The following is a 144179-nucleotide window of genomic DNA, read 5'->3' as shown; positions in this document are numbered from 1 at the left end:
AATGAGTTAGGTTTTGGGCGGGTGGGGCACACGACTCAGGCGTGGCAGGCCCTTTTGCTCTCAGGCATCTCCATGAAATCAGACAAGGTGCCTACTCATTTATTCTAGCCCTCCTCTTACCGTCCTGCTATTCTGGTACCATAAGTACATCTATTCCCCCACATGTATAGGCCTATTATTGTTTACTCTCTCCCTGTCCTGTCAGTGACTGGGTACATGCTTGCCACAGGTTAGAATAAACACGTGTACTTGGTGTCTACCCTTCAAGTTCAACTGTCCTCATAGCCAGAACCCGAGACTTAGGGGGAAGAAAATCCCATTAGTCTAAACTACATGACTACCACAGTTTACAGAAGCCTAGGGGTGAACAGTAATTAATGAAGCAGACACCGTGTGAGCCTATTCTCTATTTGATTGGAAGAGGGGTGTTTCTTCCTGGTCCCACTAGATCCCTAACCTCTAGCAATATCTTTAACAAGGGATTTACACTATCCCCAAATATTTATCACTTTTATTCTTTTTGCCGATGCTAACTCTTCAAAAAGGAAGAGTTAATTTGGAAATATGAGTTCAGAATAATTTTCCCTTTGAGAATAGAATGAAAGAAAAAAAATCTGTTTAGAGGGCTAGATATAAAAACTTTTCACAAGAAACAGACCTTACCTGCATTGAACTATATTTAGATGGAAAGCCAGCTGGCCACTGTCCAATTGTGTCTCCATGTTCTGCTCAGAACTTAGCCTACTCTGTCAGCTCAACAAAATATACCATGAGCAGTAAACATTGCTTATTTCATATGGGTTTTGACTGTTAGCAACAACAGTTCTAAAAATAATCACTCAGTATACTTCACAGAATATCTGTAGGATGGGAAAAGTGTTTAAAACACTTATGACAAAAGATTGAAACCAGCACACCACGGCTATCTCAAACTAATCAGAAAGGCTGCTGTCTCATTAGTGGGACTAGTTTTAGTTCACAATGTTAGGTATAAAAGTTACATATTCTAAGAGATTTGTATTATTCCGACTGAGCTAAGGTGAAACTGTATTTTCCAGAATGCCCTTCTCTGAATAGTCCCATGTTCCATGGACCACAAAAGATGGTTTGCATGACATCTGGTAGCAGAAATGAGGCAGCCGCCATATTCTCTTACATTCGGTGATACAGCGAACCAAACTCCCTCATATTATCACTTACCTGCTGGCTCTGCTTGTGGGTGTGGCACAGGTGGCATTGGCCATGTAGCCCCTCCAGGTCCTGCCAGATCCTCCTTCAACTTCCCTGACTTCTGGGCCAGGTGCATGTTTAGCTCCTCTAGAACACTCAGCAAAGTCAGAAGCTTAGAGCCAGTGAGAGATCAACAGTTTCTAGTCCATATTATGGGGTCCAGGATTTCTTCCTACTTCTTGTCTTCACATTCATTTTCCTTTCCCAGTGGTCTCAAACTCTAGCACCAGTTGTAAAGACAACAACCTTACCTACCTAGACTGTTTAACAATTTCCCACAAATACGTAAGGTCAAAATTTTTAAATAAATCCTAACGGTGCTGCTTCTCTGACAGAAACTTAACTAATACACATTTTGGTACTGGAAGGGTTTCCCCAGAACAGAACCTTAAGGGTAGGTTCTCTGAGTTGGCTGTACATTATCTGGAATTGATTCACCTATATGATTAGATTTGGAGTCATTAATTACCATGTTCCCAGTGATAACAGCTAATGAAGCACAGCAATGAGCTTAGGCTCATGGAATTTGCTGGTCTGATAACATTCCTTATCACCCTGAAGTAGCTGGCCTGAAAGAATGATGGAATGGCTTGTTGAAGACTCAGTTATGGATGGCAATGCCAAGGCTGGGGCAATATCCTCATTTTTTTCTATAGCCATTTCCCTCATAGCTAGGATCCACAGGTCTAGGAATCAAAGGGCCAGAAGTGGGATAGCTCCTCTCACTAGAGATAAACTAGTGGAAGTTTTGCTTCCTGTACTCCTGTCTTAGGACTTTGGTCATCTTAGACATTCTGGTTTCCAAGTAAGGATGCTTCCCTCAGAAGACTCAGCGGTGGTTCCACAAAACTGAAAGTCGAGATTGCTATCTACCTCTTGATGTAACTTGTGTCAGAAAATCACCAGGCAAAGAATGGGGTTAGAGTATTGGCTGGGATACTTGATCCTAACGAATAAGGGGAAATTAGGCTGTTTCTTCACCATGGGAGAAGGGAGGAGTATGTCTGGGATGGAAGAGATCCCACAAGGCACCTCTTAGTATTCCTATCTGTGACTAGTTCAGTGGAAAACTATATCAACTCAATCCTGCAAGGACTGCTAAAGACTAGACTATTCAGGAATGGCTTGGTTATCCCACTAGGCAAGGAACCATAGCTATCTGAAGTGCTTTCTGAGGCAAAAGGAATTGTGGAGAGGTAAATGGTAGTTCTAGTCATCAACTATGACTACATGACTGGTTATAGAAACAAAGCATGTAATAGTTTAAACATTTCATTTTGATATAAATATATAATATTTATTATTCCCTGTCCCATGTTTCTAGTATACAACATAAGATAGTTAGTAGGAGCTAACTTTATATGTCAATATTTAAGTTACAGGATATCCAGGGGAGAGTGTGACTCACCTAGAACAGGAATGAACATCACTTAAAGATGGGTAAATAGATTCAATTTCTTTGCAGAGGAAGGTTATCATGTTTTCAGTTATATGAGGGGACTGTTGCATTTTGCTGAAGAGAAGCTTGGTCTTGTCTGTATTTGTACATTAAGTATGGTTACAGGACGTAGTTATAGATGGCAAATTGACAATGGGTAGAATGTAGATTTATGTTGTGCCGACTTAGCTAAATTGAGACTATACCTTCTAGAATTCCTTTCCTTGCATGAGTCCCAAAATCAATTTTGTGCAAGATTAGAAGGCAGAAGAGGCCACCATATTCCTTCAATTCTCAGAAAGTAGGTGCAGAGGCACCAGGAGCAATTGTATATTATACACATTGGTGCTTATCTGCTGGTTCACCTGGTTAGCATGAGGCGACAATGGTCATGTACCTGTTCCAGCTTCTGCTCTATTCTTGTTTACCTTCTCTGACTCCTAAGCCAGGTGTGTATTTGTGTCATAAAAGAACACTTTCTCATTAATTTGGAGGCTTGAGGGTGGTGAGCAAGAAATACAGTTTCCAGTTTATCATGAATTTCAGTTTGTGCTTCTGGGTCCCATTTTGCCTTCTCTCTACCCCTCGCTTTATATTCTTTCCCCTTCCCAACTATCTGCTCTACTGGACTTCAGATTTTAGCACAGATCCAAGAAAAGCAGTTTTACTTTGACTGTTTAGTCAGTTCTCATAATTGTGCAAAGTCAAATATATCTATATAATCACCAGATGTATATGTGTGTGTGCATATATATATATATATATGCAGAGATACATAAATAAACACAAACATAGCATACACACATAAATAAAACCATCAGCATCTAGCATAACACTTGGTAATAGACACTCAAAACACGTATGTTGAACTCAAACAGCAAATTGAATAGAATTGAAAAGATGGTATGAACATACATAACATTTTAAACAATACAAGTTTGGGGGCACCTGGGTGGCTCAGTCAGTTGAGCCTCTGACTTCGGCTGAGGTCATGATCTCATGGTTCATGAGTTCGAGTCCTGTGTTGGGCTCTGTGCTGACAGCTCAGAGCCTGGAGCCTGCTTCAGATGCTGTGTCTCCCTCTCTCTCTCTCCTCCCCCATTTGCACTCTGTCTCTCTCTCTCTCTAAAATAAATAAACATTTAAAAAATACAAGTTTACTATCTCACAGTTCTGTAGGTCAGAAGTCTGGTGGGCTTGGCTGATTTTTTATAAGGCTGAAACCAAGGTATAGCCAGCCTGAGATGTTATCTGGAGGCTATGGAAGAAAACTTGCTTCCAGGCTCATTCAGGTTGTTGGCAGAATTCAGTTCTGTCTAAGGTCCCTGTTTCTTTGTTGGCTATAGACTGGGGATTGTTGTCAGCCTATGTTCATTGCCTTTGCATCTTCAAAGCCAGCAACCTTATGTTGACTCCTTCTCATGCTTCCAGTCTTCTGCTTCATCTTCCCTGCCTCCAACTGGAGAAAGTTTTGTGCTTAACAGGGCCCATGTGATTATACTGGGCTCACCTGGATAATCCAGGACCCTCTTTTTATCTTAAGGTCAGCTGATTAGGAACCTTAATTATATGTACAGAACCCCTTCATAGTAGTATGTAGAATAGTGTATGATTGAATAACTAAGTAATGGGAATCTTGGGGGGATATATTTGTAATTCACCCACCATAATGTGCAGTCATATTTGATCATAATCTTTGAGCTTAAAGAACAAAACAAAGACTAAGGAAGAAGACCAAGACGAGTCATAGGCAGACTCACATGCTCCGCTGCAGCATAGAGCCCTTAATCTGCAAATAATTGAATGGATTTTAGTAGGGAGTTCAGGGTTTTGTTTTAGTTGAATTTCAGGTTGCAAAAGAGAAGGCTGGAGATAGTTGTTAAAGGTCAAGAGTAAAGATGGGCCAGAACTATGAGGGTGATAATGGAAATTAACAAAGAGTAATGCATTCCAGAAGTATCTAGAAAGTAAAATTGCTAGGAATTTGGATGCTGAGGGTAAGGATTAAGGATAGGGAGTGCTCTCAGATAATTTCTAAGCTTCTGTGTGGAAGAGGCATAGTGGTGGTACTGAGACATGAAATACAAGGAAGCAAACAGGTCTTAGAGGGTATGGGAAGGGAATGAGAGCTTCCATTTGGGATCTACTGTACTTGAGATTTATGAGAGAAATACAAATCTGTGCATGTGTGCATGTGGAGATTTTGTTTTTTGGTTTTGTTGTTGTTGTTGTTGTTGTTGTTTTTTACATGGCTATAGGGTAACAGCAAAGAACAAGGGAGCAGATTCATTGTAGCACTCAAAACTATAGTCACTTGGAAATAACCAGACCAAAAAAAAAAAAAAAAAAAAAAAAAAGACAATCCCTCCTAAAATTAGCTTGTACAATCCCTCCTAAAATTAGCTTGTACAAATCTCATACAGATTATTGACTGACCCTTTGTGACTGTCAATGCTCGATCAATTAGTGGGTTTCAGAGATTTGGTGATGCAAATTTCATCCGACTACAATATCAAACTGTGTTCAGGTCTGTTCTGCTTTCTGACATTCTTGGAGAATGAGTAGCTGCTCACAACTTAAATATACAGGCAATGGAAGTTAAAGGAGAGAAGAAGAGTTACTCAGTAGCTAAAGAAATGGGCCGTTCCTCTCAATTTGCCACATCCACCCCAGCTTCAGGACGCACATGTTTTTGTTTTCTGGCTTCAAGGGTGTTACATGTAAAGAAACACAGAAACTTGGCAAGGAAATTTAGACACAAGCTACACAGCTTGAGTCCCTGGTAGGAGAACTAGAAAATTAAAAAGTGGCTGTAAAACCTTGCTGCCATTACCCATGAGAGATTTTGCTGAAGCAAAAAGTTAATGGCAGTGGTCAAACTCAACCTTCTCCAAACCAGCGGTTACCCATGTTGATAAAACTGAGTCTATAAAGCATGACGTGTTTAATATATTTTTAGGAATTATAATAGAAAGTAAAAGTAATTTCATTAAAAATATAATTGTAATATGAATTAATCGTGTTGCAGGTCCTGGACTTTCCTGCATGGAAAGTTACAGGCATGGTCAGAAACTTCAATTTTCCTGCATGTGCATCCTAAAAAATGCAATTTTGTGCATTTTGATAACTCAGAATCAATTGGGCCATTTTGACAAAGGACTAATCTTGTAAGGACTGTCTCGTCTTAAGTATATATTTTTCAGAAAGTTAAATATAGCAAAACTCTCAGTTATATATGGCACACACCATCACCCACATGAACCGTATCAAAGGCCTTTGTGTCCACAGTCTCCAGTTAACCTCAAACTTCACACGTGGCTCATTCTCTTCATCCTCGGAGAGGTAAACTCAACACTTCTTTGTACTTTTTCTCATCTGTATTCTTTTTTTTGAATGACTCTTGGAAAAATTTCATTTCCATTACAAGTAACCAACAAGGAAGAGCTTTGCCCTGGACCAAAAGTGGGGAGTGATCTGCTGAATTAAACATAAAATCATGAAGTGTTTTCACAGCTTGTGAGGACAGTTTGTGTCGTTTGCCCGGTAATTGTAGGGCTGATGACGTGCAGAGATGAGGGTCCTCAGCCATGTGTGGGCTCATTCTTTACCAGCTCCTCATTAGCACTGCCACCACCCTGGCTTCAGCTCTCATTAGCTCTCACCTGGGCTGTCTAATAGCCTTCTACTGGTTTCCTCCAAATCAGTCCCCTCCTGAACCTCTGCTTTCGAAATATCCTTGCGAGATTCGTTGTCTTTAAGCACTGTGCTGATTATGTCACAGCTCTGCTCAGAAGCTTTAATGTCCCCCCCTTCCCCCCACCACCGCCTCGGTGCGGATCAGGCTAAACCCAAGCTCCTCTGTGGCTATTGAAAGGCCCTTTAGAGCACTTTCCCCCTTCTCCTTCCGGCCTTCTCATTTCTCCTCCTTCACCTTTCCTGCAACTGTCAACTAGACTCTATCTTCTTCCTCTTCGTTGAACCCCCGCTCCTTTATTGCTTCCTTAACTGTGCTATTTCTTCCACAACAATTGACATATGAACATGTTTATGCCGTTTAAAAAAATTTTTTTTTAATATTTATTTATTTTTGAGAGAGAGAGAGAGAGAGACCGAGCGCTAGCGGGGGAGGGGCAGAGAGAGAAGGAGACACAATTAGAAGCAGGCTCCAGGCTCTGAGCTGTCAGCACGGTGCCCAATGTGGGGCTTGAACCCACAAACTGTGAGATCATGACCTGAGCTGAAGTCAGATGCTTAACCTACTGAGCTACCCAGGTGCCCCATATGCCATTTTTTGTCAAAAAAAAAAAAAAAAAAAAAGTGCCAGTCATGCAAAGCCTCTCTCAATTCTGTCCTTTTTCATTAAGATTTTTTTCTAACCATTTGCTTCCCCTTCTTGAGCTAGAGAACTATTCATGCATCTTTCATGGCATTTATCTTCTTCTGCTTTATATTATAGCTATTTTTTTCTTCCAAAACAATCTGTCTCAATTTCTTTCATCTGTGTTCCCTTTGGGGGGAAAAAACCCCAATACCTCATTTTAGTATTTTTGGGATTTCAAAAGAAATGAATTATCATGACCAATAAAGAAATCAAAATATTATAGTATTATACTATAGTTATAGTATTGACTATGCTATTTAAAACTGTAATGGCCCCTTGGGGCGCCTGGGTGGCGCAGTCGGTTAAGCGTCCGACTTCAGCCAGGTCAGGATCTCGCGGTCCGGGAGTTTGAGCCCCGCGTCGGGCTCTGGGCTGATGGCTCGGAGCCTGGAGCCTGTTTCCGATTCTGTGTCTCCTCTCTCTCTGCCCCTCCCCCGTTCATGCTCTGTCTCTCTCTGTCCCAGAAATAAATAAACGTTGAAAAAAAAAAATTAAAAAAAATAAAAAATAAAAAATAAAACTGTAATGGCCCCAACAGAATGTATTCATCAGTTGATAATTGCAAGTCCATTGATTATACTGGAAATGTAAATAAAAACTAAGTACAGTATGTATATCCTGATAAGCGCACAATAGTAAGACAGTGCATAAAATAGCTATTTTTATGATTGTAATGAGCTCCTTGAGAACAGGATTGTCAACTGTCAGTTGCAATATTCACAACTGGCTGGTCCATTAAATGGTATGATTTTTACTTCATGGCACATTTAAGATCATGAGTTCTCAACAAGGACAATCAGTAGTAACAATCTTCTCCACATTTTTTATGGCACGGCTAATGGGCTTAAAGAATAAATGGAACAGTGGCCAAAGGGAGACAATGTATGTTAAGACACTGTGGGTGGCAAAGTACTGAGAAGTTGACTCTGGGCATTTCTAGACATCACTGTGTGTAAAGAATCAGATTGTTTTCACACTGAAAGAAAGATACAAGATACTCTGATTGATAGTTCAGCAAATCAGACAAATACCTATTTCAGAACTTTAAGTTGTTCTACCATAATTGCCAATGTGTCATCTCAGAGCTTGGATAGGACATATGTCACATGATTCAAGTAACTTCTTGAACCTACACAAGAGAAAACATTTCAATGTTTCTGATTCAGTGATCTTAAATGGGGGTTGTATAACAAAAGCACAAATTAATAATGTCAAACATCCATTTCAACTTAGTAAAAAATCATGTATGGTTAAATATTTATGAGCTTAGAATCACCCAAACAGGACTCTTCTAAAGTTTTCAGTTATAATTATTAGAAAAGAAGGCTTAGAAATTGAGCCAACATCAAAAGATAAAGTTGAAAATTGAACTCAATCACCTCTGTTAAGAAAAACAAAAAAAGCTACAAGCCTTTTCTTGTCAGATGACTTAGAAGGATATAATCCAGAAAAGCATGGTCACACCCCAGTATGTCATTAAATGCTGATGAAAACACCACAAACATTCCAGGAAACATTTCATTGTCCCTTAACATTAATTTTATTATTTGTTACTAAAAACACAAACTACATTCTATAACAAATGAGGCAAACCATCTAAGCATACCCTTTATATCACTGCAGACACTGGCATGATTGGGGAGCTGGATAAAGAACTAGGAGTTCAGGGGTGCCTGGGTGGCTCAGTCCGTTAAACATCTGACTCTTAGTTTTGGCTCAGGTCATGATCTCACAGTTTGTGGGATCAAGCCCCACGTAGGGCTCTGCACTGACAGTATGGAGCCTGCTTGGGATTCTTTCCCTCCTTCTCTCTGTTCCCCTCCCCCACGGTCATTCACACATGATCTCTCTCACATGCACAAAATAGATAAACTTAAAAGAACTAGGAGTTCAAAGCAACACATATACTTGGTTTTGAGTCTTTAAAAAAAAAAAAACCAAAAAACTGAGTCCTCTACATCATTTGTTACTCCCTTATCTTTAAACTACAAAATAGGGGCACCTGGGTGGCTCAGTCAGTTAAGCATCCAACTTCCGCTCAGGTCATGATCTCGCGGTCCGTGAGTTCGAGCCCCACGTCGGGCTCTGTGCTGACAGATCAGAGCCTGGAGCCTGTTTCAGATTCTGTGTCTCCCTCTCTCTGACCCTCCCCAGTTCATGCTCTGTCTCTCTCTGTCTCAAAAATAAATAAACGTTAAAAAAAAAAAAATGTTAAAAATAAATAAATAAATAAATAAACTACAAAATAGTACAACAAATAATTTTCATTTACTTAATGGAGGCTTTTAAGCAAATATCTAAGTAAGCGCCCAGGAACGTTGCAATGTATTGCCTGTATTCATGCTCTGTTGGCACAGCCTCCAGCAGTGGCTGATGCCTTTGTGACAACAGGCTGAGTTCATAACAAGAGCCTTCCTCCTATGCTCTGCTGATAGACCATCACAAGGTCTCTGGGTGAACTTCAAGTAGGGAAACCTAGTCTGGAGCGCAAAATCAAGGAAGGCTTCCAAAGGGAGGAGACCTGTGAGCTGAGAGCTCAGTAATGAATAGGGCTGGGGGAGGGGAGGCAGTGAAGAATGTTCCCACTGAGGAGCAAGAGCAAGGAGCAGAAGAGCCTGAAAGGAACCTGGTTGGGAGGCCGGGAGTGACAAAGACTCTCCTTGACCAAACTTTGGTCAGGCTCCTCTGAGCCCTCTTCTTGACCTTGCCCCCTGCCCTCTATCCCCATCATTGGCCTGCCTAGCCCGGTTTTAACAAAAATTCTGCTAAGTCAGCTGAGAAAGAATCTCTCACTTTTGATATCTGATCACCCTGGTCTACCTTCAGCAAGAATCCTGTGAAATCAGTTTAGCAGAACCACCCCGCCTTGATGTCTCCTCTTAGAAATTTTCCATCACTGACCTCTTCATGCTGCTCACTGCCTATAAACTCCCACTGTCCTTGTTGTATTGGGAGTGGGGCCAGCTCTTTCTCTCCTATTGCAATAGTCCTGAACAACGCCTTCCTTACCATTTTAACAAGTCTCAGATCACTGTTTTCTTTAACAGGAGTAGAGAGCAAGGTGTCGGGGGAGATGAGAATGAGGGCGTGATGAAATAAATTTCTAGGCCCCAGATGGAACTGTTCCTGCCGAGGGTGCCACGTCAGCAAGCTGAAACTTAGATAACTCTTGTGTCCCTGCTTGTCCTTTTGCATCTATCTGCTTGATGAGAAATGCAGTGTATCTGGTCAGCCGATGCCCAAATGCCAAGCCAACTCTGGGCTCTATACTTATTTCCTGGTTTCTTATTCATTTTCTATTTTTTCTATCCCTTGTTCCTTACTCTTTATCCTATAACAACTTCCTGCCTTCCACCCCATTTTGCAGTTCTCTGGACCATTGGGAACAGAGACCACCCATTAATATGAAGTGTTAACACCACCCAAATTGCCTTCTTTAATCATTCCCAGCAGGGGGAAGAAGCAGAGGGTAAGGGAGTTGGGAGAGGCAGACAGGACAGATCAGGCAGGGACCCCCAGGCCACATTAAAGATTTTGGTTTCTGTTAAAAGAGCGCATAAAGGTATTGAAAAGTTTAAAGATACACAGAGACGTGAGCAGATTTGCATTTTTGAAAGATCATTTTGGCCTTTTACAAAGAGCACCAATACCAGTTTAAAAATTCTTTCCAATATGTAAAGGGACACGAAAGAAAAATGAACTCATTTGTACATATACAACATGGCACCACCAGAGGCCACGTCTCCGCAGGGATTTGAAATCTCCAGTCAGGCCACAGCTTAGTGCGCCTCAAGTCCACCTGCAGCTAAAAGACGTTAGCTGTGATTGGCATGACCAATTTGCTCAGGATACGTCGTGTGGGGGTATTTGTAGTGACGCCAGCACCCCATCTGAGATTGCTGCGGGGCTCTGAGGAAAAGGCTTACTGGTAGCACAATCTATACCCCCGTTTCATTAAGATATGATGAAACTAAGATGTTATTTTGAGAAAGCTCCTAACTAACTGCAAGTTGAGTATCCGGTGTTGCAGAGGTTGGAAGGCGAAGTATAACAACCCAGTGAAACCATTGCAGGCCATTAACACTTCAGGCAAAATTGATTCACTGAGGTTAGCAGAATAAGAGGAGGGGCTGAAAAAAATAGAAGGGGTAAGTCTCAGGTGAAGAAACGTCTAAGGCGTTCCACATTGTGAAACCATGTACAGGTAGGAGAGGGGACAAGAGTGTGCAGGTATCCAGAGTAAGAGCCGGATAGCCTTGACAATGCACCCTAGAGAGGAAAGGAAACCAGAGTCCCTAAGAACAAGGTAAAAAGTGTGATGTGCAATCTGTCAGCTGTACAGGATGGCATGGCTCCATGTGACTGATTCATCAGGGACTGTGAATGTCTTAGAGAAACTGAATTATCTCACTCCATTCTAGAATGTTACCTCATCTTTTGTTTGTTGGGACAAATAAACTCAGTGGGAAGCATGCTTCCCTTCTGCTTTTCAGAACAGCACTCTCAAGTACATTGTCTTGATGTTTGGAAATGGCTTCAAAAACACAAGTATGCCCCCTTATTACAAATTAGACTCACTAACAACTTTGTTTTCCTCTGATTAAAAAAAAGGTAGCTCCTTACATTTTGCTCTAGATTTGCCCATCCTCTGCTGAATTGTGGGATGTTGCTCTTCCATTCACGGTCAGTTCATTCGCTAGAATTTTCCAGCGTGAAGATTAAGCAAGCATCTGGAGGGGAGCATTTTGCTTCACAATGGGGCTGCCAGCTCTTTTAAGATCAGATCTTTTTAGGGTTTGGTTATGGTATGTTATCTTGCTCCATAAATGTTTGAAAATAGGATTGCAATTTGACAGGTGGGAACATGATTCGTGTCTGACAATGCTTTTCAAATAAGCAATGGAGGCATTTTAAGAAACCGAGCTGGATGCACTTACGTACTCTCCTCTGTATGACTAACTGTGATAACGACAATAAACAAAAGAACTTGCGGTCCTGTAGGTACAAGCCAATATTCTATTATAACAGCTAGAAAGCACAGTCGCTTCTAACCTGTTATATAAAAATGGGCTGCAATCAAGGCCCTCCTGGTGTAGTCATCACACAGACACAGGTATTTTTAAAAGGTGGGGAAGTAGGCAAGAGGAACAACGTCCCATGAATTTTTTTCCCTCCCACCACTTTTTCTGTGGGTGGCAATCAGCGGTGGATATTATGTGGCAATTGACCTTTATATAAATGAATGAGCATTAGTCTGGAGCATCGATTGGTAAGAATTCTGCTTTCATTAAGCAGTAAGACTTGTGGCTTGCTATTTGGGTCAGAAAAGGTTGACGCAATTAGAGTTTTAATTAGAAACATGCTAGCCTTAATGACCTGTTTGTCACTTTTGTTTGATGTTGGTGGAAATGGTCTTACTTTTGATTCACAGTCCCTCTTTCCACCTCCAATCTACCCCCTATGGCCAATTAAATTGCTTGAACTAAAACTTAGAACATTTAGTATTGGAAAATCACCTTAATAGTGGAAAGAAAGAGATTGTCACAGGCTAAGAACATAAGTAATTATGCTATGGACTTCAGAAAACCATCTCTTTTTCTAGGAAGTGTCTACTCAGGAGCATCTGAGGTGTCCTTTTATGGCCCCCAGCAGATAGATGATGCCGTTGACTTGCACAAAATGAAGCCAGTTCCATTCCCGTCCCCTAATCTCCAAATGCAGCAGTTTACTTCTCCAACAGCCTCTCTGCAGCCCAAGCTACCGATATACCCCATGCCCACCACCCTGGCATGGGCTCAATCCCACCCGGTGCATCAGGTGATCTGTGCAGGTAGTAGGATGCCCAGGACAGCGAAGCCCAGACAGCCTGTGACATAGCAAACTCCCAGGGGAAAGAAACTGTCCTTTTCATCTGTGTGCCCTCAACACACACACACACACACACACACACACACACACACACACATCCTGCCCTAGGGTTTACCACATCACCAAGCACATTGAAATGCCTAACGAATGGTTATAGATTGACTGACTGGTATGATGGACCAGGGAAGGTCTTCGTATTCCCCAGTACCACACAAAATAATCTGTCATTTGAGGGACATTCTGTAATAAGAGATGAAATGACTTGTGTTCAGGTGGTATTTTGAAAAAGTTCTCTAAACTCCAAATGACTTGAATAAAATAATGTCAAGTCATCAGCATTCATTATTAAAGTTTGTCATTGTTACTGTGTGTCCATGCTAACCACTCCACAAATATTTAGATCCCGACCCTGTCCCAAGGGGACATTTGCTCTTACTCCTATTCTGTAAATGCAGATAGTTATTACTCTGCCCAGCTGAGTTTGTATAAGACCACATGAACAGTAAGTAGCCAAATCCTACAGCCCTACTCCAAGGCCGGGCCTCCTAAACCTTACTTTATATTCACAAGTTCATTTATGAACTAAGGTGCACGAGAAGCAGCCCATGTTCCTGAGGAAATAGGACAGAGAACATGTGTCAAGAGCGGAGCAGGAGAGGCCCAGGACAAGGAGAGTGAGAGAGACAGGGCAGGGTGGCCTGGGGCATCTGTGGAAGAGAGTCGGGTACAGGGACAAGAAGTCCTCCGAAACAAACCTGCCTGGGTCTTACTTGAAACCTCCAAAGTGTCCATTGATGGATGAATGGATAAAGAAAAGGTGGTGTGTACATATACAATGGAGTATTATTCAGCCATAAAAAAGAAGGAAATCCTGCCTTTGGCAACAACAAGGATGGACAATGAGGGTGTTATGCTAAGTGAAATAAGTCAGACAGAAAAAGATAAATACTGTATGTTCTCACTTATATGTTGAATCTAAAAAAAGCTGAACTCCTAGAAATAGATGATAGAATTGTGGAGGCTGGGGGTTGGGGGTGGGGGTGGGGAAATGTGCAGATGTTGGTCAACAGGTGCAAACTCCCAGCTATAAGATAAATAAAATCTGGGTGTCTAATGCACAGCGTGGTAATTACCATCAATGCGGCATTCTATACTTGAAGGTTAAGAGAGTAGATCATAAATGTTATCACCACACGCACACACACACACACACACACACACACACCACAAATTGTAATTATGTGAGGGGATAGAGGTATTAACTAACTTTATTGTGGTAATCATATTGCAGTGTATACTTGTATTTATTCATCACAATGTATGCCCTAAACTTACTTATGTTATATGTGAATAATGTCTCAGTAAAGCTAGAAAACAAAATTCCAAAAAGCTTTACATTAAATATTTCCTAATCTAAAAAATAAAAAAATAAAGCTCTCTAAGGTCAACCCCGGACATTGCTTGGAATTGCTAGCTTTCAGATCTGCATCATTCAGATTAAGTTTTCAGAAGGGAAAAAGTTTTGTGTATTTGTTTTCTACTGTTACTGTAAGAAATTCCCACAAACTCAGTGTCTTCAAACAACACAAATTTACCATCTTATAGTTCTGAAGGTAAGAGGTCTTAAAATCAAGGTGCTGTCATATTTCTATTTCTTCTGGGGGCTCCAGGGGACAGAATACATTTGCATGCCTTTTCTAGCTTCTTGAGGACGTCTGTACTCCTTGGCTCATGACCCCATTCTTCCTCTTTAAAGCCAGAAGCATAGGCATCTTCCAATCTCTTTCCTTACCTCTATTGTCATGTGGCTTTTTTTCTGAATTTGACCCTCTTGTCTCTTTATTATAAAGACCCTTATTACATTGGGCTCATGCAGATAACCTACCTAGGAAGTAATCCATCCCAAGACCCTTCATCTAAGATATTTAATCACATCTGCAAAGTTTCCTTTACCAAGTAAGGTAACATGTTCATAGGTTCTGAGAATTAGGGTGTAGACATCTTTGGGGTGCCATTATTCAGCATACTGTAGTCAGTAAAAATCCAAAGTGCTATAAATCCAATCTCCTGTCTGACTGGCAAAAGTCACAAAGACTGGAAGTCATGTGTGCTGTTGAGCATGTGCAGAGTTAAGAATTGTCCCACACACTAACAAGAAGTGATGAATAGAGGGGAGCAATTATTATCAAACATTTCAAAACTTGTACTTGCTTTTAACCAAAAATTTTATTTTATTTTTTATTATTTCTTTTAACGTTTATTTTGACAGAGAGAGAGAGAGAGAGAGAGAGAGAGAGAGAGAGAGAAAGTGAGCAGGAGAGGGGCAGAGAGAGAGGGAGACACAGAATCTGAAGAAGGCTCCAGGCTCTGAGCTGTCAGCACAGAGCCTGATGCAGGGCTCGAACTCACAAACTGTGAGATCATGACCTGAGCTGAAGTCAGACACTTAATCAGTTGAGCCACCCAGAAGCCCTTTAACCAACAACTTTAAAAACACATGTTCCTCCAATTGTTCTGCTGTTTTTCCCTGCTGTGTGCAAGGAAGGGAAGGAAGAGGAGGGAAGGACGTGCCCACCACTCCCAGGAGGAGCCATGTCCTTGTTTTGCCCCACCACCCGCCATGGCTTTGTGGCTTTACCTTGCTTTTGCTACAAAGCAGCCGCATTCACTCTGCAGTTCTGTTTGTGACTGTTCTTGCTCTCACTCTAGGTATATAAAATCTGCTGCTTGAATAATGGCGCTGAGGCATCGTGATCTAAACTTACTTGTCCCCTTTTCCACTTTAAGCCGTGCAAGTAAGAGCCCTGTTTTAACACTGTTCACAGACTTCATGTGTATGAGTTAGACTATTTGGCTACAAGCAATAGGACACCCAAAGCTTAAACCAATCAGGAATCTGTCCTACCCAATGAGGAGTCTGGTGCTTGTTAAGCTGGCCAATAGCTCAGAGAGATGCCATTGAGGCCCAGATTCCTACTCGCTACTTCCCCTTCCTTAGCAGGTGGCCTTGGCCTCATGGTGGCAAGAGGGCCACTGCACCTCTCAGTGTTGAGTCCATGTTGCAAGGGGAAGGAAGTGAGCCAAAGGACAGACGAGGTTCCTTTTTCTATAATGTGCCTTTTCTATAATGTGTTCCCAGTGCTCTTCTCAGGGACTCCTGCCTCAATATCACTGGCCAGACTGGGTCATGTTGTCAGCCCAGATACCAAAAAGCCTGGGGGTGCAGGGGGCTCCTGGGGGGCTCAGTCGATTAAGCAACCGACTTCAGCTCAGGTCATGATCTCACAGTTAGTGAGTTCAAGCCACGTGACAGGCTATGCGTTGACAGCTCAGAGCCTGGAGCCTGCTTCAGGTTTTGTGTCTCTCCCTCTCTCTGCCCCCTCCCCCCAAAGAGATAAATAGTAAACATTAAAAAAAAAAAAAGCCTGGGAAGGTGAGTGTGGTAGCTTTCTGGATTCTCCTAGTGGAGGAAAAGAAGGAAGGCAGGGGTTGTGAACAGATGTGGGGATAACCCACAGCATCTGCACCAGCATGCTCCAGAAGTGCCTTAGAGGGAACTCTGGGTTCTTGAACCGAAAGAAATCTTTATTATCTGAGACGGAGCTAAGTTTGTCTCATGCCGAAGGCTACTCTGCCTGCATCGTGGATGCCTCCCAAAAGTTAATTTTTTATAAAGATTGCCACAGTATCTCGAAATCTGTCAGAATTACAATTCTGTGATTTAAGAAAAAGTAGAGTCTATCTATACCAGTGCACTATCCCTAATTAAATTGTATTTATACCATTATTATATATCTTGCACTATAAAAAATGTGATTTACCAAGTGCTTCAGTTGGTTACTAAAAACGCTTCAGATTTTATCCAGATTTACTCTCTTTTTTCGCAGGTGGGGTAGTGGCGACGTGATGTTCTCAGGGTTACCCAGTCAGCCATTGTCGCAGAGGCGCTGGTGTCCAGAGCACCTTCTCCTACCCCGAGCTGCTGGATGGTCAGCCCCACGAGACAGCAGGTGGGAAGCGTAGAGAGCTGCGCCCTTCCCCAGGGGCCCTGCCCAGGGAGCTGCACAATCTCAGGCTTTCCTTTCATCCCCAGAAAATAATTCTATGCCGCCACTGCTGTTTCGATCAACACACATTCTATTTATACTTTTTATAAATGCAAATTTGATTTTAAGGGGGAACATTTCTAATCTGGAAGTGAGGAAATTCCAGAGTCTGTGTGTCTGTCTTAATGATGGCTAGAATATACTCCATGGACCACTTGTTAAACATATAAATAGGAACATCTTGAGATGAATGTTTATTTTTCAATGCCAAAGATGCTAATGTCTGCAGTGAACCACAAAATTAATACACATGATTTTGCTAAGTAACGTTGCCATAGTAACTTTAGATTCCGGATCAACTTTGAGGTTGTCATACACTCATAAATTTTTTATCCTAAAACACTTTTCTATTGATTTTTTTTAAGGAAAGTGAAATTCAGTACCTATGTGATATGCCATCTAGCTTTCTGTGGGATATTAAACTAAATAATCATAATTGTTCTCTATTTTATTAAAATAATGCTCCAAGTAGTGTCAAAGTACTAATCACTGCTTTGACACATCCTTTTTTAAAAAAGTTTATTTGAGAAACAGAGAGAGAGCGAGAGAGTGAGCGGGGGAGGGGCAGAGAGAGAGAGGGAGAGAGAGAATCCAAGCAGGCTCTGTGGTGTCAGTGTAGAGCCCCACACAGGGCCCGATCTCACAAACTGCATGATCATGACATGAGCCGAAATCAAGATCTGGATGCCTAACCTACTGAGCCACCCAGGTGCCCCCATCCTTCCTTCCTTTTTTTTTTTTTTTCCTAAAGTAAACTGATTTAAAGTCAATAATTTAAAATACGGCTCTAGTCATTGTTAAATAAAAATTCGACCAAGTAAATAAGCTGGGACCTATTCCCATGTCTGCCAATGCAGCTGTGTGGCTTCGATGGTGATCTTGACTTAATGTCTCTGGGCTTTAGTTTCCACATCTGTAAATGAGGTTGATGGACTAGATTACCTTGGTGATACTCACAGTACCAAAGAGAAATACCAAAGAGAACGTCTGATTTGCATACTTTGGTTTTGAACACTGTTCTCACTGTATCAGTTCAGGAGCCTCCAAGAATTATGTGCCAATAGCTTTACTACAGGAATTAGACCCTTCACAGTTTGGGGTGGGTGGGGGAATGCCCTGAGGAACTGATGGCCTCACAGGGGAGGTGGAAGATCCATGGGGTGCCTGACCAGGCCCTTTGAGAAGGAAAACTCATGCAGGCACAGAAGGGGTCACCAAGAGGGAGCTGGTGGAGAAGCCTACCGGAGAAGTGTATGGGTCCATAGCTCTGTGTCTGGGTTTACGGCTTGGGGCTACAGGGTCAGCAGGGTGAGAAGTCGGGAGGAATGGCTGAAAACTGGCCCCTGCTGGCACATCTGGCCCCACGATCTGTGGAGAGGGAGTTGCTGCCTCATTCTGCCTTCCAGATCTTGCCCAAGGTTCTCTTCCAGCCAATTCCAACCAGGAACCGCTCAAGGATGGGATTGTAGGAAGCATAGCTGCAGCGTAAGTCAGTTGGTAGTAGAACAATTTAATACAAACACAGCCCAACAAAGGGGTGGGATGTTTGTTCTGATTCTCTTGCCCTATTTATTCAATTTTTCTATATTCTGTGCATCTTTGGAAATAGTCTCAGAACCTTGGTGCAGAAAATTAGGGAAGGAACACTTTGAAAGAAGTATGACCATGAAAACACTGAGGATTTAGGGACCACGTGGACAATCTTAAAGCCAAGCTTTGGTCTAGAATTAACCTGACTGCCTGCTCACACCAGCACCCCACCCTCCTCACAGATGCCCGGGCTGTGGGAGGGAAGAGTGGGAGGTTCTGCAGAAATGGGACACAGAGCCAGAAGGGAAGGGGAGGCCGTGGGAGGAAGTAGCAGGTGGAGATACGGGATCGAGAAAGTGGGAGAGAGGAGTTCGGGAAAAGGGGAATAGGAGGTAATAGGAAGGACAGGAGTTTGGAGGAAGCACAAAGAACAATGAAAGCCTGGGAAACAAAACTAAATGCACGTGTGGTTGATCATAAGAATTACTTTGGGAACTTTTGTTTTTCGTTATACTGAAATATTTTAGATATCCCAAGGAATGCAAATAACATTTCTTTAAAAGTTGATCATGATAATGTATCATATACCCACACCCAGCTTAAGAAAAAGAATATTGCCCACTGTTTAAGCTTCCTGGGTGCCAGTTCCAGACCACCTGTCTTGCCCTGGGAAGGGAACTTCTTTTTTTCCTTTATTCTTATCTCTTTTTATTTTATTTTTTTACTGTTAGAATCTGCATTTTAAAAAATTTATATTCATGTTAGTTAACAAACAGTGTAGTCTTGGCTTCAGAGTAGAACCCAGTAATTCATCTCTTGCATATGACACAAGGTGCTCATCCCAAAAAGTGCCCTCCTTGATACCCATCACCCATTTAACCCACCCCCCACCCACCTCCCCTCCAGCAACCCTCAGTTTGTTCTCTGTATTTAAGAGTCTCTTATGGTTTGCTTCCTTCTCTGTTTTTATCTTATTTTTCCTTCCCTTCCCCTATGTTTATCTGTTGAGTTTCTCAAAGTCTACATATGATATCTGTTTTTCTGTGACTGATTCATTTCGCTCAGCATAATACCCTCCAATTCCATCCACTGTGTTGGCAAATGGCAAGATTTCATTCTTTTTCATTACCGAGTAGTATTCCATGGTGTGTGTGTGTGTGTGTGTGTGTGTGTGTGTATACACCACATCTTAATCCATTCATCAGTTGATGGAAGTTTCGGCTCTTCTGGAAAGATAACTTCCATCCTGTACTTAGAGTACAGAAACATGAAGTTGCTTTTAAGTTTGCAAAGGAGATTAACTGATAGGAGTAAAAGGAGAGTGGATGGGGTTCATTGAGTAATTTTTGTTTCTTGGGTGAACACCCCACTGAGTTTCTGTGTATTCTGACCATGACCTGGCTTCATGGCTCTTCAGAGGCCACCTGGCTACTCTGACTCCAGTATGTTACTCCAATGTCTTTTGCATTTTTTCTCTAGGCAAACTCCAGTCCTATGGTTATTACATCTGAACGAGCAGAGTAACCTCATCTGTGGAGAGATGCTTTCTACAAATTATAGGCATAAACTGACACCGTTCTTGTATACAGAAATGCAGTACCTAATAGCCCCGTTGAAGGCTGTTACCTTGTAAGTGATAAATTAACAGAATCTTCCTATACAGAGGGATATTGTTCTGTTGCCTCTTCTGGGACTTCTAGATTGGTCTCTTTGGGGCCTTTTAGCTTTGCAGGTCCTAAGCAGCCAATAAATAGAAGTGGCTCATAAGGAAGGGCTTGTAGGCGGGCGAGGAGGAAGTACGTACACAGCAGAGAGAAGGAAGGTGGAGACAGCTGAGGCTGTGGCTCCTTGAGGAAGAGAATGTTTCATCCAATTTTGACTCCTTCCCTGTGTCTTACACTTTGCCTGGCACAGAACCATTTGTTGAATTGTTGAGTTGGAATGAGACATACATAATTGGTCAGCAGAGCCTCCACAGCTTTCTAGTTTAACCGTGCTTTTCTATCATCTACTTTGATTCCAACTCCACTGTTTCTGAACTGCAAGTGGAATTGAAATCCACAGAGAAATCTCTCCAGCACCAGTGCGTCTGCCAAATGCAGTGGTGACTCAGGAGTGGCCACGTGGCAGCCAGTCGGCCTTCAAGCCTGTGAACAAATTGCCTCCAAAGGGTCAGTTGTGAGCCAGCATTTTCCATCCTGCATCTTTGTACCCAGGTTGTCAAAATGCTCCATAGTAAACTCTTGAGACAGAGTGGCTGCGGGTTGGGGTGAGTGGCGAGCAGGGGCCATGCACAGGCTTGACTGCAATCTAAAGGCAGAAGGGCACCTGGACGGTTCAGTCTGTTGAGTGTCCGACTTTGGCTCAGGTCACCATCTCACAGTTCGTGGTTTTGAGCCCCACATGGGCCTCTGCACTGACAGTGTGGAGCCTGCTTGGGATCCTCTGTCCCCCTCCATCTCATCCTTCCCCCGCCTGTCTCTCAAAAATAAACCTAAAGGCAGAATGTTCTCAGTTTTGGACCCATATCTGAAGAGGTCAGTTATGACTATAGGGAAGGTTTTGTCAACCTTAACACCATTGTCATTTGGAATCAGGAGATTCTCTCTCATTGGGGCGGGGGGGTGGGGGGGAGTCCTGTGCATTGTAGCACATCCAGTGGCATCTTTGACCTCTGCCCATTGGGAGCACCACCCCCCCCCCCCCCCGCCGCGACCACCACCAAATTGTGACAATTAAAAACACCTTCAGGCATTGTCTCTGGGGGGCAAATTCACCTCCAATAGAGAATGTGTCTGCCACAGTTTCTCTCAAAATATTATTCTAACCCTGTAGCAGAAACACCTAGTATGTTCATTAAACTACACGGTCCTAGAGGCCATTACATATTTACTGGGATGATAACATCTGAGTGTTTGATGAATGTCCTGAGAAATTCTTTTTTTTTTATTTAAAAAAATTTTTTTTAATGTTTTATTTATTTTTGAGAAGGAGAGAGACAGAGCATGAATGGGGGAGGGTCAGAGAGAGAGGGAGACACAGAATCTGAAGCAGGCTCCAGGCTCTGAGCTGTCAGCACAGAGCCTGATGCAGGGCTCAAACTCACGGACCGTGAGATCATGACCTGAGCCAAAGTCGGACGCTTAACCGACTGAGCCACCCAGGCGCCCCTGTCCTGAGAAATTCTTATATACATGAAGCTTGCAGTCATGGTCTTCACTAATACTTGAAGTAAGGATCTTTACAAATAATCCAATAATGTGTGGCCTGTAAGTAAAACTATTTTAATGAATTTCCTTCAAATGCAAGATTTTGTTTGAGAAAGCATTTCCATGTTCTGAAGGATAGGACCTGTTGCTATCATAACCAACTCTTGCATAGTTCATTAACATCAATTTTCCCAAATAAAGTATAGCCATCTACCTGGCATTGACATTCCTTACTGCACTAATCGATGTCCCTTCTGCTCTACTTGGTCCAATGGCCTGTGAGCCCCACCAGTGGATGTCCATGTGGGCTGGGGCAGAGAAAGTTCCTGTTATTATGCAAACATATTACTTGGTAGAGGAAACTCTTTAAAACTTGGAACCACTCAGGGCACCTGGGTGGCTCAGTTGGTTAAGCGTCCGACTTCAACTCAGGTCATGATCTTGGTTTGTGAGTTCAAGCCCCACACTGGGATCTCTGCTGTCACTGCAGGGCCCACTTTGGAAACTCTGTCCCATTCCCTTTTTGCCCCTCCCCGTTTGTGCTCTCTCCCTTGGTCTCTCTCAAAAATAAATAAAAACATTAAAAAAATAAAAATAATTTAAAAAAACCCCACTTGGTACCACTTAGTTTTAAGGTTAGTCCCAGCATGCTGCATGGAGGAATGGGAAACAGACATTTCCATTTACATGAGGGAGAAGATGTTGTCTGAGTTTTGAATATAAAGTAAATTTTGTTTTGTTTTTGTTTGAACTGGACAATTGCTTAAGATGCTGCTTGTGGAAGCAGCTTCAGTCTCAACATTCTTGGATTTGGGGGCGGGGGGGCTGGATGCTATATGCCTGGTTAATTTGGAAGAGAGGCTTAGTCACCAGAGTCCTGGGTGTGGTAGTTACAGGGAATGTGATCCCTTTGGGACGTTCCTCTGGACACCAGAAGGTTAAAGTTGCCCAATAAGATGTGGAAGAACTGAAAGAACTGGAAGACTAAAAATTAACAGAGGCTGCTTTACAATTTTTCTTAAGGCCGACTGCCAGTAACAACAGCTAACATGTGCGATGCACTCCCTGCACGTCTAATGGTCATTATCTCGTTTAATCTTCTCAACAGCCCTAGGAGGAAGGTACTCCTCCTACCCTTTATTGCAGATGAGAAAACTGAAGTTTAGAGGCAGACCCATGCCAGAACACAGATGTCTCTTTAACCCATGCTCCTACCTCCACATGATGGGCTGAGTAGGTTCCTGACAATTTGACTTGGAAAACACCCTCTAGGGACGAAGGTTCACAGTCTTCTGTGATCTGGCAGTGAATCTACGCTATGAACATGGCTTTGAGTTCCACGATGTGGGCTTCTGTTATATCAGCGTCCTATCTGCAGAGCTGTCCCAAGGGTGAAGGAAGATCTGGGAGGAATGCAATGTAGTCAGCTGGGCTGCCTCTTCACCACCCCCCACCCCCCAGTGGTAGGTTGGGAGGGCCCGGCATCCGAGAGACTGTGGGCAAGCAGGCAGTTCTCCCAGCTGGTGCAGATGTGAACTGGAGCCCTTTAAACAAGCCAGAGTCCTTCAATTTCTTTTCCTGCACTCTGCCCTTCTGCTGCATACTCTTCCTAAGACCTTCTCTTCCATCTGACTTAATTCACCTAAGAACGTAAGGGAGACAGGGCGCCTGGGTGCCTCAGTCAGTTGATTAAGCATCTGACTTCGGGTCAGGTCATGATCTCGCAGTTCTTGAGTTCGAGCCCCACGTTGGACTCTGTGCTGACAGCTCAGAGCCTGGAGCCTGCTTCGGATTCTGTGTCTCCCTCTCTCTCTGTTCCATCCCTGCTCACACTCAGTCTCTCTCTCTCTCTCTCTCTCTCTTAAAAATAAATAATTAAAAAAAATAAAGAATAAAAGGGTGGCAAGGAGGATGATTCCAAAAGATGTTTCCCATCTCTGCAGCCCCAAGGGAAGACGAGGCTCTAGAAATCTGCAGAGCCTCTAGAGGAGGCTGTTGGATGCTGTGGGGGACAGAGAATTTCAGGGTCGAAAGGAAGGTAGCTGTCAGAGCCGAATGTGCTAAGAGAAGCAGCAGCAAGCTTGCTTTATTCAAAGCAGGAAACAAAGAGAAAACACATGGTATTCTGTTCCAACCATAGAATTTTAATGTCCAGTCAAGGATATTCAGATTAGAGTTTACTTGTATTGGTCTACTCTGTGTTTCCATGATGCCGTCCTCTTTGATGCCTTTTTTTTTTTTTTAACGTTTATTTACTTTTGAGACAGAGAGAGACAGAGCATGAATGGGGGGAGGGTCAGAGAGAGAGAGAGACACAGAATCGGAAGCAGGCTCCAGGCTCTGAGCCGTCAGCACAGAGCCCGATGCGGGGCTCGAACTCGTGAACCACAAGATCATGACCTGAGCCGAAGTCAGACACCAAACTGACTGAGCCACCCAGGCGCCCCATGATGCCTTTTAACGACTTTGTTTTTGCTCTCCCTTCTCATTTGGTCTCAAAAACATGATGCCTCTGGAGGCAGGACCTCAGGCAATGACAATGTGACCTTTACAGTTACCAGGACACTGTATTACCCGGTATCCTATTTGCGCCCCTCCCTCCCAAATTCAAGTTCCTGAAGTCACGCAGAAAATGTCCTTCAGAATGTAAAATTGAGCTATCTTTGTTCTCAAAGCATATCATGCCCCCACAGTAGGACATGCCCTCAAGAGAGCCGGCACTTGGCCTGAGGGCTGGCCACAGACAGAGCTACTGGAGAACAGTGCCACCTTTTCTTTCTTTCTGCTCAAGGTCATCCTGTAAGCCACCTGCAAACCTAAGATGCTGTGATCGAGAGCTTTTCTTGCACTTACTTCAGGGCCTCGCTGCTTCAGGCTGGTGCACTTATATTCATTCCGGGGGAGAACCTGGCTCCAACTGGGTCACTTAACACCTCTTTTTCCTGTGCAGGGGGCAAGTCAGTGGAGAGGGTGAGGCTTTCATTCCAAGACTGTTGCATCCTGTACCTTGTAAGCGCTCCACACCAACAACCAAGAAGTGTCTTCGTGCCCCTGTTGTGGGGACAGAGAACTAAATAGCTGTTACACAATGAGAAAAATGCTTGAAGGGGGATAAAGGAAATGGAACTTGGAAATAAAGGAACCGCAGGAAATGACTCGCTCTCCACCAAGAAAGAGAGAAAGAGAGAGGGCTGTCAGGAAACCCGGATTTCCATTCACTCAGTGGAGAGCAGTCATCATCAGGAACCCAGACTCCATAGCTTGCTTTCAGAAAATAATTTGGTCTTAAAGAATCACATCAATTTATTATAAAGAACAAGTTTAAATAAATTTTATTTTAAATAAAATACACTATTATAAATAAATTTATTATAAATTATGAATAATTTAGACATTATTTATTTTAATGTCTTCCCCTGGGGGAGTGTCCACTCTCTGAATAGCCACCTCAAAGATAAAGTGCTCCCCTTAAGAGAACTGAGCTAATTACACTGATGTCTAGTTGAAATGATTCCTTTTATCATGATGACAGTGGACTTTGAAATCAGTCTGAGATTCAATGGGGATTTTCCTCATTACGAGCACAAAAATGACAGAGAAGCATACCTAATTACTGTGTCCCAATGCTGGTAGTGTTTTTATGTCCTTGCCCCTCAACCACTTTATATTGGAAGAATTGAAAGAAATACATAGAAGACTTAATTGCTGACTTTCAAATTTTGGAGGAAGAGTCAGGATGGGGATTCAGTCTGGGTAATTAGTTATTGTCACATCTGGAGATACTCACTGTCTCTGAATTAAGGAATAAAGTAGAAAAGGTTCAAAAGTTTGGATAGGTGCATCCTGAGATTGTTCTTTGTTTAAACCGGCCCTTTGACTAGAAATAAGGTTTCTCCTTCCCTCCTCTTGCAGTGTATCCTGAGCATACGGAGGGTGAGGTTCCCCTCCTGGGTGCCCGGCTTCCCTAAAGTTTGTCTCTGCAACCAGCAGGCATCAGATGTCAACACTTGCAAACTTTGTGGGGCAGCTGTCATCAGAGAACAGGGTAGGAGTCCCCAGTGCCCACAGCTGTGTGGCCCTTCTAAATGGCCAAGCTGCAAATGGTGACTTCGCTCTCTGTCCTCACACTTTCTCGGCTCTATCCCTGCTCTCGGCTTTCCCTGCTCCTGTCCCAGGGATGCTAAAAGCGGGTTTTTAAGAGGACAATGTTGTATTCTGTGGTACCATTCTAACCCTTGGCAATGGAAAAAGATGCGGCCAATTTTGTGCATCGTGGTGATGGAAGATGCCTACATGGCATTTTTTTTTTTTAAGTCTAAGAGAGCTAGCATAAATTTATTAACCTAATAGGTCAGCTGGATATTTTAGAAGACATTCAGGATGGAAAGAACTTGAAGAAACGTGACAGGGATACAAACACTATTAATCCAAAGGGCGGAGAACCTGTAGTTTTGCCTCAGGCCATATTTCAGAAAAGGCTTTCTTCCACATTTAAATCTACTAAGGTGTAAGACAGCCTGCTCATTTTTATCGTTCAGGAGACTTTGTAGGAAAATCTTATACCTGGTACAATACTTATTACTTCTGATGAGGACAGGAAAGGTTGGAGACTTCTCATTTACAATCCACCCTTGAATATTGTTAATTTTGGAGAAATTCGGAAAGTTTAATTCATTGTCACTTGGTCTTGAGTGATATCTCTGGTTTGGATAATACATAAAGTCATATTTAATATTTATTTTCTTTTTCCTTGGAGGAATTATAGCTAGACCGCCTCAGTCTATTTCCACATAAATATGGTAGTAATACATTAGATATGTTTAAAATTATTATGAAAATTTGGATGCAAATACCAGGAGCTCCTTTAGTCAGCAAAAGCCATTTGGACCTTAAAGCCTGGTAACCTGGAACCAAAGGACAGGATTGGCTCCGAACACCTTTCTAATTCAACTGTGTGAATACGGATTCATATTAACGCCTGGAAGTAGGGAACCAGTTTCCTAACATCAGCAATGAGAAATTTATGACTGAAACTTAACATTTCAGGATTATTCAGCCCTCCCAACCATTAGAGACCAGCCAGGGCTGTGGCGTAAAAATAAATATTATAGTTGCCATAGAAACTGAATCACCTTGGAGATGATTAATACCAGCAGAGCTAACAGCAGAGGTTGCCATCACACCATTTCTGGCCAAATTAATCATGAAACCAAAGAGCAGCAAACACTTTTATAAAGGCACATGAGCCCAAATCCTCTTTTCTAGACCATTTAAGAACTATTATCCAGTTTTGTTCTCTGTGCAGAAGGAAGTCTCCTAGTAAATAGTTACATTTTCATTTACTGAGCGACTTTTTACTAGCTCAGCTGTAGGGTTGTTGAATGACTTTTCGATGGTGCAGGAATGAAGGTTTAACGAGGAAGGTCCACCTTGTAAAGGAACGCTCTTCAGCAATTTTTTTTTTCCATTTTTTTCCTTTTGCTGTGAATCTTCCTCTTTTGAGAATCTGGGGACTCTAGATGATCATAATCTTTGAGGTTTTGATTGTGGCTTTTACAAAGTTTGCTTTGGTTAAGAGAGCTTTGTCAAACCATCAATACCTGATGATGTTATCAAGATAGTCTATTATTGAACAGGGAGTAATTGTTATTGTTTAAACAAAAGAGTTCTTAATGGAATGTAGAGACAAGAAACAAATTTTTGTTACCTCGCATGGTTGGTTGGTGATCCGGCTGTTCAACAGAGCCTGTTCCAGTCACATAGTTCTCTCAGAAATTTTAGTATCAGAGAAAAAAATAATAGTAGAAGTAATTGTGGGTTTTTTTTTTCAGGTAAAGGGGTTACATTATAAAAATATTGAAAATTGATCATGTCAAAAATGATTGTCTTCATGCCTGTAACTAATTTATAATATTTCCTCCTGGACAAAGTGGTTTTATTATAGATGTATTAATAATGATGAGTAACATGACTTCTGTAGCAGAAAATTCCAGCAATCTCAGAGGTTTAATTCAATAAGTATTATTTCTCAATGCAAACTTGACAGCCCGCTTATCACAAAAAAGGGCTACAGAGCTCATGTGCCTCCTAAAAGGATCCAATGAGAAGTACACAATACCATCTATCAAATGTTCTTGCCAAAAAACCTCACTAATCAAATGATCCATACACAGGACATATGAAGCAGAAAACCTTGTCAAATAACACCAGAGGGATGCAATCTGCTAAATCCAGAATATGGAGAATAATAGAGACAAACGGTCCGGTTTTTTTCAATAAAGAAATCACAAGGATCGGGGGGCAGGGAGGGAGAGGAATTTAAAGATTAAAAGTGACTTAAGAAATATTAATCAATTGTAATGTGTGGACCTTAGTTGGATCCTAATATGAAAAAAATGAAATGACTAGGAAAGTTTTAACACCAACTGAGTATTTGATAACGTTAAGAAATTAATGTTAGCGGTGCCTGGGTCCAACTTCGGCTCAGGTCATGATCTCACGGTTCGTGGGTTCGATTCCCATGCTAGGCTCTGTGCTGTCAGTGTGGAACCTGCTTCCAATACTCTGTCTCCCTGTCTCTCTGCCCCCTTCCTGCTCATGTGCACATTCTCTCTCTCTCAAAAATAAATAAACATTTAAAAAAAAAAGAGAAATTCATGTTAATTTTTTTTTTTTTTTGCTGTGATGATGGCATTGAAATTAAATTAAGATTAAAAAAGACTCTTTTAGGGGTAAGTGCTGAAACATTTACAGATGAAATGGTATGTCTGGGATCTGCTCCAAAATAATTCAGTGGGAAGTGATAGGCAGTAGAAGTGCAACCTTCACCTTTTTGCTTTTTTAAACTCTCAGCAACAACAGAGATTTTGCTAATTAGTATAATGATATTAGAAAGGATCTTCCATTGTTTGTTTACTTATTTCTTTAAAAAATTAAAAAAAATTTTTTAATTTATTGTTAACGGGGGGAGAGAGAGAGAGAGAGACAGAGCATGGGCGGGGGAGGGGCAGAGAGAGAGGGAGACAGAACCAGAAGCAGGCTCCAGGCTCTGAGCCATCAGCACAGAGTCTGATGCAGGGCTCGAACCCACAAACCGCCAGATCAAGACCTAAGCTGAAGTCAGCTGCTTAACTGACTGAGCCACCCAGGACCCTTTATTGTTAATATCAGTGGCTTTCTAAAAGCAAAATGGGTGAGAGATGGGCTGTCACTTGTGACATCCATAGTGTTTAAGACAAGAGGATTGGGTTCAGTGGTTTGGAGTTATCTCTACACGAGTATGAACAGATTTAATTTAAAAGTGCTGGGATCCCTTTTATTTCCTTATTCATCTTTCACCCTCAAAGATGGGGCCTGAGATTTTATTCCCAAATTGTTCTACATCCAGACGTTGGTTCAGAGGGTTCTAGATGTAACCTTTTATCATAACTGAATCCTGACTCCAGATCAGTGATTCTGAAAGTATGTTGTCAGGACCTCCAGGAGCCCCCAAGACCTGAAACAGGTTTCAAGCTCAAATTTTTTTTTTTTCTAACCTTTATTTATTTTTCAGAGAGAGACAGAGTGCGAGTAGGGGAGGAGCAGAGAGAGAGGGAGACACAGAATCCAAAGCAGGCTCCAGGCCCTGAGCTGTCAGCACAGAGCCCGGCGCAGGGCTTGAACTCACAAACCGTGAGATCATGACCTGAGCTGAAGTCAGACACTCAACCGACTGAGCAACCCAGGCGCCCCTCTCAAATCATTTTTCTAAGAATAAGGTTAGAAAGGTGGCTTTTCTCACTCTGGTTCCCTTAAATGTGTACAGTGGAGTTTTCCAGAACCGCATGATATGTGAAAATATCATTGCTCTGAAAGCTAATGGAATGTGTTTTAATTTTTTAAAGTTCTCAGTTTTATTTTCCAATACAATAAATACCTATAGATAGAAAATACAAAAACAAAATCTCTTTGGAGTCTTCAATAAATTTTAAGAGTGTGAAGAGTTCCTGAGCCCCCAAAAGTTTGAGAACCCCTACTTTAGATTGTTATCATGTGTGTTCTGAGTAAAACTGTCATGCAGGGTGTTGATGGGGTTCAGGACATATTACTCCAAAATATGGCACCTTGGCATATTGAATATTTTAGGCTGAACGAGTCTGAGAAAACAGCAGAAGCAGGAAAGCCACGATGATCTCCCCTCCACATTTGCTTTTCTTTCCTGAAAGCAGGAGATAAATCTCCCTGTATCAGGAGGAAGACATTCTTATCACCAGAGAAGGGGATTTAGGGCCAGAAAAGCTATATAAACAAATCTTGTTACTTCTCCATTTACTACCTGTAGCCCAAAACCCCTTGTCTTGTCAATTCTTCACAAATTTATTGTTTCTTCGGCTAAAAGGTATAAAATTTCCTGCTTTGCTCACTTCTTCAGCCCTTCTCTTGTGAAGGCTCCCATGTACATGGAAGATTTTAATAAACTTTGTATTCTTTCTCCTGTCACTCTTTCTTTGTCAGTTTCGTTTTTAGACCCCACCAGAAACTCGAAGAAGGTCAAGGAAAAATTTTTTTTCTTCCTCTTCAGTGTAATAGAAGCACATACATTTTTGGAGAATTAGGACTTTATCCAGCTTGCAGAACAAAACTATTTTACTCCCACTTGCTAATAAAAGTCTCTATTGTTACGAGACTCGCCTTCATTACAGCCTAGCAGCAAGAGACTAGCTGCACCGATCTGTAACTATTGGTGAGTATTATAATCCATCAAAAGAACTTAATGGTTATTTGTGCCCCCATTGACTTAGTCGATTTGTACCAGTAATGAAAACCATAAAGCATGTGCTCGGGAGACTTGGGAAGTTGGAGGAAGGGGCCGGTATAGAGGGAATGTAGAGGTTTTAGGTGTAGAGGTTCTAGCACGTGATATGGGTCTTAGGCTCTTCCATTCCCAGCAGTTCCTGTAATATCTCTCTGGCAGCCAAGCCAGCTCTGGTTTTCTCTTCTGGAGAAAGGAGTTTCCAGACGCAGACTAGAGCCTGAGAGGTATACTTTCTCCCTGCCCCACCTACTTGCAAAGACTGGGATGATTGACTGGGGAACAAAGATACTCACTCCACAGTTAGAGATAAAAGGCAAAAATCAAAGTGTAATCAATTACTTGATTAACAAGCATGAATGAGCATTTGAGATCTTTCTTGTTGGGAGCTCAGGGGAGGGAGGAAGTTGCTCCCAAAAAGCCATGTGTAGAGATAGGAAGAGGACAGTATGAAGGCTGAATTGCTAATAGGTGTATATTAAAAATGTCCTAGGGTCAGGGGCGCCTGGGTGGCGCAGTTGGTTAAGCGTCCGACTTCAGCCAGGTCACGATCTCGCGGTCCGGGAGTTCGAGCCCCGCGTCAGGCTCTGGGCTGATGGCTCAGAGCCTGGAGCCTGTTTCCGATTCTGTGTCTCCCTCTCTCTCTGCCCCTCCCCCATTCATGCTCTGTCTCTCTCTGTTCCAAAAAAAATAAAATAAATGTTGAAAAAAAAAATTTAAAACAAACAAAAAAAAAATGTCCTAGGGTCTCCTGTGGGCTGGGTCCAGTACACCTCCTGCCTGGGTGCTTTTTTAAGTGTAGCTGCCAATCTGTTTCTCAAGGTTTGAGAAGACTTCATTTTAGCCTAGGGGACTTTCTTCTTCTTTTTTTAATGATAAAAAAAAGTTTTAGTTCTTGGAAGATCTGTCACTGAGAAAGCAAGAAGCTTAGAATATATGCAAATCCATTCAATGATAGGTGAAATGGGGGAGCCTGGGTGGCTCAGTCAGTTGAGCATCTGACTATTGATTTCAGCTTGAGTCATGATCCCAGAGTTGTGGGGTCCAGCCACATGCTGGGCTTTACGCTGGGCATGGAGTCTGCTTGAGATTCTCTCTTTCTCTCTCTCTCTCTTCCCCTCCCTCCCTCTGCACTTCTCCCCTGCTCATGCAGGGAGAGAAGTGCACTCTCTCTAATAAAAAAAAAAAAAAATGATAGGTGAAATGACTTAATAATTTTTGAGTTTCTGTATCATCTGAGAAACTGTCTTTTAAAAATGTTTGCTTTACTCTTCCTGGCCTCATTCAACCTCTTCATTCTTAGTGCAAGCATTCTCCTTCCTCATCCCTTCCCTCATACTGTCAACAAGGATGCGCAGGGCTAGGGCAGTCCAGGGAGGCAGGTAGGTGACTGGCCAGAGTAGATGGTTAGTGCCCAGAACAAGGTGCAAGCTAACAGTGATGGCACAGTGGCTATGCCCACATTGTGAAGGGGGATTTAACTGTTTGAACTTTACCAACTCCTCAAAGGACAAACAATGTCTTATTGGGTTTTGTTTTCATGGCACTTAGACAATGCCGGGTACACAATGATCTTTCGAAAAGTGAGTGTTACATTGGCCATCTATGGGTGGGATCATGGGGGACCTTTCGTTTTCTAAATTATGCAGTTCCATTTTGTTGACATGTGTTTGGTTTTTAAATAGTGACCACACATTATTTCCACTACCACTAATAATCATGAAATAATATCACTGAAGAAAGTCCTGAAAGCAAAGTGAAGCAACAGCTTGGGGTGTCAAATCAAAAGGAAAAACCGAGACAGGGTTGAGAGGTTAAATAGACAGGGGACAGTTAATGGCAGGGAGAGCAAGAGAGGAAGATGGGAAAGACAGAGTCTAGGAAGAGCCAGCATCCATTGTCCAGAAGAGGCAAGACACAGGTGAAGGTTCAAGCTATCCCTTGGGGAGCTGCGGGAGGGACAGAGTGTGGAAGAGGGTGACCATAAACCTTTCTCAGTGTGTTTCTCTTATGCTTAGGGTCCTCACCAATGCCCTAAGACCTAGCTCCTTGGCCTGCCTTTTTAAAAAGATCCTGCTAATCTGAACCCCATGTTCCTTTCCATTTATCTCCTGTTCATCTCCAATTCAAACTCAGTACTCTAGGAAGGGCTTTTGTACAGCAGGCTTTACTTCTCCATGATTCTAGGTCTTTTTAATTTTTTCTTCATTTTTTTAATGTTCATTCTTGAGAGAGAGAGCACTAGCAGAGGAGGGGCAGAGAGAGAGGCAGACACAGAATCCAAAGCAGGCTCCAGGCTCCTAGCTGTCCACACAGAGCCTGCTGTGGGTCTTGAGCCCACGAACCGTGAGATCATGACCTGACCTTAACCGACTGAGCCGCCCAGGAGCCCCTGCCTGATTCTACGTCTTAACCTGAGCTGCAATTTCTCTCTAAGAGACTGTTCCTGAAATATTTCCCTGATTCACACCAACCCTTCAAGATCTAGTTCAAGTTGTTTCACTTTAGAGAGCATTACTTCCTTTTTGATGTGTTTTCAGTGTGTCAAAGATGGTGCAGGTGTCACGGAGGGTTCCCAGCGCCACAGACAGAAGTCACATGGGCGTGCACGAGATGCTTAACAATCTTTTAAAGAATCTATTTCTTTACCTTAGTTAATAAAATAAATAATGGCAGGATTTTATTTTCTCACTTAACTTGGAAGAGTGGATATTTGCATCTTAAATTTCTATTTTCCTACTCTGTTGGTTATCTGCTGTTAGCGCACAGGTATAAAATTTCACTAAGAGCAAGTTTCTATTTCAGGTTTCCATCTAGGAAATGAAGGTAATTTGCATGCTCAGGTAATGTTGGGATTCCTGGGAGACGTGAGCATGGGAAGATGTGCTATACCAGTCACAAGACCTTGGTAATGAAATGTACCTTGCAACTCTAAAGAAATGCTAACTGAAGGTAATCATTTCGACTCACAGATTCATGAAATTGTAAGATTATGTACACATGTACACATGGGTAACTGTTTCATTGATGAAATAAATTTCAGATAGGCGATGGGCCTTAAAGATTAAAAGCAAATATAAGGGACAGAAAGATGATACAAAGTTAATGTTTCAAAAAGGTCACTGACCAACTCTGTAAGTTCCGAATTCCTTTTGCAGTTCAGAAGTAGCTTTTCTGTGTTCTTTGCTTTTAAAAAGATATATACAGCTTTTGAAATTACTTTCTTATTCATTCTAGGATCAAGAGTACCACTGGATTAATTTCACCTTTACCTTCCTGCAATTGGTTTATAGACCAGTCTATGCCTTCAACTTTTATAACCAGCCACATACGTTTTCCCCTTCTTACCACAGAGATTTTTGCAAATGGACCCATAAGTGTAGGACAATGAAATACCGCCTATATTTTTCATCATGAACTAAAAAGTAAATTCTATGAATATCCATTAGGAGTTCAGTATGTTCCAACATTGTGCAAGACCCTGAGGCATCTTGATAAATAAATTTTAAATCTGGAAGAATAGAAATATCAAGCAGAGAGTCTACAACAAACATGTTTAAATCAATTCTTGGATTTCCTGGACTTTTCGGTGCCCAAATTATTCATATTGTGTAAAACACCAAAATTGACAATAATCTCCATTCTGCACAAAAGTCAACCCTTGGTTGACTGTGGGAGCAGTCAACAGAAATAACACATAAAAAGTATATACTTAGAAATACCCACATCGCACCTTCTCAGATATTCTCCCTTTTCTTCCATTGCGAGCCTGTGGCAGCGTTACCATCATGTTGCAGATGGTCAATACTCAATTCTAGGTCTCCTTTAGCCTAGCAAGCAGAGACCATAGCCATAAAATTGTGTTAACAAAGTAAATAATGGCATATACAAGTAAAAAAAGAATTTGAAAGAGAAGAACTCGAAGGATTCACAGATGAAATACTAAACATTTAAATATTTGATAGCCAGCTGCACTTTTAGGACTAGATATTTTTGGTATGAGTTTGTAGACATACAATAATTTTGTGTCAGAATTTCTTAGCGTGTATCATTGCCAGAACTCAAGCGTGAGAAAAGAATGGCTTCTATTAAATTTGCTTTGTTAAGGTGCTAAATATCTCGCGAGCCAGCATAAAACACAATGCGGCGTTTACACACCAGAGTGTATTTCACTTAGGTTGGTTCATCAGAGAATTTTTTTCCCGTGAGTTGGTAATGAGCATGCTGTACTGTAAGGGATGTTAATTATCACTTATACTAGATATGATCCAGGTTCTAAATGCCCTTTGATTCTTGCTCATCTATATTTTATTTGATCCTCTTAAGGTCCTGAGACAGCAATAGACTATAATAACAAACACAAAATGCAAGAGCCTTTGCAAGATATTTCCTTAACTCTTCAATTGACTGGGAAGTTCGTTTGACTTTGCAGCCTATTAACATTGTAAATGATAAACCCCATTTGGAATTGGAAGCCCTTTAGAGAAAGTTTACCGAATGAACACGGAAGTCATTTGAGTGTAGAAAGAAAGTGACTTCACTTTTTAAAATAATAATCTGTGGGGCGCCTGGGTGGCGCAGTCGGTTAAGCGTCCGACTTCAGCCAGGTCACGATCTCGCGGTCCGTAAGTTCGAGCCCCGCGTCGGGCTCTGGGCTGATGGCTCGGAGCCTGGAGCCTGTTTCCGATTCTGTGTCTCCCTCTCTCTCTGCCCCTCCCCCGTTCATGCTCTGTCTCTCTCTGTCCCAAAAATAAACGTTGAAAAAAAAAAAATAATAATAATAATCTGTGACCAGCTTTGAGCTATTGATGGCTCAATATTTGATGACTTCAAATTAGAGATTAATTCACAAACCCTTATGGTGACTGACAAAAATGAGCTGGAAAATAAACACTGATAGTATCTATTAAAATGTATGTTTAAGTCAAGTAAGGATATTTTCTCACTGCTTCAATGATTAAAAATTATAAGCTTGGTTTTATTCCAAAATAAAGTGTAAAGGAAATGCCTTTTGCTGTGCATGGGTTTTCAATAAGCATTAAAAACATATGGTATCCTCTCCTCTTTATCCCTCAAATCTCCCCCACTCCTTCCTTCCCTCCTCCTTGGCTTCCTGCCTTGCTTCTTGCACATGTGGTTTCTTGAATATGGATGCAAATGACTCATTTTAGTTTCATAAATCTTGTTCAAAGACAATATAATGGCTCAGACAGGCATAATGGCATACTTTTCATGGCAGAGTTACATAATTAATATATTAAAACACAGGAAATCAATGTGTAAAATCAATGCTAAAAAGTCCCGTTCCAAACTCTGTGCCTTGTCTAATGTCTGCCCCAAGCATATCACCCCCTGCACCCCCTGCACATCCTTCTAAGATGTGATGAAAGTTTCAATACTACATTTTCTGCCTCACATTTTAGATACTTTTCCCTTTACCAGTCCTAATAAACTCAAAATCTATTCACCAGATTTTGAACATGTTTTCTTAAAAACTTTAAAAAAAACAAAAACAAAAACAAAAACCTGGCTTGATTTTGTAATTGATGTAGACACTGGGAATCAATAGTCCAAGATTCAGATCCTGGTTCTGCCACTAACTTGTATGTCCCCCTGGGTGTCAGCTCCAATGTTCTTAATGCTCCTAAATTCCAGGCTTTTATGTTTCCATTAGCAAGTATTCAGTCTTTTGTACCACAAATATCATGGCCTTATTGTCTAGATTATAAGTAATTGCAACGCAAACAAAATCTCTAAATTTAATTTATAGTATGTGTGCTCTATACTATGTGTGAACACATACTCCTGGAGACAAAATTTTTACTATTTGGTGATGAGAAAGAACTAGAAAAGTACTAGAAGTCTCAAAGGAGTCAGTGGTGAATTAAAAGGGAGGAGCAAAAAATAAAAGTAGATTTCTCAATCATTTCTGTAATAAAGTAACTATTGAACCAGCCAGTTGTAAAGGAAGCAATACAAATACTCAAAATTTAAGATTATGGTGAAAACTGACTTGATGCCTGAGAACGACAAGACCTGTCTAGAGTATCTCGTATCCTTTTTATTACTTATTTTCTCTTTTCTCACAGTCAACAGAAGGAAAAATATACATGGAAATCAGTTTACCAATTTACCAGTTTACCAGTTTATCAGTTTTAAGAATAGGAATTGACTTGCCAACGTTTAACGGCTGAGTGATCTAATTCTGTCACTTTTATGAACGCTGTTCTTGGACAGACCAGCTTTTTAAATTCTATCTCGAGATGGCATCAATGAGTAAAAGGCACTTCAGTGAAGTTGGCCTTTTTCCCTTTTGTGCCATCATCCTGAAAGAAACTGCATATAGAAAGAAATATAGAAAGAAGCCAACTGAATTACTTCAGTTTGAATTCAGATCACAAAAGACTTAGATCATTAAATGGGGATCTGATCCAATATCAAGGCGATTATTATTATTGATATTAGGTCTAACATGGGATTAGATACAGCATAGGGGAAGGGTAAAAGGGCAATTCTTTGGCAGTAAGTGAAAATAATCCATGTATGGCCACTCTAATTCAGAAAATGGTGATTAAGATCTTTGAACAATCTAAATACCATAGCAGTTGGATGCATGTATATCATTACTATAGGTAAAGTTTTGGTAAACAGATGGATCTTTTTAAAATTTATTTTACTTTTTTTAGTCATTCATGGCATGTTTCCATAAATTAAAAAGGGTTAAATTTGAACTGCTAAGACATGTAATTAAAAATTTATCTTTAGGAGATTGTTAATTGCTAGTACAAGATCCATTTTGATGCAAAGCTGTGCTAAAACAATGCTTCCTTTTTCCTGATATTACCACTGTTTCTTCTAAAATTATATAAACAGAAACACTCATCTGACCCTGAAAACTTTTCAATTGATTGCTGCTCTTAAGCCAAGAGCTTAAGATATGCTTTTATCCAAATATGGGAATATATATATATATATATATATATATATATATATATATATAAAATTTTCTTTCTGGAAGTTTGTACCTCTTAATCCCCTCCCCTCTAGCAACCGCCAGTTTGTTCCCATTATTTATGATCTGTTTCTGGTTTTGTTTGTTTGCTTGCTTGTTTGTTCATTGGTGTTGTTTTTTAGATTCCACATATAAGTGAAATCATATGGTATTTGTCTTTTTCTGTCCAACTTATTTCGCCTAGCATAATACCCTCTGGGTCCATCCGTGATGTCGCAAATGGCAAGATTTCATTCTCTTTTATGGCTAAACCATATTCCATTGGGTCTATAGCCACATCTTCTTTATCCATTCATCTACTGATGGACACTTAAGTTGCTTCTGTATCTTGGCTATTGTGAATAATGTTGCAATAAACATAGGGGTGCATATATCTTTTTGAATTAGTGTTTTCATTTTCCGCCAGGTAAAGACCCAGAAGTGGAATTACGAGATTGTATGGAACTTCCATTTTCAGCCTTTTGAGGAATCCGTATTGTTTTCTATGGTGGTTGCACAAATTTATATTCCCATGAACAGTGCACAAGGGTTCTCTTTTCTCCACTTCCTCACCAGCATTTGTTATTCCTTGTCTTTTTGATACTAGCCAATCTGACAGATGTAATGTGATATTTCATTGTGGTTTTGATTTGCATTTCCCTGATGATTAGTGATGTTGAGCATCTTTTCATGTGTCTGTTGGCCACCTACTTTTTAAAATTATCTATCAAAGTCAATATTTCCTGCTTCAAAGAAGCTCTATCTCTTTTGTCTAAATTGTTATACTTACATTGTCAGTTAAAGTAAATTTAAAGTTGATCATACATCCTGGTTTGGGTCACCTGCTATCACCTGCTTTGCATGCTTTCATCCTGCTTATTAGTCTGCTGACAACTGGTTCACTTTGAAAAAGCTCCTTTGGTTTTGGAGAATGTATTAATTTCCTATGGCTGCTGTAACAAAATATACAAACCTAGTGGATTAAAGTAACGCATATATATTCACTGACCGCTCTGGAGGCCAGAAGTCCAAAATCAGTTTCACTGGGCTAAAGTAAATGTGTCAGCAGGACTGGTTCCTCCAGAGGGCCTAAGGGGAGAATCCATTTCTCTGCTTTTTCCAGTATCTAGAGTTTTGTCCCTTCCATTTCTTGGCTTGTGGCACCTCCCTCCATCTTCAAAGACAGGGTCTTAGCATCCTCTATTTTCTTTCTGGTTTGGTCACATCATTTTCTCTGTGGTCAAATCTTTCTCTGCCTCCTTCTCATGAGGATTCTTGTGATCACATTGGACCCAGCTGAATGATCCAGGATAATCTCCCCCATCTCAAGATCCTTAATGTAGTTAGAGTTACAAATCCATTTTGTCATATAAGGTAATACTCACAGGTTCTGGAGAATGGGACATCAACATTTTTAGAAGGGCTTTATTCATCCTGTCACCAGGAATACACTTGGGCATGGGATGTGTATGGGGTAAAGAAGGTGGGAAAGCTCTTACATAACACTTTCAGACAGTAATAGTAATGCTACATGCTCACTATGTGCCCACCTACGTACCATCCTGGAACCTCTATGAACATCAATCGATTTAATCTATACTAGTCAGAGAGTGGGGCTGGCAGTCAGTTGGTACTCACCAGTGGTCTTGCCTCAGCACTGACAGAAGCCAGAAAGTGGCAGCCAGGTGCAAATCCTGGTACTCTGGGTCCAACATCCAAGAATCTAACCACTCTGCTCTACTGCGGTGCCTGCCCCTCATTATTTAAGAAGCAAACTGCTGCAGAGACAGTAACAGGCAGTGGGTCTCCATCCCAGGGCATCAAGAACCCTGAGCCTTAGAGTTAGAGCTTTATTGCTTATGTTCTTACTCATCTCACTTCGTAGTTGGGGAATAAGGCTTGAAATAAGAAATTAATTAAAATTGAATTCAGCGAAATTGAGAGATTGATTTACTCAACACTACACAGCTGGGGTGGTAAAGCCATTGGGGGCATACTGTGTTTTCCTAACCTACTCTAGGGTAAGAATATTCACTAAGCTCCCCTACTTCTCAAAGGGACACCCCTTGGCATTTGTGTTCCCCTCCAAATTCATACGTTGAAATCCTAACCCCTCGTACTTCAGAATGGAATCATATTTGGAGGTAGGTAGAACCTTCAAAAAGGTCATTGAAGTGAAAATAAGGCCCATAGGATAAAGCCCTATTCCAATATGACTGATACTTATAAGAAAAGAGACATAGAGATGTGCATGCAAAGGAAAGGTCATGGGAGGCCATAGTGAAAAGATGGCCTCCTATAAACCAAGGAGATAGGCCTCAAGAGAAACCAAACACCTTGCTTGACCTTGGACTTGTAGCCTCCAGATCTAGCCTCCAATAGAAAATAAATTTCTATTGTTTAAGTCATCCAATTTGTGGTACTCTGTGATGGCAGCCTGAGCAAACTAATACATCTCAGATAGGCCACAGGTCTTAGAAACTCTTTGGGCTAGAGGCAGGTAGCCCAGAGCCAGATACCGGAAGTTTCCCAGAGGAAGAAATGGGAGTTCCTAAGTAATTTTCAATATTTATAAAAGCCTAAAGGAAATGTATAAAATGCACTCTAAAATTCCAAGTACTTTTGGGTAGAATTGTATCAAGTCAATATGGTCACATCCACTGTCTCATATTCATCCGAGGCTTTAAGTAGCAACATGTGTCTGATTAATTTAAGGTAAAGTTAATCATTTAATAAAGTTGATTTGTTTGGGAAATAAACTACTCAGGGTGTTTGATGGAGAGAAGGTTTGAGCAGGAATCATTGCTTTGAGCCCCAATTCCTTTATTTGGATTCTCCAAGACCCATGCTGTTTAATCTTCTTCTAATTGCTACAGCTCTTTCAGGGGGGAACTGAGCAAATTACATGGCTTTAGTCATTTGTCACCTCAGGGGTGTTTACAGCCACTGTTTTCAAACCTGGAAGCATCACTGACATATGCTAGGTGCTATATTTCTGGTTATTTTCCTGAAATTTTAAGTGAAAATGATCCCAAGTATATTAGTCAGGGTTCTCCAGAGAAACTGAACCCATGGGAGATAGATGATTGATAGATAGATAAATGAGAGATATATATATAGTGAGGTTTATTATGAAGCATAAGCTCACATAATTGTGGAGGGCAAGAAACCCCACAATCTGCCATCTTCAAACTACAGAGGCCCAGGAGATCTGATGGTGTAGTTCCAGTCCAAACTGAAGGCCTAAGAACCAGAGGAGATAACGGTATAAACCTCCATCTAAGTCCCAAGGTCTAAGGAGCAGGAGTGCCAATGTCTGAGTTCAGGAGAAGACAGATGTCCCAGCTCAAGCCCAGAGAACAGATTTGCTCTTTCTCTTTTTGTTTTATTCAATTCCTCAACAGAGTAGGTAATGTCCACCTGCACTGGTGGTCTTTCCTCAGGTGACCGATTGAAATGAGAATTTCTGAAAATACCCTCACAAACACACCTAGAAATCTGGGCATCCCTCAGTATAGTCAAGTTGACTCAAAACATCAATCATCACATGAAGAGAATAAATATGAAAATAGCCTAATTCAATAGGTGGATAGACTAGCGCTTTAATCTAATGGAAACAAAATAAGAAAGCCACAGAACCCGACACATATACTAAAGTATCAGGTGCCTTCAGTGGAAGATATTTTGAAAGTTCAAAAAACAGTATTTTAAACAGAATTGTACATTTTATTTAAAAAGCAATAGCAAATGTAGGAAGAACACAAATTTCTATTAAGAACAGAAATTTATTAAATGCTTGATAGTAAAATATTGAGCCCACTCTATTACAATACACAGGCTTGGTGTTCTAACAAGTAACATGGTCTCAAATCAGGGAAGCCCGTGACGCCAACACAAGCTGGAATCGCGGGGAGCTACGAACAGAAATGTATACTCTTTCTCCGCTTCCACAACAGCTGCAATACTGATGCTCAGAAACATTTAGGCATTGGGAAAAACCTGTAAAATTTCCTGAGTATTCCATTAAACAATTCTTAAAGTCACATGTTACCTTAATGGAAAACATAAACATTTTCTAATGGAAACATCCATTTTAGTATTTATTATCTTCAATAACTGAGAACCAAAATCCCCAAAAGGCCTTACATCATAAGAAAATCTTTGGGGTCATCATAAGGCTTTCCTGCACAAGGTAAATTTCAAAGCAATTTTTCAAGGACTAAATTTTCTTGAATCACCAAGCGAGTGAGAGGCAAAGATAAAAAAGAAATGTCAGGGTTAGCTGATTATTTTCCAGATAACAGGATCTAAAAAATATTGAGGGGAAGTGAGGATTTGGGGATGAGTGGATGTTGGATAATAAAAGAGATGGCTAGGAAAGGTACTGAGACTAGTTAGCATTAACTAACCCGTAGTGTATTTTTGTTGATTAGTCAACATTTTCTTCATGTATATAATTATTTCAAGATAGCATGTCTACAAACTAATTGGTTCATTCCTTTTTCAAGTTAGTTGCAAAGAAATTTTGATTCTGAATATCTAAAGTTATAGCTATTAGCATTTTGATATTTACCCCTACAAATCCCTGGCATTCTCAGCCATGGTGCTTGAATACATGGTTTCTTGATAAAATATCACTAAAATAGAAGTAATGCTGAAAAAAAATACTACCTACCTAGAGCTCAGGGTACTGATCACAACCAGCTTAAACAATTCCTATCAATTAGCTCAAGTAGAACTAAACCAGTTTCACGAATTCACATTATTTAGCTCGCCCAGAAACCAGATCTTTTTCCTATTAGATAATTTAACCAATTTTGTAAAAAAGCAATTATTTAGAAAATCACATCTAAGATTTGCACTCATGCTCACTTAGAAGTATATATTGAATCTTGGCCCTAAATTTGGTACTTCTAGTCCACACTTTGGTACCTTACCTCTTCCAAACTGGACACTTCATTCTATGTATATGACCATCAATGAAAGAACTTGAAAGTAAGGAATGCGAGCTTTAATTCAGATGGAAGTGTTCTGTATTCATATTAATAAGAGAGATAATCTTTTCAAAGGAATGGAAAATGTAAAATCATTTGTGATAATATAAAGTGCTGCAATCATATGTAACCCAAACATATAACCATCTCCAGTATAAACAGCCAGGTCTAACACTACACATCATTTGATTAAAAGGGCTTTTAACCAATACTTTAACAAGGAAACACTGGTGAAAATTGTTTTAAAATATGTAGCCTTGTAAAATGATATATTTCTGAACATTAAAATCTCGTTTCAGAAGTTCCCCGCTTTAGGTTGTTACTCAAAAACTCATCATGTTCAAAACTCAAATTATTGTGAGACCTTGAAATCATAAGAAGCTTCTCCTTATTGGTAAAGTCTTTTTTGATTGCAGCTTGGGGTACAAGCAGCCTCTCCATCGGGTCCTCTTTATTCTCTAGTTTCATATATCCTTTGCTGTTGCTCCGATCCAACCGAGGCCAACTTGGGTGTTTTCGTTGTTCTGCCTGGACAGTTAGGGTGGAAGGACCCCGGTCTAAGTCTAAGGATTTTGAATGTGACGAGAGCAAATGTAAAGATGTGTTGGACCCAAATTGTCTTCTAGCAGCCCCAGGAGATAAGAGCTGTCCAGCCCCAGGCCCAAGGGCCACAGAGGACTTGTACTGGCTCGACAGAGACTCCCCGATGGAATGATTCCTGGGGAGCACCATGCTGACTGGCTGGAAGGACTCATTGGCGTTGGGCAAAGGGACCACAAGGGAATCCATCGACAAATTCCTTGACCTACTTTTGAGGTTCTCAGCGTCCTCGGTGATGTTATCTATACTGGGCTCATCAATAACACAGTTATTCAGTTTGATCACAGGCAATGTAAAAGCGCTGATGGACGATGACACAATTGATTTGGTTTCACATTTCTTAGGGCCGCTGGTCTTATCATCAGTGGTTTTGGAAGGAGGTGGATAGAGGCCAAAGACAGACAGAGAGCTGTCAGCAAGCAAAGGTGGCATAAGATGCCCCAAACTCTTATTTTCGTTTAGCGCCAGCTCATCCTCCTCGACAGAGCTGTCCATGCGAAAACTGCTCCTAAAACCTGAGAAAGGGGCAATGGTATTTGCTGCCAGCCTCGAGGCACAGGAGCTCCCATTCTGTTTTACTTCTGTTTCTCCCATCAAACCAGTGTAGATACCATTCATATGCTTTTGCTCCTTGATTCTTAGCGTGTGGATGTCGATGACTGTGGAATAGATATCCCTCATGTGTATGATTTTGGTTTCTTTGTCACGGTTCTCATGAAGAATGGCATTTGCACAAATGAAAATGAAGATGCCAATCCCCATTGTGAAAGGGCCGAGCATTTTCATTTTGTCAGAATGCAAATGTTGCTCAAAGAAGCGAACCACCACGCCGCCTTGGTTCCGAATGACCTGAGTTTCGTTAGTCGACAGTGTCGTCTCAGCATCAATAAAATGTTCTTTCTGGGGCCAATAGCCGAGGACCGCCATTGCGATTCCTACAATGGAGATAAGCACTCCCAGAATGAGAAAAAAACCAGATGGGGAATAAAGCCGGATTTTGCCTCGAACGACTACGACATCGGCCTGTGGCCGACGCCTGACTGGTTTCTTCTCTTGGGCAGTAGGTGATGGGCTGAGGTTGACGTGATGTTGTGATCTGGCAGAGTCTTGCCTTTTCAAGGCAGCCAGGCCAGTTATCACTCCACCGGTTGCTATCATAGCTCAGTCTGTTCTGAAAAGAAGGAAAAAAGATGATAATCCAATAGTTCTGGGGCATGCTCGTCAGTTCAACAATTGTTTAGATATTTGTGCTGTTGTTTCATGATGAAAAGGGGCCATCTTTTGAATTGACATAGTTTGGGGAGAAGTTTTGTTTACTGGATAATGTAAAATTCTGAAGATTTCCTTTTATGGCTGAATTAGTGTTTCTATTATTAATGAAATGTGAGCTCAAAGTATATTTTACTTTGATAATTTTATCACTTATTATATAAAACAGTCCCCTGGTCACAAAGTACTCTCTCTCTCTCTCTCTCATACACACACACACACACACACCATCTTTCATTATCTGTGTAATTTTAAACAAATGGAAAAATTCAGAACACTTAACAGGCCCCAAACCATCAAACCCTAGACTCACAAAGAAAATACATTCCAGCAACTCACGGTTTAAAATCTCCTCTTGTGAAAGTCACCAATGAACTCTTAACTACCACATTTAATTTCTCCCTCTCCATTCTCAACTTCCTTATTTCTCTGTTTCCATGGACACTGCTGACCCCTCCTTCCTTGAAACTCTCTCTTATCCAGTCTTTTATGATCCTAAGTCTGGCTCTTCCCTGACCTCACTCACTATTTCAATTTGGCCATCTTCCCTCACCTACAAGTAGACCACCTTCCCCTGAGAAGCATATCTCTGGCCATCTTCTCTTTATACCCTCCCATGGCATTCATATCCACTCCTACATCTGCCACCATTACCTCTGTGCTAATGAATCCCAAGCCTGTATTTCAGACTGTAGCCTGAGTTCCCATTTCACATCTCTGACTCTCCACTGGGGAACTCATGTACATTCATGCATCGCTAGAAAAGCTTAACTCCCCTTCCACCAGTGTTGCTTGACTTGTCTGACTTCCTTAATGAGGTCACTTCTCAGGTTTTACTCTTCATAAGCATCTTTAACTCCTCCCTTTCTTCTTCCTCTCATCTTCCAATTGGGTTCTAAATCCTAGAAATATTCACAACCTGCTGTCTCTCAATTCTATCCTCCAACTTAATCCTACCCTTCCCAGCCCATGTCAGCTCTAAGTTACTCTTAGTAGACCATTATCATAACTTCCCCACTGGCCTTCCAAACTCCCAATTTCTCTTCCTCCACAGTCAAAATTATACGCTGAGGACAGGTTAATTATCCGATTATTCTCAAACACAGCTCTCAAGTTGTTTAAAGAGTGGAATAATGGATACAACATTCCCCATCACCTACCAGAGTTAAATCTGGGATTTCAGACCTATGGGATTTAACTTTATCTCTAACTGCCCCCTTTCATTTACATAAAGCTAAAACCCAACAATATTCTCCGTAATTGATAGTATACTATTTCTGGGACTTTGTGAATAATTTCTCATTCATCTAGAGTCCCCCTTACCCTCCATGCCACATTTCACGTATTAAATCTGGCTAGTCATCAAAGTTCACATCCCACTACCTTTAGGAAGCCCTCTCTGACTGACTCAGCAAATCCCACACGAGCCATTTCTCAGAGCATTTTAGCAAGTATTCTATAGCAACTGCTGTATTATAATGCCCCTCTTCTTTCACTTGTTGTGGTCAAACATCCTGTTCGATTCATATCCTATTACCAAAAACATTCAATATGACTTGCACATAGACAGTGTTCAAGAAACATTTGCTTAAATGTTCAATAAGAGAGTAATTCTTTTCCTGAGATTTGCTGGCTGGCCATCACACTACTCTACTAACTTTCCTAGTTAAAAATATGAACAAACAAAATTAATACCGAAACAAAAAGCAACATGTTGTGAGTTGGTGAAATATTTGTCATTATTTGTAAGAATAGTTCCCAAGCTGCCAGATCTGGCTGGTAGGAAACAGAGGATATTTTAGGACTCACAAGGTCTCTGGCAAATTTCTGAGAGAGTTTCTTCACCGCATCAAATCTCCTCTTGTGAAACCAAGCTCCCCTTTGGAATTGCTATTTATGATGTCTGAATTGTGTTTAAATAACCAGGGTTGTGGATGATAGCTACACTTTTAGCTAGCTGAACAAGCTGGTGAGGGAAGCCAGCCTTCAATGGAATTATAACCAGGATTAAAATAGTTCAATGTTGAAAGAACGGACTATACTGTAACCCATCGCGCAAGTCTATGAAATTCATCACAGTATACATACTGCAGTTCAGAACTTCTCCCAAACCCTGGCTACCATGGAGCTTAGTGTCGACCTGTGTTTTCTTAATCCCCGAACAGCGTCAAATGTTTGAATAAAATACTTTGATTAGATAGCAGCCATCTAACTCAGTTATTTCCAGGTGGCAGGATAAGGATTTAGTTGGAAATCCTTCTGAAGAGAATGAAAACAAGGGCAAAGGCTTTCATCTGGTTTGAAAGCCACCACCGCGAATGACCGTTCCATACAGAGTCAGCGTCCACCTCCATTTGTTAAAACACGCCTGCGAGCATTGCCACTCTCCATTCCTGAGGCTGACAGAGGAGAGGAGGCTGGAAGAGAAAATCATATTTGAGAAAGATCGATGAGGACAGGAAGGGAGAAAAGAGCGACAGTGAGTGGGCTTTGTGAGAAAGCAAGCAGGTCAGACTAGACAGGAAGAAAAAGCAAGCGCAGGGGCGCCTGGGTGGCGCAGTCGGTTAAGCGTCCGACTTCAGCCAGGTCACGATCTCGCGGTCCGTGAGTTCGAGCCCCGCGTCGGGCTCTGGGCTGATGGCTCAGAGCCTGGAGCCTGTTTCTGATTCTGTGTCTCCCTCTCTCTCTGCCCCTCCCCCGTTCATGCTCTGTCTCTCTCTGTCCCAAAAATAAATAAACGTTGAAAAAAAAAAAAAAATTTAAATAATAAAAAAAAAAAAAAAAAGAAAAAGCAAGCGCAGTTTACATGTGAAAACTTACAGCAAATGGAAGGAGAAAAGGGTCCGGGAGGAGTTTAGAAATAAAGAACCGGGTGGGGGGAAAGGAAAGGATCCCACAGCTTCTTCAGCCAGGCTGCCCTGGCCAGGCACAGACAAGGGCGCCATGACTCTCAAGGATCCGAAGTTCAGGTTGGGCGCCAATGCACTCCGTTAGCAAGCTTCTGTGATAACTGAGCCCCAAAGTGACCCGACAGGAAAGCAGAGGTGCTTAAACATAGCCACTGCTTCAAAGAGCTTAAATCCCAGTGAAGGAGCTAGTCTATCCCCATAAAACAGAATTAACACCCCTAGAATGAACATTTCTATCACGGAGGACCATTACTGCGGCTTCTTGCAGGTGACAGCGTGCTAACTTTCTTTACAGTGAAAAGTCACATGAACAGCATTTCAAGTAAGATCAAGAGAAAACAAGGCTGGAGAACAGAGCCCAGGCTTGTCCCAAGCACACAGCTCACCACTGAAGGAGGAAACCAGGTAAGGCTCGCGAGGAAGGGGAAGGCCAGGTCTTGGAAGGTAGCAAATGTCATTCCCAAGTGCTTCAATATTACATTCATAGGCAACAGGACTGGAGTAAGACACAAACACTGTTGTTACCATCTTAGGAAAATTAGTCTCCAGGCAGAAGCAGTACTGAGGGATGGATACTGGTAACAGCATAACGATGCTAATGGCAATTTTGCAAAAAGAAGCCTTTGGATCTGTAAACCTAGAGGGAAAAAACGCACAGGCCTCCGTACCCCCAAACTGCTATGTCAACTTGGTCTACAGTGTTCAGTGTGGGTGAAAGCAGCTGAAATCTATTTTCTAATTTATTTTGAAAAGCCACACACATCCCTCCACCCCACACTTTGACCACTGTGCGTGTGTTCTCTACCATCCCAGGCCAGGGCGGGGACTTACTTCCTCAAAGATCCAAGTGAAAAATTTCACTACGACGCTGTATTTCATTCTGATCACTTGGGCACAGAGTTTGTGCCTCCCAGTCTCTCTGGATCCACAGCTTTACCTAACTTTTGGAACTTGAAGAAAGCCCTGTGGCATTCCAATAGCGCCCTCCTCCCAGGAAGGGCACTGTCAGTCTGTGTAGATACTCAGTAATTAGTAAACACTGATACCTGCTATATGTTCAGGCCTGAAGAATATAATAATCAGCAACTATCTTTTTGAGAAGGCCTTTTGACTAGTTACAAATAAACCGAACTAGAGGGTCAGCCACACTCACTTTCCGTATTCTCCAAAAAGACATCATGATTTTGTCAGAAGTCAAACTGAAAGACAGATATAATCATCTGTGGACAACCAAACATTAAAAGAAATAGTTGAAGTTAACTTTTAGCTCCATATTAATCAGCCTGTTTTCCATTCCCAGCGTCCAGAAAATCAGCCACAATGTTGCTAGCAATAGCTATTATGAGCCTGTAACTTACACAACGCACCTTCTTCCTCACCATGCAAACCAGGTTCCTGCTAGGCTGTCTCCGGGCCTTCACCGTCTTACCCAATCATTGTGGGTCTCAGAAATCAAACAGTAGGAATTCAGTCTCAGTGGCTACCTTTCTCACTGCAGGTGTAGACTCTGGCACTCACTCATGCACTCTTCTCATCTACTTGCCTGCCTGGGGCTCACCTTTCCTTTGGACCATGTTTATTCTACCCCCTCAACCAAAAGCTCTTTCTCCTTCACTGAGCAGATTCCCACTTTGCACATCATCTATCAACACCACACCATCATGTCTCATCATCAGGCTTAAGCTCTCCTATTCTTGCTCTGATAATCGCTTTAAAAGCCTTGTTGTTGCGGTCCTGTGTCCTTTCGCAAGCTTATGAACATTGTAGAATTCGCTCTCCACGGCATTCATCCACATTTAGGATTCACACCCTCACGGAAGCATTTTCCTGTACTCTTATGTCCTCTTCTGACCACACGGACCGACTATTCCGACCGCACTGTGAGCCTCCCACACCTAAGATATGGCTCCCGACGCACACACACACATACATCTGAGACAATGATAAGTAAGTATTCTTGCAGAGTTGGAAAGACTTTAGATGTTTTGGCTTTTTTTTTTTAATTTTTAATTTAGTTTAAGTAGTCTCCACACCCAGGCTTGAACTCGCAACCCTGAGACTCAAGAGTCGAATGCTCTACTGACTAAGCCAGCCAGGTGCCCCTTAGAGGTCTTTGAATCAGACGTCCTTTCAGGAACGCTGTCTAAAGTCTAACAATGAATTAGCAAAAAAGAATAGGATTGGAATTCAAGGTCTCCGACTCCCAGTCCAATGTCCATTCTTGGTTAAATATTCCGCTTTCTTTTTATGTCATGCTATCCCAGTGCCTCACAGAGTGTCGGGAATGTGATAAACGCTCAGCAAGTTTATCTGTTGACTATGAACTCACTTGATTAATGTCTGCATATTACTGAAATGTGCCAGAGACCAGGAACACCAAGTCAGTAACATTTGGTCCCTGATTTCAATGAGTATGGAGTCAAATCGGAGAGCCGTCAAATATGTATTTAAAAGGAAATGTGGTGCGCCTGGGTGGCTCAGTCGGTTGAGCGTCCAACTTTGGCTCAGGTCATGATCTCAGGGCTTGTGAGTTCAAGCCTTGTGTCAGGATGTGTGCTGACAGCTCAGACCCTGGGGCCTGCTTTGGATTCTTAATGTCTCTCTCTCTACCGCTCCCCTGCTCACACTCTGTCTCTCAATAATAAATAAAACATTAAAAAAAATAATTTTAGGGGCGCCTGGGTGGCTCAGTCGGTTAAGTGTCTGACTTCAGCTCAGGTCATGATCTCACGGTCCGTGAGTTCGAGCCCCGCATTGGGCTCTGTGCTGACAGCTCAGCACCTCGCATTGGGCTCTGTGCTGACAGCTCAGCACCTGGGGCCTGTTTCAGATTCTGTGTCTTCCTCTCTCTCTGACCCTCCCCTGTTCATGCTCTGTCTCTCTCTGTCTCAAAAATAAATAAACATTAAAAAATAATAATAATAATAATTTTAAAGGAAGTGAACTGAGGCACCTGGGTGGCTCAGTCGGTTAAGTGTTCAACTCTTGATTTTGGCTCAAGTCATAATCTCACGGTTCTTGAGTTTGAGCCCTGCACTGGGCTCGGCACTGACAGTGTGGATCCTGCTTGGGATTCTCTGTCTCCCTCTCTTTGCCCCTCCCCTTTTATTCTCTCTCTCTCCCTCCCTTTCTCTCTCAAAATAAATAAATAAGCTTAAAAAACTAAAATGAAATGAACTAATTGTTACGATGGTGTTATACTGAGGAATGCTCTTTCCCACTCGCTGGAGGAATCAGGGGAGGGTCCCAAGAAGCAACAGAATGGAGGCTTAGTGTATCGGTAGGTTTGCCACGCACACGGATTCTAATTCATTTTTGTTCCTCACAAGGTCTGTGCACTATGGTTTTTCTTCATCCTCTCAGCCGAAGTGTGCTTATCATCCCATATATATTTGCTACTGTCTTACTTATATATTTGAATTTTTATTCTTAGCTCAAGGTTTAAAAATTCACCAGAATCTGAGGCTATCTGCCAAAAGAAAGCAAAAATTAATCTGTGCCTTCAGGACCAAACAAAAACATTATATAAAAACCCCACGTGGCATCCACAAATGTGACAGATGGAAATATTTTCTGTTCAGCTAGAACGGTTTTAGGACTTTCTTCCCAATAGAGACATTTTAAACTTTCAGAGTAGGATTTTTAATCTATATCTTTACCAGAGTTGGAAGAGACAATGTCTGTGGGTGACTAATAGTTCAATTATATTAAAGTTTAAAAAATAAGAATAGAGTAGAAATCATTTTTTAATGTGTAGCACAATGGTTTTGCACATGGACACTGGAATCACAGAAACCTGATAGCCATGGAACCTTAGACAAGTTGTTTTAAATTCTTCTTTTTAAAAATTTTTTTCTTTTATGTTTATTTATTTTTGAGAGAGAGAGAGAGAGAGAGACAGAGTGCGAGCAGGAGAGGGCAAAGAGAGAGAGAAGGAGACACAGAATCCGAAGCAGGCTCCAGGCTCCAAGCTCTCAGCACAGAGCCCACCTGACATGGGGCTCGAACTCACGGACCACGAGATCAAGACTTGAGATGAAGTTGGACGCTTAACCAGCTAAGCCACCCAAGCGCCCCGAGTTGTTTTAAATTCTTCTTATCTCAGTTCCACTATCTGTAAGATGGCAAAAACCTTCTTTAATACATACCATATGGTGCACTGGAGGCAGAAGACCTGATGGGAAGGGCTTGAATTCCTCCACACCACTTAATGGCTACAAGTGAGCAACTGACTCAACGTCCTAGAGCTTCAGTTTCCTCACCTGTAAAATGAGGATAACACTGGTTGTTGCAGAACAAAGACAATAATGAATGTGGTGCACAGCTCAGTGTCTGGGAACGAAGGTTCATGTTAGTGACATTAGCTGTGTCTACTATAAGGTCATTTTAAGAATAAAATGAAGCAATGTCTAAAATATTTCCTGTAGCGTTGATTATAGTAAATTCTGAATAAACAACAGCTGTTGTTATTAACTCTTTATTCTCAGTACTATTACCTCTTTCATCGCTCCACTAGGCAAACCAAAATATACTTTAATACATTAAGTTAAATAATTAATGATGGCTTACTGTACACGGAGAGAAAATTACGGCTGCAAGTTTGTACTGGGACGTGGAGTCTAAACCTATCTGAATGCAGACCGTATTTTAGTGGCAGAAGCATTAAAAATTTGGCAGTTGTAAAGAAGAGCTGCATTTCTAGGAGAGAGAGGCAGGTGGGGGTTATAGAAGAATATAAAGCATGCCTTTCTTTTTCATTCTATTTCTTCAGATTTGGAGACCTGTCTTGTGACAAAAAAAAAAAAAAAAAAAAAACCCACAAAAAACCCCAGCAATAATAAAAAATAAAGTAGGAAAGCCCAAACCAGTTCATCTGATGGTTTTACTTATCTTAATGATGCTGTTGAACCTAATGCATGAGTATCGGATCAATTCTGCAACCACCATTCTGTTTCCATTGGGACCCTTGGGCATAAAACGGCCTGAAAATGAAGAGCAATTTGGGGCTTGGGGACACAGGGACTAGAGAATTTGCCATTAGAGGGATATAAAGTGAAAATTGCAAAATATTAATTTTGTGGCAAGAGGTATAAGCTATGATTTTGTACACTATGAAGACCTTTGCTGGTCTGCCTTGGAGAGAAGGGTTTCTTAACATTCAGTATGGTTCTACATCATCATGAATGCTAGAACTGAAGGGAAATACAGAATTTTTTTATAATTAGCAGAATGATACCCAAGTCATTCAATACAAAATACCATTTTATGGTCAAGTACATCCTACACAGGCAGAAAATGCTAGGGACAGAGAATGCGCTTGGAAATCTATACATGTTCTTTGTTACTGATGCCTTCAGAACCCGCCAGCCTGATAAACTGTAAACTATGGGTCCAGATCTCTTATGAACCGTGTAATAATGACATGGAACAACTGCTCTGCGAGGACTAAAAGCCATGAAGCTCACAGAACACAAAAGTCTTCAGGAGGCCAAATAACAGATCCATAATGAGCTTTTAGAAAAAACCCTGCTGAGACCCAGTGGGAGATATTTTCCACAGGAAGAGAAGAAACTAGAAGCCCATTTCCCCCAAAGTAGAAATATGCTTCCTGCCTTGTACCCTAATTCTTCAAACCTGGACAAGCTCTTCCAATGACTGTCACACTCCCTGTTCACTGCAGTTCCAAGCGGGAAGTCGACTCGAAACTGATGTCCAGGAGCTATTGTTAAATGAGTCACAGATTTACTAAAATGCAGGAGATTAGTTGAGATATTTGTGGATCAACAGCGAAAAACATTTAAAACCAACATTTAAGTTGGACTGTGTATACAGATTTCTCTTCTGCAGAAGAACATACACGGTAACTTCACTTAGAGGTACGGTGGCCATGTATTTGGAGACAACATTGGAAAGTGAGACTCCAGCAAGTGTTAATAACCTTTCCACCAATTTTAAATGCCTGGAAAGTCCCAAACACACTGTTGACATTCCTATAGGAAGGAAAGCTGGAGCATGGTAGTAAGTTTCAATTCTACTTGTTTGGCTTTCTAACAATAGCTCATGTAAGTCCACCAGTTTTGTATGTAACACAGCTGGGCCAGAACTGTTAAGGATGCCAAACTTCTTACTTTCTTCTCTACTGCATATTAGCAACCATTTCTCACCAGAGCGAAACAGAGCTGTGTCATCACATGGTAGCTCAAGGCTGCCACGAAGTATTTTTAAAACCCTAGAAAAATATTAGGAAATAATTCAAACCACATCATTTCCACTAGAGAATTTCTTTTTGCCCGTAAGTGAAACCTGAGGAGGACTGCCCTTTAGGCAAGGTAGGAACAGGTGTGAAAGGCAGCCTCATGAGGCAGGGCAAGACCAAACTCCTCACCAGTCACAAAAAGAATGAATGTATTAGACTTCCAATTTAAATTTTTTTTTTCAACGTTTTATTTATTTTTGGGACAGAGAGAGACAGAGCATGAACGGGGGAGGGGCAGAGAGAGAGGGAGACACAGAATCGGAAACAGGCTCCAGGCTCTGAGCCATCAGCCCAGAGCCTGACGCGGGGCTCGAACTCACGGACCGCGAGATCGTGACCTGGCTGAAGTCGGACGCTTAACCGACTGCGCCACCCAGGCGCCCCTAGACTTCCAATTTAAAGAAAGCATTTGTTAGTCTGTCCTCTTCCCCCACCTCTTCATTTGGTAGTTACTTGTACTTAAGGTAACCCAGCAGTACAAAATGAAGAGGAAGTCTCTGGCTTCCCTAGTTTCCCCTTCCCAGAGGTCAGCAGACTGTTGGAGACGTAGGAAGAATGTTTTCTCATTTGGTTTCCTAGAATTGATTTATATGAACTCTTTATATATTGAAGAAATCAGCTCTCTGGTAGTGATATGCCTGGCATATCACTGACACATAACACATTTAGCTTATATTTTTACTTTTTTTATTGTATCTTTTATCAAACAGAATACTCAATTGTATGTTGTCAGCCTTATCAGCATGTTGATTGATGGCTCCATAGAATCATTAGAAAGATCTTCAGTGGAAGATCATGTTAAAAAATTCTCCCATGTTTTAGGGGCACCTGGGTGGCTCAGTCGGTTAGGCAGCTGACTCTTGATCTCAGCTCGGGTCCTAATCTTGAGGTCTGTGGGTTCAAGCCCCACGCCGGGCTCGGCACTGACAGCGTGGAGCCTTCTTGAGATTCTCTTTCTCCCTAGCTCTCTGTCCACCGCCCCCCCAACTTGTGCTTGTGTGTGCTTTCTCTCTTTCTCACAATAAATAAATAAACATTACAAAAAAATCTCCCATGTTTTCTTCTTTTATGTTCTAATTCTCTTACATTTTAATTTCCTCCCGAATCTGGATTTGTGTGTGTGTGTGTGTGTAAGAATACAGATAGGGATCTAACTTGTTTACAGGTAATAAATCTTCCCTCCCTTGCTTTGAAATGCTACTTTCATTGCATACTAATTTCTTATAGTTGTACAAAAACCAAATCCCATATGCATTTGGATCAATATTAAGACTGACCATCCTGTTTCATTACTCTATTAATTTGCCTTATCCAAATTGATTTGATTACTATTCATGTTGTAATACATATTTGGATACCTGATAAGATTATCTTATTCTCATTCAAGTTTCTTGTCTATTCTTACACATTTTACGTTCCTATGAACTTCAGAATTTGATTTTTAAAAATCTGGCACTTTTATTGAGAGCATGCTAGATCTCTAAATAAATACAGGGAGAACTGACACTATTATACCACAGCAACATTTTATTTAAATGTTTTCTTTTATGTCATAGTTTTTTTAAAAAACGTACATCTTTCTCATTTCTTGTTACTTTTTGTGTCTTGGGTATTTTGTCACTGGGTTTCTGTTGTGTATCGGTATGTTTTCTGTCACTATTATTTCTATCTTCAAGTGGTTGTCGTTTGGATGTAGGAAGTCTACTAATTTTTGTGCATTAATTTACTAAGCTGCCCTGCTGAACTTGTTCACTGATTAAAAAAAAAAAAAATATATATATATATATATATTTTAGTTCATTCTCTTAGGTGCCTTAGAAGGACAATTACATCATCCAGATAAAATATTTTTGCCTCCTTTTTCCCAATTTTATTTATTTTTATTTTTTGTAATGTTTTTATTTATTTTTGAGACAGAGAGACAGAGCATGAGCAGGGGAGAGGCAGAGTGAGAGGGAGACACAGAATCCGAAGCAGGCTCTAGGCTCCGAGGTGTCAGCACAGAGCCTGACGCAGGGCTCGAACTCATGGAGTGTGAGATCATGACCTGAGCTGAAATCGGACGCTTAACCAACTGAGCCACCCAGGCGCCCCTCCTCTTTCCCAATTTTAAACCTATGATTGCTATTTTCTTTGGTTATCTGTTTTTTATTTGAGGGGGAGAGAGAGAGAGCGAGCACATGTGCATGTGGAAGGGAAGGGCAGAGGGAAAGAGAGAGGGAATCTTAAGCAGGCTCCATGTTCATCAAGGAGCCCAATATGCGGCTCAATCCCATGACCCTGAGATCATGACCTGAGCCGAAATCAAGAGTCAGATGCTCAACCAACTGAGCCACCCAGACGCCCCTAAAATTGCTCTTTTATAACTGTACCGTCTACTACTGTCTGTACTGTCTCTAGAGCAAAGGCAAACAAATAAACAACAGAGAGGTGTGGCCATCCTTGCCTGGCCCCTGGATTTAATGGGAACGCCTACTGTTCACCACTGAAGAAGTACCAGTCAGTGATGGTTTTGTTTAGAGTTTCTACCTAGCATTCCAGTGACAAAATTAATTGTGTCAGAACTGCTGCCGGATAGGGGCATGGAGGAAGTCAAAGGAAAGAGGAGGGGAAGGGGAAAGGGTAGAAAAGAAGGAAGAAGGAAAGGTGGATGCAGTGGAGGAAGAGGAGAAACATGTCCTGGGGCAGAAAATTCTGGATTATTAATGCAGTGTTAACTATCTGAAACCATGAGTCAGTTCTATATATTTTCTTAAAAATCCTTACTTCTGTCCATCTCTTCTGTTAAAAAATAATTATCATAAGGTCAGGAATTGTCTTTCTAGGATTGCTGGGATTATTGAATCATCTACAAATCCTGACTAAATATATTAGCTGAGAGGGGAGACTTGAGAAGGATAAACTGCATACGATTTCAGGAATAGAAAAAAAGAAACTGGAAAGAGTGCTGAGCAGTAAAAATGATTTCAAAGGAGGCTTAACCTAACAACAACAAAAGATGAAACCATGTTTCTAAAAGCACCATACATGCACACCACCGCTTTCTAGAAGGGTAGGGTATTTGGGGATCATCCCTGAGATATTTTTAGCTTCAAATATCTGTTATAATGGTTTGCTTCACTGGTGATTTCCTGCGAGAGATGGCAATCTAGGAAAAAAATGGACAAAAGACATTCATAGTCAAGTCACAGAAGAAAAAGTACAAATGCCCGGTTAGCAAAGGAAAAGAGCAGCTCTACGGCAAAGAGAGAAATGCAGACTAAAGCAATTTCAAAAGTAAAGACAGAACTTCATTTACTAATTGACAAAAAATAAACAGAGGGATTGATTATGTCCTTCACTGGTGAGGTGTAAGAAAATAAACCTTAACAAGCTGTCACTGAGAGGACAAATGGGTCCTTTTCTGTGCTTAGTTTGGGAGTGACTTTCGAACGTTTAAGTGTCCCTTCCCCTTGCCCTCGCCTCCCTGCACCATTTCACTTCTATGACTGCATCCTTTAGAAAGACTTGTACAAGCATCCACGACATGTGCATCCAGAGCGATAGTCATGGCAACAACCTGGAAAAAACTTAAAAGTTCATCGGGAGAAGATTGGCTAAGTCAGCTAGGCTGCGTCTGTATGACAGAATAGTACACAGGTATTTAGAATAATGAGTATGTGCCAATAAGGAAAAATATCTACATCAGATTTTTGAGATTTTTAGAAAGGAAATAGAGACTAAGATCAAGTTTATGTCAAACATAAAGAACGTGTGTTTGGATATGCACTGAAGGGACGCAGAAGGCAACAGGACTGTTCACAGTTCTTATGCGTAACAAGTGGGAACGCTCACTTTATGTATAACCAAATTATTCACTCTTTTGCAAGAAGCATGTATTGCTTTTATTTCATCTCCATTTTGGAACTCTAATTACAGAACAACAACAACAAAAGGACGCTACAGCTTAAAAAATAAGAATAGAAGGCAGAGCAACCTAGTACACATTTGGGTAATGTGGCGGCTTGCTCATTTAAAAACAGGTGTAGGGGCATCTGGGTGGCTCAGTCCGTTGAGCATCCGATTTCGACTCAAGTCATGATCTCACGGTTCATGAGTCTGAACCTGTGTCAGGCTCACTGCTGTCAGCGCAGAGCCCGCTTCAGAATCCCCCGTCCCCCTTTGTCTCTGCCCCTCCCCGACTCATGTTCTCTCTCTCTCTCTCTCTCTCTCAAAAATAAACAAACATTTAAAGAAGGTGTAATTTTGCCTTTGAGGCAAAAACGCAAAACTAGAGAAAACAGAAAATGGCTAAAATCACTAACAAGACGGAATCAGAAATTCAGGAATAAAAGATTTACTCGTGCTACATGCCGAGAAAACAAAGCGCAACATCTACATTTATGGGGTGCAAAGATGAATTAAGAACTTGCATCTGTCTTTAAGAAACTTACAGTCTAGGATATGCTCAAGAACAACGCGCTGCATTGTCAAGCAAATCCTTTATCGGGGTGACTGGCTCGCCTGTGCCTGGGTCATCCTGACTTACTCACATGGCTCCCTGCTGGTCAGAGGGGCTATGGCATTATTCTTTCCCCAAAGCTCAGTCCTCACTGAGGATCTTCAGTTATTCTAACCCCATGACTTTGATTCACTTGTGGAAGTGCGCTTCTGTCTGAGATTAGCCTGTGACTTCAGAATTATTATTCTCATAACGCATGCAGCCACAGAGGCTGGACAGAGTTCTTCAGCCTTCCTTACGAAGGGAACCGGGGCTGGGGCTCCGGAAAGGGTTCTTCCACTTAACCTGATTTACATTCGTCTCCTCACAGAGATGATGGAGCAAGACTGAAATTTATTTAATTTTCAGGCCCTGAAAATTAGATCTCTGTGCGGCCCCCTCCACTGGCCCTGTTTCATCGCTTTACGTGCAGCGCAGCCCTGTGTCTACACAGACCCAGTATCGTCCTCGTCGTCCCTGTTCCAGCTGGGCCTTGTGGCAAGAGTGAGTAGTGGGGCGGGGTCGTAGGAAGGAGATGGTTTCTTGCACTCAAGGGTTACCCCGTGCAAGCCTTTTCCCTGCTTCATCTGAACATAAAGCAGGCATATTTATGTGGACCTTTTCTTCAGGCATTAACATCCCTGGGGCTTATTTAAGATGAGTTCATGCCAAGGTTGAGCCATCCTATAAATTCACATGACTGAAATCGGAGTTTTATTTTTTTTTTTTTTAAATTTTTTTTCAACGTTTTTATTTATTTATGGGACAGACAGAGACAGAGCATGAACGCGGGAGGGGCAGAGAGAGAGAGGGAGACACAGAATCGGAAACAGGCTCCAGGCTCCGAGCCATCAGCCCAGAGCCCGACGCGGGGCTCGAACTCCCGGACCGCGAGATCGTGACCTGGCTGAAGTCGGACGCTTAACCGACTGCGCCACCCAGGCGCCCCTGAAATCGGAGTTTTAAAACATGCCTTCAGTCCTGATGTTTTTTCACCAAAGTCAAATACTAATAGGGTTACAGCGATGAGTTTCTGATGTGTGTGCTTTCTAAACACATACTTAGCATTTGTTTACATTTTTGATCCTCAATGATATCCAACCCACAAACATAATAACTGCTTTAATATTCTAAGTATTTTTTAGACTTGCTGTGGTTCCATGCTAACCCACGGATTTTACCTATAGCCTTTTGGAGATGAATCAAAAATGTGTTGGTTTATTCATATGCTGGCTCATTGAATCCTCACAACTTGAAAAGTAATTATCAACATCCCCTCCTACCAATGAGCTCAGAGTCCAAGAAGATACACATGTTACGTACAAATAACGGTTTTACAGGTCTGCCAACTCGAGTTCTGACTATACAACTCCTGTAGCCTCTTCATTCCTTCCAAACTGGCGGATCCTCAGGAGGAAAATTATGTAGAGGATTGAAGTAACTGCTGAGCTGCTTCAGGCTTCAAAATCCTTTGTTTTAAAGCATTTATTTATAGGGCGTCTGCGTTATTTTTTTTATTACTTTTTGAATGATGAAGAGAAGTCTTCCTTCTTCCTAAATCCATATAAGATAATGAAGTCAAGTAATTAAATAAATCAAATAACATTCCTAATCCTTCCAGAACAATGTTGGTAATTTATTCAGATTTCTAGTTCCTTTTGGAAAGCAGAGAATCTCACTCATCTCTATTTAGCACTGCTTGGGCTGCTTTTAATTCAGATCACCACTTACAATAATTTCAACCTTCTGTGCTCTTTTATCTGAGGGATCCATGCCTGTGATGTCTAACATTTATTTCTGCACTCAGTATGTATCTGTTGAACACCGACTATGTGCCAGAGCTCCGAAGTGAATCTGACATCGCCTGCGCGTTTTATCAGGCTGACAGCCTAGAAACAGGTGGACAAGCAGGTGGTAAGACACATTCTAGGCACGTCATGGAAGCATTCATGGGGTACAGAGAAGGCCAAAAGGAGACGGTGACCGTACAGGGTGGGGATACGGGGAGGGAATGAGCAGGAGAGGTTTCATAAACAAGGTGACCTTCACACTGTCTTCAAAGAAGGGAGGAAGAAAAGCAGAGAGACAGAGAGGGATTCCCAGGAGAGAGAATGGAGGAGAGAGCCGTTAGTATAACATGAATGGACGTGCAGGAATTTAGGCAGGCTGGGGGTTTAGAACTAAGACGCGTAATTTCCTATCGGCAATCTCCAAGCACAAGACAGAATTCAGTGGTAAAATCCCCGAGTCTTACTTGATGGAGATGCCAGTCACCATCCATAGCTCCCCAACCCAGCCCTGCCTGCCCTCAGAAAATAGTTGAGGATTATGCACAACTTCAAAGGTCATTTTAGGATTCGTTTAGATTTAAAAGGAGTAACGTTGACTGACCTAAGCTCTATAGCCTTACTGAGATCAAAGTAAATATGAGTTAAATGGTGACTTTTTCAAAAATGATGAATTCCTCGGGGCGCCTGGCTGGCTCAGTCAGTTGACCACCCAACTTCGGCTCAGGTCATGATCTTGCGGTGAGTTCAAGCCCTGCGTCGGGCTCTGTGCTGACAGCTCAGAGCCTGGAGGCTGCTTCAGATTCTGTGTCTGCCTCTCTCCCATTTGCTTTGTCTCTCTCTCTCTCTAAAATAAAAACATCTAAAAATTTTTTTAAAAAAAATCAATAAAATGATGAATTCCAGAAACAAAGAAAAAACTTTGAATCTTTTCCAAGAAAACAGTGAAGAAGTACAAATTATTTATCTGGAGACTTTGGGGGAAAGTATGAAAACTGAAGGAAGACTGAAAAATTAGAAATGAGAAAGAAACTAGTGCTTGTTGAGCTGTGATATTTTGTTAGGAACTTAACATGCATGATTATATTTAATCTTCGGAAAAATCTGTGAGGGAGAAAAACTGTACCATTTCACTGAAGCTCAGAGAGGGTAAGTAATTTGCTTAATGTCACACAGCCAGGAAGTAGGAGAGCGAGGCTTCAAATCCAGATCTGTTTAGCTCCGAGAACATGTGATTTCTCCTTCAATCATACTGCGCATTTAACAGAACTAGGATGAGGGGAAGGATGAGGCATGATTGGAAACGTTGAGAGAAAACAAGGAGATGAGGGGAAGAAGGAAGAATTTACGCTCATGAATTTGGAATGCAGTGGGGAAAAACAGGTTACTTAAAGAAACAACAAAGTATGTCATTAAAGAAAAAAATGTCATTTAGAGAAAGAAATCATACGCATCTCTGAACTGCACAGCACAATGCCATGCCCTCAATAACTTGCATTTGTTGGTAATGAAAAATGAATTCCATTTCTAACCTTTATAAGAACTCATTTCTGTAAAAACCATCAGAGTTGTATGTGAGAAATAATCGAGTTCCTCAAAAAAACACAAAACATGAAAAAAAAAAACCAACAAAGTACCAAAACTACACTCAATGCATAGATAACATAAAAATCAAATATTCCAAAAAGCAACATTCTTCTATTTAGTTTCTTATGTATCTTATTACTGTGAGGCATACTTATTGGTATTTTGTCTCTTCCCTGCTACAGATGTGACCAAAACTAAGAGAAGGTTATTTAAAAATGACCCCATCACCCTAAACTGATTGAGAATATTTTAAATCCCATCAGGTTAAAGATTTCATTTTTTCCTCTAAAGTATCATATGTGTAAACTAAGGAAATATCAGCAAAGTTTTTTTCTTATTGGTTAGCAATGTTTACATAAAAGCGTTTTCTCTCTTTTTAGAGGGTAATTTGACAATTATACTACCACCATGATTCGACCAACTAATTATGGTACTCTCAAATAAAGAAATAACTAGCAGTCCTCTCAAAAATGTAGAAAAACATTTAATGACAAGAAGAACTGGTCAACAAATATGTTAACTGAATATAAAAAACTCAAAGTGATAAGCACTCTAATTTATTTGGAAAACCTATTTCACACACACACACACACACACACATTCACGGCTGCAAAGCAGATACATGGGTGTCTACAGCCGACTGCCCATCGAGCCACACAAACGCCTCTGTGTAACTAGAGACACACAGAGAAAATACCCGGATAAGCCATTTGGAAAAGAGCTCACTCTAACCATCTAACCAAATACAATTCCTAGTTTGCTCATCTAATAACAAATATTCCAAAGAGAAGATCACTTAAAATCCAGACTTTCATTCCTTCAGGCTCATGTGTGTCTTTATTCTCAAAAGTCAAAGTCAAATTACTTTGTTGTTACACCAAGATCGATTCAAGAGCTACGGCTATGAATTTGCAACTTGACTCGGCCAACCAAATGATAAACTCCTTGTGCAAAATTGCAGACACATTAATTTTACATTCCACCCATATAGCTGATGTAACTTTTTTCAATGATTTCAAAAAAGGCCAACTGGCTAACTAGCTTGATACCAGGAGAATAATGAAAACACTCATAAATTTTTTAAATAGTTGATGAAGGGATCCAATGTCTTTGGCTACAAGGAAGCCATCCCTTTACTATTCTGACCAAATACAGCCTTCCTAAGTGTTGCGTGGGCGGGCAACTCCCTCAGCCTCCCCTCTCTCTATAAGGTCTTCTGGGATGAAATGGTTCCAATCCTTAGGAATTCATAATCCGTAACAAAACAATATTTGCACAGACACATAAAAGAGAACACGAGTTCTCTTAGAATATCAGAAGAGGAATAATTAGGATCATTCCAGCAGTTCAAAAGCAACATGAGAAAATTAAGCAAAACCAGTACCTAAAAAGAAACTAGCACCAGGAAGTCTGGAAGCATCCGGAGGAAGGAGCCCAGGCAGGGCTCAGAGTAACGCCGTTCAAACTACAGCAACATTGCTATAACTTGTGAGTTGGTTGGAAATGCAAGTTCATGGGCCCACTGCCACCTACTGCATCAGCAATCTTAGGGATGGGCCCAGCAATCTGTCTGAACAAGCTCTCCAGGTGATTCTGATGCCTGTTGAAGTTTGAGCCACAGAGATGGAAGAATTTCCTCAAGAGATCCAGCCTCTACTCAGATAAAACACTGGGGAAGGGACAACTGTGTTTCTTCTAAAACAAGATTCTTTTTCAGCAGTGGAAGGAGGTGGGTAAGGGAATGCTATTACTAGAGAAGTAAGGCTCAAGGCAACAGTGTCCAGTGGTGTTGTAGGATCAGGGGACTCCTCTTTGCTCCTCTCCCAGTGGTTATGGCCTGGTCACAAAGGATGGAACAAATGAGGGGGAAGGGAAAGATGATTAGCGTAGAAGTTCAGAATCCTGTGCACTGAGAAAATGCCCCCTTGTGCTCTCTCTATGCCTGAGATTCTCTTAAACGGGGACAATATCTTTGTTGCATATTCATTCTGTTCTTCATTCAGTTGGTGACAACCAAGTTCCAGATGCTGCTGGGGCGTTAGGGACCCAAGACTAAAGGAGAAGAACGAGGACTCTAAAAACTGAGGGCTTATTTTTGTCTGAACGGCTCTGACTATGACCTGACCTGCTCACTATCAACCTAGAAGCAGATTGGCTGTGTTTGCTGCTTAACACAGCACAAGGGAATGTGCAGAAACAGGGCTGCCCTCTCAAAAATAATGTACTTGGCTTTGTAACATGAAATGTATAATTCCAATCCTCTTTGTCCTTAGCAGTTTATAAACCACAAGTTTCCCATCTGGATAGAAAAGAATAACAAACCACTGTCACACCCAAGTCATTTGAGTCATTATGCTATGTCTGTGTATTATACCGAGGTATTTCCGTCACGCAAGGTTATGAAGTTATGCAGCCCTACGTTTTCCCTAGACACAGGCTTTCTTTCAGAAGTTCCATTTTCTTAAGGGACACGACATGCAATGAGCTGAAATAAGCTTCAAGTAATCACTGTTAATAAAGTTTGTAACCAATGTAAGTCAGAACAATCCCTAACATTTACTTAGTTCTTGTAAGGTCCCAAGCATGGTGCTTAGGCTTACATTCACTAACTTAATCCTCCTGACAATCCTAACAGGGCCGGGTGGTGGTCATTTGGACTGTTCACCAATATTCCAATTCTCTTCCCAGGCCCATAAACCCATTATTGGATTGCATTTTCTCAACCCCGTGAATCTAGGCAAGAGAAGTGGCTTGCCTTAGTCACTGAAATATGCGTGAAGAGACATGTGTTCCTTGCTGGCAAAAACCTTTAAGAGCCAGTGCTAATTTGCTATGATCCCTTCTCGTCGCCGTGATGACTGACAACATTCCAGACAAGTCGATCATCTCAGGTTCTCACGTAAGGATGATGTGGAAGCTGCCGGGCAACCCACAGTGGGCATGAATAAGAAATACATCTTCGTTATTTTAAATCATTGAAATGTGGGTGTTGGTTGTTACTGCACATAACCTACTCTGACTGATACAGCTAGGTATTGCTATTATTCCAACATTTTATAAAGAAACTGAGAGAGCCGGGGGCACCTGTGTGGTTCAGTTGGTTGAGCATCAGAGTCTTGGTTTTGGTTCAGTTCATGATCCCAGAGTTCACAAGTTCCAGCCCCACATCAGGCTCTGTGCCGACAGAGCAGAACCTGCTTGGGATTCTGTCTCCCTCTCTCTCTGTCCCTCCCCCATTCACTCTTTATCTCTCTCAAAAGTAAATAAACATTGAAAAAAAACAAAACAAAACAAATTGGGAGCCAGAAAGGCTAAAAATTGATTTAAATGCAGAAGGGTATTGTCACCAAGTAAATATTTTTTCATTTAATGCTTGACCCTCTAGCTTCCAGAGCTGAAGGAAATTCATTAGCTGATTTTTCAAAGATTCAGTCTTGTGGTTCCAGTTCACTTTCCACCAAACTTATGTGATAATATCACATGACTAATAATTGTTCAAAGATTGCCCCCATCTACAGAGATTAAGCATATTGCCCACTGTGACTCAGCTGGTATGTGACCAGAGGAAGGACCCAAACCTAGATCATTCTGACACTAAAACCTGTGATTTTATCACCCTGCTACTTGCTTTTATGGCTAAATGTATCTTGAAAGGACTAAAAGTTCTGGTCCTTAATAAGCTGTAATCTTGAGATAATAATTTAAGGTAAGGCTTCAGGTTTTTATTTGTAAAGCGAGACTATTTACCCTCCCATCCTCAGTAGGTTGCCGTGAGCTAGGTTGGGTTTAAAGGGCCTGTAAAATCAGGGGCGCCTGGGTGGCGCAGTCGGTTAAGCGTCCGACTTCAGCCAGGTCATGATCTCGCGGTCTGTGAGTTCGAGCCCTGCGTCAGGCTCTGGGCTGATGGCTCAGAGCCTGGAGCCTGTTTCCGATTCTGTGTCTCCCCCTCTCTCTGCCCCTCCCCTGTTCATGCTCTGTCTCTCTCTGTCCCAAAAATAAATAAATGTTGAAAAAAAAAATTTATAAAAAAAAAGGGCTTGTAAAATCAGAACAAATCAACACTAAAACGTCAGCCTTGGGACACTCTCTGGGCTTTGTATTCACAAGTTCTACAAAAACAGAACTTTGTATTCACCTTTTTTAACTTTCATTATCAGGGATAAAAGTATTTCTAAAATATAACACTTCATTCCAGGTTCCTCAAACAATATTAAACATAATTTAATTTTCTCTTGATGTCTGAGTTGTTTTGCTGTGTTTTGAATATGACTATTAACGACGACATGGTTTTGTATGATATTCTGAAAGCTTTGTGAAAAGTCAAGGTCTTGCCTTAAGACGTTTATGATCAAAAATGGGAAGAGACTTTTTTTTTAATTTTTTTCACATTTATTCGTTTTTGAGAGACAGAGAGAGATAGCATGAGCAGGGAAGGGGCAGAGAGAGAGGGAGACACAGAATCTGAAGCAGGCTCCAGGCCGTGAGCTGTCGGGGCTTGAACTTGCGAACTGCGAGATCATGACCTGAGCCGAAGTCAGACGCTCAACCGACTGAGCCACCCAGGTGCCCCTGGAAAGAGACTTTTTAAAAGCATAACTGTGTCACTAGGTGAATGTGGTTAGTGTTGTCACGCGAGTAAAGTTGCCCAGAAGTCTGGGGGAGGGGGAGATGAATGATGAATGTGCTGTTGGCTGACATTGCCATTGGGAATCTGGTTACTACAAGTGCTTTTCCCTCTCCAGTTCTTATGTGGGGCTTTGTCCTTAGAAATGAGAGAGCCAGGGGCGCCTGGGTGGCTCAGTCGGTTAAGCGGCCGACTTCGGCTCAGGTCATGATCTCGCGGTCCGTGAGTTCGAGCCCCGCGTCAGGCTCTGTGCTGACAGCTCAGAGCCTGGAGCCTGTTTCGGATTCTGTGTCTCCCTCTCTCTGACCCTCCCCCATTCATGCTCTGTCTCTCTCTGTCTCAAAAATAAATAAACATTGAAAAAATAAATAAATAAAAAACAATAAAGGAAAAAAAAAAAAAAGAAATGAGACAGCCAAATAAATAAGTTGACTGATCTTATGTGCAAATTGAAGGCAAACAAAGTTGGAGTGAAGACTTTGGGTATACATATGCTTTGGGCTTTAGGACATCTATTTACCTTGTTTTTTGACTTTTGGAGGTGTGCTTACTTCCTAGTTTTGCTGTGTTCTTATTAAGTCTGCAAATTTCTAGAGAACATAAAGTTATTATGTTGGATCAGCCTTTATAGGTTAGAAAGTTGTTTAGATATGTTGTAGTATAAGTACAAGAAGGTATTTTCTAGATGTTACATTCTATATACATTCTCATAAAGAAGGCTTTCCACTTGTTCAGGGCTTACCAACATATTTAAGTTTCTTCCCCTGGTGCTCTGTATTCCCACACACTACCAAGTCAATTTGAATCTGAGACACAAGACTATTGAGAATCTTTTTTTTTTTTTTTTGAAGTTTATTTATTTTGAGTGAGTGAAAGAAAACACATGCACAGGGAGGGTCTGAGAGAGAATGAGAGACAGAGAATCCCAAGCAGGCTCTGCACAGTGCAGAGCTCGACACGAGATCATGACCTGAGACGATCATGACCTGAGACGAAACCAAGAGTTGGACGCTAAGCCCACTGAGCCACCAGGCACCCCACTGTTTTTTTTCTAACTTGAATTGTCATAATAATTCAACACCAAAGTAAGTTTCTGGGTGATATTCACATCAGTCTGTTATTCATTCACTCACTCATTTCATTTATTCATTTTCATTCACCCAACAAATATTTACTGACCATTCATTATGTGCCAAGCATTCTGCTAGGAGTCAGGGATAAAATGATGAAATTCAGACTTGATCCTCCCTCCTTGGATCTGTTGAGTGGGGAAGACAGACACTGAACAAATAATTACAAGTGTTACATGTGTTAAAAAGGGAAAATGTAGGATGGCATGGAAGTGAATATCAAGGTGATCTACCTTAGTCTTAAGGAGTCTGAGGACATGACTCTAAGGGTAGAGAAAGGAGGAAAGAACAGCGTGTGCCAGGACTCTGAAATGGTAGAGTACCGCATCTCAAAGAAATGAGCAGAAAGCAATGTGACTTGGGCAAGGGGATGAGGGAAAAGGTAGTAGGGGCAAGATCACGTGAGATTTCATAGATCATATTAAGGGCCATAACTACCTTGGGAGACACATAAGTGGGCTTTAAGCAGAGATAGAACAGGATCAGATTTGCATGATTATAAGATTCCTGCTGCCAGAGGGAAAGGAGATAAAAATGGGATCTAGGAAGACCAGTTAAGAAGCCCTACAGCAATCCAGGTAAGAGATGATGGTGGCTTGAAGCAGGGTGGTGGCCATGGACAGAACTGAGAAAGAGGAATAAAGAGATCTTGGTGTTAAAGCAGATGTGGGAGGTAAGGGAAAGGAAGATGTCAAGATAACGTCCACTTGCTGGCCTGAGCAACTGGATGGATGAAGACACCATTTAGACAAACAAGGAACAAATGAAAAGAAGCTGTTTGCGGGAAAAGTTTAGTTTTGAGTATGTTATTGGTCTCATATTCCTACAGACTTCCTGTTAATTGATTTTATGTACACACACACACACACACACACACAGAGCAATCATATAATCAAAAGTTGAAAATTTATTTTTATTTTTTTAAGTTTATTTATTTTGAGAGAGAGAGAGAGAGAGCACACGCACACATGCACAGGCCAGAGGGGGCAGAGAGAGACAGGGAGAGAGAGAATCAAGCAGGCTCCACGCTCAGTGTGAAACCCAATCCAGGACTCAATCCCATGACTGTGAGATCATGACCTGAACTGGAACCGAGAGTCAGACACTCAACCAAGTGAGCCCATCCAAGTGCCCCAAAAGTTGAAAATTGAATTCACTGATAAAACAAGCATGAGGTTTAATGACTGTGAATCATAATAATGTTGTTTTTCCTTATGAAATAGGCCCCCTGAATCTTTACACTCAAGTCAAAGACTAAATGATAGACGTGATTTTGGAACTGATTTCTGTTTTCCTACAGCATTATTTATTTTTTGACCCGGAAAGAATACCAGCAACAGTTAGTATGGAAAAATTGTCAAACTTATTTACTATTAAAAAAAAAAAAAACCAGCAATAATAACCAAAACAAAACAAAAACAAAAACAGAAAAAAACCCTGCTCCCCCCAAAAAAGTCTTAATAAAAATCAGTGTAATTATGACATTTAAAATGCAAAAAGGAAAAGAAAAAGCAGGGATGTCTATAAAACATTCAGTATATGAAACACTTTGAAACTTTGGAAGAGATGGGAATTCAGAGTATTATTGCTATCAAATTATCTCTAGTCTAGGGGCGCCTGGGTGGCGCAGTCGGTTAAGCGTCCGACTTCAGCCAGGTCACGATCTCGCGGTCCGTGAGTTCGAGCCCCGCGTCGGGCTCTGGGCTGATGGCTCGGAGCCTGGAGCCTGTTTCCGATTCTGTGTCTCCCTCTCTCTCTGCCCCTCGCCCGTTCATGCTCTGTCTCTCTCTGTCCCAAAAATAAATAAATGTTGAAAAAAAAAATTATCTCTAGTCTAATATCCAAATGACTTGTTTCACTAAAGATGATGGTTTTTCTCTAATGATGCTTACAAATACTGTAATAATTCCTTACACATACCTAGCACAGCAACTCATTTACATATCAGATTGCAGTTTTCTTTTAGATAAAAGCACAACCTCAGACACCCTCCAAGAACGATCTTGTGGGAAGGAGGGAAGGCACTAAGGTAGAAGGAAGATCTCTAGAGCAGAGAGGGGTGGGCAGATCTCTCATTAATTTAGAAAACTATCAGGTGCCTGGGTGGCTCAGCCCGTTAGGCGTCCAACTTCGGCTTAGGTCATGAGCTCATGGCTTGTGAGTTCGAGCCTTGCATCGGGCTCTGTGCTGACAGCTCGGAGCCTGGAGCCTGCTTCGGATTCTGTGTGTGTGTGTGTGTGTGTGTGTGTGTGTGTGTGTGTCTCTCTGCCCGTCCCTGCTCACGCTCTGTCTCTCTCTCTCTCTCAAAAATAAATAAAGATTAAAAAAAAAATCTTAGTAAACTAGGACAGTGAGGCTCAAGGGAGTCCCCATGTCCTATCAAAACTTAGGCCTCTGTCATGTTATGGAGTCTTTGGTTCTCTTTTTTTCTGACATATTGTTCTCTTGAAATTATAAACAGCTGCTTTCTTCACCAAGGAACGATGTAATTCATTAATAATGAAGCTTGCTGTCGGCAAGCCAGGCACACAGAATTGAGAACATACTAAATGGTTCATGTCTCCGTGTTCCAATTTTATCTGTTAGTCCCTACAGCACGCATGGGGATTTGGAGGTGAAGGAGGTTTCCTTACTCTTTTGCTCATCTCCCTGACTTGGCACCTCATCAGGCACTGAGCAGAAGAAAACCCTTCTGTTTGGGCCAAACCTTTGTTCTCTCCACCTTCCACAGTCTCTAACCCCGTCTCTCTTCTCTTTCCTCCTTCTTCCTCAGAGGCTAGATTTTCAAGCCCTTGCATGCCATTGAATTCTACTCTGGATGGGGTGGTGGGGATGAGCTCTCAGCTCTCCTGGATACATGATCTACAAAATGATAAAATCTTTATAAGTATCTCCTAGGAGTTAATATATCAAAAGAGTCTCTGACTCTTCCTTTCCTCTGTATTTCATATCTAAAGGTTGGTTTGGAAGTTCAGTATGTCCTTGGCTCCAGAAATACAGTGTGTATGAGCAAGGAAAAATATCCCTCCAGGCACATCAATGTATTTGTTGGCTTAATTGTTTATTATGTTTCTCCTCTAGTAGATCATGAGCACACTTTGTTCACAGATTTCTCGCCTAGGGCTTGATGCAGAGTGTGCTCCTCAATTATTTACTGAATGAAGGTGGAGCCCAGGGCATTGGACTTGGTCGAGTGATGCTACACAGGTCCCTTCTCTGATTTCATGAGGCTGGAAATTCAAGAGAGACAATGCGTGCCCACCCCGTTGTACACTGGACTGTCCCATGTACACGGGAGAAATTATTATAGTACTTACAAACACCATTAATAAAAATTCATCATCTTTCCTGAAGTGAGTCATGTGAAAACTGAACTAGAGATAATTCGGTAACAATAATACTTTGAATTTCCTTCCCCACCCTCCCCAGGATTTCAAAGCGTTTTCTATGCTGAATATTTTATAGACGTTGTGGCTTATTCTCCTTTGTACATTTTCAATGTCACAATTACACTGATTTTTATTAAGACTTTTATTTTGGAAGCAGTTGGATGTGGACTTTTTCTTGTTGTTTTCTTAATAGTACATTAAGGTTAACAACTGTTTCATACTAATTGCCACTGAGATTCTCCTTCAAGTACAAAATAAATAATACTGAAGAACAGAAACTAGTCCCCAAACCACACTCATCAGTAAGCAGGTGGCTCTGGTGTAAAGATTCAAAGGTTCTATTTGGAATAGGGAAGTTAATGATATTCTAGGCAGAGGATGTTCCAAAGCTCTCAGGTAGCAAAAAAATCTGATATGTTCCAAGAACAGAAAGAAGGCCAGGTACTCAGGGCATAGAGAGTAGAGGGGGTGAACAGAGAAAGATAAAAGTGGAGAGAGGGAAAGGGGCTGATCACGCAGCTGTACATAAGAATCATGGGGTTTGTTAAGTGTTATGTGTGTTTAAGCAGGTCAGTGACATGATCTGGTATGCAGATATCACTCTGACAGCTGTAAGGCTAATGAATGAGGATGAGAAGTAGATGAAGGAAGAGAGTTTTGTTCTGTTTTGTTTTTTTCTTTCCTCCTCTTTTCAAAAGAAGAATGCAGGCCTCTCACTCACTGGGCTCCATGTACAGCCAATGGAAGTTTTCTCTTCCCCAGCCCACAGGTGTTTCTTACTCCAGAGGCACCCAGCTTTCCAGGAGGATTGTACTAGGCTCTTCATTTTCAACTTTATCTCATTTTCATCTAGAATGAAGAACTTTAGCCCTCTATGTATCCATTTCTATCTTTTTGCTCTTTTTTCCAAGTAGGTCCTCCTTTGGGGTCCTTCACAGCCAGTGTCTCAGAGCAATATCCTATGCTTTAAACTGGAAAGTCTGGCAGAAACCTTGTGACTGTCATCAGTTGGGCCACAGAACCCCTTGTAATTTGCCTTTGGGAACTATATTGACAAAGGGAGGCCTCGGGCATTTGATGTGCTAGGCAGGATGTGTTTGTGTGTAGGGCCAAAGGTTTTGAGAGGGAGCTGTCCTCACTTCAAGGTCAAGGTGAAATGAAGTTTGACATCTCATTCCCAGCTTTATCCCATTCCCACGCCAACTAGAGTTGAGTCAGGAAATACTGAAAAGAACAGAACCGACCACAGGATGCACTGACCTAGTCTACACAGGGATACAGGAAATGATCCAAGAACATTTCCAGATTTTTGGCTGGGGTCATGGTTGTGCCATGGGACAGGGTATACTGGGAAGAAGATTTGTTCTGGGAAGGGTGGTATTGGTAATCAAGAGTTCAGGTATAGACATGCTGAGTCTGAGATGCCCGTGAGGCATAAAATAAACACAAAATCCAAGGAATGCTTACTTGACATCTCCATTTTGATATCCCACAGGCATGTCAACGACAAAGCTTTCACACAATTGAGTTGAGACAAAAGAACAATCTAAAGTAGAGAGGTTTGAAGGCAGTCAAGATCTGGGCTGCAAATATAAATTTGGGGTCACAGATACACATCCTATGTGCAGAATGGGCACTCCCTTAGGCCTTTTGTCTAATTTCAAAGATCACAGATCTGATGGAATGTAAATGAGGAACTGCTGTTTCTCGATTCTGAAGTTTTCATCATGGATTTCTTTGGACACAAAAATCCTCTGAAGACAACTTACTCCTAAGTAGTTAGTGCACATGTCTATTTTGGAGATGATATGCTATAAATATGTGTTCATTTCTTATTGAATGCAGAATAAATTAAACATCAAAGCTCTTCTGTATTAAGATATGTATCTTTGTATCAAAAAACAAATCTTAAAAAAAATAAATTGACATGAAGATACTTTTCTTTTAATTTTTAAAAAATGTTTATTTATTTATTTTGAGAGAGACAGAGAGTGAGCTGGGGAAGGGCAGAGAGAGAGGGAGACAGAATCCCAAGCAGGCTGCCCACCGTCAGTGCAGAGCCCTGACGTGAGTTCGATGGGGGCTCGAACTCACGAACTGCAAGACCATGACCTGAGCCGAAACCAAGAGTTGGACGCTTAACCAACTGAACCATTCAGGCACCCCAACATGAGGATACTTAAGAAATCATTTCTCTTTGATGGTATGTTCCAGAATCTTGGTTTAAAAAATATGACCATACATCTTCTGAGTTTAGCAAATTATTAGGTTACTTCTACATCAACATTTAAAAATGGTATTGAGCCTCATTCTGCTTCATGAACAATTCACTCCTAAAGCCATTTGGTGAGGTTAAGTAAGGCAGAAATCCACATGGGAGTAGGGAAGCCATGGTGTAACCAAGAATGGGGTGTCAGAGCCTAGCTAGAATGAGGAGGATGTTTGGCTAACCAGGGCATCAAAATCTGAGCAAAGAAGATATCCCCACAGGGAGGGGGTGGGGGATACCCAGGCACAGATTTTCAGAGCCCAAACAGAACAAGGAGCATTTTCACATGGGGCTGTGGCTTAGTGCAGGGTGTCATAGCCTGAGCAAGGGGAGATAGGACTCCCTGTGGGAGTGGGCAAGGTGTCCTGATGTGGGTGCTGAGACCAGAGTAGCACAAAGGAGCAGTGCTATTGCACTGTAGCCCAGCACAGGGAATCAGAGCACAAACAGTGAGGAGAGAGCCCCCCCTAGGGTGGGGTGGGGACAGCAGTGATGACTATTATCTACTGAGAGGGTCTGTGAGCAGTAGCAACACCCTGACAGCAACATACACACCTATCACCCAGATTTTCGTTTCTAAATACCATTCTCCACTAAAAGGAACAAGAGCTCCTGGGAGAAATGGCTAATTTCAGAACTAGGGTAGAGAAAGTGTGTAACATGTGCCCCCCCAAAAGTAAGGAAATGCTCACAATGATGGCTATACGTCGAAAGGACATAGAAGCCAGGTTGAATGAGCTCCCTCTTGCCAAACCTGGAACAACTGAACATCAAAATAAATAATGGTAGTAACAGATTATGACCTATGAAACCATGAGACTGTGATACTATAAACTAACAAATGCATAAACTGTAAGTTTAAAAAGGAACAAGATATTCACATAAATTCAAAGTACCCCCTCACAAAATACTCATTAATTATAAATGGAAAACACTGTGAAACTTTGACTGAAGGGTGGCAGACACCAGATCAAAGTGAACATCATTATCATGAGATGAACTGAACTCATGCACTTGAATGACACAATAAGAATAGAGAACCATGAAAGGATCCTGAGGAAGCCGCAGTGGCATAAAAATTATTTTAAGATACAGGCATTTTGAATTCCTGAAATCCCTAATCTGCCTAAAAGCAGAGGCCCAAAAGAACTTAAAAAAAAAATCCCATTGTCATAAATCCCATCTCTGGAAACAACTCCAATATTCTCTTTCAGACAGAGAAGTTGGTACCACACCCGAACAGATACTGTCGCTTAACCATCATATCTCCCATCTATTCTCCTAAGGGCCCATTTATCAGTCCAGAGTCATTTGTTTTTCCCTATGTGTTCTTTCTCTGCACTTCCCTTCTAAAAAGCCATTAGTTCTCTTAGAAGTACCTATCTGGCCCTCCCTATTCCTTATTAAAATGGGATAGAAGTCTCAAATCTTTACTACTTCTTGGAGTCATATTGCGAACTCCTGTACATCTGTAACTAAATCTATTTTTCTTTCCTCTTACTAACCCATCTTTGTCAGTTTAATTTGCAGGTCTCCATACATTGAACCGAAGAGGATACAAAGTTATTTTTCCTCCTCAACAACTACTTCTTGATACTTCTGCCAAACCTGAATCTAAGAACAAGGAAGCATCATCAGACAAAGTTTTACTGAAAGACATCCCTCAATAACTGGCCTTTCAAGATCATGAAGCCTAGCACAGACCAAAGAAACATTCCAGATAGAAAGAGAGAAAGAGATGTGACCACCGAGTCCAACACATGATTCTGGACCAGATCCTCTCATTATAAAAGACTTTACTGGGCCAACTGGCAAAACTTGAGTGGGGTCTGAGGATCAAATGGTAGTAATGTATAAATATTAATGTTTTGGATCTGATGGTCATATTGTAGTTATGTAGAGAATGTCTTTGTAAGAAATGCCCACTAAGGTACTTGCGTGCCAAGAAGTTATTTTCAAGTGGTTTAGGGAAAAAAGTTCTTTGTACTATATTTGCAAAATGTCCGTAAGCATGAGGTTTAAGAAAAATAAACACTTTGAAATCTGGCGTTGATTTGCCTTAGCACCCCATCCACTCATCCCCACCAAACACAATCAATTACTGGTTTGAAACAAATCTCGAATGCCAATGTGAGGTGCCATATTGATTTTGCCAAACTTCCATTTGACATAAATGTAGTAGCCGCTCTGTACTCCACTGTGGTTTCCCTACAGCTCCAACAATACACTGATAACTTATTGTTAATTAAATAAGAAGGTCATACAGCCCCCAAATTCAATCTTATCAGAATTAAGACATAACTTCATTAACATTTCACTTGGGCTTTTAAAGTAATCATTCTTGTCATGTTTGCTGATGATCATTTGTCTTTGTTTAAACAAGAGATCTGTCACACCGAACAGGGGCAATGTCTCATTCGTGCATGGGTTCTAAATACCGCAAAGTTATGATATCACATGAAATCTTTTCAACAAATAGACTCCTAGCACTAATAAACAGTATCACAGAAATACGAGATTTTTCGTTCCATGGTTCTTTTCACATTTAAACAACGTATTACATATTCTCTTCAAATGAAAATTTACTAGAAAATGCCCACAGTTATAATTAGAGCATTTGGACTTAAAAAAAATGTGTGTTTTTTTAATGGAAAAGTTAATGTTAAAGGCATTGAACATCTTATCACTCCACAGATTTCAAATCCATCTGAATTTTTGTTGGCTTTTTAGCTGTCTCTTACTGAAGAGCTTCTAATGAGTACATTGAGAACAAAGCAGTGCAACCAACACGACGAGGTTGATCATCAGTCCCTTCCTAAGTCCTGGCCCACCCAGAGAATTCTCATTCACAGAGAACTTACAAAGGAGCTATGATCACAGGAACACTTGCAAGTCAGGCCGGGAGATGAGATAAAGCTCAGTTCCACAACTTAACTCAAACAGATTCATTTTAGTTTCGAAAAACATCACAGCTGACCTAGCACTTTATTTTCAATGAATGTAGTATAGAATTTTGCTGTTAGCCTTATTACATGAACTGAAATAAATATGATAGACCTTCTCAAAACTAAAAATTAGCTTACATACTTGTCTGATGTTTGAAGATTATAGCTTACTTTAAGAAGATGATTCACTTAGTGAATTTGTACTAAAACGTGAGAGTGAAGAAGTATCTTTCACTACATAAAGCATGATATTCCAGAGTCAAAACTGCCTCAAAAAAATTACACGGTAGTTTGCTATAATTAATCCTGTCCCCGCCGCCCCGCCCCTCCACGCCCCCCCCCCCCACATGCTAGGTCATAGGCTTTTAAGATGCTGAATTATCTTCCTCTTTTATCTAACCACCTGCCAGTCATGAGATATCAAAATACTTATAAGAATGACAGGCAGGAAAAAAATCGTGTCTGAAGCATTTCCTGTCCATGAGCTCTTTGAACCTGAGCCAATTCTGCCATGATGGGATGTGGGAACTACTTACTAAGTACAACAAAGCAAGGCTGGCAGTTCAGCACTGGTCATCCAGAAGCCCGTCAGATCCCCGGTAGCGGTAATAAACTTGTGCAGAGAAGCCTGGCTCTCCCGGGAGTCCAATCTCTCCTGAGATAATTTAGAGATTACTTCTCACTTCCTACAGCAGTTTATTTCATATAATGGAAAGCATGCTAGCTCAGAAGATAAAACATATAAATAACCACGTGAAGACATACACTAAAATTTAAAAATAGACTTTGAAGCATCAGGTGTCAGTTCCCCTCCTATGGGAAGCAGATGTCAAGACATAATTAGAAATGTTAAGAGATTACTGGGGGAAACCCCCGTGACAGAGGGAATGGGGAGGGTTCAGAACAGGCAGAAGAAGCGTCAGGCCACCATAAACCCTTGGCACCCGTGAAAGGAAAGGGGGAAAGAAGGAGGATCTAATGTGGCTGGCTCTAAGACAGTCTCTTCCAGCACAACCTCAAGCAAAGGCTGCCTACTAGAAGAGTCCTGCGTTGGGCAGACCTGGCCTGGCACCAGTAACCTGCCCTGCTCAGTCATCATTGGGGAGCAGCCAGGGAGGGGAGGCAGATCAGAAGATGTGGCACCTGCAGGCTATTGGCCAACGAACAAGAGGGGCAGGTTCTTTGAAGGGGGATGGGAGCGGTGTACCTCATCAACAGCCTCAAAGGAGAAACACTAAAATTAGGAAATACTACGCATATAATGCCTGTCTTTTCGAGTACTGTGCTACTTGAAAGCCTTTCTGGTTTTTCCCATTCCCACATAATAGCATCCAAACCCCCTCAACAAAGCACACATGTTCTTTCGTGGTCTGGACACTGCTTTTCTGGTCAACTCTATTTCCCACCTCTTCTCCATAAAGCACCCTACCTGTACTCAAGCCACGCATATTTGCTCACGCCCCCCACATGCCTCATGCCATTAAAAAAATTTTTTTTATTGTTAATTCATTTTTGAGAGAGAGAGACAGAGCATGAGTGAAGGGACAGAGAGAGGAGACACAGAATCCGAAGCAGGCTCCAGGCTCTGAGCTGTCATCACAGAGGCCGACGCAGGGCTCGAACTCACGAACCGCGAGATCATGACCTGAGCTGAAGTCGGACGCTTAACCAATTAAGCCACCCAGGTGCCCCTGTCTCACGCCACGTTTGCATCCCTGATTTTTCACATGCTCCTTTCTTTCTTTCCGTCTGTGTCTGATTCCCCAGCCCTGTTGAAGCCACAGTGTCTGCTAAATCCAATCTGGGTTCTGCAGACATTCAAAGCTCAGAGTCAGGAATCATGGAAAACAGGTAAGAAATAGAAGCCTCCAGGGATGCAGAGTGGAGACAGAAGCAGTGACAGAACTAATCACAGGGTGTGGGAAGAGGTCTGTCATAGACCTTCTCTAGCCTCAGGTATAAAGAAAAACCCTTGAAAGGCGCCCCCTCTGGGTAGAAACCTGGAATGTGCTCCTTTTGTGTCCCTCTGGTTAACTTTTGATTCATCCTTCAAGAGCCCCACTGGGTCCTGAAACCTGTGCGATCTGCTTTAGCTGAACATTCAGAGTTCATACCTCCCTCCTTCGGGTCACTACAGTACAGTGCAAAATGGGGCACTTTTGTACCACACTGGGAATGTGGTGTCCATATCTTCCTCCTCACTGCTCTGAACGTCTCAACCACGTCTGACCAATCTTTGTATGTCCATTAAGTACCCAATGCAAGTAGGATAAATGAACTACATTTAGCACAAATGTTAGGATACAGGTGGTATGTAAATAATGCATCCACACAGTGTTTATATAAAAATTAGAAGGACAGAGGATAGAGATTTCATGTTTGATATACAGTCTCTTCAACCTGCTTCAAAAAAGAATGTTTCAAAGTTTGGGAGAGTCAAGCTCCCTATTCATATGAACCTTTCTACCTTTTCTGTTTCTTAAAGGCAATTTGTAATCTGATTTGTAGCATAACTTATTTGTCTACTTTGGCTTTATCTCCTTGAGATTGGATGCAACTTGAGGGCTATATCCCCCATTCATCTCTGGGTTTCTTGCAGCATCGATCAGTGTTTTCAACATAGTAGGCATTTATGATATTGGTCAAATGAATATCTTCATGTACAGAGGTGTAAAGGGACGTGGGTAATTAATGGTAAATTACCGAGATAATTATTTGAACAGAGAAAATTGTGGCAACAGAGATTTGGGTTTTGAACGTACCTAGCGCATTATTTTAATTCTCTTTGCTGAACTTTGCAAACGCAGACGAAATATAGCTCCTAAATATCAACAATTCTGTGGTAAGAGTCTTGCCCAAATAAGAAGTATTCATCCTGCCACCCAGTATGTCTGATAGTTCACAATCTTGATGCCTGAGCCTTATTCCAAAGCGAACTGAATCCCTGAATAAAAGGAAACATTTTTAGATTTTTTTCCAATTAATTTTGCTTCTCATCACTGTTATTCAGAAGGTACTTAAAATATGTTTAAGCATCTTCAGATGCAAGGTCAAGTTTCTCCATCTTCTTTCATCCCCTCAGTTACACAGGCCTAATATGGTCCCACAAAGCTTCCAGAGCACAGTTATAATTCCAGAAGCTTTTTACACTTTGTGAGGGAGGCTTCACCCTATTCATATGAAATGAACGGAACACTACATTAAAACCAGGTACAGTGTGCTCAAAACCAAGAAAACCAGATTATAACTCTTTGAGGCTCACACTAACATTTAGCAGAGGCAAAAAAAGAACGTACCATGAGCTTTATCAAGAAAACCAAAGGAAAGAGTTTAAAAATCACAGAGAGGGGCGCCTGGGTGGCTCAGTTAAACATCCGACTTCGGCTCAGGTCATGATCTCACAGTTTGTGGGTTTGAGCCCCACATCAGGTTCTGTGCTGAGAGCTCAGAGCGTGGAGCCTGCTTCAGATTCTGTGTCTCCCTCTGTCTTTGCCCCTCCCCTGCTTACACTCTGTTTCTCTCTCTCTCAAATAAAACATTAAAAAAAAATTTTTTTTTAAACACAGAGAGGTCAACCATCAAGAGGTCAAATGAAGCCTGAATGGGAGGCTAAGACATAAAGACAGTATGAACCACTCACTCTAAGATTTTTAGTCTTGAAGGAAAGGAGAAAGGCAGAGAAGAAGTTTGAGATGGATGCACAATTAAGAAGAGGGATCTGGTTTTCTGTTCAAGACAGAAGAATGTTGTTTCTGGCAACGAGGCTGACCAAGTGAAACACAGTAAGCAATTTTCAGGGAATAAAAACTGAGAAGTAAGGTTATTTTGTTTGGAATTCAGGACATTATGCATCAGGTGCAGAGTCCACAAGGGTGCACCAGGCAAATGGGAATCAGATGAGAGAAAACTACCTGTTAACATAGATTAATCTCAGAAACATTACAGAGGGTGAAAAAGCTGGTTTCAGAAGACTATATACATTTTTATTCTATTTACAGTTAAAAACATGTGCGGCTAAACAAAAGACCTTTAGGAGAGATACATGCATGGGACAAAACTATAAAGCAAGGAATAAAATACAAAATTCAAGATATTGCTCGGGGGAAGAAGAAGGAGAACACACAAGAGCTTCAGACATATTGGAAAGGATCTTGTTTTAAGATGGCATTTGTTATATGAGTATTCTTTAAGCTGCTCATATATTTTGTATTTCTCCTTTCTATGTGTGGTATGTTGTATATGGTCTTAAAAATCAAATACAAGGACACAAAAGACCAGGCTACGTTATTTGCTAATAAAAAGGAGCCAAGGTGCAAGGTAAGAAATGAAAAGATTTGACAAGACAAGAATAACTCAGGGCGGCAGAGCCCAAGAGGGAAGCAATTTATGGGTTTCTGAGGTGGATGAATTGACCTTGGAGAAGAGGATCATCTCTTCCCGGAAGTCGGAGAATGATAAAAGGATGAAGACAAGCACGGATTAGCTCGAAGTAGACGTGGCTGCTGACTTGGCGAGCCAACACCAGTGAGACGCTGGTAATTTCACATGGGTCCATACAAGATGTGGACAGACGACAGTCCACTGAGGGGCTCACCGTCACAGGTCTGTCGTCTGCACTAGGGAGAAGTGAGTGAGGAGGCCTGCCGTGGGCGGTGAGAGCAGGCACAGGGAGAGGACACGAGGTGCGCCGGAGGGCAGTGGCGTAGCCTGGAAAGTGCACCCAGGGTGGAAACCACAATGGCGTAATGGCACCAACTAGCAAAGCTGTGGCATTTTCTCCAGTGGCCCTGAGCAACCCAGTTGTCAGAGGTGAGGGGTGGGCACACGGACATGAATGCAGGTAATTTCTTACTCTTAGAATGACTCTCCTGCCATGACACAAAGGCAACTAATGGCAAGTGAACTGTAAGAAGAAATCCGAAAACAGCTGCAGTAGTGTGTTTCAGCACTGAGAGCAGCCCTGAAAAGTTTCGGAAATAAGGATTTCATGCAAAAGCAGTAAAATGGGGGCGCCTGGGTGGCTGAGTCGGTTGAGCGTCCGACTTCAGCTCAGATCATGATCTCACATTCCGTGAGTTCGAGCCCCGCGTCAGGCTCTGTGCTGACAGCTCAGAGCCTGGAGCCTGCTTCAGATTCTGTGTCTCCCTCTCTCTCCACTCCTAACCCACTCATGGTCTATCTCTCTGTCTCAAAAATAAATAAAAACATTAAAAAATATTTTTTTAAAAAGCAGTAAAATGAACACTCCACGTCCTTTCACTTAAAAATACAAGTTATCGGGGTGCCTGGGTGGCGCAGTCGGTTAAGCGTCCGACTTCAGCCAGGTCACGATCTCGCGGTCCGTGAGTTCGAGCCCCGTGTCGGGCTCTGGGCTGATGGCTCAGAGCCTGGAGCCTGTTTCCGATTCTGTGTCTCCCTCTCTCTCTGCCCCTCCCCCGTTCATGCTCTGTCTCTCTCTGTCCCAAAAATAAAAAAAAAAAAAAAAAAAACTTTGAAAAAAAAAATACAAGTTATCAAAGGTTATGTATTCCTCATTCAAAATACTGTACTTTTCCAATAACTATCTAAATGATCACCAATGTAAATTAGCAGGAAAACAAATTCCCTTGATGTTAAAAAGAGGGAACTATTTCTGGACACAAGTTATTAAGTAATCACAATAATAAGGAAGAGTTCGTCATCTAGAATTTACTTGTATCTAGAATTTACAGTATCTAGAATTTACTTGGTATGAAACTGCTGTCTTCTTTGGTCATTCGTTCTATCCCAACAACTGGAAAGGAAATCTGTGAGCTGCCGTCATTAATTGTAACATTCCGGTGAATTTTTGTCACATTTATCAACAGCGTTCAAGTTAGTAATTAGTGATCACTAAGGCGGTTGTATGTCAGATACCCCTCAGAAGCGATGGGACCATTAATGTGAGGAGTCCAAGACAGAACTTTCCATGACTGTGCTTTTTCCAGGTGGTTTGTACCTGGTGTGGCTACACCTAGATAGAGAAGCAGAAGCTGTGCTGCCCATGACTGAAAGGATACAAAATGAAGCCCCTGCAGATTCGAAGGATGGAGAGTGGGAAACGGGACTAAGATGTAAAACCTACGGTAGAAGTGCGCGGGAGGACAGAGAAAAGAGGTGAAGAAATGCTCTTGTATACACATAGGTAAGTTAAATATGCAATGTAGTTACATAATAACTTAAAAAGGTATTATGCAAATAAATTTCTAAAAGAAGAAAGGGGTATTTCACTTTATCTAACACGTGTATTTTTTTTAATCTTGTGCATTAATGTGAAGTTTTACATTTATGTTTTTAAATTCAAGTTAGTTAATATGCAGTGTAGTCTTGGTTTCAGGAGTAGAACCCAGCGACTCATCTCTTACATATGACACCCAGTGCTCATCCCAAGTGCCCTCCTTAATATCCATCACCCATTTAGCCCATCCCTCCACCCACCTCCCCTCCAGCGACCCACAGCCTGTTCTTTGTATTTAAGAGCCTCTCATGGTTTGCCTCTCTCTGTTTTTATGTATTTTTTAATACATTTTGTGTAACAAATCTCTGTAAAATGAAATAAATTGTAAACCTAGGATTTATAGAAATTCCTTGAGGTTGTTGTGAGTTGTTTAAGCTGCACACAGCATAGATTTCTCTTTGGCTCCTGCAGTGCATCTCACTGTAAAATATATCCATTTTGAAAAATCTTGGTTATGGGATACGTTAGAGGACAAGAACCAAAGGGAAAGGGGGAAATGCTGGAACTACAGAAAGAGATGCTTAATGAATGTAGTCAACTTCTGGAAGAGAAAAGGAAATATGGAATCCTGAGGTGGCTAAATGAGACTTGGATCCGTCTAGCAGCTGGGGGTCAAGTGGAAAGGAGACCGGAGAAGAGCCGCGCTGGTATGAGGTTGAAACAGACGACACTGCTGAGGCCGTCAGGAAGAAACAGGTCAACTGCAGGCAATTTCATCGGGATCAATAAGCCAAAATCAGTTACAAATTATTTTCTGGAACACAGCAGGTAATGAAATATGTTTACTGAATAACAAACGCAAAAATTAAGTTATTGAAAGTTGAACAGATGCCCAAGTAACGCTCCTAAGTGTAATAAAAAGTTCCTTTGTAGATCTTATCCAATTAATAATGAATCGCCAAGTAATATGTACACAGAACGGCTGACTGTGGGTTTTCTATTTCTTTCGTTTAGATTTAGTCTCAACGTTTTTTTTCCATTTTTTACTGAACTGTGTCCCATTTTCCATGAACAGTATTGTAGTATCTCTACCGGATGCAGAGTGCCTGAATTTTCATTCCTTGAAAACTGCTTGTGTTACACTTTAAAGTTTCATTATTTTTATTATTTTAAGTGTATACATATAACTTTGCCCCCTATATATTCTGAGAAATGTTATTTTTACATAATGTTCCATTTATTTATTATATGAATTACTCATGGCAAGTTAGAATTTTTTTTCTGATCAAAGCTTCACAAATTCCTTCTTTTGAGTAATTTAGTCATAGTAAGAAAGCCAAAAACCATTAAGGTTTTTGGTTTTTTTTTTGAAGAGAAACTATGAATATATAAAATTTAAAATTATTGTAAGGCAAAATCACTGTAGTTAAATTTAGAAAAGAAACTGCAAACAAAGAAAAGCTGCAACATATATGACAGGCAAAGGAATACCCTCCCTACTATGTAAAAAGTTCTTAGAAATCAATGGCTAAAACAACAATAACACCCCACTGGGGGGAAAAATAGGACATAAACAGGCAATTTATAAAAAATTGAAAAAGGTCATTAATACACAAAGAAATGATTCCCTTTCTAGGCATTTATTCCTTCATAAAGTTGGGTATGTGGGATAGGAAAACATTTATGTAAATGTTAAAAGACACAAGACAATGCTCTAAATAGATCAGGTACAAACATATACAACAGAAGTACAAAAAAAAGGGAGATGGAAGCTGTATGAGGTACCAGTTACTTCCAAGAAGGGAGGGCGGAGCACGGGATCTGGTAGGAGACGGCTGTCAATGGTACCCAAAGCATTGTATTTCTTAAAAAGTATTTTTTTTTTAATGGCAAACTGTTAAAATAAATTAAGTTGAAGAAGGGTCCATAAAGTGCCTCCTACTCTGTATATTTTTATATATTTGAACTATTTCACTATTAAACATAAAACATTAACAAATTTAGAAGTCGTTATATGATGATTCTATTTTTGTTCGATGCACTAAGTATATAAATGTGCACGTGTATATACATATTGAATGTGCATATATTTTTATAAATTTTTTAAAATCAGGAAGGCTATGCCCAAAATATGGATAGCTAATTTCTCTAGAGAGAGTTTATTGTTAACTTTTATTTACTTCTTTAAATTTTTCTAATTTATCTGATTTGTTTTTTAGAAATATTATTTTTATAAAACCAACGACCACGACAATCACAAAAACCAATTCCCTCATTTCCTCCTGAGGAATCTGATTCCTTACAACTTTTATCTCACCAATTTGGAATATTTTAGTTTAAAAAAAAAACTGGTCAAAATCCAAAATCCAAACTAAGTCTGAAGAATTTCTCAAAACTCTAAAAAAAATAAGAAAACAAAAATACATAAATTAAAAAGTGGTGCAAAAGATTCTTCTTGAATTTTCTGATCTCCTGTATCACCACCGCTAATATCTGCAAGGCACCCACCATGTGGAAGACACTGCTGGCCCCGTGTCCGTAGATGTAGAAACGACTAAATTAATACATAAAAAGTATGAAAGTGGAGAAATTTTTTTAAGCTGCAGTTGGTATTTTTAAGCCAGAAAAAAAAAAATCACGATTTTGCACACAAGTTCAGACTAAAGTATATCTGATACTTTTCGTTGAAAATAATTCTGACATCAAATGTCCCTTCTCACTATTTAAATATTTACTCGAGGGAGGAAGATGTAGATGTTACAGTGTTAAGTGCTAGCCCTTAACATAAGGGAAACACTTCAAGTTTGATATCCCTGCCCTTTTTAGAAAAGCCATCAAAAAATGATTATGGTTGGGGCACCAGGGTGGCTCAGTCGCTTGAATGTCCAACCCTGGATTTAGGCTCAGGTCATAATCTCATGGTCATGGGATCGAGCCAGCTTAAGGCGTGGAGCCAGCTTCAGATTCTCTCTCTCCCTCTCCCTTTCCCTCTGCCCCTACCTCCTGCTCTCTCTCTCTCAGAAAAATAAATAAATAAATAAATAAATAAATAAATAAACAAATAAATAATAAATGGTCATTGTCTTAAATAATCACACCATTATGTCCTCTATATTTTAATTGCCATTACATGCAGCATTTGCTTTAAATTCAAACTTTGATCCAGCTTGAGTTACGTTCTTGTGGCAAGCCTGTTCTATCATCCTTACCAGCAAAATCTTCTCCTTCTGACCAAGAACTTAGAAGCAATTATTATGAATAGAAATGTAGTTCATTAACCTTTTATGTAAAAAAAAAAAAAAAAGTCACTTCCTAATATCAGGTTTAATAAACAGCTTTTTAAAAATCACTTAATTGAGGGGTGCCTGGGTGGCTCAGTCGGTTAAGTGTCTGACTTTGGCTCAGGTCATGATCTCACAGTCAGTTCGAGCCCTGCAACGGGCTCTGTGCTGACAGCCCGGAGCGTGGAGCCTCCTTCTGATTCTGTGTCTCCCTCTCTCCCTGCCCCTCCCTGCTCATGCTTTGTCTCTTTCTGTATCTCAACAATAAATAAATGTTAAAAAAAATTTTTTTTAAATCACTTAATTGAACTAATAGATTCTCAACCAGAAGCTGAAATATTCTGAGCTACTTTTACTCAGATTAGTTGTTTATATAATCATTCCCTGTGAAGAAACAATTTGGGAGATCCGTTCTTCCTGAGTATGCCTTCACAAATCTGCTATTAATGTTTCAGATAGTATAATAGAACAGACTGTCCAGGGCAGGCAATTGGAACTGCTTTTCCAAGTCTCCAAAATTACAGATTGATTTTGACATGTTTCAGCTGGCTGGCATTTCAACTAAGGTTCCAACCACTTGGGAAAGGGGAAAACTACTGAAATGACCCCTTTTCCAGGCAACTCAATCTAGCTGCAGGAATTATAGCCAATCCATCCAGAATAGCTACATAGCTAGTCAGAATTGTTTGGAGGAGAAACCGGGAGAGGTTCTTACTTTGTTCCACCCTATATGCAGAAAGAACTATGCAGATAAATAACTAGATATATCTAATACAATCTACTGAGTGCCTTGTAAAACTTGTAAAAACATTGCAATGTAGTGGAATGATTCAGAACAAAGAGAAGAGACCAGAATGCTAGTATAGGATCTAGCACGGGCCAGCTGGGTGAGCATGGGCAAATCACTTAAGTATTCCTTGCCTCAATTTCCTCATCTGGGAACAGATCACACTAACTTCTGAATCCTTACCTGCTTACAAGTTTAGGGTTGTGTGATTCAATGTTCACAAAAGGGTCCTCTGACTTTTGCAAGAAGGCCAGCAACTCACGCTCACTATCCTCTATTTGGCCAGTCCTGTAACCTCTATTCCAAAGAGAGAATTTCTAATATCTCATATCCACAGGAAGCTCCAGAATGTAAATTCAGCCTTCACTCCAATACTTTGCACATACCTTTTGACATCTTAACAAATGCATAAAGGATGCCAAAAAATAAATTAGCAAGGGCACTGTCAGCCAGACATGAAGAAATGAGGATAATCTGTGCCAAAAAATGTCCTCCCACATGTAAAGAAACTGGTAATTGGAAGAGGAATCCCCCACCTCCTGGAGCAGACTGTGCAGAGGCGGGGCGCCCGTGCCAACACCCAAACCTTTGCCAGAAGCAGAAGCAGCGTAGGGGGAGAAGAAAGCTCTCCACCCCTGCACTCTGAGTATTTACAGGGATTCGTTCCAGTTCCTGGCAGGAACCCGCTGGCAGAAGAAACCATTCCCTTCTGCAGGAACGGAAGGGAATTTCAATACGATAGTTGTGAAATGGCAAAAAATCATCTCAAGCCCCGATAAAGGTTCCATCTTGCATATCAGCTCAGTATTTCCCTTCAGGTGGTCTCGGATCTTACAGATTCTAGGCTGGGTTTAGCCGAAGGAGGTTGGCTCCCTTTAACACAGAAGAGTCAAGAGCCAAATCTTCCAGGGTTGGTATAAAGTTTTGAGAAACGGACAAATATTGACTTCAAACCCGAACAACTGACTCACAAGTACAGTTTATTGAATCATTAAATACAACCAGGGATGTGATTCATTGCTGTTTCACCTCAACAACAAAGCGCTGTACAAATAATGGGAACGGAAACGCGTTCATTATTCTAATTGAAGAGCAGTGTGTGATACTCAGATCAAAAATGGAAGCAAATCCTTTCTCAAAAGGTGAGGTGAGATTTCAAAAGATAAAACACGGATAGAGATTTTTCAAATCTAATTTATGAAGGCACATATTTGGGCAATGTACAAACATGTTCCTTGTCCAATCAGATCAACACAGTTCTTTACGAAATCATGGGTTAAAATGGTTAGTGATGTTATTAAGTGATTTTGGTCATCTTCGTGCTGAGAAACCTGGGTGTCATGTTTCCCTGCTTTACATTATGGGCCTGGAAAACAATCTTGCTGAAAAACAAGGGCTCTTGAGACTGTTGCTTTTAGCAGCACACTAGCTTAAAAATGCTTAGGCAGAAAATGATAAAATACTGGCACCTTTTGCGGCTGAGACCGTGTGATCTGGGGTCAGCCTGGCGGATTCAATATGATCCTTGATCAGGCTCTTTACATGAAGCTGTTACTGACACTGGAGGCTTGAAACTGATGTAAGATATCTGCCTACCACACATCTGCTTCTGATGTCTTAGCTGGTCATTTCTGGTCCCCAGGCAATGTCATGACTCCAGCTGTTGAAAAATTATTTAGTCTCTATTGCCATAACACTAGGTAAGTACCGTTTTAAATAGCACTCTCTTATAAGAATTGATTTATTTTTTTCTTCTGTTGTTTCTCCCTCATGACATCTAGTTCCTTGAAGTTGGGGCAATAAAAGAAGGCGGCATACCTTAATACCCAGAACCCTTGGTATTTCTCCCTCTACTACCTGTTACTAGTAAGCTTATCTTACTCAGCCAGCACTTCTAACTTGATCTCAGCTTTAAGATTCTGTTTTAGATTCTGTATCTATGATCTCCTGGTTCTACCCAATAAAGATACCTGCCTGGTTTCTTCATTTCTAATTGTTGCTGGTTAATTCCATCAACTTACTCTGATTCGATCATTCCTACACGTTTCTAAGTCTATATTGCCCGATTCAATCTTCTGGAATCCTAGCTTCATTTGACTATGAATTGTCATTAAACGCCTACTATGTGTCAAGAAGTGGGCTGCCCATCACAGGAAAACAAAATGAACAGGAAACCAAAATGAACATGATATCGAAATTTCACAATTTAGTGAGGGGCACAATTAAGAAACATAAGTTACGCATGGTAAGTGCTAGAAGATACACCAGCACAGAGCGTTGGCGTGCTAGTAAGCACATGGCGGAAAGTCATCTCAGTGGAGGGTGATCAAGCATTGCTTCTGAGATGAAGAGATGATGGTGCTTTGTCTTAAAGAGATGTTAGTTCAACAGAGAAGAGAGAAGAAAACAAGGAAGGGGGAACAGCCAGCACAAATGCACGGAAGTATGAGGGGCTGGCATGATGGGATCAGAGTTGCTAAAGCATGTCAGGATACTATCCATGGTAAGACTGAACTTTGGGAAGCAGGAGGCAGGTCACAAAGGGCCATCTACATCATGTTCAAGGCTAACCTTCATTATGAAGGCAATGGCAGACACTAAGGAATCTCTCTGTCCAGGAACAAGACAATAGACAGGCCGAAGGTGAAACTAGAGACAGAAAGACCGGTTAACAGGACCAAGGATCAGTGAAGCCACTGCACCAGAAGTGGGCAAGAATGGACCACCTGAATTTAAATGGGAGGCAGGACTAACAAAAGGTAGGGACTTTTTGGATACTAAGAGGGAAATGGTGAGGAAAAGAGTAAGAGACGGCTTTCAGGTAGCTGGTTAAAACATGTTTTTAGACAATAACAACATCTGCCATTTATTAAGCAGAACAGGTATTTTTTTTTTCCCTAGGTGATTTATACACATTATTTCATTTAAGTAATTTGCATACACTGTCTCCTGTAATCCTCACAACAGCCCTGGGAGATCAATATCCACTTGACAGATGAGGAAAATGAGGCAACAAGAGTAGAAATAATCTGCAGAAGGTCACTGAGTCATCAAGCAGCAAAGGAAGATTCTGACTCCAGATCCCTGCACCAGGGCTGGGATGGCTTTGTTCCCTGGGATAAAAAATGCAGAAGGGAGTTGAGAAGGAGCAAGGAAGCAAGATGTGGAGTTCTGTCTTATTATTCACACCAGGTTTCTGGTTTTGAAGTCTGTCAAATACACAAGAAGGGATCTCCAGGGGTTAGAAAACGTGATTCTGGAATTAATAGGGAGGTTCTCAGCTAGAGACACATACTGGGGGGTCTTCAGGGAACAGATGGTTGGAGCCCAGGTGTAGAAGGAGTTTAAGAGAGAGACAGAGGTGCCTTTAATCCCTGCCTGGACTTGGAAGCCTAAAGTCTCAAGTATTCAATCCCAGATTAACATCTACTTTGAGTGGACACACTGCATAATTCTGTCAATAATCAAGGCATGAAGGGGGAAGAAGATCTGAAAAGCAGGCGGTGACATTAATGGCTTCAGGAAAAGAGACCTGAGGTGATGGGGAGTCCTTGCCCTTTTGGTCTAAAAGGAAACAAAAATCCTCTATACGTAAGGGGCCAACCCAATTACTGTTTCCTTCTTTAGGCATCTTTTCTTTTTCCCCCTTCTGTATTTATTGCTCTTCGACCAGCATGGGAACCACGGCTCAGAGAAAGACATGGCACTTCCCGTTGGAGCTGGCAGTCTGGGGGGCAGGTGCACAGACAAACCAATTACCACATTGCAAAGCATGGAATGCTGTAGGTCTGCTGTCGACAGTAGTGTTCAACCAGGGGCAACCTGTGCCCAGAGGACAAGAGGAAATGTCTGGAGACATTTTTTTTTTTGTTTTGTTTTATATACAGAGAAAGAGTGCAAGCAGGGGAGAGGGGCAGGGAGAGACAGACAAAAAGTCCCAAGCAGGCTCCACACTCAGCATGGAACCCAACACTGGACTCAATCCCATGATCCTGGGATCATGACCTGAGTGGGAATCAAGAGACAGATGCTCAACTGACTGATACACGATGCGCTTCTGGAGACATTTTTTATTGTTATAACTTGGAGTGGGACATTACTGACATCTAGTAAGTAGAGGCTACAGATGTGGCTAAACATCTTAAAACACAGAGGATGGTCTCCCACAGCAAAGTATTATCTGGTCCTAATTATCACTAGTGTGGAGGTTGAGGAATCCTGCTGTAATGAAGGAGAGCCCACGAAGACCAGGGCAGAGGAAACCAAACACTCAAGGTTGCCTTGGAGGATCAGAACAACCCCACAAACGTGGGAGCTGATCCAGAAGAAGGAATTTACCAGCAATGAGCCAATATCTGGTGTTAGTGGACATCTGCTTCTTACTGGGCAGTCTTTTCTTTTCACAGTCCTAGTCCATTATCAGCATTTATTAAGCACCTACCATATGCAATGCATTCCCCTCCTGCTATGGAGAAGAGATATTCATGAGAAAGATCGTTTGTCCTTTTAAGTGTATAAAGAATACTAATTCTTGTCAAGCTTTCTCGTATACTTAATTACTGAAACCTTGTAGCAATCCTATGAAGCAGTTAGTACTAATCTTGCTTTGCAAAGTCAGGAACAGTTTATGAGATTAAATGACACTCTTCAGACCACAAAGTGGCAGAGCTGCTCTGAATGCCTCTCTCACGCTCCCCTAGCCTCTGCATGACAGCACCCTACATAATGTGTGCTATCTTTGCATGATACGGTACATGGTGCTGGTCATTTCCAAAACGTGACATATTCAAATTTGCTTTCCAGCTACCGTTAAGAACTTTAGAATGCTTCTTGGTTAAAATTAGATGACTGACAGACTCCTGGGTGGCTCAGTCAGTTGAGGGTCCCACTCTTGATTTTAGTTCAGGTCATGATCCCAGGGTCATAGGATCGATCCCCGCATGTGCTCCTTGCTGAACACGGAGATAGCCTGAGAGTCTTTCTGTCTCTCTCTGCCCCTCTCCTGTGTGGCACGTGCATGCACACATGCTCTCTCTCTCTCTCTCTCTCTCTCTCAAGTGAAAAAATAAAGTTAAAAAAATTAGATGACTGACAGTTAAAATAAAACCTCCAGGACCTAAACAACTGAGATAAAATAAATAAAACTGTATGATGTATAATCATGTCAATCAAGACATGAGATTAAAAAAAACACTTTTTTAATGTTTATTTATTTTTGAGAGCGAGAGAGCCAGATGTGGGGCTCGAACTCACCAGCCATGAGATCATGACCTGAGCCAAAGTCAGATGCTCAACCGACTGAACCACGCAGGTGTGCCAAGACATGAGATTTCTTTCATCAAAGAAAGATTTATAGTCAAAAGTAGTTTGGGGGCTTGTTGCACATTTCATTTGTTCTACTTTTTGAAAATTGATAAAGCATTTAGAGCAATTCTTGGTTGACTAGAACATACAAGAAACCAAAACACTTATTTTTGGCCATTCTTTTTTTTTTTTTTTTTTTTTTTTTTTTTTGGCATTCTTGACAAATGCTTAATGCACTGGAAAGCAGAATACTATTTATTAGTAACTCTTAAGTGTCAATATGAGCCATTTTTATAAAGCAGTTTTTACCCTTCTTAAGTTATGGGTATTAACAAAGAACTGAGTGGAGACCCTGTGGCTTCCTTATAACAATGGAAGCCCATGGAATGAAACCAGCCCATGGAATATTGAACTTTTGTCCCTTACTTAGTACAACTGACCTGGAAATTTTACTCAGAAATTTTTAAATTTTGGGGGCGCCTGGGTGGCTCAGTTAAGCGTCCAACTTCAGCTCAGGTCATGATCTTGTGGTTTGTGGGTTCGAGCCCTGTGTCAGGCTCTGTGCTACAACTCGGAGCCTGGAGCCTGCTTCAGATTCTGTCTCTCTCTCTCTCTCTCTCTCTCTGTCCCTCCCCCCTCATGCTCTGTCTCTCCATCTCTCAAAAATAAGTAAACATTTAAAAAAATTTTTTAATAAATTTTTAAATTTTTGAGATCTGAAAATCAGTAAATCATCAGAATCAACTGATGGTACTAAAATCTGGCTTGTTGAGCTTCTATGTGTAAAATTAATGGTTTCTTACAACTCTGAAGAACTATAGCATTGTTTTCCCCTATCATGTTAAAAAATCTTTGGTTGGGGGCGCCTGGGTGGCTCAGTCGGTTGAGTGTCTGACTTCAGCTCAGGTCATGATCTCACGGTCCGTGAGTTCGAGCCCTGCGTTGGGCTCTGGGCTGATGGCTCAGAGCCTGGAGCCTGCTTCCGATTCTGTGTCTCCCTCTCTCTCTGCCCCTCCCCCGTTCATGCTCTGTCTCTGTCTCAAAAATAAATAAACGTTAAAATAAAAAAAAAAAAAAAATCTTTGGTTGGAGAGCCCTGGGATCCATATTAACACTGTATACTACTTTCAAGTTTATAACAACTTTTGCCCTCAATTTATTTTTTATTTTTTATTTGAGAGAGAGAGTGTGAGTGGGGGAGGGGGGAGAGGGAGGAAGGGAGAGACACAGAGAGACAGAATTCCAAACAGGCTCCATGCTCAGTGCAGAGCTGGATGCAGGGCTAGATCCCACGACCCTGGGATCATGACTCGAGCCAAAATCAAGAGTCAGACACTCAACCAACTAAGCCACTCAAGCGCCCCTCAATTTTTTTTTTCTTATATAATGATAGAGTTGTGGGCTGAGGGAGGTAACATAGTGTCAAAGAGCAAAAGTTCTAGGGACTAACCCCTTACCTGGAAAGCAACCAAAGGTAAGTTCCTTCATTTTTCTAGACTCTTCTTAGATGGAGAATTGTTGCCTCACAGGGCACAGTGAGAATCAAATGAGAAGGCATGAACAAAGTACCTAGCAAAGTACACAGAGTACACACTAACAAACGTTAGGCATATCCTTCACAGAAAGATGAAATTCAAGTTCTAAAGTAGTACCTATGTCACACAGTCCTTTACATTGGAAAAGCCTACCTTTCATAAGAGTCCTAGGCAAGGGAGTTGGCTTGGTGTCCTACAGTTCCTGGTCCTAGTTCTCTTCTGCAGGCTCTGTGTCTTACCCTAAAGGTACAGACACCGAAATAGCTATCCTCCTTGTCATTATTCCCAGTGTGTATCTTGACTGCCCTTCTCAAAATGCGCACTTGGCATTCTGGACAGGGCACAACAGTGGGAACAAGCCCTGGGCTCAGAAAAAGGAGCTGCCCCCCGCCCCAATCTGGTTCCTGTTTCTCCAAGCCTTGCTGCATGATTGAGTCCCAATTCTAAATCTTTGTTTCCTCATCTGTAAAATCAGAGGACTACCCAAATCCAACCATCTATAGTTTCAATCTAAAATTTATTCTAAAGTTATAATTTGTTGAGAGGCAATGAGTGGAACTGGAATATACTAGTATTTTCATATTGTATCTATTTTATTTTTATATGAAACATGTTTTATTTTATATTTATATCAATACATCTTTATCGGATGAATCATGCATTGTTTTTTTCAAAAAAATAAGTTATGCTTGTCTTCTCCTTAAACATAATGATTAGTGTTAAAATTATTGCCATGTAGGGGTGGTGCCTGGTTGCCTCAGGGTGTAGAGCATGTGACTCTTGATCTTGCGGTTGTAGGTTTGAGCCCCACATTGGGTGTAGAGATTACTTAAAAATAAAATCTTTTAAAAAAAAATGATTGGCATTTAGTGATACGCTGAGTGTCACGAGTTAAATGGTTTTATAAAGGCACCCATACCTGCAGCAATTGATGTCATTCATATAAACTGCAATAAATATTTTTCAGTAAGGACATTCAAATGCTTTCTTTTTTCAGTCTTGGTAATTTTAGTGTTTATAACTGAATGATGTGTGTATTTTTAAGTATTATGATTATTTTAAAAATCCGGTATCTACTTACAGATATAAAAATTAATAGTCATCATTTCTGATGACAAGATTGAGAAAGCATGATTACCTAATTATGCCACTCAGTAAAAGAATCAATCATCTTAATCAGAAATAGAAAAGATAAAGATACGTGAATTTTTATTATAAAATACTATACATGAATGAAAACACACTAAGCAAGAAAACACATATCACATCAACAGAAACCTAAGCAATGAGGCGTCTCACCCAGGGGACAGGTCCCATTTTCTCCACGGACAGATACAATACCTTTCTTGATAATTCTTTCTGGGGCTTATCAACTTTCTTTGGAAGCATCTACAGATTGTAGTTTAAGCACATTTCCTTTTTAATTGGTTTTTCCCTAAAGAGGGAGATATCTGATTCTTACACATTTGAAAACCATTAATATAAATAAGGCTTCTCATCTCCAGAATCCTTCCCCATTTTCCAACTTCTTCATCAAGACTTAATGCTCACCTAAAACTTCAACTCCTTCACTTCCCTCCCGATATGTAGATTGCTGAAGTGGACATATTCCCCAAGAGATCTCCACTAGTGGAGAGTATAATAAAGTTACTGAATTTTATTTTATTTTTTTTTTAATTTTTTTTTTCGACGTTTATTTATTTTTGGGACAGAGAGAGACAGAGCATGAATGGGGGAGGGGCAGAGAGAGAGGGAGACACAGAATCGGAAACAGGCTCCAGGCTCTGAGCCATCAGCCCAGAGCCCGACGCGGGGCTCGAACTCACAGACCGTGAGATCGTGACCTGGCTAAAGTCGGACGCTTAACCGACTGCGCCACCCAGGCGCCCCTTAAAGTTACTGAATTTTAAAACTGTACTCTCCTCTTTCCTGAGTGGAACTTGCCTTTCTCTCTTCCACTCCCATACTATCGATTATGAAAACTTTTGCCTGTGAAGCAGAAACTAACTACAAATTTTCAATGCTCTAACATAATGGATCGCCTCCCATTTTTTGCATCCTTTCCTACCGTCACAAAAGGACATAAAAAAGGACCTCCCAGAGAGAAAAAAAAAATGCCAGAAGTGGGACAGGGCTCTACACCAGCCTCGTCGGTGTAAACCTTAGGTCCAGTTGCTCATGTATGACAATTTCAGGGGAAGATACTTATGGGTAAGGAAACTGTGTCATGATTTTTCATCTAGAATTCCCTCTACAGATTTGAGTCCCCATAACTCAACCAGCTGCAAACAAACTTTGGGAAGCCATGTGGTCAAGTCTACATGACTGCACTCAAACTTAAAAGATACAGGTTTCCCATCCTTTTAAAAACCCTATCCAAACAATAACATTCATTCTGCTACTAAGGAGTTATAGGAGTTATCCCAAAGGCCTTTAGTATGGCTATATTACTTTTATTATAAACACAAGAGGATTAGGAGACAGTCACAGACAGGTGATCCCTCATTCTTTCTTTTTAAGCATTCCAGCATCTTTTACCTAACACCTCTGTATAAGAAAGGCGTACTGCCACAAAATGATAGCGTTCTGGAGCATCCTAGGGGCCAAATCCTCTTAGAGTTGATAATTAAAGAAGGGCCCTCTTCCACCTACTCACTTTAATAGCATTAAAGGATTACTGACGAATGAGCTGTGTTGTATGACTGCCTCATCACAGTCAAAGGGATCAGGTTTAGAAATAGGTTCTCCAAGAGGGAGTGCCTGGGCTACTGCAGGGTTATCCATAAAAGGACCTGGCTTTCCAATGCTGCAGGTGAAGAAAAAGGAATACTGCCTTCGGACACAGTTCTAAAATAATGGTATTGTAATGCAAAGCGAACCTGTTTTATTGGAGAACATTCTAAGGTCATTATCTGTTGAGATTACATTTTTACCAGTTTCTTTCTTTCTCTTTCTTTCTTTCCTTCTTTCTTTCTTTCTTTCTTTCTTTCTTTCTTTCTTTCTTTTGGGGGGGGGCGGTTACTGTTGTTGAAAAAAATATTTCAGTGCTCATCACCTAGAGTAGCTATTAAAGACCCAAGGTTTCCTTTCTGTACCAGAAAGCTGGTGCTCGGCAGGGACAGACATTGGGCAGTGCTGCATCTGTGGGCCAGGCGGCTGGGGGGCGGGGGGCACACAAGGTGAAGAGTTTAGAAGCCTTCTCTAATCACCTCCCCACATTCTCTCTACTGGTCTGAAAAGCCCATCGATTCCCCAGGGCCAGTCTTTATGGCTGACAATAACACGGTCTCCTTTAGTAACTCTAAAAGGAAACTGTGCAAGGGGCACCATTAGGGCAATTCTAGCCTCTCTGACAAACAGGAGCTTGGTCCAGGACAGCTCTTAGCTCTGTTGCAAGCAAACTGAGCAGCTAGTCTTTTCCTCAGAGATTTCATACCATTCACATGCGGGCCACACGGACATCTCTCCCCTGTCCATCTCAGCTTGAGTGCACAGGACTGGTCCCTAATGGGGCTCCTGTTCTACTTTGTTAGAGACCATTTCCCTTTCCTGGATGGGGTTGAGATGAGCCAACAGAATGGAAACCACAAAGCTCTTTCAGTACTTCAGATCTTCCCCACCCCCCTCACCCGACGACTGCATGTCAGTTGTGTAAACGCAGACACATACATGTAAGTGAAATAAAGAACACAGGATAACTGGATAACTCAAGTTTAAGACCTAACGCCTCACAAATACACAACTTTTCTCCAGGATATCAGTAAGATTTCAGAAAAAAGGGGGAGTTTCTTCCTCAACTAAAGGATAATTTTCTCAACCGAGCATTTTGCATTTCAAAGCATGGCCAAAGGGCAAAAGGTAGCCCCTAAAAATATGCCTGAAAATCCTTCTTGAAAGTTATTTATAATAATGGGAGATTACATAGCTATGAGTTGGTTGATGCTTAGACTCCTAGAAAAGGTTTTCAAAAAAGAAAGTGGCATGCATGATCACTGGTTGCAAGGCTGTAAGCCTTCTTTTACTCCAAGGGGAACATAATATAACTCTAAAATTAAAGAAGTACAAAGAAATTAACTTTTTTTTCACTTTTTTTTTTTTTTTTTTTTTGACAATGAGCTTCTAATTAAGGGCGTTTTCTTCGGAGGGTTTTGGTGGAGCTGAAGGAACTGGAAGAATCGGAAGCAATCTTATTAAACAGCCTCCTCTACAAAATGATCATAAACTTACTTTTATGGTGAGTGTTTAGCCAGGGTAGGGACCTAGCTTTATTTTGCATTACAATTATTTATTGGAGGAGCTTTGATTTGACAAAATAACACAACTGTTTTATGTAATAAGGTTAACAGAAGAAATGGTCTGCCAAATCCCCAATAATAAACTCTGTTTAGAATGTAAACAAACTCTGTTAGATTACTGGAAGAATAAACAGATTATAAAAATGGCCATAAAAAGCTGCTGAGTCCTCCCTGGGTCTTGGGGGGAATGGGTGTGTTTCTCAACTCACCTCCAGGACAAAGCGTCCCAGCAGGGAGCCCTGGCCCTCCTCTGTCCTTGGGGTGGCTCCAGGAGCCAAGAAATGAAAGTTCTATTATTTTGATCTCTGTAACTTACAATGCCCCCAAAGCACATGCATGGAACACCATGTTAACAATGCAAAACCCCTTTTCTAGATAAAGATTGCTTTTTGCGGGGCACCTGGGTGGCTCAGTCGGTTAAGCATCCAACTTGGGCTCAGGTCATGATCTTGCGCTTTGTGGGTTTGAGCCCCGCATCAGGCTCTGTGCTGACAGCCCAGAGCCTAGAACCTGCTTCGGATTCTGTATTTCCCTCTCTCTTTCCCACTTATGCTTTTCCTTTGTCAAAAATAAATAAATACATTTTTAAAAACCATAAAAAAGACTGCTTTTTTTCTGACTGCTTTCTCCTATATTTATATCCAAAAGATTGTATTAAAAATGACAGAATGGTTTTCTCGTGTTTCCATCAGTGGGTGAGATGCTGCGATAGAAATCCCTTTGCAAAAAGACAATAAGTAAATGTACTCCAAACACAAGCATTTGTGATATGTGAGAAAAAGCAAAAATAATCCTGAACTGTCTGATACACTAAAGCTTCTAACAAGAGGAAAAGAAAAAGACTCCGTCAGAAAACTTCAGGGGAGAGTTATCTGCCCCACCCCCACCCTGGCAAGTTCACTTCAGTGTGATGTGATCATCACTTCAAGTGTTAAGCATGATAGGAAATGCCAAAATACCCGAAGATACATCTGGGAGACATGCTTTTCTTTCCTAAATCAAGAAAATTGCAAAGGAAAACCCTAAATGTCACAGGAGTTATTTCTTTTTATTAATTAAAAACTATAAAAACATAGGTAACAATATCGTGCAGCTTTTTGAAAAGTACGTTAACAAAATCTTTAGTAACATGGCAAATGTTAATAAACAAAAAGAAATACATTCATAAAGGTAAAGTTATTTTATATAAAGCACTGATTAAAAAAACTAATAATGTTCAGAAAGTACTTAAGTGATTTCTTCTTTTTTTCGATTATTTGAATCGAACTACTTTAGGTCCATTGGCTCTTGCAAAGTTTTACTATTTATCAGAACTATTCAGAAAAATTTTTAAAGGGAAAAATAATCATTTGTACTCATAATAAAGACATTACTCAGCACTTTTTGATATTCATTTTTATCTCTATCCCAACCAAATGTGATTTACTAAAACGCTAAAAAATAAAACTGAGGACGCTTAGTGGGTTTCGAGCATGACAGCTCAGAATTTATCGATCAGTATCCTCAGAGAGACGCGGAAAACATTGTCTAGTTCTGATGAGTTCTGATGGCTATGGGGACCAGATTATTAGCCACTGCCAGGCGTTCAAGTGTTCAGCTGTCAATTTTATTAAGATGGCTTCATGGATGTTTCAAAACATCAAAATGAATAAGGCCAAGAAAAGACTGGATTATCTATTGTCATGCAATATTCCCATCTGGCTATGTTTTAGAATGCCAGCATGCCCAGACTCACCGCCTCAGTGTCTCACTCTCCTCAGCATGGCACTGCTGACTTCTTAGCAATCATAAAGAAGAAAATGTCTAAGTATACAGTGGCTCTTCCTCTGAATTAGTTAATACTTTCGGCTTGATAAGAACCTCCGATCAAAGAGCAGCTATACTACAGGCACCTAATAAACCACCCCCCCTCCCAGAACTACTGTCCTAGTTCAACTTAATTTGACAATTCCACAATCTCCTGAGAGGAGTCATAAACACAATAGGACATCACACCTGGCCTTATGGGGTGCACACAATTCATCAGGTGAGAGGGTCTGCTTCCTGTCTGAGGTCAAGTGCCTTGAGGAGCCTGGCCACAGACGAAGAACTTAACAGTAGAAATATGATAGCGCAAACTCAGCAGCCTGAATAGCAGAAACATTCCTGCTTGGTGCATACTCCTTGCCCCTGCCCCAGGCAAGTGGTGGGGGACGTTGCCTGGGCACAGGGACGGGGGTACTTCTTGTGCAGAGACAGCCTTTCTTCAATCCACTGGTCTCCCAAAGGCAAGCGCACAGCTCTCCAACAATACAACTGAAGTAGGCTCTGTTTTTTGATGACATCACTAGTGGTAACACCACTAATAGAAAAAAAAAAAAAAAATTCCCCTTCCAGTCTCCACTTGATTCTTTCTGTTGTCCTGAAAGAGACATTAGGTCCATTTTTACTACTTACACCCCTGCGGTTTGGAGAGACAGAAGGGGGACAAGTCATTCTCAGGGCACTGGCCCGAGCTGCTGGCATGTGCAAAGCACCTTGCAAGTTCTGGAAAATGCATCCAACTCTCCCGAGAGAGGCACAGAAAGAGTCCACAGAAGAGGTGCATTCGAGGTGGATTAGAAGAATGAAGAGTGCTTCCCTCCTCGCTCCCCCAGCCCCTACAAAAATATCACATTCAGGCGGAGCTAACAGTTGCCTCACCCAGAGCAGGTGTACAAAGCAAGGTCATCCTGGTGGAAGTCAAAGGAGAGAAAAGACCACACTGGGCAGTGTCCACTTAGAGTCACACACTCTGCAGGATCTTTAACTTACATGACCTTTTACAACCCGAATAACCCTTCTAAGGAGATCATGTCACATGCTATAGATAAGCAATGTGGGGCTCGGCAAGGTTGAGCGATTTAACCAAGGTCACATAGCTTTTAGGTGGTAAAGCTGAAATTTTCCAGTGATTTTCAAGTTATCCCTAGCAATGGGATTCTTCCCCCCCCCCCACAAATCTCACTTATATCATAAATAGCTCAGATAATCAAAAGCTGGCTATATATTTTAAAAATATCTCTGAAGGAGAGTCACTTGGGCCAGGGAGCCAGACGGCAGTGGTTTCCAGAATGAATGTTCAGAGAGAGCACAGATCAGAGATGGAATCCCACCCAGAGAAACTCCAGGCAGGTCAGTTAGCCAGCCTTTCAAACGATAACCTTTAGTTAGCAATTCCCCAAATCCTATCAGGTAAACCATAGAAAACTAAAGAATAAAAACCAAATAAACCCTCCTGGCCCCTACTTAAATTTTACAAAGACACTCTGACTCTTTCCACAAGCTGCCTTTCAGGTGCGCACCTCAACAGAAGGAAAAGGCTACCTCCCGTTATCTAGGTGTAATATCGCGTGATGATGTTTGTTTGGCAGCTTTGTGACTGCCACTCAATGGACAGCAGTTACCACAGGAATTCGGCTAACATCCTGAGAGCACTGTACTTGGGGAAAAGTTAGTGGAGCTGCCAGCACAGTAACCCAGGGCAGAGAGCGGTTCTTCACGCAACCTCAGTGACCAGCCACACTGGTCCAAGGGCAGGTCGACTTCCACCAACACTCATAAAAGTCCTCTCCGAAAATGGGAGACAGCTCAGCTCCTCTCCTCAAGGGTTATCTTCAGAGATCGTTCTCTAAAAGGCAGATTTTTTTCTTCCTTTCTTTTCTTTTCTTTTTTTTTTTTGTTAGGGGCAAGAAAGAAGATGGATGGATCAGCGAACACAGCAAGGGGTACTTGGCACTGCGCCATTGATGAAGGTCTTACATAACAGATGGACACTTAGGCTGGAATGGATAAAACCATTGCCAACATCCCCTTTCTAAGCATTCAAATAAGAAGTGGAAAAGTACCAAAGGAGATACTAAAGGCTCTCGCTGTCACCAGAGACGCTGAGCAGCACGGTGCTAGCTTCCAAAGGACTCAAAGTCCAGAGAGTTGTTTCATACTTTTCAGTCATAACCTAAGAAAGTACTGGAGACATAATAAGCATTAGTAAGTGCTCTGATAACTTCGTCTCATACATAAGACTATTCCTGAATCTTAGATATTTTAATATAACGACAAATATAAAAACTGAGAAGACTGCATTAGAAGACTTGAGAAAATGTAAAGGAAACGTAGTTAATCAACCTCTAATTTGACAAAGATGATTTTTGATTTTTGCACATTAGTGTCACATACTGTTGGTGACTCTCCACTCTTTTTTCCTTTAGGAAAATACGAACAAGGACGTGATGCTCCCTCAGGGTCCACCACCAGATACTGAATGGACTAAACTAAGCTCCCAAATGGAGAGGCTAAAAGTAACCTCTAATAACAGGTGTCTTTTCTCTTCCATTTTAATGAGCTAAAAATGCATTAGTAATAAGAGCCAGCATAATCCTGAGTCTTCAGCTAGATGTTCAAGCAAGTATCTTGAATTACATAATTTTTTATAGTGTCCTGGAACAAAAAATAGCTTAAGCTCCTATTTGTGGTTTCAAAAACATCTATCGCAAAATTAATATATGACAGGCTTTAAAATATATGCTTTATTAATTTAGAAGTATATGCAAATGCTTTAAAAAGAATAAAGACCTAGTCAAATAGAAGGCAGCAGTGGAGTTGATAAGAGAATAGATTGGTAGTCAGCGCAATAATGAAACTGACCTTCAGATGTGCTACTCAATCCTTATTTTATTGTGAAGAAGTTAACTCGTGCATCTATTCTGTTCTAATTCAATACCAACAACTATGACATGAAATTCAAAAGGAAAACGCTCAGTAATTTCTAAACCCATTTCACCCAAAAGTTTGAAGGCTATGCTACATCTGGGAGATTAAATTGGAGAAAGAAATTGAACCCAGATCTTCAGAAAGTGTTCACTAAGGGACATTTGCAAGCAAAGCTTTACTGCTAATATCATGTACCTTTCATCACTGATATCACAGCCCTGGCTTTCCTTCTACCTCTAGGGCCACTACTTCTTGGTATATTCTCTAACCACCTCTAAACGTAGAAACCCCCAAAGCATGATCCTAAGTCACCTTCTTTGAAGCTCAGAATCTATTCACTCCATGACTTATTACCAATGACATGCTCATTAACCCTCAAATTTATGCTTCCATTCTAAATTTCACATGTGAGCTCCAGACCCATCAGTCCAAACGTCCACTTGCTCTTTTCCCTGGGATGCCTCATGGGTGTCTCAACCGTAATGAGTCCAAAAGTGAACTCATGAACCAAAGTTAGGAAAAGTCTTCCTCACCTATGAAACGATACCACCATCCATCTACTCAGTCATGCTAAAATCCTGACATTTCCTGGACCACAACTTCCCACGTCCTGTCAGTTACCAGTGTTGGCTGATGCTATCTTCAGAACCTGTCCTCACTCTGTCCAGAAATCTCCAACATAACTTCTGCCACCCAGTCTAAGGCTCTGTTGTTTCTTCCTCCATACATTCTTGCCTCCTCTAACACCTTCACCACAAAACAGCCCAAATGGTGTCTAAATGCAAAGCAGTTCATGCATTTCCTCTTTCTTTCAAAGCCTGCCCTTTGGAAGCCAAGTATCCAGCCCTTATCATTTTCCATACAGCACTTCATGATGGCTTTTGCCCAGCTTATAACCTCTCCTTCCACCTTCTCTCCCCTGCTGTGGTCCAGGAACAGGGCTTTCTTTCTGTTCCTTAAAAACATCAAATTCTTTCTCTCCTCCACCTTCATGCACTGTTTCTCTCTCTGGCAAGGCTTCTCTGGACAAGTTCCTCTTGTCTCTAGTCCCATCTTACAAGGTGAATGTTTCCCAGGAAACCCACTGACTCATGACCCTCTCCTCCCAGCTCCTGTATGTTTTCGTGACACTACTCACACTTATCGGCACATCATTATTTAGGATGTAATTTTTTGTGCCCCACTACCAGATGACGATAAGCTCCCTGTCCAGATTTTCTCCCGCACAAGACATAGTCAGTGGCTAGAACATAGTAGGTGCTCTGTGAGTATCTGTTGACCAAACAATGCTGATATTTAAGAAAGTTTTCTGGGTATGCCCCAACCCTCCGACCCTGACAGCCCTAGTAAATATTAGATGGCTAATTTCAGTCCAAATTTCACAGATTTTCTGCTCCTTAACATGCATGTGTCACCCAGGGGCCAAGATTAGGAGGAGACAGACCTGGATTTTAATCTGGTCTCTGCACCTGTGCTTAGTAGGCAGACTTATAAAAAAGTGAACTGCTTTTCCAGACCTCAGATTTCTCACTGTTGTATGAAAAAAACTCCTCATAGCTCTCACACTCTCAATCTGTGAATACACAGTGTTTTCAATCCACAATAAAATTCTGTACACATCCAAAATAAAACATCTCCTATGGGCTTTAGAATCCTCTGGTTATTCTTGCTTCAAGGTCTTTATCAATCTCACTTTCTTTTGATCCCATGATTTCTGAGGACCTTGAATTACAATTCAGACCCATCAGGCAGGGTCTCCAGATGGTGAACGCAGACACCTAGGCCTCCACTCACTGTATATTTCCTTTGGGGACTAGTAATGATGGTGAGGGCTGGGCCCAGCAAAGCCCCCGCTGCAGGTTAGGACTGGCAGATGCTTCCCAAGTCTCTCAGATTGAAATCCAAAGTTCCTTCGTGGTCCCACGGCCCTCCAGTATCCTCTGCTTTGTTCTCCTCGCGCTGGCCTCCTTGCTATTCAAACACTCCAAAGCAGCTCCCACTTGGGAGGCTGCCTGTGCATCGCCTTGTGCTTCCTGTTCCCCCGCCTGGCGCTCTCCTCCCCCAGACATTCAAACGACTACTTTCCTCCCTTCATTCAGGTGTCTGCTTCAAATGCCAGAGGACTTGTCCGTGACGATGCTACACGAGTCCCCATCCCAACTGTTCTCTGTCTGTGGGCCCTGCTTAACTTTTCTTATTCTCTGTCACAATAAATTATAGGTTATTGTCTGTCTCCTCCAACCGGAACGTAGGAGTCCTAAGGAGAGGAGCTTTGTTTCCTGTTAGATATCCAGGGCCTAAAACAGTACATTGTACGCACTCAGAAAATAGGTACTGAATGAATGAATAAAGGAATGAATGAGCGGTGCTCTACAAGAAATCAAGAGGACAGCGGGACTGAAGGTCTCCCATCTACAGCTACAGGGGTCTGTAAAGGTCAGAAAGGAGCAGTGTGATGAGAAAGAGCTTAGGTTGCTGGACCCCAAGGCAGGAGAGCCAATAGGCACCTCCCCCCAAATTGGTACCCACCCCCCACTGAAGAAGAGCGAGCTTGGTTCATGGGGTGGCAGGTGGGGGAGAGTCCCAGGGGCTGCCAGTCAGCAGGTCTCCTGCCAAATTAGCAATGAACTTCTGACAGCTGTGGCAGGAGAACAGCAATCCCCAGGGCAGTACCAGTGGAAGTGAGAGTTAGCCTGCAGGTGGCCCTGTTGCCCGGAGATGGATGGCATGTGCTATCTTTGTCATCTTTTTGTAATCTGTCCTTTAAAAATCACTTAACCAAATTCTGAATTTAAGGCATCTGTGAATTAGTGCACAGTCTCACTCACGATCACCCCTTTCCCGCAAACTTGGACTCAGGGAGACCCGTATATTATCTTCCAAAGCTGTTCCGCGCCCTCTAGTACTCAGCCTTACTGGCGCCCTCTAGACTGTGAACTCCTCCAGAAGAGCCCGTGTGCTCCATGGTGACTGGCACTTAGCCTGCTCTCAAAAAACGTCAGATGACTCAGTAAGTATATTTTGAACTAGATCTCCCCAAAGACACTGAGCTAAACACTCACTAACACACATCACTAATTACATGCTATTATTGTCTTCTATTCAACTATGCAGGCATTGGACTGAGTTAGTTCTGGACAGAAATTAGTTTGAGAATTGGAAGACTCACAAAATAAATAAGGAATCGCCACGTGTCAAGTAAGGTGTGATAAGAACACCGTGCGGACCTTGCAGAAATTTCTGCATATACACCACAGGGGGGAAAGCATGTAAAGAAGATAATTATATCTGTGTATTATATTTTTATTTTCAATATTGCATTTTAGCACTGAATATAATTTTTAAATATTATCAATATTCAGAGTAAAATTAACACTTTACATATTTTCTTTTCTTTTTAAGTCTATTTATTTTGAGAGAGAGAGCATGAGCAGGGGAGGAACAGACAGAGGAGACAGAGGATGCTTATCCGACTGAGCCACCCAGGCGCCCCGTGCACTTTAAATATTTCCAAAGGAATGATTTAGTCTTTTCCTAAAAAGTCTGTGTCTTCAATGTGATTTTATATCTCACAGTAATATTTCTCCCTGACATCAGAGAAGAGCGAATATAATTAACTCAGCCAACATTTCCTGAATGCACACAATATATAAGTCACTATGCCACACAGAGTTAAAAAATACAAGTTTCACATAGCAAAAAAAATGTGCACTGGACTAAGGTGTTTATGTTCTACTGAGAGAGCTATATTTATATTAGTACTTAATATTTTATTTATATTAAACACTCTTTGAAGGTGGATATACTATATACGGAATGTCTTCAGCCATGCAATGATGTATGGTACATCTTGGGTTTCTAACATGAATGTTGTTTTTGCTCCCAACCCCTTACTTTTAATAAACGATCTCAAACATCATGCTCCAAAAGAAAAACCTTCTAATAGCTTCCAAGTACCCTGAGGATAAAGCCTTCCCTCCCCCCAGTATGCAAGGCTGGCTCTTATTATCTTGCGGGTCTCAGCCCAAAAGCCTCAAACACAGAGGTGTCTTTCCTGATCATCTGATCTGCAAAACCCAGGCGCTCTGTTACATCAGACTCCATAGCACTTTCCACATCTGAACCTGCTTTGTTTGTCTCCATCTAGAATGTACCCTCACCACAACCTTGGTTTTGATCCCTCCCCTATCCCCAGCTGCCAGCAAGTATTTATGGAATTAATTATTAATTATTAATTAATTATTACAGAGCTTGAGTTGACTATCCTATCCATCCATGTCTTATCAGGAACCAAACAATAAAAGTATGGGTCATGATTTCCCATGTGGTTTTTTACAATATCATTGTATACGATGCGCCTCACATTTGGCAAAATGGGTCATAAGTATAATTTAGCAGCAACTCCTGAATGAAGCTCACTAAATCATGGTTTGGTGAGTAAATGAATGAAAATAATTATGGTCAAAATAACTGACTGAGATCCATCAAAAAAAAATGGAGTTATAATGCTATAATGTTCTTCTTCGACTTTTAGAAGAAAACCAAAATTATTTTTATTTTAATTGTGTATTATTTTCATAGAAAAATAGCAGTTGTGGAAAGGTTGAAAATGGTACTCAACACCCACCTCAAATTGACTACTCTAGTAAGCTTAACAGTTCTCTTGCAGTCTCAGGCAATGTTTTTGAACAAAACCCCGTACCGAGGTCTAACGAGGATGCAAGTTCCTCCTTCTTATGCAACGAGTCAATGTTCACAACTGCGAGAACTAGATACAATGATTGGGCTGGGTTTTTGTTTTTGTTTTGTTTTGTTTTTGAAAAGGGAGCAAAGTCAGAAGGTTCCGAATTCAAGATCTTTGGCTTATTCGAGAGGAATCGGTGTTTAACAGAGCAGATGTTCTCCAGGGGGAAATCTCAAGCGTTTTCATATTCTAGCTGGGACTTCACATACTGCGTACTGGCTCAACCCGGTCCAGGGTCACCTGCTGGGAACACGGCCATAAACAAAATAGGCACAAGCTTGCCCTCACTTGGCTTACACTCCCTCTGAACAGTGTAGGGACCGGGAACATAATAGTTACAACACCCCCCAGCTATGAGGACCTGGCCACGGAACTATGGAGGCAGAGGACAACCAGGTTCACTCTGCAAAGTGGGGCTCTGGCATTGCAGGTTCTCAACAGTGTGGTCTGAAAAGCACCCTCGCAGGGTGTGCATATTACTGATTTTAAAAAATTATTCACTGGCTAATCTTCTCTCTGTCTTGTGCCTCAATCTGTATAATCAGGAACACGGGTAAATAAAGTTTTAAAACTTGAATGGTTGATCGCAATAGTTTAACAGGTTACATGATCCAAGAGCAGTTTTGACAACAAAGAAACAAAGTCTGCAGTTAAAAAAACACTGTTACTCATTTCGAAATGGTAGCTTTTCTTATTTAAAAATAAATACATGGGGCGCCTGGGTGGCGCAGTCGGTTAAGCGTCCGACTTCAGCCAGGTCACGATCTCGCGGTCCGTGAGTTCGAGCCCCGCGTCGGGCTCTGGGCTGATGGTTCAGAGCCTGGAGCCTGTTTCCGATTCTGTGTCTCCCTCTCTCTCTGCCTCTCCCCCGTTCATGCTCTGTCTCTGTCCCAAAAATAAATAAACGTTGAAAAAAAAAATTAAAAAAAAAATAAAATAAAATAAAGAAATACATAGAACCCTAGTACAGGCATGAACAGGTGGCATTTCCATCCACTGTCAGTCACAAGCTCACCTATTCTGAAAATCAGTTTTGCATTTAGTATCAGGAGTCTTTAAGACATTCATACCTTTTGACCCAGGAATTAATCTCTTCCACAGATCTCGCTTAGAGAAGTAATCTGAAATGTGAACAAAGATTTCATCAAAATGCCATTTATAATGCCAGATATTTGGAAATCACCTAAAGGTCCAATTTTAAGAGCAGTTAATAAATTGTGGTGTGTCCACACAATCAAATATTATGCAGACATGAATTAAGCTTGCCTAGAAGTCGGCAAATGTCTTGGACATAAGGTTAAGCAAAGAGAGCAGGTTGTAACATGTTATTAACTATGGAAACAATTCATTAAAAATGAAGAAGAAAATGCCAAAATATGATGGGTGCTTTGGGGTCATAGGCAAATTTTCTCCCTGATTTTTTATACTTAATGCATTTTCCAAAGTTTTCGTTGGGAGCATCTGTTGCTTTTATGATTAGAAATAATAACATCTCTTAAGAAATGCTAAGTAACTCGACCGTATTACAAATACTGGCACAGTTGTATTCACACAGCGGATCCGATATGTGGCTTGCCAAGTGAGCCCAAATTTGTGCCTCTCCTGTGCCTAAATTTCAGAGAGAGAACACTGAGATTCCTTGGATTCACCCTGCACTTCAGCCCAAAGATGCTGATTCTCAAAAAGGAAAATATTCCTTAGCAGCTGCCAACCTATTGGCACCTCTGTAATTAGCTTACTATTTGCAAAACAGCCTGCTCCTTCTCAGCATTCCCTTCATCGCAGGAGCCTCTAATATTCTTTACCGATTCTGGTTATCTCTGCCAGCTTTATTTCCATGTCCTGTAATCACTCATTTACTTCTGGCTCCATTAGATTATGAAATTCTTGAGACCCTTGTCATCCTGACACCCACAGAATCTAGCTGAGCCCCTAGTAAACAGTGGCATTTAATCAATGTTGTTAAACAAACCATTACAATATAGGAAGAAAATCCACTCAATAACCCCCAAGAGAAACATTCCCTAACAGGACCCTCTTGTGAGGGAAATCTTGGTTGGTGTATGGAATCAGAAACACATTGGGATATAATTTCCAGTTTATGAAAGAGCGGAGCCACCCCCGACATCCAGGAGCTGGCCTGGCGCTTACAACCAGGCCCCGATGTGCTCCTGTCGATGGAAACAATTTCACAGAACGTCAACACCAGACAAGCCAGTCTGTGACCATGACGGTGCAGGACAGGAACAAGGCCATTCTGTAATCATATCTGAACACAAACAAAAACATGGATATTGTCCAAAATGACCAATATCCCTCTAATCTGGCTAATGAGTAACTGCTACTTCCTTGCCAATAATAGTATTAGCCTCTCTCGTCTTGTCTCCTTCTGATAAGATTTATTAAGATACAAAGTCATAGGATTATCCCTGCTTCAATCCAGAGCAAAGCCCTGCTTCTTTAAACCTTCTCCCAAATCACATAACACAAGCTCAAATCTTAAAATCTTATAATTAATTTCTAACACCCTCTTACTGAGACGCCCCGTATCTCCCTATGGTATACCTTCTCCCTTGCTGAAACGAGTTGCAAACCCAACCTGTTCAACCACGGGTCATTCCTGGTGGCCCCTGGCTGGAGAGCACTGATAAATTCTTAATCTTACCTGCAATACTCTCCTCTCATCTCTCTGTTCATACATAGTCATCAGAACTCACTTCCTCCCAGACGCCTCCCTGGATTGGCCTTCTAGGTTTTAGATGGTCCCATTCCTTTTAGTCTCCGTAACATTTGTGTTTAACTGCTACTATTAAGTTTGTATTTCAAAATACTAGCTAACACTGTGGTCTTGATTTCTCTCTGAAAAAATCCTTCTAACTCTAAAATCATATTATTCTATTGTGTTGCTTTAAAAGTTTTATGCATGGTTGTTTTACCTCTGCAGTTCTCACATATGGGCCTAAAACATATTTTTATATACCTTCACATTCCCTTTCCAGTTATCATAGATAGATAGATACATACATACATACATACATACATACACAAAGTCCACTGCACTTAAGATCTACAGTCACGTGTCTAAGCAGTTAAAAGTTTGATCTTGGATTTGTTGGGAAATGACATGATGTCACTCATATTCTATTAGTAAGCAGCTTCATTTAGAGTATCTTCAAGTAGAGACCTTTATAGCTGGTGGGTGCTCCACATACTTACTATATTCAGTATGTGCTAGTGCTCTCTCTCCTGCCCAACCCCCCCATCTCTGCGTGTGTGTGTGTGTGTGTGTGTGTGTGTGTGTATCATATTTCAGGGCAAAGTACCTGTACATATAAAGGTAAATTCAGGCCATGGCAGCTGGCAAAGGTTCCTTCCCTTCAACAGAAATCAGTGACTAAAATTAAGCCTTCCAAACATCTGACTTGCTGACGTATCTGTCCTGCATAAGGATAGAGATCCTGCACCAAGGGGACAAACCTATTGGATTATTAAATTCTCTGCTAAAGCCGGATATAATCCTGCTGGACAACTCCCTTCAGATGACCTGTACCCCGCTCACATTCTGATGACTCAAAGTTCACTCCTGATCTCCTTTCACAACCACATGCCTTGCTGACTTCCCCATTTCTATCACCCAGACTTGACATTGACCTTGCCTGCCAGGGTGGGGATGACTCCCTGAAGATCCAGAATCAGGTCTAGATTCAGACAGAACTGGGTTTCCATGACAGCAACCTCATCCCCAGTGTGGCTCCAGGAGCTCAGGCAGATCATTTAACCTTTCTAAGTCTCTAGCTCCTGGCTCAAAAGAAAAAAAATAAAAAGCCATAATATTTACCTGCCAAGGACTATAATGAAGATTTGGTGAGATTATGTATCTAAGACACATGTCAAATACTCTACAAATGTTAGCTCTTTTTTTTTTTTTTTTTTTTTCCTAATGGTCCCTGACAACTAATAGAATCCTGTTTCCCTCTGAGGACCCACCCAATATATGTTCTTACTGCCTTACATCAGGAAGGGTATTTAAAGCAGAACAGATGGCAGAGCTCCTGTTCTCAGATCAACATTCAAACTCCGGTTGTTGTATTGATCTGCCCACCTGTTCAACTTCCTGATACCACTCCCATCCACTTCCCTTGCTACACCCCAATTCCCAAACCAAGAACCTATGTATGACCTACTCTTGCTTTGGGATTCCTGTCCATTTTGCTGCTAAGCATGGATGTTCTCCACCTTCGCCTGGATAACCTCTATTTCATCCCCTCTGGAACTTCTGTCGCTGTGGTTGCCTGTTAGAAGACTCGACCTTCAATTTAACCTCATCTACAGGATTCTGACCATGGGCTTGAGAGGTAGTATCACACAGTTTATTAAAGCACGGATATTTGTTTTGGACAGCCAGGGTTTGAAAATCCAGTGCTACCACTTAATGACCACATAACCTTGAGCAAGTTATTACGTCCCTAACTTTCGGTTTTCTCACCATGGAGGGATTTTATGAGATTTAAATCACATAATGATTTTAAGGCATATAACACAGGATCTGGCATACAGGTAGGTCCTCAATAAATGTCAGTGCTACACATGTAAAGATTTTGACAGCCGGACTCACAGTGACCACTGGCCTCTTTTCTACATCGTCCAGTTGCCATGAACCTACCCACAATACACAGCCTTTTCACCTGCTGGCCCAGCTGATCATCCTGGTCTGGTCCCTCTTGATCCATTTCATCCCACAAATGCTCTGTCCACACAGATGCTCCTTTATCCTGACATACACCCTTACCATACTCTCATAATGTCACTAACACATGCCAATATATAATTTTATGCCTCCTAAGTGATAACTCTATTCTATGCCTGCTGCCTCCCCTTGGCCCATCTCCCACAACCTCAGAACAACAGTTCTGTGTTCATCACTTCACTGTCCTGTTCAAACTTTTGCTAGATTTATAGTGACGAAAGTAGGGGGTCTCCAATCCCACGATCTCTAGATGACTGGGACTTCTGATAATGAAATCACCAGGCTGGAAATAAAGCACAAGGATATTAACTAAAAGTATATAGAAATGGATAAATGGTAGGCTCCTCATCTGGCAACCACAACCTTTCAGCAAAGTCTAGACATGGAGAGTGTTAGTTCATCACTGGATTTTGTCTTGGCTGGGAGGAAGGTCCCATTTCTGGAATTTGCATGGTCTTGGACATCTGAGTTGCCTCCATGTGTAATATTCACATCACTGTTTAGGGGGTCTGTCCCACAAAAGGAGAGGGCAATTCTCCTCAATAATGTTGTTTTTGATTAGTGGCATCATCAGCTTTAGAGAGGCACAACTGTATGTGATCGTGGGGGAACTGTCCATCATGGTGCCCTTATCAGCCTCCACCCCACCACCAGCACCACATACACAGGATGGGGCACATGACCTAACATATTGCACTCTCTGGTGGATGTGGACTGATTCAGTGACCACCAAAGCAGGGCCAATCAGAGCTCTTCCAGGAAATTTCTATGAATGGGACCTCTAAGAAATAAGACCTCTCTTTTCTATGTCTCAAAAGCCCAAGAATATAGGCTGGGAACTACTGAGAGTCAGCTTTCTAGTACATAGAAGGGGGCCTTGGAATGGAGCTGATCCGGAGACAAGTGGAGCTGAGAAATGGGGGGAGAGAGAAAGGACCCTGACAAAGCCGCGTGAGTCTTTGGGTTCTCACCATGAGTGAAGCAAGGTCCATCTTTGGACTTTCCAGTCACATGAGCCAATAAATCCTTTTTTGCTTAAGCTAGTGAAATATAGGCTCCTCACACAAATAATCAGATGAATGCTGACGAACTCCCTTCACCAGGAACACAGAATGGGGCGGGGCTGGGGGGAACTTGCTCACCCTTGGCGATGCACTTAATGCTTAGGGCAGAGATGAGTGTGCAGCAGGAGGGAACGTATAGACACACATCTTCACATCTTCACACCTTGTTCACATTCTTATGACTCCTATGTAATTTTACCCCCAGTGACAAAGTTTCCAGAGCACAACTTGCTACTAGAACATATCCTATTAGCAGTGCAATGGTCCCCAAATCCCCACCTTTCTATGAGAATTTCCTTTTCCCATCTGCACTCAAAGCTCTTGGAAGAGTCTTATCGATGACCCTGTAATCAAATCCCCAGAATTCCTGCTGGGGAAGGTTAGGTGGGGAGGAAGCACACAGAAATAATCAGACTAAACATCAACAATAAGATTCAAGACATTTCAGGAGGTCTCGAGATCCCATAATCGCAGAAGGCAACCTAAATCCAGAAGGCAACCTAAATTTTTATTCAGAAATTTGCACCTCCACTAAAATCTGACACCAACCTTATCACTCTGTCCCATTAACACAGGGTTTCCAAAGCACGTTCTAACTTCTCCCATCTCTACAATTCTGCAGAAAGGCAATGAGGTGCACTGGTGCAAGCATGCTTTGCAGTATTAGTCCTGGCCTCGGCACCTTTACGCTCTAATTACCTCCTGGGGATGTTGTGAAAAATCAATTGCCATTATTTGCAAAAATTCATGAAAAGCCATCCAAGCAACTAAGCCAACTAAGCAAAAGTTGGTATTTATTATTTTATTACATATTATAAATAACGAAGATAATCAATGATGGGCCAGATGCCAGGCGCCCCTTTACCTTGTATTAGCATCATTATTACCGCTTCCCTGTGCCCAGCGTGGTGTCCAGCTTGTCCTCCCCTGACCCAAACTCTACTCACTGCACCCTTCGCACACTACATTCTGATTTCTCCCTCTCAATTCCACCAGAACCCATCATACAGCATTTTAAAAAGAGGACAGAAGATCATGGTCCAAAGCCCTCGATCTGCGGATAAGGGAATGTGGGGACGAGGGCACACACAGAAGCCCAGAAAAGCCAAGGAACATATCCATGGTCACGTATTCAGCAGCCTGGTCAGGACGACAACTTGGGTTTTCCAACTCCCCATCCAGGGTTCTTTGCAACCCACCGCACTGCTCCCAGTATGCACCAGACCCCCGGTGCTCAAGGACCATGCCAGGTGCTCAGGGATCTGTGACACGCTCTCCAGCCCTCTCCTCACCCGTCTTTGGCTCCCAGAGGAGTCCATCGTCTAGTAGGACACAACAGCTGTCCCTCCATGTTCTCTGAGTGTTTGCGCACGTAACAGACCTTAGCAGACAAAACCTGTCTTAAGTCGTGAAATGGAATGGATACACTTGACAAAACTACACATCATATACTCCTTTATAAAATGAGGGGTCCATCTCACTGCAGAATTGTTTTTTTGGTGTCTACATGTTTGTTTTTTTCCCAAATGTGTTCTGCTTGAGGAAGACTTTCCGTGCTGTCTCCTGCTAAGGGAGAGTTAACAGTCAACAAAATTTATTTTAAAGCTGCCTTCCCTTTTAGACTCTACATTGTGTTTAGTAACTAAAGTGCATTATTAGGAGGACTTATTAATTTATCTTCTACTAATTTTGCTCAAGAAATGTAAAAGGTGACATCTGCTTTTATCTTTGTTCTTATCTATTTTCCTAAGCTAAATATGTATTTTTGTTTCCTTTATGCTGAGAATCTTTACGGGAATGAATGGATTTAAACAATCAGTTCAGCCTCACTCCCCCCTATGTATGAGTAGTTCTCTTCTTCTGCCAATAAGCTATTGCTGAAACCACCCAAGTCTGACTATAGCAATCTAGCCCTTGGAGCACTCAAAAGCTTCACTAAAAATTCCTCCAAGTTAAAATAACAAGTGTAGTCATCCTTCCAAACAGTGATCTTTCCTGAAAAATCCCTTCTGATTATGGGTGCCCTTGGGATACCGCATACCTTTACCTGGACCAGACTCAGGAGCAACAGGTAAAGACTTTCTGTGCCAACCACCTGGAAATCACACAGAGACTTCCCAGGCAACAACTCGCTCCTTCACTGAAGGCTTTCCCAGCCTAGGATACAAAGCTAATTATAACCAGGGTTACAAATTACAGCTAAATCATCCTGTAATTATGAGCTCTCTACTAGGACTTGGTTAGAGAAAATCATTCCTAACACTTCAGTATGCATTTGTAAGAGTAAAAAAAAAATCTCATAATATTAAATTGCTAAAACACTTCCCTATAGTTTCCACTTAAATATTATTTTGTTTAGAAGGACTCCTTCACTTATGCTGTTTGAAAAGCAGGAAACTACAAGCAGTTGCTTCTATATAAACAGCAGAAAAACATAAAAAGTTTCAAAACTGAGCCTACTTTTCACACAATGGTAATATATTCTAGAGTCAGTAGCCAAGTAACAAACTGAAGGTCATTTGATAGTAAGTATTTCTATAATGCAAGTCATGACAAACCATCATAGTGAGTAGCTTTCACAGGAGCTGGGAATATTTAGCATAAAGCCCCTCAGAAAGTGTACCTCAGAAGTTGGTTTCACTGCAAATCCAGAAGAGTTGAATATTCTTACTGACAAATAAGAATAGTTGTCGATTCCTTACATGTATTCTCTATATACAGTTGTCCACGAGTACTTCTGAAGGTCTTCAGAAGAAAGAACAAGGTGAAGAGACACTTTAGTGCAACATTTAGTTCTGAAATACACCGGCTAAGGTGGACTGGGATGACTCCAATTAGTAAATTACATACATGTGAAGCATGTGACTTCCTGGCATTACCAGTGCCTGGTACTGAATAATGAATCCTTTTTTTTTTTTTTTTTTTTTTACAATTATCACACACATACACTTCTCAATCAAAATCTAAGGACAGTACATAGACACAGAGAGCTTGCACCTACACAATGTGAAAGGCTGGCTTGGACAATTCATTACAGCAAAAGAATGATTACTGAAGCAAATCTTGCAAACCCCAAGCTCTTTTTCCTGAGGGCAGACCAAATGACTGCATGGGGAGAAAAGTAATGCTGAATTTGGCAAATAATTGCTTCGCCTCCCCATTTCGCCCAGGTAGATACTACCACATACTGCTTTAGGAAACCTTGACTACACTTTGCTCCTGCCAAGGACTACTATAAATTGCCGCTGTGGACGTCTTCACAGAGAATGCTGACTCTCTGGAACGGAGACAAAGGAGGGTGTAGCTCGGAGAAACCTAGCCAGGCGCTCCAAGGCTCTGGGCTACCGGAGGCTGCTGCCCCGCAAAGCTTCTCTTGCGCTCTCGGCGCTGGGGAGTCCGAAACTGATGGCGGACTTGGTTCCTTTCCCAAACTTCGGGAGACGGTGTTTACCCTAACTCTGGTGGCTGAAGCAGGGGGCGTGGGGGCGAAGAAGCGCCCCGCTAAGGCTGCTGTGGCTGTCCACCCACCTCCCCGCCGCCCGGCAGCACCCTTCCCTTCCCCCTCACCTGTCCTGAGCGCGGGGCCTCAGGGGTCCAGTCGCCTCTCGGGACTCGCACTGCAGGAGCAGTTGGGACGTCGGGCGCCTCCGGAACCAGCGAAGGAGGCGGCGGCGGGCTCGGGGGCGTCAGCGGGAATCTCGGCAGCCGCGGTCAGCCTCGGGCTCCCTCCCCATCCCGGCGGGGCTCGGGCAGCGGACGCGGCGCGGCCACCGAGCGCGGCTGAGTCAGGCGAGGGGGCGGACGGGGGAGGGTGGGGGGCTCCCCTACCCCCGAGCCGGGGGGGCGGCGGCGGCCTCGGGGCGGGGGACGTGCCGCTGCTTGTGCCCGCCGCGGGTCGCGGGGCCGCCGGCCGCCGCCATCGAGCGCAGGAGCCTGAGCGCTCCAGCCCTCGGAGGTCACCGGGTGCGGCGCGCGACTCGCGGCTCAGGCGTCGTCGCCGCCTCCAAGAAAGACAAAAGGGACCCGGGGGCTGGGAGGGGAAAAGTTTTCTGCTAGGCTCCAGACAGATCCCCACCAAACCTCACGCTCCAAGCGCGGAAGAGGCGGGCTGGGGGCTGGGGGGTGGGGGCTGGGAGCTGGGGACTGGGAGCTGGGAGCTGGGGGCTGGGGCGGGGGGCGGGGCTGGCTTCCAGGCGCGTCACAGCACGATCCGGACCCGGGTCCGAGCCAAGCTCGCCGCCGCCCACCACCCGTGGGAACTCCCCCCGCTCTGCTGCCCCCGCTTTCGCAGCCCGCCTCCTCCTTGATGATGCAGACAAGATACGCTCTTCCCCCTCCCAGGTCCCCAGTCCCCCAACGGGTGACCCGGCCGCAAAGTTGCACTTCTGGAGCCGGGATTACCACAGACAAAATCTATCTGTGGGAACAAAATACCCGCTTTCAGGAGCTCTTCTCTGGGCTGGAAGGCCAGAAGGTGGAAACGGACACACCCACCCGTGGGGCGCGCCTCTTGCTGTGGTGGAGCCCCGGGTCCCAGAGCCGAGGTCGGCGCCCCGCCAGTCCTCTGGAGCAATAGGGGAGCCCTTGCGGATTCCCGGTTTTCCTGGAGCAGGCGCTACGGCCCCACGCCCCTCAGACTCTTTCCTATCAGACGCCGCCTGGGCGGGTCGGGGTCCCCCTGGCGGGCTGCTCGGGCGCTGCGCGAGCGGAGCCAAACTGCTCCCACCTGACACTGCGGACGCCCCCTCTGTCTACACCGCCCTAGGGCGTCTAACAGGTCAGTCGCAGGTCGGCCTCCGAAGGGGCTCTGAGAGATGGCTAGGGGGTGAGGGTTATGGGCAGGAAGCCTTGATAAGGGCGAACCGGATGGCTGAAAGCTTTGATGAAAGGTGCTGACGTTGAACTGCAAACATCAAAGTCAGCGAGGGGTACAGGTTACTCCTCCTTGCTCCCAAACGTCCAGTGAGTGGAGATTGCCCTATTCATAGAGTAAAACGATATGGTAATTACCTCCAATCTGGCAGTGGCAGAGTGGTGACTTTATTATATGCAGGTCAATTCAGTAAATAAAGGTTCGTGTAAAACTCTGGGTTACTAGATATTCCAGCCATGACACTGGCATGTGCTGAGCACATCAGCTGCAGCACTGGGAGTGAGGTACGCCCTGTGTGCATCCTGAATATGTTTTAGGGGACGGACTGGAAAGCAAGTATGGGGTTCCCAGGAAGTATATTTGTGTATTTGACATGGGAGGAAAGGGGGAGTGTGGAGAGGGATTCCATGTAACAACTCCACATTTCGGAATTCAGACATAGCAATGAGGAGAGAGACTATAGAAATTGGAGATTTGTGGTTCAATCTTCCCGTCTTAAAGAGTTTGGAGATTGGGCACTTTTAGTAAAAATTTCACAACCAACATGTTAAAAAAACAAAAACAAAAACTGAAGGAGTAGGCAGAGAGGTGAAGAAATAAGCCACACCAATAAACCACTTGTAGTTTCGTTTTTACACCACCTGCAACTAGTAGTAGTCTTTAGCCCACAGCCCCTTGCTTAATTCTCTTGGTTTTCTTACACGTTTTTCAAGGCACCCCGCCAAAGGAGTGTGATTTCACTGGGACTTTCTTCTAGTTGTAGTCTCTATATATTTATGAAACCACATTTTACTATAGAGCTCTTGAGAGTAGACATCTCTTGGTCATGTTCACTAGCTTTCTGGAGAATGAATATCAGGTTCATAGTGTCCATAGAATCATCAAACGTGACATTGCGTGTAATACAAGTGGTGAAACATTTAAAATGGTCATCTAACCATTTTACACATTGGGTACCTGAGCCTTCCTTCCTCAAAGAGGAAGTGATAAGGGCCATGAAAGAAAAAATAATCCGATTCTTATGGCCACAGGTATTGACGATCCCTCATTCCTGAAGTCAGATTTCAGTGATTCAACCAAAAAAGAAGAAGAAGCAGAGATGGACTACATGAGACCACCAAAAAAGAATTATTTACATTTCTTTTAAAAATAATTATTATCTGTCTCAGATAAGACTGAGATTAAATGTTTTATAAAGAGTTATCTACAATTCAGTAGACTAAGCAACTCCCAAGATAATAGTTATAAATCCTTTCCTGGCATTGAGTGCTCAGGGCAAGCTCAGGTAAATTATTTAATCTTTGCTAATGGCCAGTGTCTCTCCATCTGGGGAAAAAAAAAAAGTCCAGTAAGTACAACATGCTGATAATGGATTTTGAATTTAGCTCCATATCTGCCTTTGAAGTAATGGATGGGACTTCTCACCATCAGGCTGCATGGCACTTCACACATAATATTTTTGCACTGTCCTTATGAGATTTGTAAATTTCCACTAGAATAAGCCCATCTTATAAGAAAGAGTGCACAGTGGGAAGAGAGCACTCATCTCTGTAATTCAAGTTCAACTACCTACAAACACTACTAACAGAGGAACTTTGAACCTCATTTCTCCCATTCCTTAAGTAGGAACAAAGTTTTTGTGCAAATTGAATGAAACAACACATATAAGACTCTTCACAGCTGTGACATAGATCCTCAATACATGTTTAACACACACACACACACACACACACACACACACACACACACCCCAAACTTGTTTTAATGTTATTTAACATAGTAAAAAAGAAGACTCTTCCTTTGGAATCAAGAATTAACTTGAGAAAATTTTTGAAATATGAAGATCTACATTTTCATTGCTGGTATACTATAAATGGAAGCCCAATGGATGGCAACAAATTTTTAGTAAATTCATTTTGAAAATATACACTGGAATAAAAAGAGTAAGTATTTTAAGTAGATCATGTAACAAGGCTAAGAAATGGAGTGTTGGAAAGTTTGTGTGATACACCCATTTTCTTTTTCCGTAAATGCAGCCCATAGCATCTCCAGACTTGAGAAGAGGTCCTCAGTCAAAAAAAACTTTTTTTAATCTTCAGTGGAAAACAAATGCAATTGTTTGCTAGATTCTCATCTGAATTATTTCACTCCAGCTGTGAAATAGATTGATAGTCTCAAGGCCCCCAAGGTATCTCTGCTGGAAGCCATAGTTGCTGTTTCAAAGTAAGGGGTAAAAAAAAAGGACAAAGTCAATTAAAGAAAATGAGCTATCTGATTTTATCTTTAAAATTTGGAATTAGGCAGAAGGAATACAGGGGAAAGAAAAAGGTAGCAGAAATACATTTACAAATAAATCTTTAAGGTCATTTTTATTTCACCATGATTTTGAATACCACTCTAGCACATTTTTTAAATTTTTCTTTCTCATTATGGGCAATTGGCTGATAGTTCAGCATATTTAGCAGGAGAAAGATGCTGCTAATTTCATTAAACATGCAAGTGAGAGTACTAACTCCTCTCAAATAGAGGTTTCATAACTTTACAGCAGATACTATTACTTAAATATTTTATAAATTCTGTATTAAGCCCCTTATCTGATGATAATCTGATTAGATTATTTTTCCCTGAGGAACACTAACAGCATATAGATTCAAAATGTCTTTCTTCTAAAGTCCCAATTCTTTCCTTTGTACAGATTTGTACCAAATGTGGGGAAGGATCACTTTATGACTGCTGGCAATCCAGGAAGTACTTTCTCAAAAAAGTTTCTGACTGTGTGTTTTGTTACAAGAATCTTCCCACAGAAGATGGTAGATTTTGCTGAAATAGTGGAAAAGATGGTAATGGTAACCTACCTGTTCCACTGTCCATGGTACTGAACCATTTGGGCCTCAGTGCCTGGCTACTCAAAGTGTGGTCTGAGGATGGGAAACATTGGCATCACTGGAGGTTGTTAGAATAGCAGGATCTTGGGCTCCAGTCCAAACCTACTGAACCATACTCTGCAATTAACGACATCCTCAAATGATCCATCGGCTTATGAAAATTTGAGAAATGCTGCACTAGGACACAGTTCACATTATCTTGTAACTATCCTGGTGCTTTGTTTATATCATCCCTCATTTCAGTCCCTTCCTGAGGCACAGCCCAAATGCTGCCTTTTAAGCTATGTTTTATTTGTTGATGGGAGTGTGGTATTACACAGACATCATACCTTTGGAATCAAGCAACTAGGTTAAAATCTCAACTTGTACTGACCACTCTGAGCTTCATTGTCCTCATTCATGAAGTGTCAGTCATTATAGTATGTCCTTATAATGCCATTTTAAGAATTCAATGATAATAAAATAGTATTTGTAAAGCACTTAGCCTGGCAGGTAGCAAATGTTCAACAAGTCTTTCAATCACCTTGTGAGTGCTACATCCTTTACCAAACAGGGGGGCCCTCTCAGTATCACACTCTTGGACATGGTGAAAATTTATTGTAAAACAATTTAATCTTTAATTTCTGCTCAATAAAATCACAGTACAACCACATTAAATTAGTTAATAAAGTACGATTTTAATACCTAACAAATCTTCTTTTGGTATTCTGTGTCTCCACCCATAATTATGACCTAGAGGAAAGAAGGATATGTTCTTTCTTGACAATTGTGTGAGACTATTCTTATTAAATTAAAGCAAGATGACTTGTTATTTTGAATTGTAAAAATGTTTATAAATATCTGGATGCCTTAATTCTACTACCAACAAAAATCCATACACGTGTACAGCTGACATTGTAAACAGTAACCATTTACACTTATGTATAGTCTCTAATTAAGCCACAATGTTGGTTTAAAAAAATGGAATGCAGTTTAAGATCTTTTTTAAATGTTTATTTATTTCTGAGACAGAGAGAGACAGAGCATGAGTGGGGGAGGGGCAGAGAGAGAGGGAGACACAGAATCCAAAGCAGGCTCCAGACTCTGGGCTGTCAGCACAGAGTCTGACATGAGGCTCGAACTCACAATCTGTGAGATCATGACCTGAGCTAAAGTCGGTCGCTCAACTGACTGAACCACCCAGGCGCCCCTGGAATGCAGTTTAAATTGTGCTATTTAGGATCCCTGGGAATACCCTTTCACACACTTATTTTAAAACATGAGAAAATGTTGACACATTCATTTTTCAAAAGAAATGTCAAATCTGATAATCTGTTCTGTTACAATAGTCATTTAATGAGTTTTGACACTTGGAATCACTGTTCATTGTGCCACTGCTGATCTGAAAACACCTATAAGGTGTTTCTTCTATAAGGGAATGAGCTATAATGAACTTGAGCAGGCCAAATCTTCTTTTAGGCATGATCTTCATTTCTTTAACTTATTGGAAAAAAAGGCTTTGAAATACTTGATATATCATTCCTTTTGGCTCCCTCATTTTTTACTTTATGAACACAAGTTAAGTGCCTGTCTCAGGATCATATAACTAGAGAGTGGTAAGGGCATGACTAGAACTTGGGTCATTTTATTCCTACTTCAGAGTCTATTCAATATTCACTCACATAAAACATGATTCATGTTGGGCTGCCTTAAAGTCAGCTTTAAAGTGATTGTTTGAAAGATTTTAGCATATCCCTGGAAGTAAATGCATTTCCCCAGCTTTACCACATGTCCACACCTAAGGAAACAGGCTTATAATGAAATGTGAATAGAAATTCAGTTTTAGATTGTTCATTCATTAATTCAGAAAGCATTCACATAATGTATTGGACATTATATTTATTTAAAGCCATATAAAAATGAATGAGTCAGAGCCCTTTCCCTCATATTTATTGTGGTCTGGTGTGTTTTTGAACTTTCATAAGAATACAATTGCCATATGAAAAGTGCCCTAATAGGGGTACAAAATGATATAAAGTAGGGTTGTCAGAAATCCTTTGGAGAGCTATAGCTCAAAGGAGATTTCAAAGACATGGGGAGGCCAGATCTTGGTCTTAAAAGAGGAAGAAGCTTCAAAGTGTGGACAGGGGAAACAGAATTCAAAGAAACAGAATTTCTGTGTGTGCAATTTCCAGAGGAGAAAACAGTATGGTACATTCAGAGGAGTGTAGGTAAAGCCAATATGGCAGGAGTGTGGAAATAAGCCAGAGCTATAGAAAGGAATTTGGAGAGAGAGATAGGGACCACCTCACAGAGGGCCTTGCATTCCAGGTTAAGGAGTTCAGATTTTATCCTGGAAAAATTAGGGAATGTTAGAATATTCCTTTGGCAGAAGTGTCAGAGGTTACATGTAAGGGGTGAGACACTCAGAAGCAGACAGGCCAAAACGTTAGAAGATTTTTGTAATAGCCCAGGTGAGGGAAGACGATGGGCTGATTTAGGACATTGGAAGTGATGATGAATTGGAAAAATTCAGAAAACACATATTTTTATTTACACTCTCTAGCACTGGTATTCAATGAGCAGAGCAATGCATACTTTTCTATTCATTCTTCTCCTGCTAAATAAGAAATGAAGACTAAGGGTTCATCGGCGGTTTCCACCATGGTATAATTCTGTGTCCTCAAAAATATCTGATCCATTAAAGAGTTAAAATTCAGGTATATATTGGCGCACTTGGGTGGCTCATCAGTTGTGTCTGACTTCAACTCAGGTCATGATCTCCCGGCTTGTGAATTCGAGCCCCACGTCAGGCTCTATGCTGACAGTTCAGAGACTGGAGCCTACTTCAGATTCTGTGTCTCCCTCTCTCATTCTGTCTCTCTCTCTCTCTCTCTCTCTCAAAAAATATACACATTAAAAAAAATCAGGTATATATAAAAGCAATGGTTTGCATTATTATCCATAGCAACAATACCATAGCGAACCTTCATATAGTACTCACTATGAAGTAGGCATAATTCTAAGCATTCTGAGGGAAGTGAAGTGATTTACACAAGTTAGTAAGCAGAGCCACTGGGCTTATGAGCCATGCAAGCTGATGCCAGAATCTGAGCTCTCAAGAACTGTTAGCTGCTTTTCAATAAAAACTGGAAAGCACCTCTGGGCTCATTAGTAGGAGCAGTCAAATTATGATATGTTCACGCAACGGAATACCATGCAGCGCTAAACAGAAAAGATCCATATCCAGTGATATGGGTAGATTTCAAAGAGATACTGTTAAGTGAAAAAAGAAGGTGTAGACCATCTTGTATAGTGTGATCCCATCTTTGTGAAAGTGTGTGTGTGTGTGTGTGTGTATGTGCGCGCGTGTGTGTAAGACAAGAAGGGATACACATTTTTATTTTATACAATTTCGTTCCTTTATTTTTTTAATAATGACATTGTATTAATTTTTATAGTAACATTTAAAAACTAACAATAACAATCTTGAAGACTTTTCTCTGTAACTGTGGACCTAGAAACAGATGGATCTTACTGATAAATTACAGACTTAGGAAGTTCACGTTCATATTTTCAGACTTTTCTTCAAACTTGGCATATACACACAGCAAATTTAGATTTAAATACCAGATTTGACCTTATAATTTGTCAGCTAAAATACAGAATTTTTCGAATCTTTACTGGAGATGTGCAATTTTTTGAGAGAGAGAGAGCATGCGTGAGCACTAGTGGGGGAGAAGGGTAGATGAAGAGAGAGAGAGAAAGAATCTTAAGCAAGGCCCCCACTGAGCAACTCTTAAATGATTTTAAAAATAGAAAGTGATACATTATTGCTATTAGAGAAATTAACCTTATTAAATGGACTTCTGCTTAATTCAGCATTCCTTTCCTATTGACAAAATAAATCCTCATTCCTCAAATGCATGTCAAATCAGCTCTTTTGTTTTCCTGTGGGCTTCTTCATTAATTATTTAAACAAAGGTTGACATGGGCCAACCAAAAGATCTGAGAACAAAGCTTTTACAATGTTTACCCAAATATACCCATGAACCTCTTTTACAAGGTTTTATAAAGTGTAGAGTATACTAGTAGATTTTCCTTCACAGATTGACCAGTTACCCAATAGAAGATTTGAAATTACTTTTTTAGCCTTGAAAGAAAAGATACACTTGGAATGTTGGAGCTCAAAGAGTTTAACTTGCCCAGAAACTGACCCAACAAATATTATTAGGCCTAGGACAAGGACAGGTCTCCTGTCTTGTTGCTCAGTACCCTCCTATGTAAAAACATTCTCTTGTAAATGGTTACAGTGAGGATACAGGTGCTTTGCCAGGGACTTTTGCAAATCAAGAGATTAATGAAGGCCAGCCTACTGGATCTGCGACGTTACTGGATGATTGAGGAAAGATGCTTTATTGAAATGTAAAGATGGCCTGTAGGAAAATGTGAAAAATCGCAGGGACTTTAAAGACAAAATACAATATAGCAAAGAAATTCTGACTTCCCACCTAATGATTTGACTCATGCCCCAGTTCGTGGCACAGTAGATATAAAGGTAAAAACCCACTTTCCTCAGCAAAAGGAATATTTTGATGAAATTGTTTCTGAATCCCTTGCAAAATTAAGAACATTGAGGGGCTCCTGGGTGGCTCAGGTGGGTAAGCCACAGACTTTTGATTTCAGCTCAGGTCATGATCTCACAGTTCATGAGATCGGGCTCCATGTCAGGTTCTGCCCGGTCAGTGTGGAGCCTGCTCAGGATTCTCTTTCTGCCCCTCTCCTCTAGCACTCTCTCTCTTTCTCTCTCTCTCTCAGAAGCTAAGCAACATTGAGAGGAGCCACTCAGGTTTGAGAACATATGAAATATGAATTAATTACCGAAAACCAGTAGGTATCTGGTTGTCCTCTTATTTCTTCCCTACAGTTTCACAGTCAAAGGAACCTACTAGATCCAGAAAGGGCAAAGGATTGACAGTCGAGCACATTCTGATGAATTGTACCCTTAGGGAAAAAAAGAAGAAAACCAAGAAGGCCTCTGATACCATCTATGGGAAGGTCAGAAACTATAAATTTGTGATAACAACTGTTTGTTCTTTTATTCAATATATTTCTCATGAGTTCCTACTACTAGGAGCCAGGCTTTGTTCTGGGCCAACCGTCTGCACCATTAATGATTTGGATCCCACAGGGGGCAGAAAGTCACTGTAGACAAAGAATAGCAACAGGAAATGGTAAGTTCTGTAAAGAACATAAAGCAGGGGAAGAGGCTGAGAGTGATCCAGTGGAGGACCGTGGCTTTATGTAGAGGTGTCAGTGAAGTCCTCTCTGGGAGCAGATACTTGAGGGGAATATATAAAGGGGATAAGGCAGAGCCTTGACAATATGTGCAGCAGAGGCAGACCAGGTTGAGGGGGCAGCAAATGCAGGAAAACTCTGAGATGGAATATTTTGGGTGTGTTTGGGGACCAACCAGAGGCCAGGATGGCCAGGCAGATGAGGGAGAGGGTGAATGGTGACAGATGAGAGAGGAGAGGAGTCTGGGACTGAGTGTCCAGGGCTCTATAGGACTCAAGCTGCAAATCACACCATTTAAAGTTGTACCCTTATCTCCTATAACAAGCACAATGATAGAAATTGTGACTTGAGGGGCTCTTGACTGGCTCAATCAGTGGAGCATGTGACTCTTGATCTCAGGGTCATGAGTTCAAGTCCCATGTTGGGTGTGGAGCCTACTAAAAATAAATAAATAAATATATATATATATATATATATATATATATATATATATATAAAATTAAAAAGAGAAATTGAAATTTTATTTCTGGACACCCATTTCAAACTATTAAAATGCCAAAATTAATAACCCGAATAAATAAAACAAAAACATACGTGCAGGTGCTTAGGTTCTGGAGGGTCCTTGTCCTCTGCTCGGTTTGAGCAATTGCACCTACACAGAAAAAACTGGTAGCCAAGCAGGGAGCCCAGTATCAGCTTTACAATGGCTATGCAAATACGTTAAGCAAATTCCAAAATGAAGAGCTGTCTAATGAAAGGTGAATTGGAAACACTGCTATAGGCTGAGTCATTCTACTCCCTCTCTCTTCATCACTGGGCCCTCTGTGTCAGGCAGTTGAGCTAGAGCACAGCACTGGCCTTTTTTTTTTTTTTTTTAATTTTTTTTTCAACGTTTATTTATTTTTGAGACAGAGAGAGACAGAGCATGAATGGGGGAGGGTCAGAGAGAGGGAGACACAGAATCTGAAACAGGGTCCAGGCTCTGAGCTGTCAGCACAGAGCCCGACGCGGGGCTCAAACTCACGGACCGTGAGATCATGACCTGAGCCAAAGTCGGCTGCTTAACCGACTGAGCCACCCAGGCACCCCAGCACTGGCCTTTTTAACTGAGAAGGAGTCAAACATTTCAAAGATAAAGGGATGTAGATCAGAGATCCAGAGATCTCTTTAACACAGAGATCCCAAAGGGAGTCGGGAGAGAGTCAAGAAGTATGTACTCCAACACTTTCCTCTTGGCTTTTGCCCACAGAAACGCTAGGAGATGGGAACACACATGATCACACTTACATGTGGAAGCTAGGAAAAACAAAAAAAACAACCTCATGGATATAGAGAACAGACTGGTGGTTGTGGAAGCAGGGGATGGGGTTTGGGACAAATGGGTACAGGAGGTCAAAAGGTGCAAACTCCCACTTATGGAGAAAATAAGTCATGGGACTGTAGTTAATAATACCGTATCACATATTTGAAAGTTACTAAAAGTAGAACTTAAAAATTCTCACCACATTGGGGCACCTGGGTGGCGCAGTCGGTTAAGCGTCCAACTTCAGCCAGGTCACGATCTCGCGGTCCGTGAGTTCGAGCCCCGTGTCGGGCTCTGGGCTGATGGCTCAGAGCCTGGAGCCTATTTCCGATTCTGTGTCTCCCTCTCTCTCTGCCCCTCCTCCATTCATGCTCTGTCTCTCTCTGTCCCAAAAATAAATAAACGTTGGAAAAAAAAATGTTTTAAAAATTCTCACCACAAGAAGAAAAGCTTGTAACCATGTGTGGTGGTGAGTGTTTAGATTTACGGTGGTGATCATTCTGAGATACAAATTCGAATCATTATGTTGTCCACCTGAAACTAATACAATGTTATATTATTCAGTTATACCTCAAAAAAAGCAAACAGAAAAGAAACACGGGAAAAATGAAAGATGTTTTGACTTCCTCTAACATTATAGTTTTTAAACAATTATAAACCAAAAATAGTTAAGCTTTATCATAATCTTTTTGCTGAGGCTCCTTAATTTAAAAAAAAAAAAAAAAAAAAAAGGCTCTACGACTTTCAGAACAAAGACACGTCTGTTCCAGGTGAGCCTCCCTAGAGTAGCATATGCTTTCTCTACTGCTTACAGAAACCGTGAATTTCATTCAAAATAAAGATAAACTCCTCATAATGTTTAATTTCTAGCTCAGTAAGCATGAAGACCTCAGACACACCAGAATGATAAGTTCTTAAAAAGAGAAAATTTCATAGTCTTTAAAAAATATTTTTTTAACATTTATTTATTTTTGAGAGACAGAGAGACAGAGTGTGAGCAGGGAGGGGCAGAGAGAGAGGGAGACAGAATTAGAAGCAGGCTTCAGGCTCTGAGCTGTCAGCACAGAGCCCCATGCGGGGCCCGAACTCAAGGACCTCGAGATCATGACCTGAGCCAAAGTTGGGTGCTTAACTGACGGAGCCACCCAGGTGCCCCCAAAATTTCAGTCTGCAACGACTGTCACTCTAACTGTAGCTAGACTGTCCTTTTCTTGAGTTGGCATTAGCACTGGTGTTGAGAGCCCTTTTGATTGGAGGTAATTTGCAATCCTAAATATGAGAACTGGTGGTTCCTAGTGGCAGAGGTGAAGTTTTATTTATAGTAAGAAAAGTCATAAAGTGAAGAGGTTTCAATTCAAAACCATTTAAATTGTGAGTCACACTTGAGTTTTAAGATATGATAAGTAAAACCGTCAGCCAAAATCATTTTAATGGGCTTTTTACTCATCAAGCCTTAATATCTTTATTCATTAACATAGCTCCTTAAAAAAAATAGCTCCTTGACTTGAATTGACCCCCTCTTTCTTTCATAAAACCACCATATTAATTTTTAATGAAGGAATTTTCTTGCCTAAAAACTTCAGTGGCTGCCCATCACAACAAGATAAATGCAAACTATTAAGCTTGTCTTAACAGCCTGGTTTGTTTCTGACCTCTCTAGACTTATCTATAAACCCTCTCGTGGCACGAATAGAAACTGCTTTATCTGGATGTCCTAACATTCAACTGGGGAGTAGGACAAAATCCTTGACCCTTGATAGACGTTGAGAGTTTTCTAGTTCCAAACAGGAGAACCTGTTTTTCTGTTTTTCCTTCTTGAGCTCCCTATGTTCATATATGAAACCAGGCAGCCTGACTTCTTTTGTACCACTTGGGGACAGCTGACGTATTTTCACTTCCTCACTGTGAGGAGGGGCTTCGAAGGTCAGTTTCTATGTTTCCCCCTTCAGTAAACATGTGCCACGGGCCTGCCGCGTGCCAGGCACGAAGGACTCGCAAGCATTCTGAATGCCCCTGTCTCTGAGGGGGCTTCAGGAGATGTGGATGCTCTCTCTATCCCCACCTCCCCCAGACCAATCTCATTCATAGTTTTGCCTAAGGCTGCCCTAGCCTAAGGAATTCTTATTTGCCAACACAATACAGTTCTATCTGGACTCACCCAACTCTTCCTGTTTTATCCAAACCATTCAGCTCAGCATAAGGAACACCTTCTTGGACAGGAGAAGCTGAGGAGTTGTTTCCACAGCTCTCTGACAGGAAATGCCTCGCTGGATGGAAGCATCTGCTTGATTGAAGACAAAAAGAGATTACAAGTTTTGATACTTCCTTTTTCATGCCTAGGCCCCTTCTCCTAACACTTCTCTCCCTTGAGGGGAGCCCTCTGGCACGCTGCCTCCACCTCCATGCAGGCAGCTAATTGCCTCCCTGTTCTCTTCAGGCTTCTTTCAAATCCCACCCCCCCCCCACACACACACACACACCAAAATGCAATTCAATTCAGCATTTTTTTTATCAAGTACTTAATAACTATTGGGCCACTCGATCATTGCCCCACCTTAAGACGTTTAGAGCAAATTGACTGATTAATTGTATGGAAAACTATTCACATCCCAGATTTAGATCAATGAAACATCCTTTCTTCCTCCATTTTTATACAATTCTGTGCTTCAATATAAACAAGTTGTGTTGAAATTTTGATAGGGGAGATAGAGGGGGTGAGTTAGGCACAGTGAGGGCCAGTGTCCTGAAGTAGCAGAGGAAAATGTCCCAGGCCAAAGTAAATCTTTCTTTCTTCCTTTCCTTCTTTCCTTCCTTCCTTCCTTCCTTCCTTCCTTCCTTCCTTCTTTGAAGAATATGTATAATGGGGAAGGGATGACATCAGGAGGAACGGATTGCCCATCAGACCCAGGGGAAGTTAGAAGCCAGTGTCTCTGGAAAAAATGTTTAAGCATAAAACATTAAGAGAATAAAGTTAGATTACAAATTAGATTCCAGGGGTGCCTGGGTGGCTCAACTGGTTAAGCATCTGACTCTTGATCTCGACTCAGGGCATGATCTCATGGTTCATGGGTTCAAGCCCTGCATTGGGCTCTGTGCTGACAGCACAGGCTTGGGATTCTCTCTCTCCCTTTCTCTCTGCCCCTCCCCTGCTCACACTTGCTTTTTCTCTCTCTCTCTCTTTCTCTCTCAAAAATAAATAGGTAAATAAACGTAAAAAATAACAACAAAATAATTAGATTCCAGGGTTTGGGCGGTGTGCAAAGAGACAGGTGGATAGAGATATATGTGTAGGAAAGGTGCTGGGAAGAAAATAACCAAATGTTAGCCATTGTCCTTACTGGTTGGAGTGGTTAGGGGGGGAATCTTGTTTCCTGTGTATTACCAAGTTTTGTACAGTGAACATTTGTTACTCTGTAATGAGAAAAATAAATTGTTAGTAAGAAACAAAACCCAGAAATATTTTCCATGCTGAGGGTTGCCTGCTGCCTTTGGGGGGGGGGGGGGCGTCTAGCAGGAACCTCTTTCAGGGGACTTATTGGGGTAAAAAAGGTGCCCTTGTCTCTGTGTCAGTGATTTCTCCTCCAGTGGCACCACTGTTCTGTCATTTCTTGTTCATAGCCACTTGTCAGTATTTGTAGCCTCTAGCCCACCCAGCTCACACCGTGCACCCTATCCTTTGCCCTTGGGACTAAGCACTCATAGTCTAACCCCAAGGAGAGAAGATGGGAGCAGTGTAAGAATCTGGACAATCCTGGAGAACTGGGGCTGTACGATACATTTAGCTTTGCTACAGAATTACAGACATGCCTTTTATTATTTAATCATTTCTTCACCCATACATCTGTGTGTTATTTTTATGCTGACCAGTAGTTTCAGACAAAAGTCCCGTGTGACTGGAAAACATCCTCTCCATTCTCTTGGCGATGACTTACAATATGGGTAGTTCACTTAAGATCCTGAGTTGTGGAGATTTGGGGCTGACCTGAGGGACCTCAGGGAGAAGGTCTGAGCTTTCAGTGAAATGAAATCTTTTGTAAGTTAAAAGGCTATTTGAAAACGATTGTAAGATAATGCATCCCTGAAATTGCATTCTATACCAGATCCAATATAAAATTATGCCAAAAACCCAAAAGTACATTAAAAAATCAATGAAAATAATCACAGAAGTAATTAAATTCTATTATCATCTCTACAAAGTTAAGTCGTTTTCTAGAAGTTTCTTAAAATTACTGATTTGACTCCATTCTAGAAGAGTCATGTTTTGTTCCTAGTAATTTTGAATCAAGGCCACCCAATATGGTCTGGATTTTCTAGATTCGCCAGCTATGTGCTTACCAAAACACAGTCAACATTTTCTTTTATATATTATAGATAAAGCCTCTGATAATTTTATAAAATTTTAATGATATTTGTTACTGCTACTTTTCAAGAAAGCTATTTAGCTTCTTACTGTAGGTCCAAAGCAGTCAAAAACCGATTAGAATATTGAGTTCTATATGAAACTTACTATACAATGGAATATTGGGTTAAATAATTTTCCTTTGTTTCTTTTAACAATAGAATCTCACTTTTTATGCTATCGTTAAAGAAAAAAAAATGTGTACATTTCCAATATTCTGGAAGTCCATCAAGACAATATGGTGTTTCATATTTAAAAAAAAAAAAAGAGAAATCCTTGAATAAACAAGAACATACTATGGTTTGCAGAGCCTCTGAAGTGAGTTTTAAAGCTATTAACTTTAATTATAAATGTGATTGTAAGATATTAAAATTAATAGCCCAATTCTTAGCTAAAATTAATTGAAACTGATGCTTAATGCACAGGTTGTTTAGCAATTACATTTTTATGTTTTCACACTAATTTTCCAAAGCTACTGCTCAGCTTATTCGTGGTAGCCAAAAAACAGCTCATTATGAACCCAAAACATTTTTTTCTGTGGTTTGTAAGCAACATCTTGGTGGGGAAAAATAAGACTCTAAATCTCTGGTCCATAGCCATTTTATTTTCTTTGTTGTTATTTATTAGACACAGGTCATTTGAGAATCTGGTAAAAAACAAAACAAAACAAAACAAAAAAACTATAGCTCCTCATCCCAAAAAAAAAGACTAACACCGGGGTGCCTGGGTGGCTCAGTTGGTTAAGCTTCCAACTTTGGCTCAGTTCAAGACCTCACAGCTTGTGAGTTTGAGCCCCGAATCGGGTCCTGGGCTGACAACTGAGAGCCTGGAATCTGCTTCAGATTCTGGGTCTCCCTCTCTCTCTGCTCCGCCCCTGCTTGTGCTCTCTCTCTCTCTCTCAAAAATAAACATTAAAAAATTATAGAAAAATACTAATGCCATCACATCTACAATTTTTTCCTGTGCTTGTAGAGAATTCAGTATTGGCCTGGCATCCTTTCAGACTACCCAATTATTCATAAGCCTGAGGTTAAGCATCCCTGTCCAAAGACCAGGTCAATGTTTCATGTTAAGGTCAAGAGACATGTCTGTGCTTTTGCTTTGTGGGAACTCTTTATTTCCCTGCCAAGTTTAGTCTACTGATAGAATAACAGGAACAGTTTATGAATATCTGAAACTTATTGAACTGAATTTACAAATGTGTCAGGGTGTAGAAAGCACGTAATTACACCTTTTAGTATTTATTTCATCCAGTTAACAGGGTTAGAGAAAGTAGAGAAGACATAGTGAAATGTCATCCTGTGGCCATTTATTTTCTGGAAAGCTTTCAAAGAGCATGTTTCAATGTGCCTAACAGCCTGTTACCTTAACAACAAACTTCCCACTCACAAGGGCTGCCATGATGCACTGATGTCATCCTGCATCAATTCCAAGACATCCTCCAGGTCTTTGCTCGTGGACAAATGTCACAAATATACACAGAGTGTATATTCACTACAAATATCACTCTATCGCCTATGCAATGGAACGTACTGCACTGGAATATCCTCATTCACTTGTATATAATTTAAATGTTATTGGGATGTTTAAGTTGGAGTGGGCTTCATTTAATTTTGAGGCAAGTTAAGCCTGATTATGCTCCATTTCTCATTCAACAAATCTCTGTAGGTTCTTAAATGAGAGAAAACAACAAACCAACCAACCACTAAAACCTGAACTGAAAACAATAAGTAAAACTGGGCCTTCCTACTGTGTCTTTATTTAAAAGTCATTCATGTTTGACCATTTTGCATTGTCCATAGAATAGTCTCAGTTGTCAATTAGCTAAAGAATTCTGATGTCATGTGTTGTGTTAAAAGCAAGATAAAGTAATAGACCATATTGGTTATTATCATGCATCTTCCTTCCTTCCTTCCTTCCTTCCTTCCTTCCTTCCTTCCTTCCCTCCTTTCTTTTTCTTCTTTCTTTCTTTCTTTCTTTCTTTCTTTCTTTCTTTCTTTCTTTCCAGAAAATGTCAAGTGATATCATTTGTCAAATAATAAACATTAATGCTGAGAGTTTATGGACCCTAATGTCAATAAGGCTCAATCATTAGAGGCACCTAAAATCTTATATGGCCCAAGTGTATTGGAAACATTTTAAAGCTTCCGACATCATATTTTGCTTCCAGACAGATGTCACTCAAAGATGACACACCTTGTCTGGCGGTCTGACTCCATCAGAGAAATTAAACATCAAGAGAAAAAAAAAAAAAGGTTCAACAAGACACAAAACTTGAAGCAGTATAACCTTGAACTTTATCATAAAGGATGCCAGACAGCTGAATTCAATAGCAGAAAACCTTACACAAAGGTATTTGCTAAAAACAAATAAAACAAACAAACAAAAACGAACAAAACAAACAAAAAAATAAAAAACAAACAAAAAAATAAAGTCTCAAAATGATATAAATATAAATATGATCAGAATATCAAATTGAATCAGATGTAATAATTTCTTCCTTAAGAGTTTCCAAAAAACTTTTAGGGAATTAAAAGATGAGATTTTGAGAATCCATCCTGATTTTACTTCAATCCTTTTTGTGTTTACTTAATTGATGAGCATTTGTGGTAGGCAGAATAATGTCTCCTCAAAGATGTCCATGCCCCAAACCCCAGAAATGGTGGATATATTGTGTTACATAGCAATGAGGAATTAAATTGTAGATGGAATTAAGGTTGCTAATCAGCTGACCTTGACATGGGGAGATTATCCTGGATTATCCAGGTGGGCTTAATATGATCACCAGAGTTCTTTTAAGTGAAAGAGAAAGGCAAGAGACTCTGAGTCAGGGAGAAATTTGAGGATGCTATGTTACTGGCTTTAAAATGGAGGAAAGGGGCTCCAAAGTCAAGACATGTTGGAAAAGGCAAGGAAACTGAATTTCCTCTAGAGTATCCAGAAGGAACTGCCCTGACGACATCTTGATGTCATCCCAGGGAGACTCACTTTGGACTTCTGACCTCCAGAATTCTAAGATAATAAATTTATATTGTTTAAACCACTAATAGAGCAGTAATAGAAAACAAACATAGTGTTACTGAATGCATAGTATGTAACCACCTCTGCATTATAGATGGGGTACATATTGAGGCATAAGTCATGGTCTGTCAATAAGTTTTGTGGAGGTAAGATTACACATACAAAATGTCTCCTCTGCATATCATGGGGTGAGTTCCATGGGAAAACTTTTACAATATTAAGAATCCTCTGACTTTTAAGGGGCTACCTGAGGAGGATAAACTTCATCATATAAACTGAGAGAAATAGAGTTAGAAATTTATAGAGAATATTTGAATTGGAAAGACCAATACCTTATGTTGAATCAGAACTAATGTCTGGACTACTGACGTTCCTTCTTCTATACCCAACCACCTGTTTCAGAAGCTAACAATGAGAAATAATTCTTAGAAGTCCTATTTTCTCAAAGAGGAGTTTGGAAAGGAGGAAGTGTGATTGTGGATTTATAAGTCCACAGGGACTCAATGCAAGCGGCAGATGGTGAATGGTGGTGGCACTGACAGTCACCACTCCCCAACTCCTGGTTTTCTTCAGGCTGGTCTTCCACTCTTGGCTGGTGCTGGTAAGCATCTAATGGCTAGTAAATGTCTGATTATAACTTACATTCAAGACTGTATAGTTGAGTAACAACACTTTACACAAGCACATGTAAGTACAAACACTGCCCGAGGTGCACTTATGAAGTGGCTGGAAACCGGTCCTGTACAAAGTCCATCACAGGATTGTGCAGCAAGGTGAAAATTCCCCATCTTGCATGGAGGGGTTGAGATTCGAAAGAAGAGCGTATTACATATCCAGATTCTGACATAAGTACAAGGATGTGCTTCTCCCTCTCAAAGGGTCACAGTTTTATAGCAATTAACTTTCCCTTCTGGCACACAGAACCAAGGAATCATCAAAGAATTTGTCAGGTGTCTGGGCACAATATACAGATGTGAGGAAAAGTGATGGCAGGTGCTCTCCCAATATTAGTGTGGGTAGCTGAGTTTTTATGTGCTACGACCAGCATTTTAGAACATGAGTTTTCCAGCTTAAGAGTCAATATATGTGCATTTTAAAGCATTTATAGAACACTACCTACTGTAGCAAGATTGATTACCACATTTTCAGGTAGGAAATGACTACATTATCATAAGTACTTGCTTAGGACTACTACCCATAGCATGTGAAAATACGGTGAATTTCTCCTCTGAATGTTTCTGAATAGAAATCACTATGAGATGCCCATTTTACCTATGGCAAATACTCAAACAGAATCAGTTATCAAAAATTTTACTTCCACTTCCCTGGTATTTCCTCTACTAACTGTAATTAGTATTCCTTCTTCCTCTTTTAGACATACTGGCACGCACTAAGTTGGACCCTAGAATGTGGTATTATAAAGTGATTAAATACGGGCAAATCAGGATTCAAATCCCAGCTCTACCACTGTGTGTGACCCTAGCAATCTGAACTTCACCTGTAAAGCAGGATACTAGAAAATCTCTCACAAGTATTTTCTTGATAATTAAAGAGATAACTCATATAAAGTGCTTGATGCATTGTATTCACTTTCATTTTAATAGCTAATGCAAAGAAATCTACTGACAGAGAATGTGTTTATGTTAGTTTAGACAACCCCAGATTTAATAATGTTGGTTAAGTGAATAAATGAATTAATAATTACGTATCCGATTTGCTTAAGTCTATGACATGTAGTAAGAATGAGTACATTGTTCTTCATTTAGCAGGATACAAGCAGTGCTCTGTCAGGAAGATTCACTAATGGAATTGTCTCCTTGGTGGTGATTGGCTTGAGCTGAGCCGTCACATTCCCTGATGTGTTTGTCCTGGTGACAGGTCATACATATCAGAGAGTTGCTTGGTCAGGGTCCGGGCTGGACTCATCAGTCTTGGCACATTGTTGTCCCTCTCTGGAACGTACCTACCCATAAGGGGAGAGAACTCACAACCTTGGCCTCATTTCCATTCACCCTGGAGCATGACAAATGCCGCTCGTCAACTGCCTGCTGACCACTTGGCTTATCTTTGGGAACAGAAAGCCAGCTTGAGAAAAATGGCAGCTGGGAGCCCGACCCTTTGTTACTGTCAGGCCTTGGCCCATCCTCTGCAGCTCAGAGACAAAGGCGATTGGTGCTACCAAGTGTTTTTGCAAATATTATGAATCTTTTAAACGAAAAGGATTGATTGATAAATGCCATGTCCTCTTCACACTGAGCATGCAGACCACCTGTCCGCTGGTAACACATTTGCCTACTGTTAATAGGGCTTGGTCGTCCATCTTCCACTGCCTTTCTCAGAGGACCACACTAATGGTGCAATCTGAGAGGAACTGCACGGGAAGGAGGGGAACCTGGGATTTCATTCTGGATCTGCACATACTGCCCAGGTGGCTTTGAGCAGGAGGAAGAGACTAGCATTGTTGAACGCCTTCCAGGTACCAGTCGTTGTGTAAGATGCCATGCATGCAAGTAAACTCTTTAAACCTCCTGACAACCCTGTAAGGTAGGTGTAATGATCTTCCTTTTACAGATGAAGAAATTGAATCTCAGAGAGACTATATAGCTGAATAGGAACAGATTTGGTTCTTAATGCTGCTAATTGCAAAGCCTACTTTACTGTGTTGTCTCTGGAACTCAGTCATCTTATCCACCAAAAAGGACATGAAATAGGTGGTAGGCATCCACATTTACCCAACAGAAAGTCACACAAGATCAAGATCCAATGACACATAAGGGCACCTGGATGGCTCAAACATCTCTTGACTTGGGCTCAGGTCAGGATCTCATGACTCATGGGTTGGAGCCCTGCATCGGGCTCTGCGTTGACAGTGCAGAGACTGTTTGGTATTCTCTCTCTCCCTCTCTCTGCCCCTTCCCCACTTGCTCACACACTCTATCTCTCAAAAATAAATAAACCTAAGAAAAATCCAATGCCACAGAGATCACAGCCTTTCCTTTTCTCTTTCTTTTTTTTTTTTAGAAACATTTTCTTTAATAAAAAGTCCATGTACTATATAGAAAGGTTGCAGGATTATTCACTGAGATAGCAATGAGTTTAAATGTGTCTCCCTCCTCCCCTCTCTTCCCACTGCCAATTTTAAGCAGAGCTCAGGGCTGTGCTCCTTCGACTCACAGGATAATTGTGGCCGAATGAAAAGCAGAAGCCACTTGAAATAACAGAATTCTCCTCGTTTTTGTGAAAGCCTCACCTCCTTGATGTCATTAGGATAAGCGCAGCAGGGGTAGAGGAAAGAGGAAGTAGAGCCTGTGAAGTCAACAGAGGGAGGTGGAAAGATTTCAACAGAGAAGGAAAAGAATGGAGTTCTCTGTGCAGGATTCTGAGCACGGTGCCAGGGCAGGGCCCCAAAGAAATGGTAGTTCTGTACAGGGGTCTGGTTGTTTCCTGGCTCCACTGAGGCTGGGTCTCAAGCACAGGCTTCCGAGCCTCCATGTGGCTCGGTACACATGTACCGAGGGCTTAAAGCACAGGGTACATGGGCTTCAAGCTTGAAGATGAGCTGACCACGATGAACTAGAGATGAAGCCTTCCTCCATTTGTCGGCACCACATACACTTCCTGGATTCTTCTGCAGCCTTAATGACTAAGGCTGAGCTTCTCACCTGTCTGACAGTATAGGAGCTGAAAGCAGATTTTCTGTGAATTTAAAATAATAAACAAATGGGATATTTCCTGCCAGCAGAGTTTATAGACTGAATCACACCTGCTCTACAGCATTGGTTGTGACTCAGACATGAGTCAAGTGCGCATGCAAACTTTATTCAAACCCATCTTCCTTTTGTTTCTAATCCCTCAGAAGGCCTCTTTTTCATGGTGTAATTTTAAAGGAATTAAATTTGAGCTACTCAAAACTCTGTATTAAATTATACTCAGCATCCACCAGAGTTGCTAACTGATCCAAGTCTATTTAACAATATAACTGCTAGTAGTCACTCATGAAACAATCATGCAGGAAGGCTTTAGGATGCACTAGATCGTTAGTTTATGCTTATGTCTTTCTATGCACATTTCAACATCTTGGATGCTTCTGAGGAAGAGACAGAACAACCAGATCGGGAAGGAACATATCACAGGCATGTGGATGGTTGTGGTCAAGTTGTTGTTGTTGTTGTTGTTGTTGTTTTTAAAGTTTATTTATGTTGAGAGAGAGAGAGAGCAGGGGAGGAGCAGAGAGAGGGATAGAGAGAGAGAAAATCCCAAGCAGGCTCCACACTGTCAGCGCAGAGCCGGACGCGGGGCTCAAACCCATGAACCATAGATCACGACCTGAGCTGAAGTCAAGAGTTGGACGCTTAACTGAATGAGCCACCCAGGCACCCCCGTTGCGGTCAAGTTCCAATGTCTAGCTCTCGGGCGGGAGGTAGGAGCACAGGCCTTTCCTTTACCATACAAACTTCATAACTTACACATGCATGACAAACACTCTTTGGAATGTATCAAATATACATTAAAATATTTTTAAAAGCTGAAAACCTCTAGCAGGATCCAGGTTATAAACCTAACACATCACCTGTGGCTGTCTTGGACTTTACTGAGAAAATAAACACAGCGATTATATTCCAGTTCACTAAATCTACCAGCTGCTTGCGTCTGACCTTCACTTCCTTCCCTCTCTTTTGCCTCAGTGGGAAAATTGTAGCGTCCCGCTGTATCTGAAGCCTTTCCCCTCCAGCACACCAAGATGTCTCCCCTGTCTCAGTTTGCAACCATGCTGTAGCACCTCTCCCCACCTAAATCAACCACTAACAGCCTCCTGTGACCTCAGGTCCCCCTCAGCTATTTCTCCTTCCCCTACCCCGCAAAACTTCTTTCTAAAAACCTGTCCATCCTCACAGCCTACATTTTCTTATCCTCCAGTTCCTTGTCAGCATACTTGGCTCCAAATCTCCACTCAATCTACTCATGCCAAGATCAGACATGTTCTCATGCTGTCAAACCCACTCACGCCATGATATTTAAAGCATAATCTCAGTCCTGGACTGTGCCAAAAGTGCAAAGAAATACATAGATCCTAAATTGAACAGCAATGAGATTTCTGCTAAACTAAAAGCCTTGCACCGCTCTTGCTCGTGAATGCATACAAGTTTTCGTGTCTGAACGGTACCTGTGATTTCATTTAAGGTGACGCTGATATTTATGGCGATAAAAAAATTAATATTGAACTTAAAAATGGCAAGATCATTGGCTGGCTGGCAGCTCCGTAGGTTAAACGTCCGACTTCGGCTCATGTCATAATCTCGCAGTGCGTGGGTTCGAGCCCCACATCAAGCTCTGTGCTGACAGCTCGGAGCGTGGAGCCTGCTTCAGATTCTGTGTCTACCTCTCACTCTGTCCCTCTCCCACTCACGCGCTCTCTCTCTTTCTCTCTCAAAAATAAATAAACATTAAAAATGTTTATTAGGGGCGCCTGGGTGGCGCAGTCGGTTAAGTGTCCGACTTCAGCCAGGTCACGATCTCGCGGTCCGTGAGTTCGAGCCCCGCGTCGGGCTCTGGGCTGATGGCTCAGAGCCTGGAGCCTGTTTCCGATTCTGTGTCTCCCTCTCTCTCTGCCCCTCCCCCGTTCATGCTCTGTCTCTCTCTGTCCCAAAAATAAATAGACGTTGAAAAAAAAAATAAAAATGTTTATTAAACATTAAACATTAAAAATGGGGTTTTTTTTAATAAAAAAATGGCAAGATCATCATTTAAAACAATAACAAACAAACAGGACCCCCTGACTCCTTGGCAAACTCACCAAGAGGAGAGAATTTGTTTTTTGTGTGCAGGCTGCACCCAGAAACACTAGGTGAGTTTGCATCTGGGCACGTTTTGTGCATGAATTAACATCTTCCTGTTCCAAAAAATTTGCTCCAAAATGTAATATATGTCATTTTAGTTCCAGCTATTTTCAAGAATAATGCTCAGATCTTTTGAGTTTAAAATTTTACTTGATATATTTCAAAGATCGTTTGTTCGACTCTGAGCCTAATGTTTCTGATTAGTTGAGTTTTAACTTACTTTCTTCAAGGAACAAGGGATGGTATCAAAGGGGAAGAAAGCACACAATAAATTGGTGCAGTTAAGTAAGTGCTTCATAATTTGAAAAAGGCTAAGAACAGATCTAAGAATAAATGTTTATATTTTGATGGTAAGGAAGCCAGTTCCAAAAATTATGCTTAAATATTATATAAATGGATACAACCATACAAAAATATAGAATGTCAAGAGTATTCCTCACATACATTTTTAACAGCAAAATTAGCCACACTTAACATACTCATACTAATGGCTTTTGCCAAATTGGGGAAGCAAAATACTAAAAACAAAACACTAAATATAAAGGCCTGGTTTCTAATCTAAAAATAAGAGGGTCAACCTATTTATCTCAAAGGTAACTTCTAACTGAAGCTGTCTACTACTGTAAATCAATATTTTGGAATTCAACTAATCTTTCTTAACTATTATTCTGATATTTAATAACGCTTGGTCAATCTAAAGGATAAAGAAATATTTTAAAGATCCATTTATAGTTAAAGTGTTCTGTCTTTAATCATGCAAGACTATGTTCATAAAAAAAATGTCCCAGGGGTGCCTGGTTGGCTCAGTCAGTGACGCATGTGACTCCTGATCTCAGGGTTATGAGTTCAAGCCCCACATTGGGTGTAGAGATTAGTTAAAAATAAAACCTTTAAGAAAAAAAATGTTCCAAATGTTGAGTCACATTGTATTTATTAAGTCATCCCACATCTCGTGTGCACCATAATATTTTAGCCATTCACTCATTCATTCATTCATTTAAATATCTATTGAGCATATATGCTATATATCCAGCACTTAAAAGACACTAATAAAAGGGAAACACAATGCAGTTTCTTTCTTTTTGCATTATACTCTGGTTGGGAGCAAACTATGACATGGTGTTTACCACGTGACCTATCAGTCTGAGCACTTCTTAAGTGGACTCGTGTTAAGTACTGCAGTAACCCTAAGAGGTTAATACTATTGTCATTCCATGTTACAGATAAAGAAGACGAAACACAGAGAGATTAAGTAATTTGTCCTACATCACACAGCAAGTAAGTGATGGTCCAAAAAAGAAGAACACGGAAATTTTACAACGCAAAATGTTAGTGTGTCTTTGTACACTATTGGGGCAAATACAAATGAAAAGAATGGCAGAAGATAGTCATGTGAAGTGTCTTGTCAGGGATTGGTCTCCCCCCAATAGCATCTCAAAAGGAAACAGGGACTGAGGATTGGTGAGAAGTGAGGCCTGGGGACAGAAAGCCCTTGAAGCTTGCGAGGTACAGCTAGGGAGTCTCGCTTTTGGAAGGGCTGGGAGAGAAGTATCCATTGTCCTACTCCAACACCTTTCTATGTTTTAGATACCTCTAACATCCACCTATCAGAAGAATCATTTAAGAACATAGCCGGCGACACTCTATTTTGACTTTTTATAAAATGCTCCACTGTTAACTACTTGTAAAACAGTTTTATTTTATATGACAATGGCTGTTCACATGGTAGTCATTGTTTGACTTTCCATCCATTATTCCATGAACATTTTCTACTGTGAACTTTTAAATGTCAGAAAAAAGTAATAGCTTTGAGATTCAACTCTATTCCGGTTTTTGTTTATCAGCAAATCACTACCACACTGCCACCTAGTGGCTCTTAGCAGCAGCCTCTGCGATTGACAGAACTTGTAATTTAAGTATCTCCAGGCCAGAATTCTTTAAAATTTCTGTTTTTACATTGGTTGCTTGGAATACACAACTCATTTTAATATATAAATGATATTATGAGTAGGTGTTAGGCTTCCAGCTTGTTCACAAAACCGTCATCCCATAATGTACTTTGAATACTTTCCAGTTGAGTTGATCCATCTGTAGTCACAGTTTCATGGAATCTTCTTGTATCATGTTACATCTTCTTTCTGCTTTTACTGTTCTGATAAATCCATGAGGAGATGCCTGGCGCCCAGTCCTCCACTCCAGCCATGCTGTCTCAACGTATAGTCTGGCCTTAGGCAGAAAAGGAACCTCATGGGAGGTCATTCTCTTTTTCTTAGCCTGCTGCTGATTCCTGAAGCTGTGACTCAACCTTCAGAAGGGCCCAGCCTCTGTCCCCTGCCCCCAGCTTGGGGTGGCCCTCTGTGTATCTCCACCACTTCTGCCCTTGCTGACCCACTTGGATCCCTTCTCTGGCTTTGCCTTGCTGATGACTCAGCTGAATCCTTGTTGATGGGTTCCTGTCGGTGATCCTTATCCTGCTCTTGTGGCGCCATTGACCGAAGAAGTGTTCTTCCCTACTTATTTATCTTTTCCAAATATTTTAAGGGCATGAGGAATTAACACCTTGGTTGCCTGATCATAGGAAGAATGGAACACAGCAGCTTAACGAATTTCTCATTCTTCTGGTTTCCTGTGAAAGCATCTCTCCTTGAATTGAGATTTATATATGTCTATGAGACTATTATAAGCTAAGGAGAACCCATGTTACAGTCGGAACTTTTTTCCAAATTCTATATGAAGGTGTCACGTGTATTCTAAGTATATACTTGTATATTACCACAGTAGAAACTTTCATATACTTCATTGCATTGCCAGTGCCTGGAATAGTACCTAAAACACAGTAGGTCTTCAAGAAATACTTTTAAGAATGTTCCGTAGACTCCTTCTAATTCTTCTTGGGGAGATCTCATGGACTGGCCACCAACGCATCTAACTCTGGACAGTCAACTTTCCCATCAGCATTTCAGGATTCTAGGAAAGGGTTGGACTCTGCCACCGTCTCCCTTCTCCCACTTTCCCAAGGCGGATGGCTGGTGGTAGCTGTGAACTGAAACCAAATAGTGTCTCTTAGGATTTTTCATTAGTCCATATGCATTGAATTCTTAAAATATCACAGACCAGGACTCAGAAGACTCGAACGTGTAGGCTGCTTGGTCATCTGCTGGCTGTGCAAACCAGGGCTACTACTAACTTCCTGAAGCCATTTTCTTATTTATTAACTGAGGATGATAATAATACAGGTTTATAACCTGTATTGGAAGCTGCAATTCCAAAACCCTAAAAACTATGAAAATAAAATGCTTTTTCCTAGCTGTTTTTTTTTTTTTGCATCAGAATCTGATCTGTATGGAATGAACTAATATGAATCTTTTTAAAACTTTTATTTATGCCTCTAGGATTATGAGGCCATCTCCAAGAACCACTTGGATATATTGTTTAATGTATGGTAAAGGCATCAACTTATCTTTCTAAAAACTTAAAAATTCTGAATTCCAAAATCTGGCCCCAGTTTACACACTTTAATAGGACCTATACTTGGACTCAAGCATTTCCTAAAAGGTGCTATGGATCTTTTCCTCTCTCATGAGGTCATTGTAGTTGGTAGGTGTAGTTAATGAATGTTCTCATAGTGCCTGGATGTATTAAGCGCTCAGTGAAGGTAAGCTATTACTTCTAAATTTTAACTTCTTCCCTCCTCCCAGGAAAAGTCTTTCTGGATGGACACAAGCAACTAATGCACTCTCTTCCCAGCAATGTATATTCTTCCCAGAAAACTGCCCCTTGGCACACATACACACACTTTCACACTCACTTTCAAGGGAGCCACAAAGGCCCCCAAAGTCTATCAGGGGACGTCAGATGAGCTCTTTGGGAGCTCATCTCTATGGAATTAAGTAATATCATCTGTGTAATAAGAATCCATTTGCATAATAGATTGTTACTTTTGAATAATTTAAAATTATTTTCCAAACTATTTTATACTACAAAATAATACTATGCCTTATTTTCATAAATACAATTTTTAAGTGTTTGCAGGAATTGAAATACCACAAGATAAGTAAAAAGCATATACAGGTAAGTTACTCCCCAGTGTGGCGTAGGCAGGTAAATGAACCAATCA

At 41.3% G+C, this 144179-nt stretch overlaps 1 protein-coding gene and 1 long non-coding RNA gene across 4 annotated transcripts; one reads left to right on the top strand and one right to left on the bottom strand.

Annotated features, from left to right (window-relative positions):
- Positions 1–40650: 40650 nt before the first annotated feature.
- Positions 40651–116267, bottom strand: TMEM200A (transmembrane protein 200A). Of its 2 annotated transcripts, XM_086707824.1 has the most exons (4): positions 116035–116267; positions 115091–115212; positions 107719–107777; positions 40651–44304 (listed from the first exon to the last, which is right to left on the bottom strand). In XM_086707824.1, exon 4 carries the CDS (start codon positions 44294–44296, stop codon positions 42821–42823), a length of 1476 nt encoding a protein of 491 aa, XP_086563950.1. In that variant the 5' UTR covers positions 44297–44304; positions 107719–107777; positions 115091–115212; positions 116035–116267; the 3' UTR covers positions 40651–42820. The 2 variants fall into 2 exon arrangements, with proteins under 2 accessions (XP_086563950.1, XP_086563948.1); XM_086707822.1 differs by lacking the exon at positions 115091–115212.
- A 380-nt stretch (positions 116268–116647) lies between these two features.
- On the top strand, positions 116648–139679 carry LOC147581203 (uncharacterized). 2 transcript variants are annotated; one of them, XR_015251539.1, is made up of 5 exons: positions 116648–117244; positions 120036–120088; positions 125132–125262; positions 134628–134826; positions 136531–139679. It is a non-coding gene; the product is annotated as an uncharacterized LOC147581203 (long non-coding RNA). The 2 variants fall into 2 exon arrangements; XR_015251538.1 differs by lacking the exon at positions 116648–117244 and having other exon boundaries at positions 117691–120088.
- Positions 139680–144179: the final 4500 nt, after the last annotated feature.

This window comes from Puma concolor, chromosome B2 (genome assembly GCF_028749965.1).
Source record: "Puma concolor isolate L17-30 chromosome B2, mPumCon1.1.hap2, whole genome shotgun sequence".
Lineage (NCBI taxonomy): Eukaryota > Metazoa > Chordata > Mammalia > Carnivora > Felidae > Puma > Puma concolor.
The sequence above is the reverse complement of the archived record's forward strand: the minus strand, read 5'-3'. Positions and strand labels throughout refer to the sequence as shown.

Coding starts and splice junctions, on each gene's coding strand:
- TMEM200A (XM_086707824.1), bottom strand. CDS start 44,296: ATGATAGCAACCGGTGGAGTGATAACTGGCCTGGCTGCCTTGAAAAGG.